General features: G+C 36.1%; 12 protein-coding genes across 30 annotated transcripts; 7 read left to right on the top strand and 5 right to left on the bottom strand.

The window, feature by feature from the left end:
• Window positions 1–28,382: 28,382 nt before the first annotated feature.
• On the bottom strand, window positions 28,383–35,480 carry LOC126712660 (chlorophyll a-b binding protein 7, chloroplastic). Of its 2 annotated transcripts, XM_050412082.1 has the most exons (6): window positions 35,153–35,446; window positions 34,888–35,054; window positions 32,428–32,574; window positions 31,526–31,658; window positions 29,820–29,912; window positions 28,383–28,815 (listed from the first exon to the last, which is right to left on the bottom strand). In XM_050412082.1, the coding sequence occupies exons 1-6, from the start codon at window positions 35,312–35,314 to the stop codon at window positions 28,513–28,515; spliced, it is 1,005 nt and encodes a 334-aa protein (XP_050268039.1). In that variant the 5' UTR covers window positions 35,315–35,446; the 3' UTR covers window positions 28,383–28,512. The 2 variants fall into 2 exon arrangements, with proteins under 2 accessions (XP_050268039.1, XP_050268040.1); XM_050412083.1 differs by lacking the exon at window positions 29,820–29,912 and having other exon boundaries at window positions 35,153–35,480.
• A 1,528-nt stretch (window positions 35,481–37,008) lies between these two features.
• Window positions 37,009–37,821, bottom strand: LOC126712659 (calvin cycle protein CP12-3, chloroplastic-like). Its single transcript, XM_050412081.1, has one exon. The coding sequence runs from the start codon at window positions 37,688–37,690 to the stop codon at window positions 37,262–37,264; it is 429 nt and encodes a 142-aa protein (XP_050268038.1). The 5' UTR covers window positions 37,691–37,821; the 3' UTR covers window positions 37,009–37,261.
• A 3,137-nt stretch (window positions 37,822–40,958) lies between these two features.
• Window positions 40,959–45,803, top strand: LOC126712658 (mitotic spindle checkpoint protein BUBR1). Its single transcript, XM_050412080.1, has 11 exons — window positions 40,959–41,255; window positions 41,349–41,408; window positions 42,058–42,202; window positions 42,321–42,478; window positions 43,290–43,371; window positions 43,462–43,528; window positions 43,617–43,671; window positions 44,570–44,729; window positions 44,834–44,913; window positions 45,301–45,378; window positions 45,486–45,803. The coding sequence occupies exons 1-11, from the start codon at window positions 41,053–41,055 to the stop codon at window positions 45,547–45,549; spliced, it is 1,152 nt and encodes a 383-aa protein (XP_050268037.1). The 5' UTR covers window positions 40,959–41,052; the 3' UTR covers window positions 45,550–45,803.
• Window positions 45,804–48,936: 3,133 nt separating this feature from the next.
• On the top strand, window positions 48,937–52,802 carry LOC126712656 (splicing factor U2af small subunit B-like). Of its 6 annotated transcripts, none has more exons than XM_050412076.1 (4): window positions 48,937–50,081; window positions 51,888–51,959; window positions 52,053–52,125; window positions 52,259–52,802. In XM_050412076.1, the coding sequence occupies exon 1, from the start codon at window positions 49,193–49,195 to the stop codon at window positions 50,042–50,044; it is 852 nt and encodes a 283-aa protein (XP_050268033.1). In that variant the 5' UTR covers window positions 48,937–49,192; the 3' UTR covers window positions 50,045–50,081; window positions 51,888–51,959; window positions 52,053–52,125; window positions 52,259–52,802. The 6 variants fall into 6 exon arrangements, with proteins under 6 accessions (XP_050268033.1, XP_050268032.1, XP_050268035.1 ...); XM_050412075.1 differs by having other exon boundaries at window positions 52,251–52,802; XM_050412078.1 differs by having other exon boundaries at window positions 51,888–51,972.
• Window positions 52,803–56,386: 3,584 nt separating this feature from the next.
• On the top strand, window positions 56,387–58,954 carry LOC126712655 (bZIP transcription factor 60). The gene is made up of 3 exons (XM_050412072.1): window positions 56,387–56,951; window positions 57,437–57,660; window positions 58,533–58,954. Exons 1-3 carry the CDS (start codon window positions 56,524–56,526, stop codon window positions 58,790–58,792), a joined length of 912 nt encoding a protein of 303 aa, XP_050268029.1. The 5' UTR covers window positions 56,387–56,523; the 3' UTR covers window positions 58,793–58,954.
• An 8,542-nt stretch (window positions 58,955–67,496) lies between these two features.
• LOC126712653 (pyrophosphate--fructose 6-phosphate 1-phosphotransferase subunit alpha) lies at window positions 67,497–74,340 on the top strand. Its single transcript, XM_050412070.1, has 19 exons — window positions 67,497–67,752; window positions 68,480–68,652; window positions 68,745–68,857; window positions 69,232–69,306; window positions 69,390–69,503; window positions 69,591–69,658; window positions 69,857–69,940; window positions 70,342–70,395; window positions 70,571–70,651; window positions 70,769–70,862; window positions 70,959–71,032; window positions 71,242–71,352; window positions 71,457–71,501; window positions 71,585–71,641; window positions 72,323–72,427; window positions 72,523–72,639; window positions 72,982–73,085; window positions 73,387–73,552; window positions 73,907–74,340. The coding sequence occupies exons 1-19, from the start codon at window positions 67,663–67,665 to the stop codon at window positions 74,027–74,029; spliced, it is 1,848 nt and encodes a 615-aa protein (XP_050268027.1). The 5' UTR covers window positions 67,497–67,662; the 3' UTR covers window positions 74,030–74,340.
• Window positions 74,341–75,039: 699 nt separating this feature from the next.
• Window positions 75,040–76,335, bottom strand: LOC126712654 (non-functional pseudokinase ZED1-like). The gene has a single exon (XM_050412071.1). It carries the CDS (start codon window positions 76,252–76,254, stop codon window positions 75,169–75,171), a length of 1,086 nt encoding a protein of 361 aa, XP_050268028.1. The 5' UTR covers window positions 76,255–76,335; the 3' UTR covers window positions 75,040–75,168.
• Window positions 76,336–77,515: 1,180 nt separating this feature from the next.
• On the top strand, window positions 77,516–82,390 carry LOC126712652 (UDP-glycosyltransferase 74E2-like). Its single transcript, XM_050412069.1, has 3 exons — window positions 77,516–77,819; window positions 79,342–80,009; window positions 81,551–82,390. Exons 2-3 carry the CDS (start codon window positions 79,365–79,367, stop codon window positions 82,271–82,273), a joined length of 1,368 nt encoding a protein of 455 aa, XP_050268026.1. The 5' UTR covers window positions 77,516–77,819; window positions 79,342–79,364; the 3' UTR covers window positions 82,274–82,390.
• A 2,594-nt stretch (window positions 82,391–84,984) lies between these two features.
• Window positions 84,985–90,234, top strand: LOC126712651 (protein FAR1-RELATED SEQUENCE 5-like). Its single transcript, XM_050412068.1, has 2 exons — window positions 84,985–87,514; window positions 89,749–90,234. The coding sequence occupies exons 1-2, from the start codon at window positions 85,379–85,381 to the stop codon at window positions 89,911–89,913; spliced, it is 2,301 nt and encodes a 766-aa protein (XP_050268025.1). The 5' UTR covers window positions 84,985–85,378; the 3' UTR covers window positions 89,914–90,234.
• Window positions 90,235–91,359: 1,125 nt separating this feature from the next.
• Window positions 91,360–93,440, top strand: LOC126712650 (cyclin-dependent kinase B2-2). Its single transcript, XM_050412067.1, has 8 exons — window positions 91,360–91,743; window positions 91,924–92,065; window positions 92,200–92,261; window positions 92,365–92,476; window positions 92,572–92,665; window positions 92,759–92,828; window positions 92,928–93,066; window positions 93,161–93,440. Exons 1-8 carry the CDS (start codon window positions 91,511–91,513, stop codon window positions 93,251–93,253), a joined length of 945 nt encoding a protein of 314 aa, XP_050268024.1. The 5' UTR covers window positions 91,360–91,510; the 3' UTR covers window positions 93,254–93,440.
• Window positions 93,441–93,864: 424 nt separating this feature from the next.
• LOC126712649 (protein PIN-LIKES 3-like) lies at window positions 93,865–100,197 on the bottom strand. Of its 4 annotated transcripts, none has more exons than XM_050412065.1 (12): window positions 100,022–100,197; window positions 99,872–99,942; window positions 99,145–99,319; window positions 98,803–98,882; window positions 98,552–98,676; window positions 97,497–97,618; window positions 96,851–97,102; window positions 96,046–96,138; window positions 95,302–95,402; window positions 94,857–94,909; window positions 94,567–94,752; window positions 93,865–94,366 (listed from the first exon to the last, which is right to left on the bottom strand). In XM_050412065.1, the coding sequence occupies exons 3-12, from the start codon at window positions 99,277–99,279 to the stop codon at window positions 94,242–94,244; spliced, it is 1,272 nt and encodes a 423-aa protein (XP_050268022.1). In that variant the 5' UTR covers window positions 99,280–99,319; window positions 99,872–99,942; window positions 100,022–100,197; the 3' UTR covers window positions 93,865–94,241. The 4 variants fall into 4 exon arrangements, with proteins under 4 accessions (XP_050268022.1, XP_050268023.1, XP_050268021.1 ...); XM_050412066.1 differs by having other exon boundaries at window positions 99,145–99,316; XM_050412064.1 differs by lacking the exon at window positions 99,872–99,942.
• A 6,898-nt stretch (window positions 100,198–107,095) lies between these two features.
• On the bottom strand, window positions 107,096–111,162 carry LOC126712646 (zinc finger BED domain-containing protein RICESLEEPER 2-like). 10 transcript variants are annotated; one of them, XM_050412056.1, is made up of 6 exons: window positions 110,534–111,161; window positions 110,159–110,404; window positions 110,010–110,066; window positions 107,944–109,802; window positions 107,767–107,855; window positions 107,096–107,619 (listed from the first exon to the last, which is right to left on the bottom strand). In XM_050412056.1, exons 4-5 carry the CDS (start codon window positions 109,793–109,795, stop codon window positions 107,767–107,769), a joined length of 1,941 nt encoding a protein of 646 aa, XP_050268013.1. In that variant the 5' UTR covers window positions 109,796–109,802; window positions 110,010–110,066; window positions 110,159–110,404; window positions 110,534–111,161; the 3' UTR covers window positions 107,096–107,619. The 10 variants fall into 10 exon arrangements, with proteins under 10 accessions (XP_050268013.1, XP_050268015.1, XP_050268011.1 ...); XM_050412058.1 differs by having other exon boundaries at window positions 110,010–110,084; window positions 110,159–110,238; XM_050412054.1 differs by having other exon boundaries at window positions 110,159–110,238.
• Between the last annotated feature and the right edge of the window lie 11,181 nt (window positions 111,163–122,343).

The raw sequence follows: 122,343 nt of genomic DNA, 5'->3' as shown, positions 1-122,343 counted from the left end.
CCCCAGATGAGCTGAAGGAAATCTTCGGTGTTCCCTCTCATGAGATGGTGAATCGCCATGTCCATAAGCTCGTCCAAGTAACTTTCCTTCTTTTGCCCTCCCATTTGTTCTTCTTTTTCATTTTAACACTAAGTATATCATTTGTTCATGATGCGACTTTGGATGCCAGGTGTTAGGGGAGGCGATGCACATCACTTCCCAGTACTTGGCGAATAAAGAGAAGGCCGTGATGGCCACTTCGAAGGTAGAGGCGTTGGAAGTTGAGGCCTCAGGTTTGAGAAAGGATTTGATTGTGGCGATGGACGACAACAATTCGTCCAAAGAAAAAATAAAAACTTTAATTGAGGAGTTGAATGCTGAGAAGCAGCTAGTGAAGCAAAGAGACGAGCAGTTGGCAGCGTCTAGTCAGAAAATGAAGAATGCCATGGCCAAGGCTGTCCATGCTTTTCAACTCACGGAGGAGTACAACACCATCTTGTTTGGCTGGTATTTTATGGGATTTGAGTTGCTGAGAAGATTCTTGATAAAGCATGGTCCAAAGACGGATTTGGAGGACCTAGATTTTGAGGCGGTTAACAAGGAGATCGAGATGGATGAGGCGGCGCAAGCTGCACAGGCTACTACATCTATTGGTGAAGATCCTCCGGTGCCTAAGAGGGGTGAAAATGATGCACTTGAAGCCTGATTTCCTAGTTCAAGTTGTCTGCTTCTCTTTCCTTTCATTATTACTATCTCTCTTTTTTCTTTTTCTTTTTCTTTTTTTGATGCCTTGCACGTTTTGGGGCTTTTGAATGATTAACCACTTAATGCCCTGCTTGTTTTGGGGCTTTTGAACAATCTACAGTTCTTACATATATATATATATATATATGCTTGTTTACCTCGTGTTTATATTGCTTGTGAGTATTTTCTATTTGTTTTTCGTCGTCCACTAGGGACTTAGAGAAATAATTGTGAAAAACAATTTTGCATTCACTAACCTTGCCAAGTTAACTCAATGGACGACCTTCCTTCGTCCTTGGGACTTAGAGATGTGCATTCACTAACCTTGCCAAGTTAACTCAATGGACAACCTTCCTTTGCGCTTGGGATCCACTCTCTTTAGTTTTTGGCAAGAAGACTTACGTTCCTTCTAAGGATCTTGTCCCTTGGGGACTTAGAGAAAATTTTGCCCAATTATGAATTTTGTTGTTTTCTCTTAGTGGATGACCTTCTTCCGTCTTTGGGATCTCCTTGCCTTAGTTTCTGGCAAGAAGACTGAAATTACGTCATCTTTTATCTGGGACGATTTACATCTATTTAAGGAATCTTATCGTCTTTTATTTGGACGATGTACATCCATTTAAGAAAGCTTATCATCTTTTATTTGGACGATGTACATCCATTTAAAGAATCTTGCCTTTTATCTAGACGATGTACATCCATTTAAGGAATCTTATCGTCTTTTCTCGTTAAAATTATTTAGATCCTTTGGAGGAATCTTATCATTTTAACTTGACTGGAGTTTTTGCATTCGGATGACGGTTTTAGTTTGAATGTGAAAAAGATAGTCAGAATACATCAATTGCTGAATAATACATTTATTTGATTTGCATTAAAAAGTATAAGGCAATGTTGACTGCTTACAATTGGACTACAGTTCCTATTTGTAATACCTCTTTAGGTGCTCAACATTCCAGGGACGAGGTAACCTGTTCTTGTCCAAATCTTCCAGGTGATAGCTTCCTTGCCGAGAATAGTGGACGACCTTGTAGGGTCCTTCCCATGTTGGCCCTAATTTGCTTTGTGCTGGATCCTTCGTTGCAGGTGTCACCTTTCGTAGGACAAGATCTCCAATGTGGAACCTTTTGAGCTTTATTCTCTGGTTGTAGTACTCTGCCATCTTTCGCTGATACTTGGCCATTCTTTGAGAAGCTTGATCTTTGACTTCGTCCAAGCAATTCAGGTTCAACTTTAATTGGTCGTCATTGCTATGTTCGTCAAAAAATTCTGTCCTCGGGCTAGGGAATCCTATTTTGATGGGGATGACTGCTTCTGTGCCATATGTTAGGTTGAAAGGTGTTTCTCCTGTAGGGGTTCTTGCTATAGTTTTGTAAGCCCATAAGACACTGGGTAACTCTTCAGTTTATGCTCCCTTTGCCCTCACTAATCGGGCCTTGATGATCTTTAGCAATGTTCGATTCGTTACTTCAGTTTGTCCGTTGGCTTAAGGATGCCCCAGGGATTAATATTTGTTCTTGATGCCGAGGCTTGAGCAAAACGATCTGAATCCTTGATTTTCGAATTGACGACCATTATCCGAGATGATCGTCTATGGGATCTCGAACCTGCACACAATATTTTTCATACAAAACTTTGTACCTTTGCTTTTGTGATTGTGTGGCTATTGCTTCTACCTCCACCCATTTTGTAAAGTAGTCAATAGCGACGAGTAAGAACTTTACCTACCTCTTCCCTTGTGGTAGAGGTCCCATAATGTCAATCCCCCATTGTGCAAATGGCTAGGGGGAAGTGATGGTCGTCATCTTCTCTCTTGGGACTCGTTAGACGTCCCCATACCTTTGACAACTGTCGCACTTCTTTACGAAATCTGTGACGTCTTGTTGCATTGGAGGCCAGAAATAGCCTGCCCTTATGATCTTTCTTGCGAGAGATTTTGCTTCCATGTGATCACCACAAATGCCCTCGTGAACCTCTTCCAGAACATACTTGGCTTTTTCTTTCTCAACACATCTCAAGCAAGGCTATAAGAAGCCTCTTTTGTAAAGTTCGTCATTTAGCACCGTGAACCAGGCAACTTGTTTCTTGATTTGTTTGGCTTCCACAGGATTCGGCGATAATCGTCCATCTTTAAGGTAGGATAGGATTGGGCTCGTCCATCATGATTAGGTGTGTACCAGAAAATTCTGAAATTCTTCAATCTTGGGGGAGTTATGTTCTTCCAATTTCCAATCAATCACCTTTGACTGATTATCTATTGACGCACTTCTAGCCACTTCGTCGGCTACTTCATTTTGATCTCTTGGGACTTGAGCAAACTCTACCTGATCAAACTTGCTTACCAATTGGTTCGTCAACTTGAGGTATCTTTGCATCCTTGTTTCCTTTGCTTTGAAGTCTCTCTTGACTTGTCCTATAACGAGCTGTGAATCACTTCTCAATAAGGCATTTCTAGCTCCAAGCGCTTGAGCTATCCTTAGCCCTGTCAATATAGCCTCGTATTTTGCTTTGTTATTGGTCACGGGAAATTTAAGTTGAACTTCATACTTCAAAATGTCCCCATTTGGGGATATGATAACAATGCCTGCTCCGTCTCTCTTCTACATGGACGACCCATCCGTATGTATCGTCCAAAGTTTTCCCTAAATATCTTTGTGTTCGGGGGAGGTGAATTTTGCTATGAAATCTACTAGTGCCTAGGCTTTTATGGCCGTCCAGAGTCGATATTCTATATCGAACTGACTGAGCTCAATGGCCCACTACTATACCATCCTTCTAGCAACCTCAGGTTTATTCATTGCTTTCTTAATGGGCTGGTTTGTCATTACTATAATCGGGTTAGCCTGAAAGTATGGACAAAACTTTTTGGACGCCACTATTAAGGCAAAGGTGATCTTTTCTATCCGTGGGTATAGGGTTTCAGCTTCTTGGAAGGCCTGGCTGATGTAATACACCGGGAGTTGTATCTTATTTTCGTCCCTAATCAAGGTTGTGCTAACTGCAGTTGTGGACACTGTTAAGTAGAGGAACAAGTCATCTCCCCCCTTAGACGGACTTGGGAGTGGGGGGTTGCTTAGGTAACGCTTTAGCTCTTGGAATGCTGCTTCGCACTCGTCCATCCAGACAAAAGCTTGTTTCAGGGTCTTGAAGAAAAGAAGACATTTATCTGTTGCTTTTAAGACGAACCTGTTGAGAACTGCCACCCTTCCCGTGAGAGATTGCACTTCTTTAATCGCCTTCGGGAAGGACATCTCAAGGATAGCTCTCACCTTTTCAGGATTTGCTTCTATTCCTCTTTGTGATATCATGAAGCCGAGGAATTTTCTAGAAGAGACCCCAAAGGCACATTTGGACGGGTTCAACTTTATGCTGTACTGTCTGAGTGTATTGAACGTCTCCTTAAGGTCGTCCAGATGGTTCTCTTCTTCTTTACTCTTGACGAGCATATCGTCCATATATACTTCCACATTCTTCTCAATCTGTTTGTTGAACATATGGTTTACCAATCTCTAGTATGCGGCCCCTGCATTCTTCAAACCGAAAGGCATGACCCTGTAGTAGTAGAGCCCTTAGCTAGTGATGAAGGCAGTCTTTTCTTGATCCTCTTCTGCCATTTGTATTTGGTTGTACCCAGGGAAGGTGTCCATAAAGGTAAGAAGCTTGTGCCTGACTGTCGAGTCCACAAGCTAGTCAATCAGGGGCAGAGGGAAGTTGTCTTTCGGGCAGACGTTATTCAGATCTGTGAAATCATCACACATTCTCCATTTTCTATTTGCCTTTTTGACCATGACGACGTTGGCCAACCATTCAGGATAGTAGACTTCCCTGAAGAAGTTAGCAGCGAGCAGTTTGTTCACCTCGTCCATGATTGTTTTGTTTCGTTCTGGAGAGAAAACTCTTCTTCTTCGTTGTTGGACAGGCTTCTTCTCAGGATCTACATTTAGGTGGTGTTGAATGATATTTACCGGTATGCCTAACATATCTTCGTGACTCCAGGCAAATACATCCAGGTAATCTTTCAGGAAGCTAATAATTTCTTTCTTTGTCTGGAGGTTTAAACTCGTCCCTACCTGAGTTGTCTTTGTAGGATCTCCTTCGACCAACCCTACTGTCTCCAGCTTCTCGGCAATTTTTGGTGTCTTTTCCTCAATCATTCATGTATGGTTTTCTTTTGACGCTAAGACTGTCTGGTAACATTCTCGTGCCAGCACCTGGTCTCCTCTTATTTCCTCAACTCCTTGTTCTATTGGGAACTTCACCTTCAGGTAGTATGTGGATGTGGCTGCTTTTTAACAATTGAGGGTAGGCCTTCCTATGATCACATTGTAGGACGAAGGTGTGTCTACTACTAAGAAGTTGTGTTTATTGGTTATCTGGAGTGGGTACGAGCCAGCCATGATCGTCAACGTTACTATTCCCCTAGGGTACACATTGTCTTCGTTGAAATTGATGAAGGGGGATTTGAATGGACGAAGACTTTTCGGGTCTACCTTTAACTGCTGGAAGGCAAAGAAATAAATGATATATGTCGAGCTCCTGTTGTCTATCAAAACCCTTTTGGTGTTGAATCCTTCAATCATGAGCATAATGACCAATGGGTCATCATGAAGTTGTTTCACCCCTCTTGCATCTTCTTCTAAGAATAGCATATCTTGGCCCGTCCACCTCTACTTCAGAGGTGGCATCCCATGAACACTGTTCACTTGCCTCTGGTATGATTTCCTAAGGGACTTGAATGACCCCCCTGTATACGGTTCTCCTGTGATTGTCTTTATCTCCCCTATGGCACTTTGTGGATGAAGGGGCATGCGATCTTCGTCCCTTTGAGGGACTTCGTGTTGACCTTTGTTATCATCCCTAGATCTACTAGGATCTCCCTTTTTCATGAATCTTTGCAGCTTTCCTTTTGGTATGAGCTCTTCTATTTGCTCCTTCAAGTCTCTACAGTCTTCTATGTAATGCCCATGATTTTTGTGGAAACGGCAGTATTTTCTCTTGTCATGCATGTTAGGAGACAAGTGCAATGGTCTAGGCCATTTGAGGTAATGTTCGTCCTTAATCTATGCCAAAATCTAGTCAACGGGCATAAATAAAGGAGTGAACTTTACTATACGATGGTTTTTATCATCTCTCCGTCTATTCCCTTCAACATTCTAGCGATCTGCCCGATCCCTTTTTCATCCTCTTCGGTCTTCTTCCTTTTCTTTCTTTTTCTCCTTGGGCTTCTCTACCCCTTCTATTGCTGCCAAGGCGTCCTCCGTATTCATATACTTCTGTGCATTCAAGAGCATTTCTGCCATCATCTTAAGGGGATTCTTCGTTAGGGAGACCACGAATTCTCTGGACTTTAATCCAGCTTTGAAGGTTGTTAGCTGTACTTTATCATCTACTTCGTCTACCTCCAAAGTTTCTCGAGTGAAACACGTTACATATGATCTTAAGGTTTCCTTCTCTCCTTGCCTGATGGTGAGTAAGTGGTCAGTTGGCCTTTTTGGTCGTTGCCCGCTGACGAAGTGACGAAGGAAGGAACTGCCTAACTGCTCAAAGTTATCAATGGACGATGTTTGTAGTTTAGTGAACCACTTTCTAGTTGTTCCTTTGAGGGTGGTGGGGAAAGAACGACATAGTATCTCGTCCAAGGGCTATTGGAGACCCAAAGTCGTCTTGAAAGTGTTAAGGTGATCCAAAGGATCCTTCAGTTCGTCAAATGGCTTGAGTTGTGGTAAACGAAACTTTAAGGGTACCGAGCATTCCAGGACTGCCACGGTGAAGGATGAATCTGTAACGACCCAAGGAAAAACACTAGCCACATCTGCGCTATACCTCAAAAGGACTAGTCACAATTAAAACTTCTTGTAGTTGTTAATAAAGCTCAGTTCAACCCAGTAAATACTCGATGTGGGACTCATCACACACCCACACACATCACACAATCAATCAAATTGGGGCATCACAATCTCCCCCACTTAAATCCCTAACGTCCTCGTTAGGGCCCACTTTGTGTGGTAGTGTCTCTGAGCCCACACGGATTACCGGGCCGGCTCTGATACCATACGTAACGACCCAAGGAAAAGCACTAGCCACATCTACGCTATACCTCAAAAGGACTAGTCACAATTGAGGCTCCTTGTAGTTGTTAATAAAGCCCAGTTCAACCCAGTAAATACCCGATGTGGGACCCATCACACACCCACACACATCACACAATCAATCAAATTGGGGCATCACAATCTCCCCCACTTAAATCCCTAACGTTCTCGTTAGGGCCCACTTTGTGGAGTAGTGTCTCCAAGCCCACATGGGGTTACCGGACCAGCTCTGATACCATATGTAACAACCCAAGGAAAAGCACTAGCCACATCTGCGCTATACCTCAAAAGGACTAGTCACAATTGAAGCTCCTTGTAGTTGTTAATAAAGCCCAGTTCAACCCAGTAAATACCCGATGTGGGACTCATCACACATCCACACACATCACACAATCAATCAAATTAGGGCATCACAGAATCTGTCCTCCTGACCATTCTGTCCAGGCTCCGATCTGCTTTCTCCTTGATCTCGTTCCTCAGCTTGTCCATCTCTTTTCTCATTTCTCTGAGAAGATCCAAATGTGCCCCTTCTGGAGTGCCTAGTTGTTTTCTCTGGCTGTCTCCGTCATCATCTGGGTTAGTCTTCAAGCGATTGTCTTCTTGTTGTAGTCGCTGCCTCATCTCTTGGTTCTGTCTGGTAAACTCCTCCATGGTGGCTGCAAGTGTTTGAATTTGCAGAGTTAATGCTACAAGATCTTGATTAACATTGGATTCCATCTGGACTTGTAAGTTGAATGGAACGATGTTTTCAAACCTAGGTGCGAAAAAGTCATTCCCATAAACGGCGCCAAATTGATGATGCTGAGATCGTCAGTCAAGATGATCGTCCAGCAGGATTGTTGACCAAGATCGTTTGGAAGCCCTGCAAGAACAAGTGGAAAGAGGGAACACCGGTGTGGTGCTTGTCATAGAGCCTCCGATGGTTAAGTCAGATAACTGAGAGAGGGAGGGGAGTTTCTATATCAAAATATCAGAGTTTTATGTCCTAGAATTGTGTACCTTTTTAGGTCTTGAGATTGTATATATACCTACTTCCTTTTCCTAGCCGTTGGGGTGCTCTTATTAAAGGTCTAAATATGGTATCTGTAATGCTTCCTTGAGGTGTTAATGAGAGGATCATCGTCTTCACAACGGTAAAGAAACTTATTGTGGCCCCGTAATGTATTGCTATCATTTATGAGTTGGTGGCCCTTCCTTCGTCCAATGGATTCAGGTAATGACGAAGTGGAACGATTCCTTCGTCTATTGGTTCCTCTTCTGGATGAGGAAGTTGCCTGAGGGATTTATGGTCGTCCATCAGCTCTTATCCTACTTTCCTTTGAAATTGAATGTTTGAGCTTCCCTGGTGGATAATGGAGCAATTGACTATGAGCTGGCACAACCTATCACTATCAAAGGAGCAAACTGGTTTCATCCTCCCTAAAGATCATAGGAAAGGGGAGTTTGTTATTGCTGCGAAATTATTCACTTCTCGCTTTCTTCAAATGGAGGTTGTGGCTTTCTTCACAACCTTAGCCTTCACTCAAAAGGATATGCATGTGCCAAACACTTCAAGTGATGCTCTACTAAGTGACTCAATGGCTGAGATCAGCGAGTAACCAACAAACATTAGGTCGTGGAAAAGAATCATGCGCCAAGTCAACCCGAGTGTGGCCATAAGCATTGTTGAATCAGGAAAAAAGAGGAAGCAGAGTACATGCATGGTATCTCTCCTAGACTTTCCATGTAAACGGGTGCAGGCGAAGGGTACTCAATACTCATCTAAGTTAATGGTGGAGGCTGCCGAGCAACCCCACTAGGAGTCATGATTCTCTTAGTATGGAACTGTCGCGGGCTTGGGAACCTAGTGACAGAAAAGGAGCTTGGTGATTTAATCCGAGCAAAAGATCCCTTCGTTGTGTTCATTGCCAAGACATGGACGGATGAAGCAAGGCTAAAAAAAAATGGAGGTCATAGTAGTCATTAAGGCTCTTAGATTTGCACTTGATCTTAGTATATCATCCATCGTGCTTGAAGGAGATTCCAAGATTACTATAGTTGCCTTGTTCAATGAGGACCCATCTTTGGCAGACTATGACCACTTGGTGGACGAGGCAAAGATGCTAGTTAAGGAGTTTTTGGAAATCGACTTCAGTCATGTAATGAGACAGAGTAATAGTGCAACTCACAACAATGCTAGACATACAAGACATGTTAGCGAGTTAACGGTGTGAGTGGAGGATGTTCCTCCACACCTTACAGTTGTAATTCAAGCCAATTCGGCTATCTCTTAAATAAAATTACAGTGTTCTTTCTTTTAAAAAAAAATAATAATTGTACTTTTGGCGACTATAGTTCCATACTCCATAGCATGCACTAAAAGGGCCATTAGTTTATCTTAAGTCAAATGTAGTAATTATGGTTGTTGCGTTGCGTGTAAATAATTACTACTACTACACTTATTAAGGTTTTGTGGGCATTACAATTTTCGGCGTTATTAGCTAAAGAAGCCTAAGATCGTAGGTGCATTTTGGTTAAGCTGATCTATTTAGTGCTCCTTAATTTATCTTCACCAAGTTAGTTTTTGAGTGTAAATAATTACTTGTTAAGGTTTTGTTAGCATTGCTTGTTAAGAAGCCTAAGATCGTAGGTGCATTTTGTCTAAGCTCTGCGTTGTTGAAAGAATCTGTTTACAAAAATAATAATTGTGTGCAATTCGAGCAATAATATTAATAATAATAATAATAACATAAACAACGTCATAGCACTGTCGAAAAGGACACAAACCGAAGAAATTGTAATTTAGCAATCAAAATTTTTTTTTGTTTTTTTTTGAGAAGGACAAAAATTTGTATCTTATTCACACTTCCCATTTGCTTTAAATGCTCATTTAAAAGTCTTCAAAAATTATTTGCAATTCGCATAACACAATCATAAAGTCACAATAGAAAGTGATCGTGTGTGGCGGCAAGAATGACGTTGGTGGCGGCAATTTATTTATTTATTTAAGAATATTAAGTATTTAACACATAAGGGAAGGTGAAAATTTTTTTAAAGAAATTAATAATGATGTATATTTAAAAGAACCTAACTTTTAGATACACAGAATTTAGCATTGGACAAAGTTTGACTATAATTTTAGTTGTAGCCTAAGATTATAACTTTACTCAATATCTTTTTATTTGATGAGAATTTTGACAAATCTACCATTAATTGGATTATATTTTATTCTTATATTCTTCATACTTACAAAAGTTTTAGAAAATTAAAAATCAATAGATATGTCATCAATTAATTGTTTAAATTGCAATTTTTTGTAATCTATAATTATATATAAAAAATAAGTTTATAGATCATATAGTAAATAATATCCAATTAGTACAAAATTTGACATGTGTGTTAAGAGTGTAAAGAACATATAATATAACAATTAAATTTTCAAAATATGTAATTGTGGGGCCCAACAATATGTGGGCTAGGCCCATTTGTTCATGGGAAGCTTTAAGGCCCAATCCGAAGAAGATGTTAGCCCAAGCTCATTAGTGTAAAGCACACATGGGCCCAAAGAGGCAGCCGAGGACGGTGCAGCCCTCGGTTTGGTCCAAAGCTCCATCAGGAAAAAGGGCAAAAGCGGCATAGGGGCAATCTTAAAAAGAAAATCTGAAATATCTAGGAAAGGCTGACCCTACTGTCCTTCCCAGACTGATCTTTGCACCTAACAAAGCCGTGTTCTTTGGCTTTATCAGCCACTCCCAACGACTTAGGTCTGGGACAGATGGGACAAGTATCAGTCTTGGAAAGGTCGACCCTACACGTGGACGAGGGAAATTGAACGCATGCTAGTATAAAAGGAAAAATATGTAACCTAAATAGGGGGGCCAGTCCCACAAGGAGAGGGAGGGGTTCCAAAGGTGAATACACCTGAACCATGTATGAACAGCTTAACAAAAACACTGCCGGGTGAACATGACTTAGCCTTTAGATCCCACTCTCTACAAATGATATTGTATGGGCCCATTCACGTCCTGACCCAACTACAATTTCGGTTAGTTCGGGACTATGACCCTACAATTGGCGCCGTCTGTGGGGAGGCTTGCGCGTTAGCTCGAGCGGTGGTGAAGTTGAGCTTCTGTCGAACAAGGGACTACGAGGGTGCCTTCATCACCGGCGACACATTGTTGCTATTCCAACATAAGCTCCCACTAGGGGCTACGTTCCACGGTGTCAATGACATGGGCACGTCTAGGGGCTTCAAACATCAGGCCAGCTTCCCCCACCCTATTCGAGGAGCTAAACCTTCGGAAGATGAGCAAATAAAAGGCAATACAAGTTTTGGACAGAACCAAGGCCTTGTATGGTCCTCGGACCCAAGCCTCTGGGGAAACCAACTACTTAAAAAGGCAATACAAGTTTTGGACAGAACCAAGGCCTTGTATGGTCCTCGGACCCAAGCCTCTGGGGAAACCAACTACTTGAAAAGGCAATACAAGTTTTGGACAGAACCAAGGCCTTGTATGGTCCTCGGACCCAAACCTCTGGGGAAACCAACTACTTGAAAAGGCAATACAAGTTTTGGACAGAATTAAGGCCTTGTATGGTCCTCGGACCCAAGCCTCTGGGGAAACCAACTACTTGAAAAGGCAATACAAGTTTTGGACAGAACCAAGGCCTTGTATGGTCCTCGGACCCAAGCCTCTGGGGAAACCAACTACTTAAAAAGGCAATACAAGTTTTGGACAGAACCAAGGCCTTGTATGGTCCTCGGACCCAAGCCTCTGGGGAAACCAACTACTTGAAAAGGCAATACAAGTTTTGGACAGAACCAAGGCCTTGTATGGTCCTCGGACCCAAACCTCTGGGGAAACCAACTACTTGAAAAGGCAATACAAGTTTTGGACAGAATTAAGGCCTTGTATGGTCCTCGGACCCAAGCCTCTGGGGAAACCAACTACTTGAAAAGGCAATACAAGTTTTGGACAGAACCAAGGCCTTGTATGGTCCTCGGACCCAAGCCTCTGGGGAAACCAACTACTTAAAAAGAAAAATACAAGTTTTGGACAGAACCAAGGCCTTGTATGGTCCTCGGACCCAAGCCTCTGGGGAAACCAACTACTTAAAAAGGCAATACAAGTTTTGGACAGAACCAAGGCCTTGTATGGTCCTCGGACCCAAGCCTCTGGGGAAACCAACTACTTAAAAAGGCAATACAAGTTTTGGACAGAACCAAGGCCTTGTATGGTCCTCGGACCCAAGCCTCTGGGGAAACCAACTACTTGAAAAGGCAATACAAGTTTTGGACAGAACCAAGGCCTTGTATGGTCCTCGGACCCAAGCCTCTGGGGAAACCAACTACTTAAAAAGGCAATACAAGTTTTGGACAGAACCAAGGCCTTGTATGGTCCTCGGACCCAAGCCTCTGGGGAAACCAACTACTTAAAAAGGCAATACAAGTTTTGGACAGAACCAAGGCCTTGTATGGTCCTCGGACCCAAGCCTCTGGGGAAACCAACTACTTGAAAAGGCAATACAAGTTTTGGACAGAACCAAGGCCTTGTATGGTCCTCGGACCCAAGCCTCTGGGGAAACCAACTACTTAAAAAGGCAATACAAGTTTTGGACAGAACCAAGGCCTTGTATGGTCCTCGGACCCAAGCCTCTGGGGAAACCAACTACTTGAAAAGGCAATACAAGTTTTGGACAGAACCAAGGCCTTGTATGGTCCTCGGACCCAAGCCTCTGGGGAAACCAACTACTTAAAAAGAAGACTACAAGTTTTGGACAGAACCAAGGCCTTGTATGGTCCTCGGACCCAAGCCTCTGGGGAAACCAACTACTTAAAAAGAAGAATACAAGTTTTGGACAGAACCAAGGCCTTGTATAGTCCTCGGACCCAAGCCTCTGGGGAAACCAACTACTTATAAGGAAAAACCATGTTACATGGATTTTCTAGTTTGTCCTCGGATCCTCAACGCTAAAGGGACCAGTATGGAATGGAGTAACGTGTTTCCAAAAGTATAACCGAAGTCATGCAATGCTCGGTCGTTCCCTTGGATGAATTATTTAAAGTTTGTCGTCTTCAGACAATACTCCCGCGCTTATTACAGAACGTTCAACCGTCATCTCGGTTAGTTTCCTAAGTTTAACTTACTATGAGTTAGTACTATGCCTGATAGTGTCGGTAGATTAGAATTAGTTGGGTTGTGTTTCAAAAGTTCTTGCTTTAAATACCTCCGAGGAGGAACACACACATAGAGCACACCCACTCACAAAGTAGTGTTATCAAAGGAACAGCATTCAAAACAAGTAAAGAAATCTCCATTTTTTACTAAAGCAAAGAAATAGTACAGCGTACAATGAAAAGCTAGAATCAGTTTGTGCCAAAGATCACTACATAACCAAAAAGAAAGGAAGATACAAGAGAATAAATTAAAGCCGAGGAAGTAGATCAGAGGAGAGGTTGGCTACAGCTCCAAGATTTTGTTCTTCCTCAATGCTTTCACTTGCCCACAACTCAAACAGCCAAAGAGATCCAACTTGAGCCTGACACCGCCGAAGGAAAGGTGCAGGGAGTTGGAAGTTGAGGGGCTTTCTCTAAATATTCGCCCGCCACAAGGCAGAGGCGATGATGGCGGAGAATCTTTCCTCTGACACACCAAAGTTCTGGTATGAACAGAATCTGCTTCGGATTTTGACTAAAAGAGGGAGAGACATCCTTTCCCCTCTATTGAAATGGAGTACTCTCTTGAACTTATGCTTCCTGTGCCCATACCTCACCATTTTTAGTCTCATAAGTGCACAGCACTGAGTATAGGAGCTGTGATTTGAGAGAAAACTAAAGAATTGGTGCGAGGATGAAGTAACTTTCTTTCCTGTTTATTTAAAGAGATAAAAAGGTGGCATTTAATTCACGCAGCGTCCCAAGGAACGCTACAGACAAGATGGCGTAGGCTCAATCTCCAACGCCACCTGTAACCAGGAAGTTAAAGAAGTCTCTGTAGGGTGCACCTCGAAGATTGGGACATCAAGAAGTACTACGTAACCAAAAACTACATAAATACCCTTTAAGTTGTGGGCCAAGTGAGTTCGTGGCCCAGGCCTGTTCTGTACGGGGGCCCAGGGGCAATGGCCCACACCTAGGAATAACTGTTGCCGAGGACAATTTCCTGCTCGGCACCTCGTGAAATACCCGGGGAAAGGGAGAAACTGAACCCAGAGGGTCTTGGACAGAACCTAGGCATTGTATGGTCCTCGGACCCAAGCCTATGGGGAAACCAAGTACTGAGAAAACCTAAGGTTTGCATGGTCCTCGGACTCAAGCCCATGGGGAAACCAAGTACTGGGAAAGTCTAAGTTTAAGACAGAACCCAGGTATTACGAAGTCCTCGGACCCAGGCCTTATGGGAAACCGATTATTTGAATGGGGAAGGTTCTCGGCTCAAATACTGTAAAAGGTTAGAGTCAGTGTGATTAAAAGATGGCGAAACGGCCCAACTTTCATTAACCTAAGGAAACTGTCCATTTGGCGAGTGAAATGTCCTCGGATAGTTATTTCCTACACTGTATCAAGCACTTAGTCTTCATCTTGGCAAATTTTAAGGTGCGCTTCGCCCCTCGCTGGTCGGCATTGCTATGTTAAATAATTTTATTAAAGTGATGATGACACCTTCTTTTTTTATTAGCAAACATTTTAGCCTTAGTTATTATTGATTCAAATACTATATTACGGTGCCGAGCAGCGTTGGGAAGCTTGTAAAAGCATAAAAACATAACATACGAAATAAATGAATATCAACTTTTATTAATATGAAAAATTATTACAACGTACAAGGAAGGGCTTAAACAAGCCTATACAAAAAATGAGCTGCTAAAGCAGTAATAACATCTGTAATACAGATAAGTAAACAGTCAGGTGTCTTCTGAAATCGCCTTCAAAGTCTCTCTGAAATCTCTGCCTCAGTACTGCTCATATCAGGATAAGAACCTTTTATAGAGAAGATGGAGAAGGAAGAAGAATTGGAACACATGGAAGCACTTCAGCAAACTCTTGTCGCTGAAGAAAGCAAGGGAAAAAGAAGATGGAGGACATGAGTAGGAAGGAGGAGAAGAAGAGGGAAGCAATGAAAAGAAAGTAAAAGGAGCAAAAGAGGGAAAAGGGGAGCCATATTAGGTATGCTCATGAAAGAGCGGATGGAGATGACAAGGGAGGTTTTCGACTCAGTCACACCGGAAGTGGGGTATGACGAGTCCCTGCTTCGGATTTTGGCTAAAAGAGGGGGGAGGCACATCTTGAGTCTCCGCCATCCTTGCCCCGACCGAGCCATCTCAAGTTTTGTTAGGGCATGGCGTTTCTGGAAAAGGAGGGATTCATTCATGGCCGACTACTATGGTGGATGTATTATTGGATAAGGAATAACCAGACGGAAGAAGTGAACTATGAGAAGGGCCTAAGGGATTCAGATATGAAAGAATCACCTCTGGTCTTCTCTCTTTATATAAGGGAGTAAGACAAGGGCACGTAACACGTTCTGATCCCCAAGGAAATCTGCGAATAAATGTGCATCCGTTTCGTTCCCCCACGCTATCAGTAACCGTTAGATTTGGGAGGTCTCGTAAAAGGAAGATATTAAAGGCGTGCTACGGATAACCAAACGGTATAAGCGCATCACGCGTAAACCGAGGGAAACATCTTGTAGACCGGCGCATTCCTCGGGGAGGTGAAGAGTCGCCAACGTTGATCAAGGGCCGAATTAAATGAGCAGTAATGAAGACTCGGAGTTACCAAAACCCCCCTTTCCAACTAAGAGGTCGGACAGCAGGGTTTTGAGGGGTTATTGTGGGGCCCAACAATATGTGGGCTAGGCCCATTTGTTCATGGGAAGCTTTAAGGCCCAATCCGAAGAAGATGTTAACTCAAGCTCATTAGTGTAAAGCACACATGGGCCCAAAGAGGCAGCCGAGGACGGTGCAGCCCTCGGTTTGGTCCAAAGCTCCATCAGGAAAAAGGGCAAAAGCGGCATAGGGGCAATCTTAAAAAGAAAATCTGAAATATCTAGGAAAGGCTGACCCTACTGTCCTTCCCAGACTGATCTTTGCACCTAACAAAGCCGTGTTCTTTGGCTTTATCAGCCACTCCCAACGACTTAGGTCTGGGACAGATGGGACAAGTATCAGTCTTGGAAAGGTCGACCCTACACGTGGACGAGGGAAATTGAACGCATGCTAGTATAAAAGGAAAAATATGTAACCTAAACAGGGGGGCCAGTCCCACAAGGAGAGGGAGGGGTTCCAAAGGTGAATACACCTGAACCATGTATGAATAGCTTAACAAAACCACTGCCGGGTGAACATGACTTAGCCTTTAGATCCCACTCTCTACAAATGATATTGTATGGGCCCATTCACGTCCTGACCCAACTACAATTTCGGTTAGTTCGGGACTATGACCCTACAGTAATAATACTAATTTTATTTAAAGGAACTTGTAGATTTAGGTTACAACTAAGTTTGTAGATAAATTTTATCATTTTACATTTCAATTGGTTGATATTTTTTGATGTTTCCAATTAAACTTTGTAATTTTTTTTTTCTCAAAAAAGAAGAAGAAGAAGGTAAACTTACAGGACCACAGAAATTCTAAGCTTCCCTAATTAGCTATGGAATTGTAAAAAAGCAATCCTAAGCTTGCCTCTTGACGTGGGCACATTGGTACTAGTAACCTATACTCAATTTTTAATTTTTTTAATTTTTTTTTTGTTGCAATTATAACATTTTATTTTGAACAAATTATACTTTAAACCTTATGTTTAAAGAGGGTGGCTTCAAATTAAATTCTACACATTTCAGATAATTCAAATCAATCCTTCCATTAATTTCCCCTATAATATCATCACCGATGAAAAACAATGTTTTAATTTGAAATTCCAATAAAACAGCTCATCAATAGCGGTAGGAGGAATAAATAAATTATTTCCTCCGTCCTAAATTTCCCCTGTATAGAAAAGTAGAGGATTAATTGAAAATTTTAGAAAACTAAATTATTAACTTCTTCTTCTTCTTCTTCTTCTTCTTTTTATTATTTTTTTTTATTGAAGGCACTAAATTATTAACGTGGAAATCGTTCAAATCACTATCTAAAAGTACATACGGTCAGTTTGATCAATCACTACGTACAAAAAAATTTATTTCGGTCTGAAGATAGAACTTTTTTCCGGTCAAAAATATGATTTATTGAAAATTTTATTTTTAACTTCATACTACAAAAAGACAGGTGCCTAAAATGGTTTTTTTTTGGCTGAATAGGTGCCTAAAATGGTTGGGACATATTATAGCAGAGAGGACATAAAAATATTAAAAAAGCATGTCTTATTCCCAGAACCTCAATAGGACGATTGAGACGCATAATAATTCCATAGAGACCACATGATGTTCAATCTGGGTCTACTTATCCTCTTCGATGTCGGTGTGCTGTGGGCACCCAGCGCTGTCGCTTTTTTTATTTGCAAAAATTATAGGACTATATAAAAAATCACAACTTTTATCACAATTGTTCACATGTTAGACTGTGAGTAATAAATAATAATAATAATAATGTGAAAGTCACAAATTACGGTTCAGAATTTGCTGTATAAGATAGCTTGTGTCAAAAGTTTTAAGGTTTTTATATGAAACTAGAATCACTCAGCTCCAACACTATACGTCATGCTTGACGTGTTATGTGAGAGTTGAGAGAGAGGTTTTTATTTTTTAAACACCATAACTCTGTGTGTTTTTTTTTTTTTTTTTTGTTGCTTACGACTATCTCTAGGCAATCAATATGAACTTAAATGAAACAATTTGATCCTCACCAAAGGACGAATTTTCAAATTGAAGTTAGTTTTTTAAAATTTTTTTTGGAAGTAGATTTAATTGCTAAGTATGTACATGTAACTATGTAAGTGAAAATTTTCCGTGAAGAAAAGATAAATAATTAGAAAATTTTATTTTCGTCCTAAATTGTTGATCCTGTTTAAAAAATCCAAATTATAAGAAAACAAATTTTTATTGTCTTGTTTTTTAATTAAAAAGATAAAACTTTTTAAATTTATCCTTAAACAAAGTTATCAAAAAAATTTAATAAAATTTTGGGACATCCTATGATATAATACAAGACCAATAATTTGATACAAAGAGAAACATAATTGTATTATTCTAAACATTGTTAGATGTTCATTTGTTAAATTCATGATTTAGGATTTTATCCTCTATTGGTAAGAGTCCCACGCTCTTATCTAATTCAAATTTATATAAAAGTTAATGTTATAAGTCTATTTCAGTGTTAAATCTTAAATCTTAGCCTTCCTGGTCAAGACACAGTGCATTGCATAAGGATAAGATTTAGATATCTGTCATCTCTTTAATCACTTTACAAATGAGAGAGAGAGAGAGAGAGAGAGAGAGTTCATAGTAGAAAGATAAATCGTAGAGTAAAAAAGCAGTAAGTGGTGTGGCAAATTAAGAGCCCATGAATCTTGAATCTTAGCACATTATTTTAGGAGGTTTTTCAATAGCAGGTCACTATAGAAGAATTTAAAGCAGCTACGCTAGACTTGTCCCATTATAAGAGAGAGATCCATGAATAGAGTAGAAGCAAATGCAACCAAGCACGCTTGTTCCCCACATGAAGCCACGTGAAAAATTTTAATCACCAGCTAGGCAAAACATTTTCTCATTCTCTCTACATCATGTGCAATAATAATTTTCACAAGTCAAATCTCGTTTTCAAAGGATAATGGTTACTCTTAAACTCGTCGTTTTCTTGTTCGCTAGTCATATTTTTTTTGTAATATTCTACCGATATTCCAATCCAGAGATGCTTCAAAGCCCCATCCAATAATCCCTTTTTTAAAGAATAATATACTATAGAAGGACATGATATCGCTAAATTATCTCGCCCCATTAGCAAACGTAAATACTTCATTGTTTTTAGTAGTGTCTTTGGCTCTTTCTCTTTGCTCTATTCAAATATATATATATATATATATATATATATAAGGGAGTGATGTCGAGCCTCTAGCAAAGACTATTTCACTCCTTACTCATGAGACACTCTGAAAATCTCATGGATTAATAATGTGGTGGATAGCAAATCATCACATTTCTAACTTAGCTATTTTCCCTCTTGTGGATGATTGCAGGCAGTTGGTCTCTCAGTTTCACTAGATTCGTATTTAAGATCTACTTCCACAAGACGAACAGATGTGTGAACAACCTTGTTAGATTAGGGCTTCATCAATCTCATACTTTATTTTATTTAACTGTTCTTCTGTGGACTTAGACAGTATTTTCAATTTAGATGGTAGTGGCTTGTACCTAACTAAACGTTGTCCTAAGACTTCAATTCATCCTTATTTTAATACATTATTCTTTTCTACCAAAAAAAAAAAAAAAAACTCGAGAGTTGAGACATCCGAATTTAAAAATTATTTTAGAGAATAAAACAATTTACAAATAAATTGTTCAGAATAATTTTGTTTGTCCTTTTTTTTTTTTTTTTTTTTTTAAAAAAAAAAAAATAGAATACAGTTTCAAGACACATCATTTTGATGTTTTCTAAAAATAAATGGAAGCGGATTAGCGGAAGAATTTGAGGAGAGGAGACCAACTAGTCTGCTACTATACTACAAGTCTACAATTGCGTCGCATAAAAGATAAAACAAGATGCTCAATTTTGTATTTCTGTTTGCATGGCGCTTTTGTAGCACACACATAAACACAAAAGGAAGCAAGATGGTTAAAAAAAACTAGTCCTACACTACACACACGTTGTCCCATGAGTAGACAGTTCATACATAATACACAAATAGTTAAACGGTTAATACATAATTTATTCATAATAAAATAAGTCTTCCAACTTTTTCCCTTTGTATGCATCTAAACACATAATTTCTTTATCAATCCTCCAAATTTATTATATAACGAGATTGAATTTAATCATTTAAAATTTACATGGGTTGTTAGTTTGATCCTAAAACTTTCAATTTAGTTATTTTGGTATGATCAATTCACTGTTTTTGTCAACATCCCTTACATTTTGCCATTAAATAAATAGAATGGTGCCCTTTTTTTTACTCTCTCCTTGACGGCCACTACTAGCCAAAACCCCCCAAAAAATCCCATTGGGGTTTCAAATTTTAAGACAAAATCAAATCATTTAAAGCTTTTGGCTGTACACAATAGAATTTGTCAACTTTCAAAGCCAAAACATGGGGCCGAAGTCATCTATAGGAATTTCCCTTCCCCTAGATATTCACTTTTTGAAGTAACCCAATGCTTATACAATTGATTTTAATTTGTTGACTATTCACTTGGGATTCCCTGCCTTTTCCACCTATGTTAGGTTTTGCTCTATTTTATTGACTAATAACACCTTGATTTGCTGTAGTTGATTAGATCGCAACATGGTTACCTGGGGCACAGGTCTCTCTTCATGAGAATTGATTTAAACAAGATCTTATTCGAGGGTTCCCCATTAATCAAAATAGAGTAGCTAACTGTCGATATACATTCCATAATTAACGCCACCCAAGAATCACAGAAACCCATCCTTTTCATCAATGCTTCTAAATAAGACCATTCTAACCGGTCGTAGGCTTTGCTCATATCCAATTTGAGCGCCATGAACCCGGATTTCCCAGTTTGGTGGTGTTTCATATAGTGCAAGGTCTCAAAAGTCATGAGGACATTATCAGTGATGGCTTTCCCTGCCTGGAGGCACTTTGATTTTCAGAAATGATAAATGGGAGGACAGATTTGAGCCTATTGGCTAGGACTTTTGAGACTAACTTATATATCACATTGCATAGGCTTATCGGCCTGAACTCAGTGATGCTTTCTGGAGACTTAACTTTCGGGATCAGGGTGATATTAGTGTGGTTTATTTCCATAGGAATCTTACAGTTATTTAGGCAATCCAAAACAGCATTATATACATCATCACCAAGTAAATACCAGAAAGAGTGATAGAAAATCAGAGGCATACCATCGGGGCCAGGAGCCTTAATGGGGTCCATCTCTTTAATTGCTGTATCCACTTCTTCTCTTGAGAACGGTTTGGAGAGTTGAAAATTCATGTCTGCTGAGATCGAGGGGCGGACTGCATCCAAAATTTCATTCATATCCGATGGGTTGGAAGAGGTGAAGAGGGAGTTATAGTATTCAACAGCTATCTCTTTGATCTGGCTCACCTCCGAGCACCACACATTGGCATTGTTCCTAAGGCCGGAAATCTGATTCCTTCGATATCTGTGGGAGGCTTTGCTGTGGAAGTAGCTGGTGTTTCTATCACTGCATTTCAAAAATAAAGCCCTGGCACGTTGCTCCCACATTTGACTCTCTTTGTCTAGTAAAGCATTCACCTCCAATTGCAGAGCCTTAACTACTTCATAGTCACCTCCCCCTCTAGCAGCTGCAAGTTCAGCTTTAGCAAGCATTTTACTTTTAGTATCAATCATTTTCTTAATACATCCAAAAGATTGTTTACTCCAAATGGAAAGTCTATCACAGCAAAGTTTGATTTTACCTGCAACCTGGGCCATGGTAGTATCCGGAGCAGAGTTGCCCCATGCCGAGATGACCGTGTCAGAGCATCCCCTGTCGCTCAGCCACATTTTCTCAAACTTGAAAGGTCTACATGGCTTGGGGAAGATTCCATCTGGCATCACTATGATTGGTCTATGATCCGAAGCATGAGATTGTAAGTGTTGTACCTGAGTTCTCGGGTTGGAAGCAAACCAAGTGTTATTCGCTACTGCCCGATCAAGCCGCTCCAAGACCATGCCCCCTGGGCGTTTTTCTTTCCATGTGTATTTCTCACCTCTAATGCCCAAATCCATTAGACCGCATTCATCCAGGACTTCCCTAAACTCCATCATCATGCAATCTTGTCTCGAAACCCTGCCCAATTTTTCGTGCACCCACATTATTTCGTTGAAATCTCCCGCACAGAGCCAGGGAAGGGAGATACGCCGGTGCAGCTGGCGCAGTAGAGACCAAGTTTCTTGCTTCCTTCTTGAATCCGCAAAACCATATATACCGGTAAAACGCCATCGATCCTCGCTGGACTTCCCAACGATCGTATCCAAAAGAGGCTGAGACACCCAGTACTGTTGATCCGAGGAACAATCCATGCCTGATCGAAGTTTAATTTATTACACAAATTGTGAAGTCTATCTTCATCTGCCCACGTCTCAGCCAAAAACAGGGCAACGAGATCTTGTGCTCGGACTAAAGCTTCGAGCTCACGAACGGTGCGCCGGTTCCCAAGCCCGCGCACGTTCCAGCATAGCCAACTCATGGCTGCCGGCGAGGCTGGGAGTCAGCTGTCGCCGATGGAAGACTGTTTTCATTGTAAAGGGGAGTTTCTATGGCTCTGCGTTTTGGGGATGAAGAGTAATCTGGAAAAGGAAGGGAGTTTCTTTTACCTATAATGAGGTTAGCTTCTTGTGGTTTTGAGATAATGGGGGGCCTTTGGATCTGGGTCCATTTCTTACCCGCTTGGGCCTGAGTGGAATAGGTATGAGGGTCTTGGTTTGTAATATCACTTAAGGGAGTGGGCTGGGTGGGCTGGGCTTGATTCCCGTTTGTGGTTGGGTTGGAGTGGACAGAGGGCCTAAAATCCACATCAGACATATGTTCTCGCCCGTTTATTTTTGAAAGCCCTTCTTGCACGTTCCCACACTCAAATAGATTGATATCTTTGTCAATCTCTCGGATTAAGTGCTCAAAGTCTTCTTGTAGAGTGGGTTTCCGAGAAACGTCAAGTTCTGTCAAGTCCGAGATGTCCGAGGCAGCATTTGTATCCCCGTGAATTGCGGGAGAGCCCAGGTTCGCACAGGGAACATTAACTGTCGTCGGGCAGTTGTCTGCTGGTTCAGCAGCCAACGAAAGGTTCTTTTCGTGTGGTTGTGATGTCGAAGTTGATGCATTTTGGACCGGATTTTCCATTTTCTTCTTGGCAAAAAAACTTGGGACAGCCACGATATTTTTACGAGCTGTTACAAACAGAGGGGCTCTCATCCATGCCCCAAACTGCTGGTCTTCTTGTTGGAGGGAGCCCTCGCTATCAATCCATTTCTCGCAGTCCTTATCGGAGTGTGTGAGCCGGCCACACCAGTAACAAAGGTTGGGGAGTCTTTCGTACTTAAAAGAAACCCAGTGTTCTCTGTCATCATCCAGGGTGATGAGTCGACCACGGCAAAGAGGTAGAGAAATGTCGATGGACACTCTGACTCTAATGAAGCTTCCGCCGTCGTAGTCAGAGGGATCCTTTGGGTGTTGTATGATCCCAATTGTTTCACAAATCTGTTCTGTAACTTCTTTGTTCCTGTAACATAATGGTATATCATAGACTTGAACCTAGAAGGAGACTTTGTTAAAATTACACACCTCTAGCGCTGACTCCTTATTGATTTTTGAAAAGGCCATTAGATATTTCTCAAAGCACCACGGTTCCAACGATAAAATTCTATCCACTTCTGCTTCATTATCAAATGAGAACAAGATGATATGATCTCCATTATTCTTGATGCTAAAACCCTTTTTTGATCTCCATAAGGGCGAAAAAGTTCTTGCTATGGCATCAATATTCAGAGCACGCTTAGTAAAGAACTTAGTTGCAATGGTGAAATCATCTGCCGCTTGTTCTTTTTTCAACCTAAGACCTGTACCCTCTCTATCTGAAAGGGAGAGAGAGCTCCAATGTTTTGTAAGGTCGTCCATTCCACTGTGAAATATGCATATAATTAAAGGTGTTTCCCAGACCCCTTGAAGGTATAATACCATTAGACAGGGCGACCCGTTGTCGCCATATTTATTTATTCTTTGCACGGAAGGCCTTCATGGCCTTCTAGCTAGTGCTACTGATGCTGGCCTTATTAGGGCTGTTTCCATATGTAAAAAAGGTCCTAGACTGACGCATCTTTTCTTTGCAGACAATAGCGTAGTCTTCTGTAGGGCTTCCTTAGCCGAATGTCATATGATTCAGAAATTGCTGACATGCTATGAAAGAGCTTCGGGGCAGATGTTAAATAGGTGCAAAACTGGCTTGTTCTTCAGTAAATCCACACCTACTGAGATCCAAATTCAAATAAAAGACTCCCTGGGGGTTCAGGACATCAAGCTATATGAAAAGTATCTCGGTCTCCCTGCTCTAGTCGGCAAGTCTAAGAGAGCCAGTCTGAATTTTATTAAGGAGCGAGTCTGGGCAAAGCTCCAAGGCTGGAAAGAGCAGCTCCTCTCTCAAGCGGGCCGGGAAATCCTTCTAAAAGCCGTTGTCCAAGCCATCTCGGCTTATGCCATGAGTTGCTTTAAGCTCCCCATCTCTCTGTGCAACGACATTGAAACTTTAATTAGAAAGTTCTGGTGGGGGCAGCGTGGTAATCAAAGGAAAATCCACTGGACAAGTTGGCATTCTCTGTGTAAATCCAAGTGTATGGGTGGATTGGGCTTCAAGGACCTCCAAAAATTTAATGACTCTATGTTGGCTAAGCAAGTTTGGCGTCTCTTGGGCAGCGAAGATTCTCTTTTCCATAGATTCTTCAAAGCTAAGTTCTTCCCGAATGGGAGTATTCTTGATGCAAAGGCTGGGACTGGTTCTTTTGCTTGGAAAAGCATTCTCAAAGGGCGAGAAGTGATCAACAAAGGGATGCGCTGGAGGGTGGGTAACAGCTCGGAGATAAGAATTTTCCAGGACAATTGGCTCCCAGACCCTTACCTTAATAGAGTTCTGTCTCCCCCTGATTTTCTTAGCATAGATGCTAGAGTGTCTGTGTTGATGGATGGTGTCAATAGAAGTTGGCTGCATGGGATAATAGATAACCTCTTCTTACCTCACGAAGCAAAAATGATCAAATCTATTCCTATCAGCCTAGTGGATTGTGAAGATAAAATTTTCTGGCCTTTGTCTCCTAATGGTGAATACTCGGTGAAGACTGGATATAGGCTACTTTCGAATTTGGGTGCTAGCGATAACCCAAGCTCTTCGGACATTTCCCAATCCAAGCAAATCTGGAAAGCAATCTGGAATTTGAATGTTTCAAACAGAGTTAAAATACTAATATGGAGGGCGGGACTGGATGCTCTGCCTTCTCGGGTGAATTTGGTTAAAAGAATGGTGCAATGTGATCCGGTCTGTCCCAGCTGTGGTCTTGAGCAAGAAACGACTCTTCATGCCCTCTGGTCTTGTCCGGCCTTAGATAAGGTTTGGTCCTTACGCTTTGCTTGGCTAATCAGGCAAACGAGGCTATGTTCCAATTTCCTGGATATTATTCAAGTCTGCTGCTCTAGGAGTGAGTCCTTTAAGTTGTTTGCAACCATATCCTCAATTATTTGGACCCGACAGAATAGATTGAGAGTTGGGGAAATTCCTATCCCGCTGCAGAAAATCAATTCCATGGCTCGTGACTCTCTTCAAGAATTCCAGGATGCAAATCTTCTCCCATGTGGCCCTTCCCCTTCCCCCATTCTTGTCAAATGGTCTCCGCCTCCTGTAAGTTGGGTGAAAGTTAACTTCGATGGGGCTTTATTCAAGGAGACCGATTCGGCTGGGTTGGGAGTGATTATAAGAAACGACCTTGGTCTAGTAATGGCTGTCTCGGCACAAGTCATTCCGCTGCCTACCTCGGTAGAGACGGTGGAAGTGCTGGCAGCTTGTAATGCCATCTGTCTTGCTCGAGAGCTTCAATTTAACAAGGTAATTATTGAAGGTGACTCGAAAGTGGTGATTAAGGCTCTTAACAGTTCAAACGCCTTCTCCACCAGCTTTGGGCATATAATCCGAGATATCAAGATTGCTTCTGCAGCATTCAGTGAGATCAGTTTTTGTCATACTCGCAGACAAGGCAACAAAGTAGCTCACTCGATTGCTAGGCGAGCTTGTAATTTTTCTCCTTTTATTGTCTGGATGGAGGATGTTCCTCCAAACATCCTCTCCCTGTACTCTTCTGAAATAGTTTAATGAAATTTTCCTCCCCCCTCATCTTCCTGGGCGCGAATTCTCAAAAAACAAAAAAAAAAAGATTTAAACAAGATCTAGATCCAGTCAATTTCATTTCGGGGATTGTAATAGACGTTTTTTTTTAGGTAAAAAGGTAGGAATGAGTGATCAGTCTACGAAAAACCTTACTTAGGCTTGACCATAGCTACGGCTACTGGCTGAGAAATCAATACTTGTGAGGCCTAGACAAGGGATAAGGGACTACAAACCCTCCCTCAGATGGTCTCAACCATAGTTTGATCCCAACCCCACCAAGATTCTAATAACATCAACAAGCGGACATCCTGAGAAACAACATTAGACCTCGAGAATTCGAATTCAATTGGGTTGTTTGGATATTGCTTATTGTTGAAAACTAAAAAATGAAAATACTGTAGTAATATAATTTTTAAATGTGTGAATAGTACCGTAAGACTCAATTTTAAAGAAAAATTTAATTTGCTAAAATCTGTACGCGTAGGTTTCGAAAACAGTGCACAGAATCCACACACAAAAAGCCAGCACATGCACAAACACTGACGTGTTTGCATCCAAACGCTGACGCATTTGTATCCACATGGTCACTTAGTGTGTGTTTGGTTCCAACGTCTGCTGCGTTGCGTTTCCGTTTCTGCGTTTTCTCTTTTTTTTTTTTTTTTTTTTCACGCGTTTTCCCCCTCACAAGCGGCTACTGTTCATGTACTGTACATGAACAGTAGCCGCAACATTTGACCAGTTTTTCGTGAACAGTGCATCTGTGCACTGTTCACGGACCCACAAATTTCATTTTTTATCAATTTTTTCATTAAAAATGGGTCTCACGGTACTATTTACACATTTAAAAATTATTTTGCTACAGTGTTTTCAATTTTCAATTTCAGCAAAATAAGTTCTATCCAAACATTCCCTTAATCTCAAATCCCAACCAAAACACATAAGAGCAAAGATGGAAACGCATTGAGAGGACAACCACCTCAAAAAGTGCTGCTCATTATGGCACGTGCTGTGCTTTGGGCCTTCAGCTTATTCAGTTGTCTGCTATTGCCAGTTTTTTTGGGACCAGAACATTATTGTCCTTTTGGGGGGGGGGGGGGGGGGGGGGGGGGAGGGAGTTGGGGGAGAGGGTGAGAGGACAAATGACCTTTTGGCTAAATATTCACACTCATTTATATCCATTAATTCACGCACATATCAACAATTGATGTAGAAATGTCTACATTTTAATACATAAAACATAAAAGTGAATGCGAAAAATGATATATGAAAGTGTGGATGTAAGAGAATCAAAGCCCCTATACTTTTTCAGGGTACTTTTTGGTTGCACCAAATTTATCATACCTCATCCATCCTTTTTGCTAAACTAGTAGGCAAACACCAGCAAAACAAACCCACAGAAAGACTAAAACAACACACACCTAACCAGAACAAACGAAAACCAGAGGAAAAGAAAGAAAACAAGAAACATAGAGAATGACCCAACAAACTTAAGAAACTATAATGTGAAGTCAGCTCTTAAGTTTTGAAGGCCTCAATTTAGCCAAGCAATCAGCAGCTTTTTATTTCTAAACCTTGGATACCAAGTGAAGCAGAACTTGACATCAAGTTTACTCTCGACTAACTCACAGACATCATCCACAGTCTGAACCACTTCCCAGATTAAAGACTTCTGAGAGACTTCAATACAATCAAGGATCCCCTTTGCATCACCTTCAACAAATAACTTGGAAAAACCTTCAGCAATTGCAAACTCTACTGCACTTTTCAAATCTGAAGCCACAGCTACCTCAGCAGAGCCGTAAAATTGTTTGACAGTGACACCCATGCTAGACCACACTCACCTTTATGATTAAGAACAACAACAGCCAAAACCCAGGCAGAATCAACATTTATTTTTAATCATTGGTGAGGAGTAGCAGCTCATCTGTCAAACAGCCCGCACTATCCCTCAACTCCATTCCTTGAGAATACATAGCAACAACTTGTTGAAATTCTGAGTGGAATAGCTTCTGATTTTACTTGACCTCTTTCAAACGCCACAACATTACTGGTTCTCCATAACTTCAATGGTCATTGCAAAAATCAATAAAAATTTCTATTGATATCATTACAACTCTAGTCATTGAGTTTTTTTTGTGTGACTGGCTGTATGGGTTTAATTTGATTTCATTCACTTTTTTGCAATCTATTTCAATTTGGTTCTTGGAAAACAAAGGAAAATTTATACCCTTTCTTTTTGGGATTAATTTATATTTGAGGGCATACTTGAATACCTACACTTGAATGTGGAGTGCGGATGGCTTTGTCTGATTTTCCAGTTGGCAATGTGTGGGAGAGTTCTCCACCTAAAAGGCTTGAATTGAGTGATGATTTGATCCCCAACCCAAGCTCGACTGACAAGTGATCACCCCTGGAACAACCTAGCCTTCGACTCCTTTGGCATAGTACTACTTTGTGTACCAGTGGATTATAGTCAAATGCCATTCCATCCTTGATGATAGTATGACTTATGAGATTGTGGGTTGATCTGTTTGAGTGTGTCACTAACATTGCATAAGCAAAAGAAATAGTACTACTTTGAATCCATCTAGATCAAATTGCAGGACTCGAATATAGTTTTGTGAACTGGGAAAAACTAACTGTTTAATATACATGACCTTGGAACTTGATGGAACAAAGCTTTTGGAGTTGTATGCATGTAGAATCAAAAGAATGTCTTTACATGGATTTGAGAATGGTAAGCAGGTTATTATGGACGGGATCTGAGACGTGCTCAAGAAGGTTCTGTACAGGACCCTTACCAGTCAAAGCTGCTTGTGTGTAAAAGCCTAACCAAGCAACCATAGCTAAGCGCCCATTTTTTATTTCTTTCACCTTCAGCTCCTCAAAAGCTACAGGATCACGTGATAGGTTCAAGGGATCAAAAAGTGCTCCTCCTGGATAATTGATATCACCTGGCAAGTAAATGCCAAGAGGCTCCAACGCCTCAATCCCACAAAATCTTGCATATTCTGGTCCAACCTATATATGAAAAATACCCAACAAAGAAATAGATACCCATCTTTAGAAACTATTATAGTGTCAATAAAGAACATTATTTGTTAAACTTTAATAATTCAGTTTGGAACAGACTTATTGGCTCTCCATCTCTTCAAGTACATTTTCAGTTTCTGCTTTAGTTACAATTTGCACAGAAATTAATGAAGAAAAAGGCTCGTGAACAAGCAGCCTGAGGCTTTGGAGGAAGCCCCATCTCAGACAATCCATCACGAACAACAATTTCACCTCTAAATTTGTTAATTGAACTCCTTACATTGGCACAAAGCCACAAAGTAGAATGCATGATTGTGGAAGGATATGATTGGTGATAGTCATATGAGATTACAGAAAGAAAAAGAATGCAAAATACAGTTATTGGCTCTCCATCTCTTCAAACCATCTACCTGGGAAAGTCCCAGGTACACTTTCAGTTTCTGCTTTAGTGACAATTCGCATGGAAAGAAATGAAGAATAAGGCTCATGAACAAGCAGCCTGAAGCTTTGGAAGAAGCCCCATCTCAGACAATCCATCACGAACAACAATTTCACCTCTAAATTTGTTAATTGAACTCCTTACATTGGCACAAAGCCACAAAGTAGAATGCATGATTGTGGAAGGATATGAATGGTGATAGTCATATGAGATTACAGAAAGAAAAAGAATGCAAAATACAGTTATTGGCTCTCCATCTCTTCAAACCATCTACCTGGGACTTTGTCCCAGGTACACTTTCAGTTTCTGCTTTAGTGACAATTCGCATGGAAAGAAATGAAGAATAAGGCTCATGAACAAGCAGCCTGAAGCTTTGGAAGAAGCCCCATCTCAGACAATCCATCATGAACTAAATTTCACCTCTAAAATTGATAATTGCACTCCTTACATGGGCACAAAGCCACGAAGTAGAATGTATGATTATGGGAGCATAAAATTGGTGATAGTCTTATGAGAATACAGAAAGAAAAAGAATGCAAAATACAGTTGTTACCATCAGGAGTGCTTGGCAAATAGCAATGACAATCACTCCTTGGCCTCCAGCTAAGTGGAGTCCTGGGATGCCGAGGTAGTCGAGAGTATCTCCCTGGTGAAATTGAAGAAGTGAAGAAAAAGAAATCATTAATGCCTCTCGTTATCATTGCTTATTAAGATTACATTCACAGAAGTGTAGAATCAACTTATGATTATAGTGAGGGTGAGCTCAAAAGGTCAATAACACAAATAGATGAGAAAAAATCCGAGTGAAGTCCAAAAGTTTGCTCAAGCAAGAAGGGCAGACCATGCTTAAGCAGTTGAATAGATCAACTACCATGTGGCTAGTTCTCAGAAAGAACTTTTTTTCCCGGCTGAATAGTTATTATGCTGCATTAAAAATATTGATAAGAAGAAGGATGGCAAATCAGTTTCAGTCAAATTTTTATTTTTAAAATCCAGACATTTTAGTAATCTTCAATTTTGCCTAATTTGGAGAAAGGATGATGTAGAAGTGTAATTTATTATTCATTTTAAAGTTAGAAGTGTAATTTAGTAAGAAGCATGATTTCAAAATATTTCTCAATTCTCACTCATCATGGAAATATATTAATGTGTTTCCAAATAATTCCACAAACAACATTTATGACCTTAGTTTCCATTGAAGAGATCCACACTATAAATTTGCAACTCATAAACAGAACTCTTAGATCACATAGAACATAGCAAGAGCCCAACAGCCCCATACTGCATCAGAGTTCAAATATTTGCTATTCTAGCTTCAATGCTATATTTCTTAAGGTTTAGTAGGACTGAGTAGTCCAAATCTGGAAGTAAAGCTTTAAAAACATGCCTTGCAGAAGAAATCTGTTTCCTTAATATGTTCATATCCAATTCTCTAATTCTTCATCTTTACGTCTTTTAATTCTCAAATTTTTGTTTGATGTCAACTTGGGTTAAAATTAGGAAAATTAAATAAGTTCTCGGTTTCCAAATTTAGTCCAAACTGTTTCTGTTAAATAATATTGTCCAAAATCTGGTCCCTAGTTAGACAATCATCTTTTATATCACCATCATGTTTACTGTACACCTAAATAGTACTCACATCAAGCTATACATAATATATAGGCCCTACCTAGATATTACCTTAGAGTCTCGGACAGTATGCAGACATGTTGATTGATCCTAGCAGTCCTATTCATTAATAAACTTTGAATTTTCCCTAAAAATTCTATACAAACAGCATTCACAAGTCATAAAACATTGTGTGAACTGTATCAGAGCACTAACTTGATTACCTATCTAGTTAAAAATAACAGAAACCAACAAGCTGATAACTTATATATTATTGTCCGAGCACTAATAACTAACTATATATCAGGAACCAGTAAAAATTACTTTCCAAAACAGTAAAACCACAACCCCTCCCCCTTCTAGAAATCGCCCCAACTGATCTTGTTATATGGCTGTAAAATATCCGTAATTTCAATCCAATGAGCAATCAGATCATCAGAGAGATGCTCATTAGCCATAGATTGAGATGTGAACCCATAAGACAAGCCGTGATCTCTTTAAGCAGATGAAAAGGCCATAGTCAAAGAGTATCTACTTCAAAGTTGAATGTGCAAACTAATGGACAATATAGCACATAAATTACTATGAAGAAAGTGAACAAATAGGAACATATCCCCGGATGATGATACATACACTCAGGCAGAAAATTACCTGAAGCTTTGAATAGCCAACTCGCCACCAGACAGGCTCAACAAAGTGAAAGGCTCCTAATATGTCTAATACTTCTGGAACCAGAACACCAAGTGATGCAAGCATAGCCCAACGTGCATGCAGTATCTCAAAGCTGTATACAGATTAAACTAATCATTTGGAAAATTAAACATAAGACTCAACAAACTTTGTTGACTATGCAACCCATAGTTGACATTCTTAACGCAATGGAAGCCATATTTGACTGACATTCATAGTAAGCAAAGTAAACCAAATTGGAATAAATAATCGTTGTATTTTCATAGAGTTGTCATGTAAAGTGCAAGAGTGTCGGGAAAACATTTACTCAGAGTCATAGCATAAATTTATGACGATAGTCAAATAGTTCGATAGCTAATGTTCACAACACAGCAGAGTCTTTGTCTGACTACACAACTCATCACCCCCTAATCTGAGTCCAAAGTTCAAAACTCTGTCATTTTGCACATGCCTGAGTAGTTGGATAGTTAATGACTACATTACAACTTTTTGAATTGGTCATTAGACACGCGCATAATAAGTCTTGAACCCATGACCTCACACCTTGCTCTATTGTGGCTAACCCTGACTTGTCTATTGAAGATCCATAGCCAACCCCACAAATGTTAGGACTAAGGCTTGGTTGTTATTGTTGTTGTTGTTGTTGTTATCTTATCCCAATGCACAAAACTTTGATATTTTGCATCCAAATTAATATAATAAGGGAACATCAAGAAAACTTTGACATTTTGAATCAAATACCAACACTTCAGAGGGAATTGTAGTGCTATATCAACTATGGAAATAACAATTCAAAGGATTAGGTTATTACTAAACAGGCATTATTGAGGCAGCAATGGTCAAAAGTGAAAATCATAACGTACTTAAAATATTTCTGGAAAGCCACAGGATCCTTGCCCAGACCTGCAACATCAAAGCCGTAATCCCCAGGTAGTTCACCAGTTAAATATTTAGGATAGTCATATGAAAGTGGACCGAGCCAGCGAGGGCGCTCTTCTCCATACCACATGCTATAACATCAGAGAAGAAAGTTAACATATAACTCATGATAAGTACAATCAACAGTAACTCTGACCATGTAGATACATATTTGAATATGTAATGTCTTCAGGTACTTGCATATCTGCCACCCTCTTATAACACTAATATGATCTATTCACAGATCATTTGCAGTATTGCATCATTGCATGTAGCAGATTAGTGTTAAGCACTTAAGCTATTAAACCGACAAAACTAATGGCAGAAATTTTTCACCACACCTACATTTTTTTTTTTTCAATAAAAATTTTCTACAGCCCTACTTGTTTTTGAATATGGTAGATAAAATTGTTCTATATCACTAAATTCATAAAAAAGAATCAGAATATCTGAACTGCATGACGTGAAAATCTTTCATTGGTAATTGTAGGTATACCAACCTAGTGCTTCTTGCTTATAGTACAGCGGGTATGGCTTTACTAATTTTCACAGAAAATAATTCAATTTTTCAAAGGAAAAAAGGTTGCCAGGCTACTAAGACAACATAAAGTGCTAGTTTATTTGCCTTATTTAAGAACATCAACCTGACCATGTCAATGAATGACACATTTAATGTATCAGTCCAATTGATTGTAAGTGGTAACCATAGAAAGTGCTAAAAAATCCCATAACTGGGCAAATGAAGTTGAAGAAAAACACATTAAACTTAATTCACTAATAAGAAAACAGGATGATACAAAAACATGAGTCTCTGAAACTCACCACAAAAATCTAATAAAAGCCGAAAGTCCAAAGCCTCACAGTCCAAAACTTTCAGGGGAAAAAAGAACAAGATTTAACAATGCTTTGAAGAGCATTCAGCCGTAATTTTACGATGACACAAACCAAATAACCAAATCATGGACTAAATTGAAAGGTTTCCTGGGGAACCAATGAAATTATAGAGCATTTAACAGAAATTTTACGATTGCATAAACTCTCGCTTCAACAAGTGTAAATGCAAAGATTGATAAAATAAATTAGGATGCATTCATAATAGAATGACTAGATTTCTTACTAGTTGGTTAGAACAAATTAGGATATTACTACAATATGTAGATCATGGTTTTGTAGAATAACATGTACTACTGTGGTTTTGTAATACCATGGGCTGCCATGGTATTAGGATTACCATACTAAATCTAATCTATGTCTACTGTGGTTTTCTCTCTCTCTCAACGTGGTATCAGAACCACAATCTTTGTTCCTCATCAACCTTCATTGTCACTTCTTCCGTTGCATAAGAGCCCACACCCAAGATATTATGGGGATCTCATCTATACCTAGACTCCTTATATTTGCATTCAGGTCCTCTCAAAATCATTGTTTCAGCATCACAGACACCCTTGCGCATCGTCTTAGTCCCAATCATGCACTTCCTACTCTAAACACACCTTCCACATCTCACATGTGCTTAGAACCCTCATGTGCTATTTTCTTCCTGCGAATGCTCCTAATCTAGTATCTGACTTCCATAGTCCTTGCTACACAATACAAATGTTGAAGATGCACACAGTTGTACTCTTGTGCCAGAGCTCTTCCCGGTTTTTCAAATCATGCACTTCACAGGCTTCTTCCTCTTCGATAGTGATAGCTTTCAAGGGTTTTTGGTGGGTCCTAAATCATTGGATACACACAGTTGTACTCTTGTGCCAGAGCTCTTCTAGGTTTTTCAAATCATGCACTTCATGGGCTTCTTCCTCCTCAATAATGATAGTTTTCAAGGGTTTTTGGTGGGTCCTAATTCATTGGATGGGCATTGAAGATTTTCCTTCCAAACTCATGTTTTCACTAGGCTTCCAACTTGAGATTTGAGGGGATGTTAGACTATTGTTTTGTAGCATACCATGGGTTACTGTGTGGCTGTGTAAGGTTACCATACTAAGCCTAATTTGTTCCTATAGATTCCTACATTGACTTCATTGTAAGTTGTAACAGTAACACACTTCAATATAGTAAAGATATCACCGCTAAGAGCTTTTCAATGTGAAGCGCAAGCCGTAAGGCCGAACCATGTTCCTTCTTCTCCTATTTCCTCTCTCTCTTTTAAGAAAGACTACAACTTTACTCATGCAGAATTAGTATATTTATAGCGTGGAGGTACCGTGGAAAACATGTTCTCTCACTCTAATTTGCATCAACAACCCCACAACTAGCTTTCTTTGAATTTCATGTTGTAAACAACTTTCAAAACCTTTTGGTTTTCTCTTTTCGTTTATTTTATTAAATTATCAATATATAACTAAACAGGAACCATTTTTGTCAACGAGTGCTTTTACAGTGTATAATCGCTTACCCGGAATTACCTCTCTTTTCTTGCTTTCTCAGACAAGGTCTTAAACTTGGAGGAATTTCGAACAGCAAACTTCTTCCTCTCCTCCATTCTTCTTTGAAGTGACTCTCCAAGTGGGCTATTAGCTATGGCTTTCACAGCAGTGAAAGGAATCGCCGAGAATATTAGAACTCCCGCAAGCTTCATCCAAATCACAAAAAGAAGAAACCCAAGTAAAATAGAAAGACAGAATAACATGAAAACCCTCCGAGAAAAAAAAAAGTACGGACGAGACGGACCTCTTGCCATGAAGCTGTGCAGAGTGAACGAGACTTGGGGTTGGGGATGAGATGGGTTTGATGTTTTGGGACGAAGAACTTCGAGCGGAGATTGGGATGAGAGCCTTGAAAGAAAGAGGAAGAAGAAGATGAAATTATTGAACAAGGTTGAAACAGAGCCATGGGGCTTGTCTGCGATTTGCGTGGACTGGAGGTGCTTCTTCATCCTTTTGGTTTTTTAGTCGTTGCAAATTTATTTTGCACTGTAAAAAAAAAAAAAAAAAAAAAAAAAAAAAAAAAAAGCACACAGAGACAACTTTTTTTCACTGGGCTTTCTTGATCTTTCGCATTCCCACCCACCAGTCTGTTTCAGATTAGAGGGAGTTTGGAAATCAATACAAAAAGACTTTTGGATTTTTATAATATAAAGTTTTTTAATTCTTTCTTTAACCTAATATTAAAGTTATTTTTATTAGGTTTAAGGACCCTTTGAAAAGCTCTTCAGCTAAATTGTCGTTTGACAAATTTTTGCTAAGAAATCTTTAAAGTTCTTAAAGCACTTTTTATAGTGCTAAAATACATCCATAATGTATACTTATTAATAAAACGCAAAATCGTCAATTAGATTCATCATTTAGGGTCATTAAAGACATAATGTGATTAATGTCTCTTCACTGACTTCTTAACATTTTTTTTTTTTTTTTTTTTTTTTTGTGGATAATTGTTTATTGCAGGGATAGAACCCCGTGCTAACGGTTACAAAAGGAACTAGGTATCACTAGGCTACAAGGCCCGATGGTCTCTTTGTTGGTTATTTAAGGGTTATTAATGCTCATTAATATTGTAATTATTCATCCATGATTAATGGAAGATGATTATTATTGTGCATATCACTTACCATTATAATTAAAGTAGTCTTCAACCCTTAGGAGGTATGTGGGTGATGGATTCATTGATCTAGGATATGATGAAAGACTTGGAGACATTACCTTCAATCTACTATATTATCAATTCATGAAATTTTCGAGATATCTTTGGAGAAACTATTTCATGAGACAATTTCATAAAACATCTTTCACTCACACACGCGTGGGTCTCACAAAGACAACTTCCATATGTAAAGTTAGGGTTAGGTCCAAAATTATCTCTTGATACTATTAAAACGACAAGATATTAACTAAATCATTGCAAAAAAGATATTAACTAAATGTTTTATAACTTACCTAATGCTTTTTAGTGTTAAGTGGTGTGGAAAAAGGGGAGCGATAGTTTTCACTCGTGAGGATAAGTATTGTGACATAAAAGAAACAAAATTTGGGGTGGGAATCTTGATAGCCCTCAATAATGGCTGTACTATACATAAATCATATGGTTGAATTGAGGAACCTCTTTATTTTTTATTGATAAGTTACACATTCAGGTGTTCCTGAATCATGTCCTTACTCCTGAGAGTGGTACGGGTACCAATTGGAAAAGCAGAGGACTCAATTGACAAATTGAATTGAAGAACCTTTAGTTAAGTTTAAGAAAACATACTCCCTCCGTCCCACTTTGTTTGTCCTGTTTGAAAAGTCAAACTTTTTAAGGGAACATCACTTATTTTCTTGTCTATCTTTTAAAAATGTACAAGTTTCCAAAACTACCCTTAAATAAATTTATCAAAAAATTGAATTAGTAAATTAATAGGGGTATAATAGGAACATTAGTAAATTAATGACTTTTATTTTTAGAAACAGGACAATATTTTGGGACATCTCAAAATAGAATAGAGGACAAACAAAGTGAGACGGAGGGAGTAATTAAATAAGGTTTTTTTTTTTTTGTAAATAAGTTCTTTTTAACATAAAATAATGCCACTTTTAACTAAAGATAGCAAATAGAGAGTACCAAGATTTTACATTAATTTTATCGAAACTTTGTGATTGATTTCAAAGGTTATCAAGGTCCACCATTCCCAAATATTATGCCGGGGCAGCAACCAAGCACAACATAGATAGATGCAACTATTCAGCACAAAAAAAAAAAAACACATAGATAGATGCAACTAAGCATATACACAAAAGCAAAGAAAAAAAAGGAAAAGGACTTAATAGGACAAAGACAACCCCCAAAATCATGGAAAAGTAGTGATCAGTCTTCGTAGAGTCTGCACTCATCAGTCTCAGGATTGTCCTGGCAAAAGAACTCGAGAGGATCTTGTTTCTCCAACCTGAGCCTCAGATCGGCTTTGGCTTGGCTAATCTCTTCCACTTCGTCCCACGCCACTTTGCACTCGTCCGATCTCCCGTCCTCGCCGCACACCTCCTTCGCTTCTATCACCTTCTTCTCTATCATCTCCGCCAGCTGCTGCTCTTTCCTCTGCGTCCCTATGAATTTCGGCGCCACCGCCATCGCCTTCACCGTCAAACCCTTTTTAGCCTCACCCATCCGTACCAGTACTGATACCTTCGAAAACGACAAAGCCTCCGATCTCGGCGACAACGACGAGCCTCCTCCTCCTCCTCGTACTGTGCGAGGACAACAACCTACGACCCCTGTCCCTGCCACTAAACACGCCATCTTGGTGGTCTTCGTTCGATCTCTACAATGGACGCGTGAACAATAGTTTTAACTTTTAAAAAAAAGTGTCTCTCTCTCTCCGTGATCTCTCTCTCGTTTTCTTCGTGCTTTTTCTATTTTATATTTGTTTGTTTGTTTTCTAGAATTTGTTGTGTTGTGAGTCTCTGATCTCTAACCAGGGTTACTGTTTTGTTTGGTGAGCTTAACCACCATGAGTTACTTTACCTTGTGTGTGGTGGTTTCTTGTCTGTTGACTTGTCTCCATCCATTGGTAATGGAATTACGTAAATACCCTCCCCCTCTAGTACTATGTGGTGATTTTTTTTATTGGAGAGGAGAAACTTCGTATCAATTGGGGTATTTGTGGAATATGGATTGGACCCTGGTCCACCACTATTTATGGTTCACTTTTTCAATAATTAAATTGCTTCCTGTACCTTCCACGATCCATAGTTTTTCTAGCGAACGGTGAGGATTTAAAATTTTTGTGGGCTCGATCTGGATGTGCGTAGTTAAACCCATCTTTCTAATTTGTGATGTATCTTTTCCAACATTATCCAGAATCCTCCTACTCAACATCTTCACACTGTTTGGATAATTAGGTCCATATTTTTAATTTTTTATCCACTTTTATATTCACACCTATTTTCAAAAAAATTGAAAATTATTGTTTATATATACATATCAAACGGGCTCTTACTATTTTGTACTTGTTTGTTTCCTTTTCTTTCTTATTAAAATTATTGTAATAAATAAATCCTAATTTAATTTTAGGAAGGTTCTATATTTTCATAAACTATAAATTGTGGTTCATCAAAAAAAAAAAAAAACTATAAATTGTAAATTAAATTTTGAATTTTTAAATTGTTTCAAATTAAATCCTCTCTTCTATCTTTCTGCCACTAAACCACAAAGCTTCTTGAGTTGAAACGAATTTAAAATTCAGTATTTAATTTGTTATGTATAAAATTATTAGGTTTAATTTGAAAAATATCCCAAAATTATAGTTATGGGGTTGGAAAGTAGCCATCCCGTGAACTTGGGCTGAAGAAGAAAGGCCAAAGAGACACCCTCAAAATGAGAACTCGGCCCAAATCCCACCATCGAGAAGCCCAAGCCTGAAAGGTGAAAACTAAACTAGAGCCCAAGCCTGAGAGGTGATAATCAAATTAGATCGATTGCTGAGATAATCCGAGAAAAACCTAACCAAAAGGATATCAATAGATTTATCGAGGATGCAACTTCAGTCCCCATTCCCAAGGAGAACGAAGAAGATTACGTAGAACCCAATGTAACAACCATCTCCGCATTAATTAAGTATTCCTACCTAATGTCAGCTTCATTAAATGATGAATGACTAGTCTGGACAGTAGAGATACCCCCCAAAAATCTCCCTTCATGATCAATAAAATGGTGGGAAGGATGTCTGATAGAACAAGTATCCTCTTTGATCAAGCTAAGAAATGCATAGCTGTAAAGGGGGCATGAGGAGAGGATAAAATGAGAAAATAGCCAACAAGAGAGGGGTTCATAAAATTATAAAAGAATAGTAAGAGAGAGAAGGAGAGGGAGCAAGAACTTGTATTTGTCTTTGATTCATACACCGTACCTCAAGAAATAGATTCTCTTAATCAAAGTGTTTATTTTCATCCATCTTTGTATTCAATCATCTGTCTAATCTTCCCACGGTAGAATTTTATCCAATTTATCTAAAAATTAGTTGTGTTGATCAAGATCTCAAGGACTGTTCTTCATAATTAGTTTTTTTTACCCCCATAATAGTATTTAATTTATAACTCAAACAAATTAATAGGTTTGATAAAATGTTAAAGATACTACTACTTTTATTAAATGTTAACAAATTGGTATAACAATAATTATGATTGATGTTATATCAACAACATAATTAAAACTCAGGTTTAGATTAGGATTGCTGGGGATTTGACTAAGTTCTTAGAAATATAGTGTTTGGATTGGCATTTTGGTTCTTTAGGGTCAAAGACAACCCATTTGGATGGTTAGTATGCTACATGTCATTCATTCAAATAGAAATGAGAGAGATTGAAAGGAGAGACAGACTCGTTGTTGTCCTATTTGAAGAAACAGAAATAGTTGAGGTCATTACACAAGGCATAATAAGATTAACTATTGAAAATCTTAAGGCTTTACTTGGGAGGAGAGAATGGAATGGAATGGAAAGGAATGAAAATAATCATTTTAGAATATTCTTCCCTTTCCTTGTTTTGGAGTTTTAATGGAGGGAATAGAAAGCTCATTCCCTTGTTTGAGAGTTTTAATGGAGGGAATGGAAAGCTTATTTTCTTGTTTGGGAGTTTAAGTAAGAGGGAATAGAATGGGTAGGAGGGAACACTTATTCTTTTTTATTCTCTTAAAATCTCAAATTTTCATTCCTCTCGAAATTGGGAGGAATTGGAGGGAATGAAATTAGATTTGATGATTTTTTTACTAAAACTCCCAAAATATCCTTGTATATTTAACTCTTTATTTTAAGATAGGGGTCTAATAATAATATTGTCATAAAATGATTCCGTTCCATTCCCTCCATGTTGCTCCCAAACAAGATTACTTACATTCCATTCATTTTCATTCATTTCCATTCATTTATTTTAAAACATCCAATCAAGGTTACTTAATTTCATTCCATTATTTTCTATTCATTTCCCTTACTTAAATACATTCCATTTATTTCTTTTCCATTCCCTTCCCTTAGACTTGAAGCGTGTCTTGAAGGAATGTCCATTATAGTCAATCATATGATTTATCCCGAACAAGCTTGGTGCCGCAATACATCAACTCGACAATTTATCTTATTTGTTGACCCACTTTAAGTATCAGTTTCTAAATTGCTTATTTTTTGTAATTTATTTGTACCATGTTTATTAAAAGATACTGTTTTCGGTAAATTTTAAATGAGTTACAGAAAGCTAAAAAAAAAAAAAAAAGATTATTTCAAGAAATCTAAAATCAAAATAGTAAATTTTCAATGGGCCAAAGCCCACGATATGGGTACAGTGGGTAAAGCCTGCAAGGGTACAAACTAACAAATTAGAATCTGGACCATAAGCTTCGACTGAATTTGTTTAGGCTCAAAGATCTTTTTTTCCTTCTTGGGCTGAATGGTTGAGTAAACTCGTAATGATTTGGGCCCAACGGCTAGTGCAGGTTCAAAGTTCAAATTTCATAGGAGGTAGGGCCAGCAGAGCGCACAAACTCCAATTTCTATAAAAACCCCTTTCTAACGGTTAGTTAGCAATAACCCAAAACCAATCTGTGTTTCAAAATTTGAATCTTCATCAAGAAGAAGAAGAAGAAGAAAGAGTAAGTAATAGTAGCAGGCAGCGATGGAGGAGGGTCAGATTCAGATAGAGAGGTTGGATCCAGAGACGGAGTTTCTTCTCTCAAAGAGACAGACTGGGAACGAGTGGGAACTTTTCAAAGAAAACGTGAGGCCCTTGAAGAGAGGCAGAAAGGTTCATCTCTTAAACGAAGCTCTCAAATCCCACAACGACAATCAACTCAAGAAATCTCTGCTTGAGAACCGAAGGTTTTATTTTCTTTCTTTCACTCTTTGGACCATTTTTCTTTGAAATATTCTTTGATCAATTTTTTTGATTGATTTCTTGATGTGGGGTTTTAGGAGGTTGATTGAGGCTATCGATGAGCATCAAGGAGATGATCCTCTACACCCATGGCTCGAGTGAGTACTCTCAACTCTTCCATTTTTCTTTCCCGATTTTCTTGCTTGATTTTATTTTTTCATTCGAAGAAATTTGTGTCACATCTGAAAAATCATAATCGAAAGAAGTATGATTTTTTTTTTTTTTGTTCCTCAATATTTCATCTTTGTTCTCTCACAAGCTTATTTAGTGCAAGGGTCTGTCACTAATTTTGTATTTTGTTACAATGAGATTGAGATTTCAGATTTGTGAAAAAATAGAATAAGGTTTTATGTAAGTTAGCTTTTTCTAACACGTTTTTTCCACATGGGCAAAACTTACCTACAATTTCTTAGGCGTTGTACCTTAGGTTTCTGATTAAATTCAATCATGGCATTAGCCAATGAGTCACATAGTTGAATCTAATGCCTTCATTGATAAACATGGTTAAATTTAATTGAGGAACTTAAGTTTTGCCCTTTTCATATTGATATTCCTGCATGATACTGGGTTCTTGTTTTCTGTACAAGTTATCCATGAATTTCTTCCTCCTGAACTTGTGGGTTTTTATTGCTAAAAATGCACCATATTCGCTACTTTTTTTGTAAAGAATTTATTCGAGTAACCAGCTTTTCAAATGTTGTCACACATGCCCAAACTGATTATTGGTATCTTTGCTTCTTTTGCAAGGTGTATTAAGTGGGTTCAAGAAGCATTTCCAATGGGAGGAGACTACTCTGGATTGGTTGTGATATATGAACAATGTGTGCGCACTTTTTGGCATTCAGACCGCTATAAGGATGATTTACGCTACCTGAAAGTGTGGTTGGAATATGTAGGTTTTTTTTTACTTTCTAAAATTTTGTTTTAATTGTTCTCTTTTAATATAGTGCATGTGTCATCGTGACTGTTGCCTATTTGGATTGATGTTTGAAAATGAAATGCTATTGCAGGCTGAAAATTGTAGTGATGCAGAAATCATATACAGTTTTCTAGAGGCAAATGAAATTGGGAAGACTCATGCTGTGTACTATATATCCTATGCTTCACACTTAGAATCCAAGAATAAGATGAAACTTGCCAACGAAATTTATAATCTTGGCATATCTAGGTAAGATTTGTTGTAATGTTTTATTATATATTCTGCTGTTTTTGTTGTATTTGATCAGTAAATGTAACTTGAAGATGGTATTCATATATGAAATGTAATTTATGTTTTTAATTGAAAAGAAGTATTCGAAGAACAAGAAAAACGTGGCTGTAACTGTAACCCGTAAGCTTTGGTTGATGAGAACTCTTTGATTTTGAAATGAATTAAAAGATTTTGCGCATTGAGATCTCTTAATGCGAGTTCTTTTCAGAGTTAGTTTTTAATGTTTGCACAGTTTGTAGTGTTGTTTCATTGGTATTTGAAATATTGTAGTGTAGTGTTAAGTTTCTAGTTGTTATTTGGTTAAGGCTTTATGGTTTAGTAAGGCCTTCATTAAGGGTCAAAACAATGTTTACAATTACATCATTGGGAGTGTGGTTTGTAATATTGCCTGCATCCTGCTACAAGATCTAATTTTGAGAAAAAATGTGCTCTTCCTCTCTTTCTCATGATTGTTATAGTACCTCATTTTTTTAGAGTTCGTGTTTTAAATGCATCACATTGGTAATGAGATTCTTGGAGATTGTTCTACACATATGTATTAACCTATAATACAAATGGAATCTGTAGTATGTGCATACTGAGTAGCCTTATTTGTCACTTATAAGTTATTTACATATGTTCTAACCATAATTTTATGCTGATTTTAATTTCTCAATTTCTTTCTTTGAGCCTTAGTTCAGTTTTTTATTCTCTCTCTCTCTCTCTCTCTCTCTCTTCTTTATTCGTGCATTGCAGAAATACATCTCTGATTAATTTTTTCATTAAATAGGAATGCTCAACCACTCGAAAAATTGAAGGATTCTTATAGGAAGTATTTTGCTCGCTCAATGAGAAGACCAAAACCAACAGATGTATGCTTGCAACTTTTCGTTAAGAACTTTAATCACTTTTTTTTTTTTTCTTAATAAACCATTTATTGTTCCATTTATCCCCATTTTTAGGAAGATACAGTGGAGAAGCGGTTACCAGGACGGAGTTTTGGAACTGTCCTCTCCAGAGGAGAAAATCGTAAGATCCATTGCTCTGATTTGCTTTCTTGAATTTCTGCATTCTACTATAAAAATATATGCTTTTTAAACTCTCTCTAATGTTTCAGGAATGCAGACCACTGAGAACTCTGATCTTGTCAAGAAAAATGTTAGGCCAGATAGGTGAGCAATATGGAGTTATTTATTTACTTAATTTTTCTAGACAGAAACCTCAAAGCTTTCTAAAAATTTAATGATGAAAGTTGCTATAGGCCTTTCATTCAAAGTTTGTCGTGATGTTATTACTTCTGGTAGTCAAAATTTCTTGTTTAGTCTGTTTAGAACCTTTTTTATTTGTTGATAAGTAATAGGGATGCAGCCGTACACGGGGAGTTTACAAAGGAAACCCCAAACAAAATAAGTGAAAAGGAAGAAAATAGAAGTACAAAAACAATTAACAACAGCTCGAAGTATCTGGGAATGCTAGAAAGTTCATAGTAGAAAAAATATGAGAAGTCGAAGTCCAATCATCTAGAATATTCAAAAAGAACTTCTACTCACCAAATTTTGCTCCTTCCCCTCAAAACTATGAGCTTTTCCTTTCTTTCCAAAGTAATAGTTTTCCATATCTCCCCATTGCTTCTCTTTCCAAAACGCCCCTTCCAACATGATTACATTTCCAAACTGGAGTAAAGCACAATTTTGTCTTAGTGTTTTGATTCTCATATTAATTGGTTGGCAGCTCACATGTTTTTAGTGAAACAAAATGCATTAAACTTACCCTTTACTTGGGTTGAAGCTCACCTTCCAGCTTTGAAAAGGGGAAGTTCCAATCAATGCAAGTTTCAGACATAAGTTCTTTAGGTATTCATTTTGTTTGTCTTTCTTCCATATGCAGAGTTATCATGAGCATGTTTGATGCCATCTATATAGACTAGTCCATTGATGTTTCTCTTCCTTAAAGTTGGATCGGATGATTTCATTCAATATGTCAATAAGACATTCTAGATATGATTGATGGTAGCAAGTGTAAACTATACATTTTCATTTTTCCATTCTAAATTTTTTGCTCTGGTTATAGGGCTCATGCAACTCCGCTCACTATTTTCAAAGATATAAGCAATGTGGATCGTCAGCCAGATACATCAAAGACAGACTTGAATTCTTGGCGCACTCTTGGAGCTCGTGCAGAGAGAAATAAAGAAAATAATGCAATCCCTACCAAGTGGACAACATACAAGGTTTACCATTCACCTTCTTCCCACTCTTCCCTTACAACCTTAGACTTTTTCTTCCTTGCATCATTCTTATAGCATCTAAGTAACTCTAATTCTGCTTCTTTTAGGTTCCTCAGAAACCTGGGTCTATAACAGGAGGAATAACTGCCAGTAGTATTGAGGTTTTTGTCGATGAAGAATGTGAAGAGTGAGTATCATTTTAAATTTTATTAAAAGCAACCATTATTAGATATATTAGCATTGTCTCCCAATTATATCCTGCATTGCACCCTACTGAATATGTTTATTACAATCTTAGTTGTTTTGGTTTGTCCAAAGAAGAAAAGATGTGAACACAGGATTTGAAGTCATATGATTTTGTACATCATTTGTAATAATATGCAGCTGTTATGCTGATGTGTGTTGAAATTTGAAATGTTTTTAAGGGACATTTTAATTTTCAAGTGGAGTATTACTGTATTAGTTAATGGTTCTTCATTTGACATGTAATCAAAGTGTCAATGCATTCTAGATCTCTTTCTCATTCTTCAAATTCTGTTCTGATAATGTGTTGTTCTTATTATTATTGTTTCAGAATTCATAAGAGGAATAATGAGGGGGGTGATAAGTCGATGTTGCAACTTAGGCATGAGGATGGCCGAGACCTTAAAAAGTAAGCAATCTACTTGAGAATATATGTTGTTGTCTATTTCAGTATACTGGCAATCTCTTAAGTGGTAGTGTGATACTTATCAGCCTTTTACTATTTTAATTGTGCAGGGAAACGGAGCTACTGAGGGAGAATCCATTACGTAATTTCCCTCCAAACAGCCTTCCGAGATGATTATCAATCATTTGTGGTTTTGCTTCTTGCAGTGTTGCATGATTTCATGTGTGGGGGGTCAGCTTTTATCTCTAAAGCCTGATCTATGCTTATCCATTTCTTTCATTCAATTTGAACCATTAAATTTGGATTGATTAGTTTTCTTTTTCTTTTTTTCCCCTCTTAAACACTGTTGCATTGTTGAGCAAGCACGCTGTTTTTGCTCAATTCACATTCTTTCTTGAATGATTCAATTTGAAATATAAATTTGGATTGCTCCTGCTGTCCTGCAACCTCTTCCTCTATTCATTCACAAGTTAGTTATACTGCCCCTATTTTTAGATTTTGACTTTGGTAGTTATTGGAAGTCTGGTCCAACATTTTTATAAGTCTTCCATTTGAACGCTGGGCACGAGAAAATAATGCATCTTTTGTGCTACTTCCAAATTTGTTTGAATGGGTAAATAAATTAGGCCATGCAACTGTCGAGCATGCTTGCTAGAAAAATTTAGGAGCACTACCACTAGGCCTTGTTAAGGATTAGCATATCATGTCCCTCAAACTCATCCCTTGTAATATCTAATCCCTCTTGAGTTCAATATATCTGAGTCCCTTGTAATATAGTCACAAGGCACATAGTCGTAATAGATATCTTTTCGTCCACCTCCTAAAATGGTTGAAAAAGCATATCTAGTATGAATTTCATGCTACAATTGAGTACATTTTTCAAAGAGCGTTCGTCTAACATCTTTGTAACGCTTTATATAGATGTAAGTCCAATTGCTATCAAAGTGCCTCTCTCGGGTCTTCTATAAGCTACATGACTTTGCTTGCTATCAAAGTGCCAAATGACATTTTTTAGATGGGCATGTTAACAATACTTCTTCACAAAGGAAGAAGGAACCCAAAAAGGTGATAATGTGTATGCTCTATATAAACGTTAATAATCTTGTCACAATAATTATCAAAACAACTATGAATCGGTGCTTATAACATTTGCGAATAATCAGGTTCCAATTGTACTATATGTCACATAATCCAGATGTTTAAGCAGTGCTTTAAGACCATTGTAACTATCAACGGATACGCACAAAATCAGCCATTTTGATTATGATTTCTTTTTTACTTTTTTTTATCAAGCTTATACTACAACATAAGTATTTCGTAAATCATTTTTCAATTAGCGCCAGCATGTGATTATGACAATGTATTTTTAAGACAAGTATGCAATAGGGTAGCTGTTACTCTCTACTCTCTAGGATATTGTTTACATTGTCACTCTAAATATAGGACTATAAACTCGTACAAAGTAAAGCAACTTCACTTCAATGAACCAAAAGAGACAATTTAGAGTTGTTGGCAGGAGTCTCGGATTGGCATTACGTGATGCTTGCAGGGGTATGTTGGCTCGAGTCATATGCTTCAACAAAAAAAGTTGTGCTGTCATGAATAGCCTTAACGTATCTAGCGGTGCCCCACACTATGTTAAATTCGGATTTAAGTGGGCATGGCTTGTGACCACATGCGTGAGACATTTTTTTATCATTTAAAAAAAGAAAAAAAGAAAAAAAAAAGACAATTTAGGCCTAAACAATCCGATCAAATTTTACAGATGCTCACAAAATGTTGAAAACCCAACCAAATAAGTTTAGCCTTGGGCTTATTCAGATCATCAAACGAACTAGGCTGAATTGACCCAAGCCCAAGTAGAGCTTGGGTAATAAAAAAAAGGGTTGTGTTACGGCAACTTTTTTTACTTTCTTTTTGCAGTTTTTTTTTTTTTTTTTTTTTAACAGTTTTATATCATTTCTTTCAGCTTTATAAACTATGGGCCAGCTTTATAGGGATTTTTTTAGAAAATAACTATAAAATCTAAACAATATCATTAGTTAGCAAACGTTTCAAACTATTTTGGTTTATAACAATTCGAGTTTGGTGGAGTCGATTTGTGGGTTGTAAAATCGAGTTTAGTATACTCGATTTTCCTTTTTTGCAGCAGATAAACGGCGCACAGAAATCGAGTTAAATAAACTCGATTTCTATGCATACAAACCGAGTCCAATACACTAGGTTTTTACACATAGAAATCGAGTCCGCTGGACTCGATTTCTGTGTATAAAAAACGAGTCTATTAGACTCGGTTTATATGTACAAAAACAGAGTCTAATAGACTCGGTTTTTCTACACAGAAATCAAGTCTGTTGGACTTGATTTCTATTTTCTTTTGCCACACGTAGAACTCAACAAAACTCTTAAAAAACTCTCATTCAAAACAGTCCTCTCAAAAAACTCAGTCCTCCCACACTAACACACTTACAGTCCTCTCAAAAAAAACTCTTTAGTTCAAAAAACTCTCTCATTCCCTCCCACACTCACAGTGCGTCCATTCCATCTCGGTCTCAGCTCCGCTCTCTGATCCGGCTCTGTCGTCGTTCCGTCGCACTCATTCCCTCTCTTCAGCTCCGTCCTTCTCCGTCGCCGTTCCGTCGCACTCATTCCCTCTCTTCAGCTCCGTCCTTCTCCGTCGCCGTCGGCCCTCCATCTCGCTCCATCTCAGTCTCAACTCCGGTCTCTCACTCTCCGTCGCCGTCATAGAAACCGGGTTAGGCTACTGCAGTACTGAACGTAGGCGAGTATATTTGATTTTTTCCCTGCACCTTCTGATTTCATTTTTTCTTCCCTGCACCTTCTGATTTCATTTTTTCTTGTTCTTGAGTCTTCTGATCAATTGCAATTCATTTTTTCTTGTTCTTATTGAGTGTTGGAACGACTGGTTTTGTCAATTTTTCCCTGCACCTTCTGATTCTTCAGTCAGGAATGAGTGGTTCTGCAGACAAAGAAACCGAGTTCAAAGGAGTCGGTTTCTAAGCCTGAAAAACAAGTTCATTGACTCGGTTTTCAAGCCTGGAAATCGAGTTCATTAAACTCGTTTTTCAGGCTTAGAAACCGACAGAGTTAAACTCGATTTCTGCCTACGTGCCCACTCCGCCAACCTTAGCTAAAAACCCAGAAATCGACCCTCCTTAACTCGAATTGCTAGAAACCAAAATAGTTTAAAACGTTTCCTAACTAATGATATTGTTTGGGTTTTGTTGTTATTTTCTAAAAAATCCCGCTTTATAGAGAAAAAAAAATATCAAAATAAACTGTAAAACTAATTTTATATCATTTTTTATTTATTTATTTAATTTTTTATCAAATAAGATTCACCTTAACAAGCCCGTACTTATTAACTTTCTCATTAAAAAAAATATAAAAAAACACACAAGATTGTCATTGTTCAAAGAACTCAGAAAAGTCAACGCAAACGCCCATGATGCTACCCACGCTTTTTACACCTTCTGATTCGTGATGTCATTTATAAATATACCCAATTATAAAGCGAGTGGTGAACAAAAAAGTTCCACCTTCGAGTCACTAATCCTAATCGATGGATAAATCAAAAACCAGCCATTGAAGTTCATTTTCTTACGTAGCCTTAAATATAAAGCCTAGAACCTTCCTCAAATCCAAAAACCCAAATTTATATATATTTTTTAAAAAAATTTCCTCACACCCCGGGTTCTCATTTTCATTTTCAATTTCCCCCCCTCTTCTAAATAAGGCTTTTATTCAATTTTTTTCCCCATTTCTCAAACCCTAAAATTAATCAAACGATTTTAACATGGCGGAGCACTTGGCTTCGATCTTCGGCACCGAGAAGGACCGCGTGAATTGCCCATTCTACTTCAAGATCGGCGCGTGTCGCCACGGCGATCGTTGCTCTCGCCTCCACAACCGACCGACGATCTCTCCGACCTTGCTTTTGTCGAACATGTACCAACGACCCGACATGATCACGCCGGGCGTGGACGCCCAGGGTCAAACCATCGACCCGCGCAAGATCCAAGAGCACTTCGAGGATTTCTACGAGGACATCTTCGAGGAACTCAGCAAGTTCGGCGAGATCGAGAGCCTTAACGTTTGCGACAACCTCGCCGACCACATGATCGGCAACGTGTACGTTCAGTTCAAGGAAGAAGACCAAGCCGCCTCGGCTTTACAGGCCTTACAGGGCCGGTTCTATTCGGGTCGACCCATTATCGCCGATTTCTCACCGGTGACCGATTTTCGCGAAGCCACATGTCGGCAATTCGAGGAGAATAACTGTAACCGAGGTGGGTACTGCAATTTCATGCACGTGAAGCTGATTGGGAGAGAATTGAGGAGGAAGCTGTTTGGGAGGTACCGTGGGTATAGGGTTAGCCGGAGCCGGAGCCGGAGTTCGAGCCCGCTGCGGCACCGGAGGGATCACGATAGGCGTGAGAGGGATTCTAGGGACCGTGATTATCGCGGAAATGGGCGATCCAGCAAGGACAGGTATGATAGGCATGATAGAGCTGATAGGCACGAAAGAGATGGGTCTAAGAGAAGATATGGGAGTCCTAAGCGGAGCAGGAGTCCTGTTAGGGACGGAAGCGAGGAGCGCCGAGCTAGAATTGAGCAGTGGAATCGAGAAAGGGAGGAGAGGGAGTGATATGATGTATAAATAGCTCACTTTGGCTTTGGCATTGGTAATTTACTTTTTAAATCTAGTTCGTTCTAGGTTGCTCTTAAGGTGTTTGTTTTAATGCTTACTTGAGACTTCCAAATTGGTGTTCTTTTTAAATTGAACCATTGGGCCATGATTGTAGTGTCAACTTAAGATAGTAGATTAAATGTTGTATGTTGAATTGTAGTTTTTTTTTTTTTTTTTTTTTTTTTTAATCTTTTAACTTTGCTGGTACTGGGTAATGTTGATCATCTTTGAAAATTTTATGCTTCTAAGTTTCCTTTATGTTGAAATTTCATTGTTCAAGTATGGGCTGTAATGGGGTTAGTGTTTAGTTCAAATTTCTGCATTAATTTAAGTGTATTGGCTTAAGTTTGAGTTGCCAATCCAGAATCTATGTTATTTGTGGTACGCATCTGGTCTGATTGTTGGAGTCTTAAGGTGCTGTTTAGCCATTTGCTTTCCAAATGCTAAACAGTTTTCAATAGGATGATCTATACTTTTTACATTAGAATTGGGCCTCTTTCTTATTATTTCTTCTTGATCTTATCAATGGCCTATTATCTGTTACCTGATAATTAGCCCAAGTGGATGATATTACCCATCGTCAGACTTCGTAATGTTGCTCAGTCGTTATGCATTTTTTGTGAAATGTTTGATCAGGTTGTTGGTATTCATTTAGTCTTCGCTTGATACTAGGATTGCAATGTAAATAATTTGGACCAATTTGGGAGTTGTCAATTGAGGCTTGCTTTCAAGTTGATAGTTAAAGCTTTCAGAGCTTGTGTTGAATTTGTATAGAATAAGCTCTTTTTAACTAGGTGTGAAATCTTGGGATCATAAGTGAGCATCAGTTTGTTTGAAGTAAATAGTAACCCCCCTAGGATGTGGTAGTTTCAATTTAATTCTGTTATTTAGAGAAAGTTGGAACTCCTCTGGAGTGTTTGGTGCTCAATTCATGATCTAAGATTTTAGAGCACTGTATTTGGAAGTTGGTGAGGTCTTTGTGGTTTGGTTGGCCTTTTGCAATTTTGAGTGTTATTTGAGGTTTGGCTATCAGTGCCAATTTAGTTAGTTTTCAGCTGCACTGATCTTATAGTAGGTTGTCAAGCAGCTACATAAATCAAATAGGAACACCCATTCTTAGAGTGGCAGGGTTTTTTGAAGAGCATCTGTAAATTTAAATGCATTTATGTAAATAATCCTAGTGCTTAAAATATAATTAGAGATAATATAAAAGACAGTCTTTTGTCATTTGAGGACAAAGGAGCTGTGAAATTGGCTTGCAGGTATCTGTCATTCATTTTTTCAGTCTCTCTCATTTGAGGTTTTACTTGTTCAATAAGTTGACCGTTCAATGGTTAGAGGCATAAGCCCCATGTTCCTTTGATAATCGAGCTTGACTTGATGAGTTGTAGATTTTGGAAAACTAAATAACAATGACAAGGTTAATATTTTAGGGTTTATTGACACTATCCTTTGTGTGAATTTCCAGGAAGATCTATAATATAATGTAGGCTTTGGTCAATATCAACTTACTGTAGGACCTCGGCACACTTGTTGTGTGGTGGGTTCTGCTAGTCTTGTATCAGAGTTTAATTTGGGCAGTGGTTATAAGTCCACATCTATTTTAGGTAACTGGTTGTGATTGTTTCTGTAATCCTAGATGTCACTGCAATTTGTAGGTACTTCCTGAGCGTCTGGAGGTCATTGATCAACAGATTTAGAGCATTTTCTTATATATCTGTTCCTGGTGTTATTTTGTAGTCAGAATCTTTTTTCTTTTTTCTCTCTCTCTTTCTCTAATGATTTTTATTTATGCTTTTAGGGCCAGGTCTGGTAGCCCTGAAAATTGGGCCTGCCGTACTCAAAGTGGGTCAGAAAATGGGCAAGTTGTCTGGTTAGTTTATGAAGTGTGTATCTAAGTTTTGTTTTCTTCTAATCAAAATAAACATGTTTATCAGGGAATAATATTCTGCTTTTCTGCCTCTAGGAAAGCAAAAACAGGTTATGTTTAACGCGGGAATATTGACAACACGAAGTCTGAGTTTAAATCTAGCTTTGAGGTAGTGCTTCTCTCAATGTTTTGTGGCTTTATAGGATACTAGGTTGACCCCCTGAGGAACAAAAACACTCTTTACCCGTCTACTATTGAGAGTCCTAAATTCACCTCTTTCACCCTTTGCCCTAGCACTGCAGATATAGGGTCTACCCATGTTTGATCTGGCGAAGACAACTTGTTTTGTTTTGAGGGTGACAATACACATTAATGTATGGGTTACAACTTAAAAGTGTTCATTTGTTGGAGGTGAAAAGAAGTCGAGGATTGAAGTATCATAACTTCAGCAACTCCAATATTGACATGTCTTCAAGTTTCATGGGGTTTGGCAGTGTGATCTGTAGTGACAGGTCCTTTGATGTTACAGGAAATGGTGAAGTTCCACTTATTCAGAATTACATAATGTGAGAAGGAAATTTGGAGCACCTTATACATATTCTATTTAAACATTTGAACTCTTCACCCCAGCTTTACCTATACAGAGCCTGATTATCTACTGTTACCTTACTACCAGTTTATTGAAGTTCTTAGCTGGAGTCATTCTATGACACTGATCTATCAGCACAAAATACAGGGTCATATGAGATGTGCAGGACTATGATGTCCTTGGAGTTTGGTGCTCAAAGCTTGTCATCTTCAATAAAATTTATTCTTTTATTCTTTTATGATAATCATGCTTGAATATGTGGTGTGCATTTGGCAATTGCTTATTTGCTTTTTGTTTCAACTTTTTTTGCAAACAATCTAACTATTTGCTTTTTGGTAATAAACTAGCTTTTAGCTACTGGAAATAAGCAAATCTCAAGCAGACCTTTAATTCAACATACTTTATAGGGCAATTTATGTAAAATGTGATACCTCTTTGTTCATTTCTTTAATAAGTGCATAGAATGGTGGGGTTTGATCCTAAACTAAAACCAGTTGGTATCTTGGCCTAATGATAAAAGGCAATCTTCATGGAGTGGATACCATAAATTCAAATCCTATCGTTTGTGAGTGTGTGTGTATTCTAAAGGTGTATTGGATGTTTGAAATCATGAAAAAATGATCAAAAAGTGAAATAATCATGTGCTTATTGCATAACAAGGAGTAAATCATGGTCATGTAGAAGTGTTCAGGTTCATAATGGTAGGATCCTCACAAGAGTGTATTGATTGGTCAAAAATTATGTCAAGCTCTCTTAAGACGGGGAAGAATTCCCTCCTTTACTGCGTCCTCCATGCAAGATGGACTCTTTATCTTTTTCAATTATCAAAAAGCTTGGTTCCTTTAAGGTGTTAGGTATCTGGGATGATTTTGCATTTCTGTTACGTGTTGTGTTCTCTGTTGCAACTGTGCTTGCTGTTTATTGTTTAGTTCTGGTTCCAACTTTACTCTGTAGCTATATGTCTGAGGTGTAGCGTAGGTTTGTTTATCTTTTGTTTCTTTTTTGGCTACATTGAGTAAAGTAACATGACCCCAGGAAATTGAACTGAGCCCTCTTGGCTCCTGTATGGAGAGGGCCAGATCAGATGTGTCAATGTGCTGTGAAGCTCTTGGCGATTGTTTTTTCCTTCCATGTCTGAATGGAAATTTTACTTCTTAATTTGAAAAACAATCAAAGGTCATGTGCAAGATATTTCTTGCTTTGTTTATCTAGTTATGGTTATTTTAGATGGTGTTGGCTTACACACAAACTGCAAACTCATCCGACGATGACCTTTTGCCGCATGTTTCTTGGTGGTTCAATTTCAGGGATTATACTGTTTTGTTTCCTCTGGAGTCTTTTTATTTGAGAAAATGTGAAGCTTGTCACGTGAGAGACACATGACCAAGGACATGTGATTTGTTTAGAGAATGCTGTAGTAATTTATGGTCCGTTTGGATTGACGGGAAGGAAGGGAGAGTAGAGTAGATTTAGCTTAAAATTAATCTATTTTCAGCTAACTCTAGTCTACCCTACTTTCCTTCACTCATCTTCAATCTAAACGGGCTCTTATTGTATGTAGCTGTTAAGGTTGGTTTTGTTGTTCAATAATTTGAATGGTTTTATTCATGAGAAATGATATAACCACAATATTTTCATAACATTTTTACAACAAATATTAAGTGATAAGTTGTTACTGATTGTTATTGTTGGAGTAAAGAAATAATCTTAATGTCAGATTCAAATTTGAATCAATAACAACTAATCACATATAATTTGTTGTGAAAATATTGTGGACGTAGTATTTCTCTTTATTTATAGATTCTATATAACTTAATAATTTTATTCATAATTTTGGACCAGTCATAGTGAAAAATGAAGAACACGTTCTTCATGTTCTTCCAAAAAAAAGGAAAAAAAAAATAATTTAACTAATTTCTTTTCTTTTTTAAAAAAATAATTAGGTTAGAAAATTTTATATTATTTTTATCTTATGTGGATTTTTTCAAAAATTAAATTGCTGATGTGGCATTTTTAAAAATGCAAATATTTTTTTAAATATTTGTTAATAGACACGTCAGCATTTACTGTTGAACCGTTTGCCATGTAGGATATTTCTGTTAAATGAGTAACGACAGGGACCAAGACGGGAAGCATTTTTTAGGATATGGACTAAAAGCGGTAAAAATAAAATATAAGGACTAAAATGAAAATCGCCTAAAAATGTAGGAACTAAAATGTGTTTTTCACATTTTTTTTCTTTTGAATAATAAACGATAGTTTTATTATAAAAAATCAACCAATACAAAAACACTAATTCAAGGAAGGGGCAACTAATCCAACTGAACATAAAACTGTAAAATATTTTTAATACAAGGTGGTGTTTCTTCAACCCATATAGCATTTTGTTTTCTTTGAAAAGCATGATTTGCAATTCAATTGTAGCTTTATTAATATCTTCTTCTTTTTTTTGTTTTTCTAATGACAACAACATTAATCTTATATTCTCTTCTCATGGAAGGCGATTAACTGTTCACTAAATAATCCTGAGTAGGCCACATTTACTGACCATCCTACAAAGCCTAGGTTTACTCAGCCTCCCCATCAATTGATCATTGATCTATTGATTTGGCTAGAACTCTATGGCTTATGGGTTAAGCTTTGATAAGTGTGGGAGAGTTGATGGTTTCGTTGAAAACCAAGGTTTTCAAATTTGGACCAAACTAGGAGGTTGAATCATGAAAAGCGGGAACCGGATTGAAATTCGGTTTTTTAAGCATAGAGAATGGGATATATGTGGCAATTCAGTGAACCCCTAAAACCGAGGTTGGACTGCACGAATTGGTGGCAAGAACCATGCAGTCCAACCCCTTATCATTTTTTTTTTAATTTTTTTTATAAAAACAACTTAACACAATTTTATTCTATTTAATTAAATAATCCATCTCTTACAAGGAATAAAAAAAATTATAATTAAAATCCTTCAAACATATTCAACTTTACTTCAAAAATTAATCATAAATTTTAATGTTTTCATGGTTATTATTTTATTTTATTAACTTTCTTATTTAATTATTAACTAAATGCTTGAAAATCATTAAATTTCTCTCACATATATAGATATATTAGTCAATTTTGCTAGTTTTATAAATTTAATATCTATATTTAGGCTTTAATTAATTATGACATCATTATGGTTCGACTTCGGTTCGATCTTGTTTTGACTTCAAAAATCTTGAATATCTCATTTTTACGGTTCAATGAATGGTCCGGATCTGAAAATCTTGTTGAAAACAATAACAAATATTAATCAATTAAGTTACAAGATTTTTTACATAAATAGATGAATTTGATATTGTATTCGTTGGTCTCGTGGCGGATTTACGTTTATTATTTATCTTAAGAATTACGGACTTGAAAATCTTTTTCTTTTCCAAATTTTTGTTTGGAATGCAATGAAACACCCTAAAAAAACAATCCCAAAAGAATATAAAAAGAAAAGAAAAAAAAAAAAAAAAAAGGCACACTATTTGCACGTGTTAACGCCAAAACTTTTCTCAGCGTCCACTAACTGCGATTCTATTGGCTGAGTGACGGGAACGCTCACACATTAATCCTCTGCTCCGAGGATCTCACTAGAATCTGCATAACAAAAACTCTATTCGTCCACGTCATCATACACAAACCCCCAATCTCCTCCAATAACACGTGGACCACTATGATTGGACCACCGTGCTGTTGCATAGAAACTAGTTTCCACTCTGTAGTCTTTCCCTTTTTTTTACTTTAATAAAATTTGACCTTTCCTTTTCTTACTCCCAAAGGAAACGGAAAATACGCGTTTGAAAATACAGCTATAAATCACAACTGCTCTTCTGATTAGACCCAACTAGAACACCACTTTCCTTTTAATTTTTAATTTTTTTTTTCGTTTTTATTGTAAAATTTCAGTTAGGGTTTTAAAATTTTTAATCTAGAAATCCCAATTAGCGGGTTATTATGGATGATGCTGATTTTTTAAACGATGAAATACTCGAAAAAATCGATTGGGATGGTTTCTTCGATGAATTACCAGAGGACGGAAATGCTTTTTCTCTCGAACCCATGGGTTTACCCGATTCGGTTTCACCGGAAATCGACGAGATCCAGACCTTTTTGATGAACGACGACGACGGCAACAACAATTCTGGCGAGGCGGAGCCGAGCAACGAGTTCTGTGACAGCTTTTTCGCCGATATACTCGCGAATTCCCCTGTAGAGGCTTCCGGTGAGGTCGTCGATGCGTCTTCTCCGATCGATAAGGACTCTTCCGGTGATTCCGATGACGGAAGCGGTAGTTCGGTGAAGGAGAAGGTCGATAACGATGATCAAACTCAAGATGATGATAATGATGGTGCTGATGATCCTACCTCCAAGAAACGAAGAAGGTATTGCTAATTTTTTATATTAGGGTTTGAATATCAATTTTGCGTTATGCTTATTGTTTAAATCTGAAAAAAAAAGGACTTTCTATTATAGGTATTGTGTAATTAGGGTTTGATTTTGTATAATAATCGTTTAAAGAACAAGTCTTTGTGTATTATATATTTAATTTAAATTTTTTATTTTAATTTTATATAGAACTGCTTAGTAAATACAAATTATGTTGGTGAATTTTGTTGTTCATTCGTGGTACTAAATTACTATTAGGAAATTATGTATGACAAAGAACAATTATGTTGGGAATTTTGTTGTCTGTGGTGCTTTATTACATTTTATCGATATGGGCAATAATTTTTTGGCAAAATAAGATGTTGTGGGGAATTTGTGACTTTCAATACAAAGGGAAGAGTATGAATGTTTGATACATTACTTTATCTGAATGGTAAAGAGTCTTCAAGAGTTGTATGTCATGATGGGTCTGATTTTTCAGGCAGCTGAGAAATAGGGATGCAGCGGTGAGATCAAGGGAGAGGAAAAAGATGTATGTGAGGGACCTTGAGTTAAAGAGTAGGTATCTGGAAGGGGAATGTAGGAGACTGGGGCATTTGCTTCAGTGCTGTTACGCCGAGAATCATGCCTTACGGCTTAGTTTGCATTCAGGCAGCGCATTTGGTGCTTCAGCGACCAAGCAGGAGTCTGCTGTGCTCTTTTTGGGTATGAATCATAACCATCTTGTTCTTGCTTTTTTTCTATTACCATTTTTTTTTTTTGCTTGGGGACTAAGTAGTTTAATAGCTAATTCTGAGAGAAATATAGAATTACCATTGGAAACCTGCCATGTATAACTGCCTAGTGAACTGAACTATTGTGTGGACCAGGTTGAGCTAGGTGTTGCTGTTTGAGCTCAGCTGGTTTGAACTTACAATTGGCTGAGTGTGGCATAAGATTTGACAAATTTAACTAGAAGATCTTTCACTTGGTCAGTCTAGGTCCGATTTTTTCCCCCTCTTTTGAGGGGAGAGTATTAAAGCACTTCTTTTTTATTGAGTCTGACTAAAGCTTAGATAAGATGATATTCAAATATATTCCAGAAAGTTGAATTTAAGTATCTCTTGATAGATATATAATTGAAGGTTTGCTTGTTCTGAACTAGCAACATTCTGCACAAAACTTCATCTTGACCAAATTACACTCACCCATGCTTTTTAAAAAAAAATTTGTAGCCTCGATGATCTTTTAGAAGTTTGGCCTTCACATGGGTGTGTAACTTATTTGGTTTTTCTTGTCCAGCTACATCGTGCAACTTGCATGTTTGTATTCAGTTGATTAATCAGCTCTATGTATTCCTTATACTACTAAATCTTATTTCTCATGACCTTACTTGTAAGAGGTTGTCGTGCCTGTGCTTGCAAAGTTTGGTTGGATTACCATTATGGTTTCAGTAAATCTTTAGTTTTAGCTTTTGCCTAGTTCATTTAAAGGTGGGAAAAGAAAGAGTATTGTTTTCATAATGCTTCTGCCCTATGTGATGGCTAATCTAATAATGTTTTTTGACTTGGATGATGTTGACCATGGTTACTTTGCAGAATCCCTGCTGTTGGGTTCCCTGCTTTGGTTCCTGGGCATCATGTGCCTATTCAATCTGCCAGCAATGCCCCAGTTAATCCTGGAAATGGTTCCACTCGTAAACGTGGGACAGAGAAACCCAGGAGTAGCTCTAAGAGGGGCAAGAAGTAAGATGTTTGGAGACTTGATGGTACAATCTTTTGTAAAGAGTAGGAGATGCAAAGCTTCGAGGACAAAAATGAAACCGAGTTACCTTGCTGTCACAAACCTTGTTCTCTGAGTCTTTGTGGGAGACTTCTTCTTCCTTTATATGCTCAGTTGTCTCTCTTTTGATGTCTAGGTGTTGAGAGTAGTTAGTTAAGTGATAATAAATGATACTAAGTTACTAACGGACATGCTGGTGGATTTTTAATGAGTAAATTAAGTTATGGTTCCCTGTTTATTCATTATAGCCGAATCGTTATTCTTTGCCTTTTTGCATGGTATATTATTTTGGGTTGAAAATATGTATTCTTGTTTCCATTATTGAGGCATGGTTCCTCCACCTTTCTCTGTTGGATCGTGACTATAATGAAGCAATTTTAAAAGTAAAAGGAGCTTTCCTCAACACAAATCATCTTTATCAAATCATATATCAGTTTTCATGCTGGTTATTTACAGTTTGAAGTTTCAAAATCATGAAAAAACTCTGGATGTATATTAGTATATTACCATGCTCATTGTAGCACAATGGTGACTGAGTTTTGTGCATGGAGTAGCCATATTCATCTTCCTTCAGGCAAGAGAAGGGATATCTGGCGAAGGTGATATATTCTCAATTAACAGATCCTCAGTTCCTCACCCCTAAGGTTGCATTTGGGATAAACTTATATTGGACTCCTTTTTTAACTATTTAGTTAATTTTTGTTATTATTTAGGGATAATTACACATAACCCACCTGTGGTTAGGGCGAAAATCACTTTGCCTACCCGTGGTTTGAAAAGTATCACTTAACCCATCTGTGGTATGTTTCCGTCAATCTCTGTAACCCACCTCAAGCCCAGCCGTTACAAAAACACCTCTTAACACCAAAACATAACATAACGCGAATCAAAACACCAAAAACTCAGAAACTTTTCAAGAGAGAGACTTGTGGTGAGATCAACGTGTTCTTCGTGGTTTTTATATCTCTTTTTCAGCATCACTCACCCGCAAATCCCTACTCTCTTTCAGTTTCATGGGGTTTTCTCGCAGACCCATTTCGCATTCCACCCGAATTCCCACAAACCAAGTTCAGATTAGTGGGTTTCGTGCTTGTTCTTCGTGCCACTCTTACTCTCACCCGTTGAGTTCTAGCCATTGAGCCGATTTTAAGAATTTGGGCCGTTTTGAAATGCGATTTGGGCAACTGGGTTTTGATCATTTTCTAGTTTCTACAGTTTCGAATGGTGGGTCGGGTGGCTATGGAGGTTCTGGTGGCTATGGGCAACTGGGTTTTTTTTTTTTTTTTTTAATAAATTCGAGGAGTTAGCCAAAGGGTTGAGGGAGGCAATGGGGAAAACTTCTATCTTTCTTTTCTCTCTATTGTGAACCCATAACCACTGGCCACCGTGATTTCTGCAAAAAAAAATAATAATAATAAAGCACACCCATGAATCTATAGTAAGGTTGATCTGGTGAACCTATACCAGTAACTTAATTCGATAGTAACCCATCAAAAGCAAAAATGATTTATAATGGAATAAACCAGCTGCCTAGATTGAAAAAAGAAAAAAAGAAAAGAAACTTGCAATAACATACAAAGAGATTCTCAATCAATACCTCATATATGAAATTGTAAAAAATCAATATATTCCCAATCAGATCTGCTAAAGAGAAAGGAGGTAAGATATAAAAAATAAAAAATAAAATAAAAATAAAAAAAAGAAGCAAAGCCCAAATTCAGGTGCCCAACTTTTAGTGATACACACATTTGAAAACCTTCCATATGATATTTATGCCAAATGAAAAGAAAGAAGAAACCATTTACAATCAATCAAAAAGATATGAACTTTCTTATGACATTTGCCAAAATGAAATTATAAAATATTAATACTTTGTCCTTCATCATTACAGGTGCCTAAAAGTTATAAAACATATAGCAGGAAAAAAGGCCAGATATGGTTTCATAAGTATAAAAAATAGAATCTATATTTTCCAAGATAACTGGTTTTTGTCAGAAGATAGTGGCAGACCATACCCATTAGGAATATCTCTATTTCCCATTAAGTTAGTATATGAAGGATCATCTATTTCTGGAATGTAGGGGGGTTTCTTTTCCACAAGAATATCTTTGTATCAAAAAAAAAAATAAAGCACACCCAAATGCAAAAACCAACAAAACCCACAAATGGTGACACAAAATCACCAAATGGAGAGCCACAACTCATTAATGGCGAGAAAATTTGTAACCACTTATGGAGAGCCAGAACCATCGTGATGAGATGAAACCACCGGGCCAGGACAGGCTGAAAAAGAGATATAAAAACCACGAAGAACACGTTGATCTCACCACAAGTCTCTCTCTTGAAAAGTTTCTGAGTTTTGGGTGTTTTGATTCGCGTTATGTTGTGTTTTGGTGTTAAGAGGTGTTTTTGTAACGGCTGGGCTTAAGGTGGGTTACGGAGATTGACGGAAACATACCACAGGTGGGTTAAGTGATACTTTTCAAACCACGGGTAGGTAAAGTGATTTTCGCCCTAACCACAGGTGAGTTATGTGTAATTATCCCTATTATTTATGGGTTTCATTTTATTTTTTGATATTTAGGGGTCTTACTATATTATTTCAACTAACTTTTAACTTTATCTATAGTACTTTCAACAAAAAGTTTTCAATTTCAGCAAAAAAATTTCAGTTTCAGTTAAATAAATTGTTTCTAATCGGACCTAAATCTTAGCATTATTACTCATCCTTATTATAATTGGGTCATGCTAACGAGTGTTTTTAGAGTAATAGTTAACAATTCATTTTAGGAAATGTTTGACCTTACTTTTATGGAAAAAAAAAGAAGCTATATTATTTATTTGTTTTTTTAATAATTTTTTTTAAATGGATTGTTAACCAATATTCTAAATTCATCTCTTAAAAATGAAGACAATATTCTTGAGCCTAAACCCAAAATAAATGGAGTGTGAGGTTTGCCAGAGAGACAGGCACAGAATATGCCAATATGGGACTGCTTTCTTTGTCTTTGGCGGGTGAGCTAAAAAGTTACCCGATATCTACCTATTTTCCTTTTCTGAATATTTGTCAAGAATTTGGAGCATAGTGGTACGATTTTTGAAGGGCTAAAGATTAGATCATCTCCAGTGGATTAGTCAATTTTTTGTACTGTTTGGATAATAAACAATAACATTCCAATAGATTCTCTATCATTTTTTCTATTTCATTTAAATATTATTTCTTCATTCATTTTTTATTCATTATTTATTCTTTTTTTAACAACTACACATCTTTCAATATTTTTTTATTCAATACCTGATTATTATAATAGAAATTTTTTTTTGAATAATGAATAGTAAAAGCTATAGTGTTCTTCTAATCAAGCTAATCTAAAAATGGAGATAGAGAATCTGTTGGAGTGTGAATGGAGTGTGAACAGTGATGTTTTTGCTCCAAAAATAGATATAGAGCACCTATTGGAGATGATCTTAACTAGCAGAAAACTTGAACGATTATTGCGAGCTCTACACATTGTAATTAGAAATTATTGCGATATTGTGAGATTTACACACTTTGAGAGATTACTGCATTATTGTGAGATTTACACATTTTGACTTTTGAGAGATGGTTGTTGGAGATCTCTGGCCACATGACCCATATGCTTTGGGTGTGATTTCATTTTCTTCTCCTCATTTGGAATGCGAATTTGCTTCTATCAGGTTAGGTGAACTTGACCTAACCTAGAGTTCTAACAGATCAACTATAAATAATCTGGGCCTTTGGGGCGAGAATTAATGATAATATCCGTATTAATTTTTTGTTTGATTGTTTGGCATTGGACTAAGTATATAACATTCTTTGAAAAGAATATGTTCTCATGTAGTGAATACAGGGATGGTAAAAATGTCTTGTTCAGTTGCTCTTTGGGTTCTCCCCCTCTTGAAGAGGGATGAGAGGAGGAATGGGTTTTGCTTGCCCTTTTTCTTTTTTTTTTTTTTTTTTTTTTTTTTTTTGAGAATCATTTGCTTGCCCTATTTTAAGTGTTGTGTGTATATATATAATTATTTATTTGTATGATTTAATCTTTATTAAATATATATCTTATTCATAATTTTTTTTATACATATTTGGTTACTATCAACATTAGCGATTCTTTTATTCTTTCGTATCTTTATCCCATAATTGTCAAAGCAACTTTCTAAAAAAAGAAAAATTAATGTCAAAGTCACCTCCTTTGTATGGTTAGTAAATTCTCGTTTTACATCTTAAAATCTTCAAATTTTATGATCTAATTCACTTCTTTAAGTAAAATTATAAATATGTAGGATCTTTGTGAGATCCTGATTTAAATCTTGACATCTTGTAATATCTCAATCTTTTTTTATATTTTTATTAATCTACAAAATTATTAGTTTCTTAATTATTTTTTCTATTTAGATTAACATGTATAAAGGATTTGAAGATGCAAAGCTACTCAAATCTTTTAAATTTATTAGAATCATAAAATAAGGACTGCAACCTTTTTAAGGAGTGTTTTATAGTAAAAGTTTAAAAATTTAAGGCATTTCAATTTTTTAATTTTTTTTTAGAAAGTAAGGTATTTCAATTTGCTACGTTTAATTATCCACAAAGAGAGTATTTAGTAAAAAACTTTTTTTTAAGAGATTAGTAAAAAACTTCGTAAAGCCCATTCAACTAATAATAACTTAAATTACCATGCTAAAAAACTTTGTTTGTGTTGTATGTATCTTACTAGTCAAAGGCTCGTGCGTTGCATGGTTTTATCATAAATTTATAGAATATACATTTTATTTTATAAATAATAATCTCTCAAATGATTATTATAATAACGAAAGGAAAAATTTGTTCTGGTATGATAATTATCAAATATAAAATGATAACACCTAATAAAAAATTATTATTTTGTAACCTACCAATTGTGCTCTAACGAGAATTTTGTATCTTTAGGAGATTGTTGAATACCTCTTTATACACTATATTTTTAGTGTATCCTTGTTCTTGTTTGTCATTGTTCTTTATTATAAAATTTTACGATTGATAAAAAATCATGTCAAACCATATTTAATGATTGATAAAAAAATAAAAATAAAAATAAAAACTAAATGGATAGATTGACTTCTTTTATAGATCAAAGTGTACAACTCTAATAGTTAGCCAAAGCTATTTCAATCAGGAAAAAAAAAAATCAAATTGTTATGAACAATTTATAATCTAATTTATATCAAGACATGCTTAATAGTAAGCTAAAAAGAATATTTTTTCTCTAAATCAAAATTGAGAGGATGAAAGCAACATATCATCCTTAGAACCCATGTCATAAAACAAAAAATAATTTAAAAAATCATGCCTAAGCATATTTAATGATTAATTATCAAACCATAATCATATAAATTGTATAAAACATTAACAAATTAGGTTAAACAAAAAACAAAAAGTACAAAAAACCTATTCAATTTATGAAAAAAAATTAGAGCAAACAAATACATACTTGAAAGGTTCTAGGTAGAAGAAGTAAAGAATAAAGAAAAAGAACCGTACGGTACATATTCATTATAAATTATTTAGTATATATACACTCCACATTGAAGAAGTTGATATGAACAAAAAGTCTAATGTTAGTCTAATTTGTGGAAGTGTAAAGCTGAAGTCTAAATCTTAAAAAAAGTGCAAGAGGAAATTCAAAGAATTTAGCATTTTATTTAAATAGTAAGAGTAGTTGCTGCTTTTTTTACATGTACTACATTGCTATTTTTTTTAAATGCAAAACGTTGCTTTTAAAAAAAAACGTGTAGAAATATAATTTAAATTAAAAAAATAAGGATTAGTTAAAGATTTTGGATGGTAATCAAATTGATATTATTTATTAACTTATAAATTATAATAAGAAAATGATTAGATGAAAAATTTGTATTGTACTTAAATTATCAACTTAGAAATTATAGGAGAAAAAGATAAGAACAAAAAAAATGTGTATTTTTTTTAAAAAAAATGTCTATTTGATTACCATCCAAAAAAAATCTAACAAATTTTTTGCAATTTGGTGGAGAGAGAGAGAATTAATTTTCAATTGTGAGCAAATTAGATTTATAATCATTCTAGGAATGATAAGAGAAGAAGAATTAACTTAGAATGTATGTTTAAAAAAAAAAAAAAAAACGTCATATAGATTGAATGAAAAAAAATTAGGAGTAATTATATAAATTATAGGAGAAAAAGATAAGAACAAAAAAAATTATATTTATTTTTTTAAAATCTAAAAAAATTTCTGCAATTTGGTATAGTCACTTGGTGCAACCACGGTTTCTAAACCAAACTTTTATTATATAGTATATGATATGATTTATTTCAAGATAAATCTAAACACATATTATAAAATGGTATGCATTAAAACATAGTATTAGCTTGAAGTATTTTTAGAATATCATATTTTCAAATTCAATATTAGTATTTCAAATTCACCATTTTAATTTCTATCTTAAAAACCCTTCATTGATCTACATAGAAATTTAATATAAACAATCTTGTTTATATTTAAGATGATAAAATGTTTACATCCTGCGCAGATTTATTCTGCTCTCCACACCTCATGTGAATGTGAGTTTTTTTGGGTCTTAAAAAGGGAACGGAGCATTCAAAATCCAACCATCTTGTCCCATTACCAACACCCTTCCCTATTCTAGAGCTCAAGAAAAAAAAGAAAAAGAAAAAGAAAATTGACCCTTGACCCTTGACCCTTCCTATTTCTAGAGTAGCTCAATGCCTTGACCTGATTAGAGATATGATGTTAGAGAAAAGTTCATGGTGGAGAGTTAGGTGAAGGATACATACAGCCAGTGTTTTTCAAGTTTAGTATCACATAAAACATTGGTTGGTAAGTCCGTGGGCCTCCATTAAGTTACAAAAATGTCCCTAACAGCATATTCCAACCGAATGTGCACAATGAAACACAAGCAAAGCAAGCACCTATCTTCCATCTTCATCTTCCATCTTCCGGTCAGCTTTGTTATAAGTGCGACCGGTGCTGTCTTTCTAGAATTTGCCCCTCAACTTTCTGTATTTCACATCTATGTTATAAAATTATCTCACTAAAAGCCACTTTTGTACAATGTTAAACAAAATTATCTTGATTCAACCAAATTAAACAAATCTGCGAACCAATTTTGCTCCCTAGCTAATGGGTTCTACTTCTATCTTAAAGTATTAGTATATTATTATTTTGTAGGCTACATCCTTAAACCCACGGCGGCCGAAACTGCTTAAGTAATATTATGGCTAGAATTCCCATTAAAAATAAGAATAAAGTTCGGTTACAAACTTTTTTTTAGAATAAAATTTTATTACAAACTTGATTATATATAATTAAATTTATAGTCAAATTTTGTCATAAAAAAAAATGTTAAAGAGAGAGCATTTTTTTAAAAGAAATAAATGATGAAAGCAAGTGAAAACGGTTAAAATAAAGAAAAAGACTGTTAAAGAGATGAACGAATTTTTTAAAGAGATAAATAATGAAGCAAGTGAAAATGAGAGAACTAATTAATTATAATAATAACATTGATGATGAGATCAACCATGCTTCGTAGCATTTGACCTCTGAACGTGATGTTTTATATTAAAAAATTATAAAAGCGTTTAAGAAAAATTAAAATGAATGAAATATTCAATAGAATACCTAATTTTTGGCACTAAAAAGGGACATGAAATGAAAATGAATACTTGGGAACTGTGAAAAAGGAACTGAGATGTTTTTGACTTTTGATATTCAGCATATACCAAAAGCTTGAAATTTTTTTCCTCTTAAATATATCTAACTTTTCATCTTTTTCTTTTTTGTTAGTTGAGAAAGTACGTAACTTTGTTTTGCCTAAAAACTGATTTATGTTTTAATCATTATTTTTATAATATTTTTCGCAACAAATTCTAAATGGTAAATTTTTACAACACTATATATGATTTGTTTTGAAAATATTGTGAATCGTAACATTTATCTTCTTAAATTATATTCATGTGAAGGACTAGAGATAGTGTATATATATCGTATATATCATAATTTATTGAAAAAGTCTAAAATCACAAAAAATTTCACAACTTCTCATCATAACAGTGACGTGACAAAGTGTGAATAATAAAGAAAAAGTTGTAAGTGACAAGAATCTAATTACAGTCTATCAATAGTTAAGATGATAATTGTGACTTTTTAACAACTCCGGTCTCTTTCAAACCACCAGCATGGCCCATTACGAGCTCATGACTTCATGCTAGAATCATGGATATACCATCCTGATCCAATAAAACTGACAAAAAAAAAAAAACTAAAGTATGTTTTTGTGCCTTAATGGTTGAGTTGCTTTTATTTTGATATTTCACGTTTCTAATTTTTTTATTTTGGTTTAAAAGTAATTCTAAATTTTTCGAAAAAATATTTGATAAAGAAAAAACAAAATAGAGTAAGAAAGAGCTAAATCAACGGTGGTAATCACGTTGATCTTGGTATAATATACCAACGATGACAAATTGAGAATTGACAACAGGGTCGGTGAAGTTCGGATGAGGATCTCAAGTCTGAACGAATAAAATTCAAGGATTCGAGAAGCGGAGGGCAAATCAGTCAACCAACAAAAAAAACCCATGGCATGTACGTAATAAAATGGAAAAAACAGAGGCGAATTAGAAAGAAGAGCAAGGACTGGACAACCAAACCTGTGTCCTCAACAAGGTTGGTTGTATCTATCGCCGAGTCACCACCTTTTCACCCTCCTATAAAAACGGTCTTTTTAAAGACCTTCCCACAGTGTACAACTACTACTGCTACTACTCTCAAACCCAAACCCCAACAAACACCAAAAACCTCAAAAACTAGGTAAAACAAATAAAACTAAAACCAAAAAAAAAAAAAAAACTCAAAGAGTCGCAGACAGAGTTAGCGAACACCAAGGAATTCTCTCATGGATTCAGATTACGGCATTCCCAGAGAACTCTCCGACCTTCAACAACTCCGATCTCTTTACCATCCTGAACTCCCTCCTTGTCTCCAGGTCCCGCCCTCTTTTACTATGAATTTCTTGTCGTGTTAAAAATCTGTTCTTTATTTTACACTCGTATTCGTTTTGTGTTTTTTTTTGGTTGATTTCCGATCGGGTTTTCTCTTATTATGGTGAATATATTTTAGTTTTTGTTTTTGTTTTGGTTTTTTTTTTTCATGCAGTGGCTTGCTCACTATGTGTTTGACAAAAAACCTGTGATCTGATTGTGTGTTAGATCTACTTACGTGCGAAAAGAGTTGGTGGGACTGGTTGATTAGATCTATTTTTGTTTACTGCCACTCTGTTTTGCTTTGTTTTGACACTGAGAATTGTGGATTGTAATATCTTCAAAACCCTGCAACATTCATTTGTTTCAACTTTTTTAGCTCAAGATTTATGCTTTTGAGTTTGACCATTGGTTTCTTGTTAGTTGGTATTACTGTTTTCAATCGTATTTGTTGTTCCATTGCATTGATGTTCAGAATTTTCCCATGTCAGTTGTGTTACTATGAAATATTTTCTTGTGTATTTCAGTTTTTAGTTTAGGGTTTTGATTTGATGGCGATAAATCATATACTCATGTATTGTAGTGTAGTTATTACTGTTTATTGATGATGAAAATTAACATAAATGAAATATCTATTAATCCGTGCCACGAAAGGGTGCTTTCTGGTTAATAATTTAATTTTTAACAGAGTTGGAATAATGACTGAGGTAATCCTACATTATCATCAAACAGGGAACCACTGTCAGGGTTGAATTTGGTGATGCAGCTGCAGCAGCAGACCCCGCTGATGCCCACTCTATAGCTCGTTACTTTCCAAACACTTATGGTCAGCCTTTGGCTCACTTTCTCAGGGCCACTGCAAAAGTCCCAGATGCTCAGATCATAACCGAGCATCCGGCTTTTAGGTGCACATCTGATTATAATTGCATAGTCCTCTCATGTGCATTTTTTATATTACACTTACATCTTATTTATCTAATGTAATATCTTTTAACAGGGTGGGAATAGTCTTTTGTGGGAGACAATCTCCTGGAGGACATAATGTTGTATGGGGTCTTTACAGTGCTCTTAAAATTCACAACCCCAAGAGTACTTTACTTGGATTTCTCGGTAAGCTGCATTTTCTATTTGAGTTTTTAGTATCTAGTTTTTTGTAATTTAAATTAGTATGCTTGTTTGTTGTGTCTTTGTATTTATTTTATTATATCCATATGTGTGTGTGTGTATAAATCTAGATATGTATAATCATTTTCAATTTTACTTTGTTTTTATTTATTTTCTATGATTTTTTCCTCACATCAACGCTTAAACTGGCTTGTTTGGTTGCTTTAAAACATTAGATCTCGTAAAGAATTATGCATGGGTTTCATTTCTAGATTATGTTTCATTTTTGCTTTCGTTGGGATATAAGTGAATGGTGTGTGCATTTTCTCTGTTGAAGCAAATATTATTACTTAAGCCAGTGCCTTTGTAACTGGTAACAGGTGGTTCAGAAGGTTTATTTGCAAAGAAAACTCTTGAGATTACAGATGACATTCTTTCAACCTACAAAAATCAAGGTAGGTATCCTGCAAGAAAATCACCACTTTGAGATAAATTATTTGAATTTTATGAACTGTATAAATTGGCTGTGCTTGGTCAGGTGGTTATGATTTGCTGGGACGGACAAAGGATCAAATTAGAACAACTGAGCAAGTTAATTCTGCCCTAAATGCTTGCAAAGAGTTGAAATTGGATGGCCTTGTCATTATTGGAGGTAAGGTGTAGAATATGTTTGCAGTTAGCACATATATATATTTTTAAATTTGAAGTTATTGAGTATAAATCTATGATATTTTTGTAGGAGTGACATCAAACACAGATGCTGCTCAGCTTGCTGAAACATTTGCTGTAGCAAAATGCCCAACGAAGGTACTTTGCATGTGATGTATTTATTATAAGTTTATGTATTACTTGATTCATATTTATAGGTATTGGTCTCCAGAATAAAGCAATTGAATTTTTAAATGCTTTTGTTGCAATTTTATTCCTTGCATCATTTGTTATTTTAATCTAGATATATTTTTATGATACCACAGTCTATTAATAGAACTTCTATTAATTTGACAGGTGATTGGTGTACCTGTTACACTGAATGGAGATCTGAAGAACCAGTTCGTGGAGACCAATGTTGGTTTTGATACAATATGTAAGGTATTAGTCAATTGATGTTGATCTTTTACTTGAAAGTGAAGTGTAGTAATAACCATCATGTTCTCAGAGGAAGTCACCTATAAAAAGGAACCAAAAAAAAAAAAAAAAAGGTTCCCGGAGGAAGCCCTTATCTCCCTAGTGCATAATTAGCCAAATGGTAATGACCTTTTACTTGGTAGGGAAATATATGCATGCAAATTTATTGATTAAGGAAGATGACAAACTTTTTCCCCCTTTATATTTTTTCTTTTAAACTACCCCCTTTTACCTTTATGTTCTGTTTCTTATTCCCTTGAGAGATTACATGCAAGTAGCAGCTGGGGCACGTTAACCTCTATTTGCAATTAGGTGTAATTAAAGAATCTTGAGGATGAGAAATCAATTTTCTTCTTTTCTTTCAGGTCAATTCCCAGCTCATTAGCAATGTCTGCACTGATGCACTCTCCGCAGAGAAGGTAAAGAGTGAACTGACGTTAGAATTTTTCTGTAGCCTTATTGATCTTGTTGCGCCATAAACCTCTTTTATGGTGAATCAAGAGCTCTTGTAATTGCTTTTAGTATGCTATCTGTTTTGTTCCTTTCTCTTCTATTCTCAATCTAAAAGTCTCCATAACTTCTTTTCTGTTCCAGTATTATTATTTTATCAGACTCATGGGCCGGAAGGCATCCCATGTTGCTTTGGAGTGCACCCTCCAATCCCATCCCAATATGGTTAGCTTTTCTTGTCTGGTGTTATGCAATTTGATTATGCCTTTGTGAAGTTATCAACACATTTTTTATATTTTTCTCAATCTCTTTTCTAAATATAACTTGATATGCTCTTTGCAGGTTATTCTTGGGGAGGAGGTGGCTGCCTCAAAGCTTACACTTTTTAATATTGCAGCACAAATTTGTGATGCAGTTCAAGCTAGGGCAGAGCAAGGTTCTAAATAATTCAAGCCTTTTCATGTTGTTGGTGATAATTTCAGTTTTTGTTATCTGACCTATCTCTTTTTCCCCCCTTCATTTTGGGGACCAGACAAGTATCATGGAGTCATCTTACTACCAGAAGGTCTTATTGAAAGCATCCCTGAAATATATGCCCTATTGAAGGTAACGGGCAGTTCAAACTAATAATTCCTGTCATAGCAACTCTCTCTCTCCCCACCCCCCTTTTAAGATGAATTATCTTGAACCATCATTTCATACCAGTGGCTTCTGTTTCCACGAAAAACTGATGTTGCAATTTTCTCTTCATAGTTTCATGTGAGACTAATGAGTTATATTATTTTATGCTCTAACATAAACATCTTGGACCTCAGGAAATTCATAGTTTGCTCAGGCAAGGAATTTCCACTGACAAGATATCTACTCAACTTTCACCTTGGGCATCTGCTTTGTTTGAGTTTTTGCCACCCTTTATTAAGAAACAGGTACCAATTTGCCACAAAAAAAAATCACTTTGAAAGACATTGTACTTAATCTTATTCAAATGAGTTATGGGGCTCATCTAAGATTGTGTCTTTGAATGTTACAGCTGCTCCTCTACCCTGAATCCGATGACTCTGCACAGTTGTCCCAGGTAATGGTCTTCAGAGAGTTGTGTTTTGAAAAGGAATCATCAAACTTCAAGATCTTTTATATCCTTTTTGCTTTATATTACAGATTGAGACAGAGAAACTTCTTGCACATCTTGTGGAGGCAGAAATGAACAAGCGTCTGGTATTATAGATTAATCTCCATTCAGTTTTTGTTTTCTTTTTTTCCCCCCCCTTATACTGTCAATACTGTATTTTTAATTTTCTCTTTTCCTGCTAATAATTTTCTGGTTGCAAATTATCCAATGATGTTCCCTCTCTGTTTCTCATACTTGAATCTCTACTCTATTTTTCTCCAAAAAAAAAAAAAAAAACCTCTACTCTATTAAAAAAGGAAATGTCAATAAATGATAGTAGAAGTGAAATGCTAATCACTTAAGAGGATGGGAAAATGAGTCCAATTGGCCTAACTACCCATAATCCATTGTGTCCATTTGTTCTTTGCTTGTCATTTTTATCTCTCTTCTTTTATGCTAGCATGGCATTTTGTTGTCATTCTTCAAAGCTTGTAGCCCTCGTTAAAGTTTTGATAATCTATGTGCCATATGATGATCTAGCTCTCCTTTTGCTTTATCATTAAACACCTCTAAGAAGGCATTCCTTAACCTCTTGTTTTACTTCTATCATGTACGTTTTTCTTTTTGATGCCTAAAATATTTGAACCATGATTCTAGGTGAGATAATAAGTGCTTCTTGAGATAAGAAAACCATAATTGGCTTAGAATTGGTTACAATTAACTGCTTATACTAAGTTATTTTTTGTAACAAATCACTTAGTTGCTGATGTGTTTGGTGTTTTGAGCAGAAAGAAGGCACATACAAAGGGAAGAAATTCAATGCTATCTGTCACTTCTTTGGTTATCAGGCTCGGGGATCATTACCATCGAAATTTGACTGTGACTATGCCTATGTATGGAAACACTTGGCATTGCTTTGGCTTGTCAGTCTTTTAGCTATAAATATTTTATCACCTGTCATGATCATAGTGATTTGATATCCTTGCAGGTTCTTGGACACATCTGCTATCATATGTTAGCAGCTGGTTTGAATGGTTACTTGGCAACTGTAACTAACTTGAAGAATCCTGTGAATAAATGGCGTTGTGCTGCTGCTCCAATGACAGTAGGGTTTTCTCTCTTTTTATACTTATATATAGCCTTTCTCCTCCATAAACCCCAAGGTGCGGACCTACGATCTTAAAAATTAGTAGTAAAATTATATTTACTAGGTGTAATCACTGGTTCAACTCTTCCCTCCCCTTGGGCCACTAACTTATCAGGAAAAAAATAAAAGAGGAAAAAAAGGCATTTCTCATCTATTGCAACTCACAAATATGGATTTTGTAGTTTTCCTTAAATGTATTTTATTTCAAGTCAAGTGAAAGTCCAGCATTTTTTGTTCTTTGGTAATGCTTGCATTTGTCAAGAATGTTAAACTCCATTGACCGTATCTGTTGGACATTAGGCAATGATGACTGTGAAGCGTTGGTCTCAAAATCCGGGGGCTTTGTCAATAGGAAAACCTGCTATTCATCCAGCAACTGTGGACTTGAGAGGCAAAGCATATGAGTAAGTCTCCTCATCATTGCACGCAAGAATCAAGCTGCTTGATTGATATAGAGTTGGGATTTAGGATAAAGGAAGAAGGGAAGAAAAGAATAAAAATTTCTAACTGATTATATGACTCGTTTGATCATTTTATTTTATTTTTAAATGGCATTATTTTTGTTATAGAATCTGTGTGTGTGTGTGGGCCAGTGGCCACAGCTTTGCTTGATGTTCATATAAATCAAATGAAACATTGGTCTTTCTGCTTCACGAGATTCCATTATCACTTTGGTTGTCAACTGATTCATGACCTTGTTTGCAGTCTGTTGAGGAAAAATGCAGCAAAATTTCTGATGGATGATATCTACAGAAATCCAGGACCCCTTCAGTTCGATGGTCCTGGTGCTGATGCTAAGGTTGTAACTCTATGTGTTGAAGATCAGGATTACATGGGCCGTATCAAGAAACTGCAGGAATATCTTGACAAGGTGCTTACTATTCTTTGATCTCTCTCTCAGGTCTTCTTTGTACATGCTATGAACTTTACAATGAAAAGGGAAAAAACAAGGACAATTATTTAGACTGCAAGATCTTTTAATCTGTCACTTTCTGTTGATGTTTCTGATAATTGGGATGTTCAAGCATGACTTTAATAATTTTTTGTATGTTCACATGTGACATGACAACCTAATTTAGGGATCAAAGCCACAAATTCTATTTCTTCTCAAATTTGCACTTGTGCAAAATTGTTTTCTAGTCATGATGTGAATATCAACATTTGACATGTATTCTCCATTATTGTCATCTATTTTTCTGAAAATTACCTTTTCTCTTTTCTCCAGGTGCGAACCATCGTAAAGCCAGGGTGTTCACAGGAGGTTCTGAAAGCAGCTTTGAGCGTCATGGCGTCTGTGACAGACGTTCTTACTGCATTGGCATCACCTTCAACTACCACATCCCCTTAAACACAGTTGTTACCTTTCTGGTTGTGATGGCCGTGGTACTTGTCTTCCAAAATACTTGTTATCTTCACTTCTCTTTGCTTCTTTTTCTTTTTCCCCCAAATTTTATGTCCTTATATTGTAGGCAGATCTGACAGATGAGGTTATTAAACTGAGCTTTTCTTTGTTATTTAACATTTTTCTTTTGGTACAAAATAATTATGAGTGGATTGTATTCAAGTTTTGGAAGAGAAATTTTTTTGTTTACCTTATGATAGGAAGGTTGATTATGCTCTCTGTTTTGAAGCTTCTATAAGATCAATGGCTTCATGGAATTTGACGACGTGGTCTGATACAATTTCGTGTGGCATTATTTGATAGATTATTGTGTGCCTGCTCAAGGAAACAGCCTCTTTTTTAACTATTCTTCATCATTTTGTATTTTTGTTTTTAAATCTCAATCAGAGCCCTAAGGAAGTTTGTCTGTTAGATATTGTGGATTAGAATCAATTTGCCTCCTTTGGTTAGGCTTTTAAAGTGGAGAGGTATTGGGATGACATTTTTGTGATTGATAATTCCGGTTTCTGATTTGAATTGCAAGCCAGGTGTGCGGCTTCAGTTTTTGTTTGATTATATATTGTGCTTATATTTTACATAACGTTTGCTTCACAATTTAGAATGGAAAATTAACTGAAGAAAAAAAAAAAACTGAAAATTATATTATTCTCAATCTGCAGGTTTTAAAAAGAAAGTAAAGAGAGGAAAATCTATCTTCGTTATCTTTTATTTCTTTTTCCTTTCCCTTTGACAAACCACACATCAGAAAAGAAGCGAGTTAAATTATTTTCTGTGAATGAAATGCATGAGTACTTTCGTTGCCGGGCAATGTTACTTCTAGGCAGTATACAATCCATATTGTCCTGCTTGCCACCCATTGAAGAATGATTTATAAATGTTCTTATATATGATAGAGAAGCTCTTTGAAGGGGCTTACCGAAGGAATGAACTGGAAAAGGTACAAATCCCCAGCAAAAGAAAAAAGAAAAAAATCCTTCGCAAATTAAACAGATCCACATGTTACATTTGGTGCAAATATAACTATTCAAAGCAGAGAGTCATGGATATTATCCTTACAACTAGATTATATTAAATGATGATATTTATTAATGAGACAGGAGCCTTTTGATCTCTCTAAGAGATTGTGTAACTTCCTTCATGGTAGGCCTCTCATCAGAATTCATTTTGAGACATCTTTGTGCAAGCTCTGCACATTCAATTTGTTGCTTCCTGTTTCCTCCATCCAACAGATTAGCCTTAAAGTAGGATTTAATATTGCTTTCAATCTCATCCCAACTGCAACTCTGGACCCCTACAATTGAACTTTCTCCTCTGCAATTTTCTTCAGGAACTTCAAACTCATTATGCAATATGTTCCATGCTCTCTTTCCTGTTAAAACCTCAAACAAGACAGCTCCAAAGCTATAAACATCACTCTTCTCTGTATATCGGCCAGTATAGTGTGATTCTGGAGAAATGAACCCAACAGCGCCCACAACTTCGGCATCTACATATTTTTTGTCCAAGGGAATTGGCAATGAGAAACCAAACTCAGAAATTTTGGCAACATAGTTATGATCCAAGAAAATATTTCTTGATTCTATATCCCGATGGACAATAGTCTTGGGTCTTCCCATGTGAACATATGCAACTGCATGTGCCACTTCGGTCACTATTCTAAGCCTGCTCTCCCATGATAGCAATCGATGATCATCAAAGATATGATCAGAGAGATTTCTATTTTCTGCAAATTCATACACCAATGTTGGGATTTCAGTCTCTAAGCAGCAACCAAAGAACTTAACAACGTTGTTGTGGTTGTTCATCTGGGACACAACTGCTACCTCATTTATGCACCATGTTTTGTACGTCTGAAACGAGCTTGACATAAACTTCTTGACAGATATTTCACGACCATCATGGGTTCCTCTGTATACTATATAGTGGAAACTCTTATATAGTATTCCATCCACATGGTAGTCATTTGTTGCCTTTTCGAGCTCTTGTTTGGAAAATATCCGAAAGGAATTGTATTTGCCATCAAAATAAGTGATAAGCTGCTCCAACATCAGCCCCCCGTTTTCCAAGTAGAAACTCTCCTCTGTTTGGGCTATGGTTTTTTTCCGTTCCCTGAAACATTGTAGCATATTTGACCTCAAAGTATTCATTAGAATTCTCTTTAGAGAAGACATGACTTGAGAGCTTCTGGGGAGGAGAGATTGGTCTCTCTAGAGAAGACTTGACTTGAGAGAGTCTGGGGAGGAGAAAGATGTGTGGGGTAAAAATCCTTTTTCCAAAAGCAAGCGTGTGACCGTGTACTTATATTTTAGTTTCATTTTGTTTGATTTGACTTTTTTTCATATGTTTATTTGTTCTTAAAAAATTAAAGTAATCAATATATCAAGGATTTTGCTCAATAATTAACTATTTTTGGAAAAAAATTTCTTGAAAATTGAAAAAGTATTGACAGTTTTTTCAATTTTCAAGAAAATGTTTTCAAAAATAAATAGCGCACACATTAACCGGACCCATATATCAAAACATTATAAATGTATATGATTAAAATATATTATTTTTATCATTTAATTTATATAAAAAATAATATAACATGTATTTGGTTGTAGTTATTAGATTATTTTTTTATATATATTGAAATTTGAATGATTGTTTATCTTTTATTTAGCAATCTTTAAATTATAAGTATTTTTTTTCTTCAAATTTCAGTCATTATATTTAATGGGTGATAATTTAATTTGAAAAATCTAGGTTTATGGACAAATTTAGGAGATGGTAATTTAGAAATAATACACTTTTAGGTTCTGATTATTAAATTGTATGTATATTACTATTAGTATGGATATAATTAATATATACACAAAGAAAAATTAATTGTCTAATTTTATGTTTGACCCCTTAAATATAAATTTCTGGTCCCACTACTAGAAAAAAAAATAAGTAAAGGAAAGGAGATGAGAGAGGAAAAAAGAAAATAATTCTCTCACGTATGGTTGAATAAGGAGGGAAAGAGGAAAGAAAAGAGAACTCTAGAGAAAGGAAACCAGAAGAAAAATATATGTAATTTTACTTTTATGCCCATACGAATGTAAAAGATGAACGAGAGTTATGGCCAAAAATGTAAAATTGGTTCATAAAAATTTAAAAATGTGGGGTATTTTTATTCCTTTGTTTCTCTCCAAATCCGCCCAAATTTTTTCTGTCTCTCATATCAATTTTACAAGTACGTCTTAGCTAAATCATGTAGTTCAATGGCAGAGACAAAGACTATGAGACACAAGTGATTTGGACTCCCCTGGACGAGTCCAATGAAACTTTAATTGCAGTACAAGCAAGGTTTATTTCAAGCAATGTGATCAGCTAAAAACTTTGGATTGAAGCATTATAAACAACAGTGAAAACGCTCATTTTTAAGTGTCCCATTTTTAACAACCGAGCCAAAATATTCATGGTTGTAGATTGAAAGTTTGAAACCTAATAAATGCATGCACTGATTCACGTGGGTTCTGACCACACACTCAGCTGAATCCACTCCATACTCTTTCAAGAGAGCCACGTGTTGTCAGGGCATTGGTTCAAAGAAACAGCAGCAGGTGATAGTAAAGCACCTTTGACCGTTGTGACTAAAGTATTAAACTGGGACCTGCCGTCTTTCTTTCTTCCTTCATTGGTTTGGTTTGGTTGGGGGTTGGTGGAGAATTAGAGAGCTCTGATTCAAAAGGGTTTTTGCTTTGACAGTTTGGTAAGCTCTGTCTCTCTCTCTCTTTTCCGGACAACTATTTTCATTGGTTTAGAATTGGTCACTTTTGCTCTTTTTTAATCAGAGTGCTTTTTCTTTTTAATCTTTAGATTTATAGATCGTATTATTATTTTGTCATTGGTTTTTGATTGTTTACAATATGGCTAGGCTTTGACCTGTGCTTTAGGGCCTCCTTTGTCCTTTCTGTTGACACTTTCATTCTATTCTCTTAACCATATATGATAATGATACTGTTTTGAGACTCTTTTTTTGGTTACTTGTACTACAGTATGAGATGGCGTTTAGTGAGTTCATTGCCATTAAATTAACGCCAAATTAATTGTTTGAGATGATAGTTTATGATTGTTATTTGCTACTTACCAACTTAAGAAACAGAGTGAACATAAGAAGGGTAGAAATTTAGTGGCTTTTAAATTTTGGTATACCAAGTTTAGGTACTAGGGTTTTTTTATTTTTTATTTTTTTATAAATAAATAGCCGGAGTTGGAATTTAGATCTAAATTATTCTTCGAGAAGAAACTTTACCAAGTTTAGCTACTAATTTTTATTTTTTATTTTTGATAGATAGGCAGGATTAAAATTTTTGATTTTTTTATTTTGACAAGAAACCTTACCAAGTTTAGCTTTAATAAAAATGTTGTATCTATCTTCACAGTCAAAAAAAAAAAAATGTTGTAGCATTTTTTGCACCAACAAAAAACTAATCTACCAGCATGTTGTTCGCACAGAACTAGTTAATGCTTTGTCAAAGATGAGTTGCACATAAGGCTGGTTATCTACCTTCCTTTCACATCATACAGATTTTGATGCATATTAGTGGCACGGCATTGTTTGTAGCACCATGACAACAATGATGACATCTTCATCGAACATCATTTGTAGCTCCCTTTTGTAAATTGTACTTTCCATTTGACAAGTGGAACTAGACATAGTTTAGTTATTGAAAATTTGGAGGTGTATATGGAAATATGAGGGATTAGAGTATTGCACCGGGTGCAAATTCACCTCATTTGTCTCACAAATTTTTTTTTTTTACTTTTTACTTTTTCAACTTTTACTTTTTACTTCTCATAAAGTTTTTCTTAACATTTTTTAATTAATGGTTGAGATTGAAAGTTGTTTTTTACCACTATCAATCTCAGCCATTAAAAGCAATTAAATCAAGTGCAATACCTTAAGTATTTCATACTCTAGGTATTGCATCTAATCTCAATCCAAAATATGAGATACCCTTTCCGTGAAGTGAGCTTTAGAGGCTCAGAGTTGTTTTACTTTTACATATGTTCTTTCACAATGCCGCCTTTTGCCGAGTTGAACCCTCATGAGGTACACGGGAGAGACATGCATTACTTCTACTCGTGCACTTCATGGTGCATTCCTTGCTTGGATCTACTTGGCCAGTTATATGGTCATTTGCTTAGAAATCAATCTTATAAAATTTGCATCTTTGTCTATATGACCTCTATACAAAGCCAACATTATATCAGCTCAGGAAATAATGCAGGTAAAAAAAAAATCTAAAGAGAAATGGAGGAAGAGAGAGCTTGCAGTGCTCATGTTGTGGTTCTTCCCTTCCATGGACAAGGCCATATAAATCCAATGCTCCAATTTTCTAAACGTTTGGCCTCGAAAGGGCTCAAAATCACAATAGCAGCCTTACTTTCTGTCAGTAAGTCCATGCAAACTGGAGCTGGATCAGTTACAATTGAGCCAATATATGATGACTGCATTGAAGGTGGGATTGGAGGACCAGGTGGATTTAAGGGCTTCCTTGAGAGGTTTGAAGCTAGTGGCAAACGGGGCTTAGTTGACCTCATCAAGAAACTAGAGAACTCCAAGTACCCTGTGAAGTGCCTAGTGTATGATGCTAATTTACCATGGGCTCTGAATATAGCCAAGCAACTAGGTGTTGCTGGTGCTGCATTCTTCACTCAACCATGTGCTGCCATTGCCAGCTACTATCCAATGCATGTGGAGCTATCTGGCGAGCAACTAACCATGCCTGCATTTTCAATGCCTGGAATGCCAAAGCCTGGATTTCCAAACTTGGCATCTCTTGGTTCAGATACAGGACCCTACCCCCCTGTAGTCAGGCTCATATTGAACCAATTCAGCAACATTGAGCAAGCGGATTGGGTCCTTTTTAACTCCTTTGATAAGTTGGAAGAAGAGGTGAGTTTGGTACTATATTTTCTGACTCTTTTTCAGTGCATTGAAATATTAGTGAGACAGTTAATATATTCTTAAATTTTATTTATCCACTACTTTCTTTGAAGTTCCAATCCTTAAGATTATATCTGTGGACGTTAGTTGATTGGCACAACTATCAATATGTGATTTTGACAGTGTTCTTAATCTACAAGTCCAATAAAGATGAACACCCTGTTAGATCCATTTACAAGAGGTTCATACATAGAATTTACTTCAATTCATTCAAAACTATCTAAGTCTGACCAGGGCCGACCCAAGCCTTTCGGAGGCCCTAAGGCGAAATCTTCAAATGGGACTTTTATGTTATCACTTAAATAATATTTAACTAGCATTTTATAAAATAACTTTTTTAAAATCCATTCTTTTTAATTTTTAATATGATTTTTTTTTTTGAGAAAATGCTAAAGTTATAACAAATTTTACTACAAACTGGTGTTGTAATGAATGTGATCAGTGACATGAGACTTACAAAAATACTAGAAATATTATAAAATTTACAACATGAGAATTACAAAGATATATCACCAATCACAAATATTCATTTAAAAATGCATTCAATAGTTTGTTGAAATCTACCTATCATATTCATTGTCACATCAAATTATAAAAGTTATGAAGACCACCACGCACCTTTGGTGCAGTGATCACTCCACAAGTATAAGTTCTTGTTGAGTGTGGAGGGCAATGACTGAGATTTAAGTTTCTAGAAGATAGTTTCACACACATATACACTTAGATTAGGCTAGAGTATAATTTTTATCATGTGTAAAAATAATTAAATAAATAAAAATTATGTAGTAAAATTTATTGTATTTTTAACATTTTCCTATTTGAATTACTTTTTTTTAGAAGAAAAAAAAAAAAAACAATTTCATTGGCGGGACTTGAATATTATTTGAATTACTTGTGATTAGTAACACGTTTATTTGTAAGACCTATTTATTTAAGTTTTTCTTATCTCTATCTCCAGCATTACTTAATTCTTTGAGCTTTCTTAATAGTGAAATTAAAATGTAAATTAAAATGTTTTAATGTCCCAAAAATATTTATATATACAAAAAAAAAAAAAATTTGCCCCCAAATCTGGGCCTTCTCTAGTAAGGGGGCCCTAGGCAATGGCCTAATTGGCCTAAGCCTAGGGCCGGCCCTGAGTCTGACACACATGCATGTGAGTACTTGTCATAGGATTACATATGCAGTTATATCAATGGATGCATTATCCAGATTCATACGGACATATTTACATCTTATTTGTAAATTGATAATCTACTTATTCCATTTGGTTATGATAAATTATTTCATAATCTAATAGGTTTCATCAAATCTGATAGAAATGTAATTTGAATGGAAATTTTGATACATGTTGTGTAAGCTTGGATATAGATGAACCATGATCTGCCAAAACCAAATCTGTATGCAGACCTAAATTATATAATTTAAATTCATTATCAACACAATTTTGTCATATCAACTTTTGACAAAGTAAATTTGGGAAGGTGTAGGTTGTAAAATGGATGGCCAATCTCTGGCCTGTTAGGACTATTGGACCAACCGTGCCATCTTTTTATCTGGACAAGAGGGTGGAAGACGACACAGATTATGGTTTCAATCTCTATAAGCCAAAAACTGAGTCATGCGTGAGTTGGCTTAACACAAAGGAACCTGGTTCAGTGGTGTATGTTTCATTTGGCAGTGTTGCAAGTTTGAATGCTGAACAGATGACTGAAATGGCATGGGCCCTAAGGCAAACTAGCTACAACTTCTTATGGGTGGTGAAGATAACCGAAGATAGCAATCTCCCTAATAACTTTATGGAGGAGACAGCAGGAAAAGGATTGGTGGTGACATGGTGCCCACAGTTGGAGGTGTTGGCCCATCATGCTCTGGGATGCTTTATAACACATTGCGGATGGAACTCCACTGTTGAGGCAATAAGCTTTGGAGTGCCAATGGTGGGAGTGCCACAGTTTTTAGATCAAATGACTAATGCATATTTTGTCGAGAAAGTTTGGGCAGTGGGTGTTCAACCAAAGGTAAATGGGAATAATCTTGCTACTAGGGAAGAAATTGACAGATGCATCAGTGAAGTCATGCATGGGGAGAGAGCAGAGGAGATTAAGAAGAATGCTAAGCAGTGGAAAGAGTTTGCCGAGGAAGCAGTGGATGAGGGTGGAAGTTCAGATAAGTATATAAATGAAATTATTGCTCGATTAACAGGTGCCTAACATTGTTTTCTTCAACTTATTAGAGTCTGCACCTATTTCAATTAAACATGTACTATCCAACTGTACTGCTGATTTTTGTTTTTAGTTCCTTTATGAAGCCTCAAAACGGGTTATTGACGTGCTTCTGTTCTGTTTGATTATATCCAGTTTGCAATAATGTTATATTCTTTACAGTATAATAATTGTTCTAGAATAATTGCTAGATGTGAATTTGAACTGTTGTTGCTTATGTTGTTGAAATCATCAGTCTTGGAAAATACTTAGGAGTTCGATGGCAGGGTGACTCGATCTTGCAAATTCGGTAATGACAACTATTCCCACACACTTAATGCAATCTGGCCAACTACCAAGTAGAGTATGCAAGTTAATGGAAAAGCATAATAGAGGTTTCCTTTAGGACGATAGCAAGGAAAACAAAAGGTAAAACATTGTCAATTGGGACACTGTTACTAGACCTAAAAGCAAGGGGTATTAGAATTAGGAAAAGCATTATGGAACCTAGCTCTTCATCAAAGAGCAATTAGGCACTACGAATTGGATCGGAGGATAAGTGGGTGATTACTCTCAAACGCAAATACCAAAATAAGGAGAACATCCATTGTTTGGACTAGTTTGTGCAATACTAATGCTATATGTGATAAAGTGGCTGGCTGAATCATGAAAAATCCATTAACTTCTGGTTTAATAATTGGATAGTTCTCCACCCATTCCAAAGTGTAATCAAGGGGCTCTAACTATGGAAGAAGAAAAATTTAAACTATTCAATACTTGGGACCCTAGAGAAACTGGTGTCTAGGGAAATTGTCCTTTGTCCTTCCCCCAAGTTGGTAGAGACTATTAAACTGGTACAAAAGGATTATTTTGAGTGGATGTTATGTTTATAGCGACTACATATTGGTACCTTGTCATATAACTCTTGTTAATTGGTAATGCCTTCTTGTTAATTGTCATTACCAAGTATAATTTTTAATGGATAATAGTAATACCCTTGTTAATTGTCATTACCAGGTATAATTTTTAATGGATGTTAGTGGTGTCAAAGAATTTCCAATAGGCTCTCTAAAGTCATGCTTGGAGAGCAAACCCACAAAAATTAGCTCCAACAACCTCTCCAAAATTGTAAAAAATAGAATAGATTAGCTACTGTACTCCCCACACATAGAGAGTTACCGTTGCTCTCCAAATGAATTTTTATGATTATAATATTCAGTCCCCTCTCTCCACTAATTAAAATATTTAACCACTCTCTTTTTTGTGCACATTATGAATAAAGAATAAAGAAAGATTAAAGAATAATGAAAAAGTAATATTTAAATGTGATAGATAATGAATATAGAGTTAGTTAAAAAATGTATTTGAAAAAGTAGGAAAGTAAAACTATTTGCTCTCTAAATAGTGTGAAAATTTGACTAAATTGTTGGAGATGCTCTTATAATCGACTGCGTCCATCTCTTTATTTTTAGTTATGAGGTTGAATCCTCTTATTTATGCTTAAACCCAATATATATATATATATATATATCAGTTTTAATAACATCAATATCATTTTCTAAAACTTAAATAGTTTTAAAATCCATAACTTTGTACTTTAGTTAAGACTTTTCTATTGCTTATGTAAGTTTTTGAGATTTACACAATGGCAAATAAATAAAAATATTTTATCCATTTTTACTAAAGTTTTGTAGCTAAACTTGCATCTCTTTGTATTTTCAAGGAAGATGTTAAGGTTAAAATTCAAATACTTAATAAAAATAAAGTTTACTCACTTGCATATATATTATTCTATTTGCATTAATATATCCATATTGTGTTCCAAATGTTAGATTAGCTGAAAATAGCCTACTCAAAGTGGCTATAAGTCTTATTCCGTGTAATTCTTCCCCTGTTCTCCATGCAAAACATAGAAATTACCCTAATCAATTTCACCAACCTCTCAAAAGTAAAACAAATCTCACTATTGCACTAATGATCCCACACGAATCATGAGAAGAATTTAAGTAAGTTGGAAGCAATGAGTCAATGACTACATCAAGTAGTCCTTTTTTCTTTTCTTTTTTATAATTAAAAAAATATATATGAGAGAGAGTCGGCAGCTTAAGAAAAAATATTTTGTATTAAATAAAATCACGTCATTTGTATCAAAACTCAATAAATAAGAGACATGCTAAAATGACACTCATTAACAATCTATTTTAGGAAAGTTTTGACATCATTTTTATGGGAAATGAAAAAAACTGTTAAAATATTAATTGTTTTTTTTTCTTTTATCATAAAAACTTTCTTTAACTGGATTCTAAATTCGTTAACATTTTCCTAAAAGTAACTACCTATTCTTTCCTCTGTTTTTTTTTTTTTTTTTTTTGACGTTATTCTTTCCTCTGTTAGTAAGGTATTGAATTTTGATACGCATTTAATTCTAATTATTTCTCACGGTAGTGTAATCTTGAAGGATTAAGATCTGATACAATAGTGTAGATCTGATGCAATAGTATTGAAGGATGGAGAAGTAACTTTCAATCTCATCTCTTAAATATTCAGCAAAAAAAAAAAATCTCACCTCTTAAATAAGAAAATATTAAAAAAATATAAAAAGTTAAAGTTAAAAGTTAAAAATGTAAAAAAAAAAAAAAAAAAAAAATTAATTGAAGGAAATGGTGTAATTGCATGGTTTTAGCAATTGCAACCTGATCTTAATCCAGACTTGAGGACTGTAGTGTACTAGTGTCAGTGTGTGTAACAAAAAAGAAAGCTGTGTCGTGTGGCAGGAGATCAGTACTAGTCCTATGGAACAACAAAGTTTGATATCTTTCTCTCACACCCAAAACTTTTTCCCCAAACTGAAAACCCTCAACACCCCAATTTCCCTCCTCAACTGAACAAACCAGAGCTCTCTCTCTCACAAAAAACCCATTTTGTACAATCAATCTCTCTCTTCCTGGTATTGATAATCTGCAACTTTGGGCTCTCTATTCACTCCTGATCTCCCGGTCAGTTACTCTCTCTCTCTCTCTCTCTCTCTCTCTCTTACTTTCCAGCACCCACACTGTTTATTGCTATAAAAAGGTGATAATTTAATGGAAAAGTTAGAAACTTGTTAACCCAGTTATGGATTTTGAACCACTGAACATTGAAAATGAGGTTATGGAATTTGACGCTAGTGGTTCTATGGAAGATGACACTGCCACACTAGACTTAGAAAACCATGATGATGAGTATGAAAGAGATTACAATGGTGAGTCATTTGAGGGTTCTAATCCTAGTACGTCTAATGTGTTCTTGACCCACAATGGGGAAGAACCCAATCTTGAACCTTATGAGGGTATGGAATTTGATTCCGAACAGGCTGCACGCATTTTCTATAACTCGTATGCCCGACGTATTGGTTTTAGTACCCGGGTCAGTGTGTACCAGCGTTCACGCCGTGATGGCTCCATCATATGCCGTCAAATTGTGTGTTCCCGTGAAGGGTTTCGTCGTGAGGGAGGTGAAAATAGGTCTAAGAGACAGCGGACGGTTACTAGAGTTGGGTGTAAAGCGCAGATGACGGTGAAGAAGCAGAGTTCTGGGAAATGGGCTGTGTCAAAACTCGTGAAGGATCATAATCACGAGCTTGTGCCCCCCGATAAGGTGCATTGCCTCCGGTCACATAGGCATGTATCAGGCCCTGCTCGAAGCTTGATTGATACCCTTCAAGCAGCTGGGATGGGCCCTAGTGGGGTGATGTCTGTGTTGATCAAAGAATCTGGTGGAATTAACAATGTTGGTTTTACTAAAGTCGATTGCCAGAATTATATGAGTAGTAGCAGGCAAAGGAGTCTAGGGAGTGGGGGTCAGATTGTTTTTGACTATTTGAAGCAGATGCAGGCTGAGGATCCTGATTTCTTTTGTGCAGTCCAGGGTGATTTTGAAAATTTAACAGGAAACATTTTCTGGGCTGATCCAAATTCAAGAATGAATTATAATTACTTTGGAGACACTGTTACATTTGATACAACATATAGAACTAATCGTTACCGAGTTCCTTTTGCTCCATTTACAGGGTGGAACCATCATGGACAGCCTGTATTGTTTGGGTGTGCATTACTCCTTAATGAGTCAGAGTCCTCATTTGTTTGGCTATTCCAAACTTGGCTAGCTGCAATGTCTGGTCGCTTTCCCATCTCAATCACAACAGACCAAGACCGGATCATACGGGCAGCAGTTGTGCAAGTGTTTCCCGAAACCCGTCACCGATTTTGTAAATGGAATGTGTTAAGGGAAGCTCAAGAGAAATTGTCTGATGTGTATCACGCACGTCCTAATTTTGAAGTGGAATTCCAGAAGTGCATCAATTTGACAGAGACAAACAATGAGTTCGAGTCATGTTGGGAGTCCCTTCTTCAAAGATATGATCTTGGGGATAATGAATGGCTTCAGTCAATGTATAATGCTCGCCACCAATGGGTCCCAGTATATCTACGGGATACATTCTTTGGGGAGATGTCAATTAATCAAGGAAGTGATAACATAAACTCATACTTTGATGGCTATATAAATGCATCAACTAATGTTCAGGTGCTGATTAAGCAGTATGAAAAGGCAATTGCCAGTCGGTATGAAAAAGAAGTAAAGGCAGATTATGATACAATTAATACTTTACCAGTTCTAAAAACACCATCTCCCATGGAAAAACAAGCAGCAAATCTTTACACAAGGAAAATATTTATGATATTCCAAGAAGAATTGGTTGAAACTCTTGCTTATCCTGCAACTATAATTGATGATACAGGATCAGAAACTATGTACCGGGTGGCAAAATTTGGGGAAGACCACAAAACGCACTTTGTTAGGTTCAACATTTTTGAAAAGAAAGCCAGTTGTAGCTGTCAAATGTTTGAATTTGCAGGTATTATATGTAGGCATATATTAGCAGTATTTAGAGTAACCAATGTTTTGACACTTCCATCTCATTATATCTTGAAACGGTGGACAAGAAATGCAAAAAGTGGGGTTTTGTTGGATCAGTGCACTCTTGGATTGCCTAGTGATTCTCAAGAGTCATCTGCTGCTCGTTATGACAATCTACGACAAGAAGCTATCAAATATGTAGAAGAAGGGGCTGAATCTGTGCCTATTTATAATGTGGCGATGGCCGCTCTTCAAGAGGCTGCAAAGAAGGTTGCTGCTGCCAAGAAGCATGGTTCTGGGGTTCATCAGAGTGCGCTGGATAATGGGAGTCCACAGCTTCAGTCTTACTCCTTGGTATGTTATTTTCTCATAAAAGATATCCTCCCTTCATGGCCTCTGCATCATATCATCTTCTGATTTCCCCCCCTAGTAAACATGCTCTACTTAATTCACTGAGTCTTTTCTTCAGTAATCTTCCTCTTCCACAGGAATAAGAGCTTATTGATTGCTAGATAAAAATGCTGCTTTATTAGCATGAACCTTGGATATGTCCTAATACTGAACTGTATTATTATTTGTAAGGGGAGTTTATTCTCCACTTATGTTTCAAGAACTTCAGCGTTTGTGTCTATTGTTTATTCAAGGTCTGTAGACTGATGAAACCAGAACAGCTACAAACAAACATAAAAGTGCGGGTCCATTGCATGGATCTTGAGGGTTTAAAGATGAGACAAACTTTTTTTTTTATAGGTTTAAAGGTGAAACAAACTAAAACTAAGTTATAAAAAAAATCCCCCACCCGGGGTGCCTCAGCAGTAAGGGAGAGTGCCTGGACTAACTGTAAACCTAGAAATCTCTGGTTCAACTCCTAACTGAGATATTTTGCAATTTACCCGATGCCTGCTTAGTGGCGGTGTGTAGACATTCGGGGTTTGCCCCTCAGGGGTGGTCTCACTGCCCCATACCTTGAGGGGGTTCCTTGTCATAAAAATAATAATAAGGAAAAAAAAAAAAGAAAAAAAAAAGGAAAAGGTTATAGAGAGCAGTATTCTAAGTTGTCACATGTTCTACTGAATATCTGAATGTTATCTCCTGACTAAAAGTTAGATTTGAGGTTAGAAAGTCCTAATACTGAACCGTATTATTATTTGTTAGGGTACTTTGTTCTCTACTTATCTTTCAAGAACTTCATCATTTGTATTTGTTGTCTATTGAAGGTCTGTAGATGTCTTTATGTGGGTTGATGAAACCAGAATGGCTACAAACAAACATAAAAGTGAGGACAAACTAAAACTAAAGTTATAGGGAGCAATATTCTAAGCTGTCGCATATTCTACTGAATATGCGAATGTAATCTCTTGACTAAAAGTTAGACTTAGATTATGAGATTAGAAAAAAACTGCATCAAGAAAATCGGCTATTTCTATTATAGGATCAGCAGCAGGCAATCAAGAAGTTTTGTATTCTTTGAACTCTAGGTATATCTTACTCTATGTATCTGTTTGAGTTTTCTTTTGAAGCTTTGCTTCTGCCTATTATTAGCATAACAGCAGATAAGCAACCCCAGCATAGGAAAAACCTTTTCTTTCTTCTTGACATTGTTGCTTAACAATGCTAGAAGATGTGCCGTTCATGGATAATGCATTCCCTCTGGTATTATCTTTTTACTCTTTACATGTAACACTTGATTCATATGAAGGAAGGAATCCTTGGCTGTATGTTATGCTACAACAATTTACTCTTAGGGGAAAATTTATTTGCTGAAAGGTTTTCTTCTCCAGGTGGGTCTGATTTGGACCTGACTTTACTTTATCCTTCACACTTCAAAGACACTGCTCACCAAAACTTGGGGCATTATTGAATAGGTTCTTGTGAGATATATGCTGTCAATCATTATAAAGTATCTATGTTTTAAATAACCTATGAGAGAGAAATTAAAAAGATTACTTGATATACACTATGGTATTGAACATGTTCCTGTCAATGAGGAGTGGATTAGGTCATTTTGGAGTTGGAAGTGTGGTTTGAGTACTTGGATGGGTTTCGGGGAGAAGTGGGGGAGATGGATGACCTAATCCACTCCAAAATGACCAGAGTTGGTCTTTTCTGTTCTCTTGACTGTTGCTATTCATTTATATCTCTGTTGAAAAGACCAACTCTGGTATAAAATCTCTTGTTATTTGTATAATAAATGTGCTTATCATGAGGATTTGACTTCATTGGTATGAGACTTGTAGAACTGATCGAGTTCATTTGACTGTCAAATAAGATGCTCAAACCTCAATTTTCAAACTCAAATGAACTTTTCAATATTAAACAAAAAATGTGAACCAGAAAAAAGGCATAGTCTGTTGGCCAAGTCTCAGCTAACGAACAGGAGTCTAGAAGATTGTCCAATAAACATACACACTGAATCTTCAAAAATCAACTCGTATTATACCTCTTCAATAATTTGTATTTTGGAGCTGTTTGTGTGCAAAAAGTGGCTTTCTTCATTCTGGTTCTTTTATGCATTTAATTTGTTTCTTATATGTGCACCTGTGTCTCAATTTAAATTAATTTATAGTCTTTTTGTTTCCCTTATGTAGGATCAGGACAAGGAAATTCAGGCATTGACTGCTGAGTTGGAGAATGCAAGTCAGCAATGTGAAGCATATCGAGCAAAACTGTCAGCTGTTTTGAAAAACTTGGAAGAACAGAAGTTAAAGATATCAGTTAAGGTTCAGAATGTGAGGCTCAATCTAAGAAGTTAACTTTTCCGGTTGGTGATGGGCTGGTGGCGCCATTTCCATCATCTTTCATGTAAAATACATGTAGCAACTGAAAAGCTGTCGTAGAAGACTGTAAAATACATCTAGGAAGGGTGCACGCACTTAGTGCTCATTGTTAACATATTTGTTTAGTAACTAAAAAGAGGATATAAAATTTTTCCCCCTAGTTTAGGATGGTCATAAACTATGTGGACTTATATTTGGACGTGACCATAGAATAGTTTCTGTAGTGGGTGGTGGTGAAAGTCGAATAAACTTTGATGCGCTTTTATAATTTAGTGATCAGTTCCTTTGTTCTTGTAATTTTGGTGATGCTCTAACAAATGGGGAATTTCAGGTGGAGTTCATTAACTTAGAGGTAGAATACCAAACAATTTTTCGATCTCTGGAATAGGTATTGGCGTTATTGCTGCTTGTTATGTTTCAATGTGTGCACTTACAGCCAAGCTTTCGGGTATAAAAAATTTCAAGTCCGATTGTATAATGGCGCATTTCAATGGAGAGATAGGGACAAAAGGAGAGAAAAAAGTGAGAGTAGCCATAAAGTAGTAAAAATAGTGTACTAGGGCACCTTCCCTCTCTTCCATTCTTTCCCTATTTTGACCTTAAGGTGAGAGTCTAGTGGTTAAACACTTCGTATGCCTTACCTTAGTATTTGGGTTTAATACTGAATTAGCAAAGGCCATTCTAGCACGGAGGTTTAAATTGTCAAGGTGGAAAGTGACTTACTTTTAGGATTATAGATTTGGGTTTATTTTCCTATGATTTAAATGAGGGAAAGATAAGAGGAAAAGAGAATAAAAAATGACTAAAAATAGAATGTATTAATTTTGGTATATTTGTTACGAGCAAGATTTAGGTACAATACTTAGGTACTGTTCCTTAAATTCTTCTTTTAAGATTCTACCATGTGACTTTTCTCTCATGAATAGAAGTGTATTTTTTAAATTAAGTAGCCATATAGTAGAATTTTAAGAAGAGAACTTAAAGAACAACATATAAGATACTATACATAAGTTTTGTCCATTTATTACCATGTATTCACACCTTTGAAATGATAGAACTCCTTAAAAATCATTTTTCACAAAAATTCATTTTTATTTTGCTTCAAATATTGTAGTGAATTTTTTTTTTTTATATAATTAATAAATAAGGTAGTTTTTTTTTCATGGGCTTGAAAATACTCCATTTGTGATTTATTTTCAGTATTAATAATGATGGGCCGTTCCCATAAAAAAAAATGATGGGCCGTCCGTCCAGTTGTACCCAACCAATTAAAAAAGGAGCACAAGCCCATAAAAGCTTAATATATTATATTGTAGAAAATACGAGTAGTGAATAGTGATCTGATCTGGACAAATTTTCATTTTGAAATTCAAAAAAAAAGTATCCGTTGAGCAACGATCAGAACTCCCACTCCATTCTCCACGCCCCTACACCCAACCCTACCTTTTTCCCCCAAACCGTTATAAATATCGAAATCCCTCACTTTAAGCCCCCTGTACGAACATTTTACATTTTGAAAAAAACAAAGAGAGAGAGAGCGTTAGAGAGAGAAAGAAAACAAGAGAAAGGAAAAATGGAGAAAGCTGGTGTGACTCGTGCGGTGTCGGCAATGGAGGCGTTCGAGAAGCTAGAGAAAGTAGGAGAAGGGACGTACGGGAAGGTGTACAGAGCGAGAGAGAGAGCCACTGGCAGAATCGTAGCCCTCAAGAAAACTCGCCTCCACGAAGACGAAGAAGGCGTCCCTCCCACCACTCTTCGCGAGGTCTCCATTCTCCGCATGCTCTCTCGCGATCCCCATGTCGTCAGGTTCCAATTTTCAAATTCTAGGGTTTTTTTTTTTGTTTGGATTCTTGGTTTCTTGAATTTCTTTTCTTTCTTGTCAGATTTCTAGGATTTTATTTTTTTTTTAGATTTTTAGATCCTTCAATTTTATTAAAGATTGAAAAAGATTGTGTTTTAAAATTTTTAATTTTGGTGATGAAAAAGGTTGATGGATGTGAAACAAGGTCAGAATAAAGAAGGAAAGACAGTACTGTACTTGGTGTTTGAGTATATGGACACTGATCTCAAGAAATTCATTCGGAGTTTCCGTCAATCTGGAGAGGACATTCCTGCTAATACTGTTAAGGTTAATTATTGTTAATTTTACATTTGAAGACTCTTTTGTGATTTTTCATAGTTGTTTTTCTATCGAAGTCTGTGTTCTTAATTATTCTATTTACAAAAATGAAAATGTTTGGGGATTTTGTTTTTTCAATGCAGTGTTTAATGTTCCAACTCTGCAAGGGTGTTGCCTTTTGCCACGGTCATGGAATCTTACACAGGTAATTATTTTCCTTCAATTTCATCTGAAACAATTCAATCTCAAATGGGGTTTATTTTGTTTGGGTAATTAATTAGAATCAACTGTGTTTTTGTGATGATCAGGGATCTGAAACCCCACAATCTGTTGATGGACCGAAAGACGATGATGCTTAAGATTGCAGATCTTGGACTAGCTCGAGCATTTACTGTGCCAATTAAGAAGTATACCCATGAGGTAAAAAAATTGTGACAATCATGCTTATTTATGTTTGTTCTTTATGCTTGATTAACAAGTAATTAAGCAAACTTTTGTGTCATGGCTGTTCTTAGATATTGACTCTGTGGTATAGAGCTCCTGAGGTCCTTCTGGGTTCGACCCATTACTCTACTGCTGTAGATATGTGGTCTGTTGCTTGTATATTTGGTACACATCCCTACTCCATGAATTTGTTGATTACCAAATTATATCACATTTGCTTAATGTGTGATTAATTAATCTTTTTTGTCTGAATTGTAGCTGAACTTGTCACAAAGCAAGCACTCTTCCCAGGAGATTCTGAACTGCAACAGCTCCTTCATATATTCAGGTTCAGTAAAGACAACAACAATTCATTTCTAATGGCCTCCCTGGTTTCTATATAATGATGTGTCCTCACAATTTTTCTTTTTTCTGGTTTCTAATGCAGGTTACTAGGTACTCCAAATGAAGAAGTGTGGCCTGGGGTCAGCAAACTAATGAATTGGCATGAGTACCCTCAATGGAGCCCTCAAAATCTGTCAACATCTGTGCCTAACTTGGATAAGGATGGACTCGATCTGCTAGCAGTAAGTTGGTTGCTCATAATTTGGCGTTGGCTTAAATTTAAAATGTTTATTTTTATATGATGATTGACACTCGCTTGACACTTGTGTTTTGCAGCAAATGTTGCAGTATGAGCCCTCAAAGCGGATCTCAGCAAAGAAAGCTATGGAACATCCTTACTTTGATGATCTGAACAAGGACTCTCTCTGAACAGAGCTATGTGGATGAGAAATCTTATTTTGGCTTGTAACAGAAGTTCTGTAGCAAATTGTATCTGCTTCCCTCAAGCATACTTCAAGTCATGTTAATTGTGTTTGTAGCACAAAGAATCTGTTCTAGACAATTGCTCAACCTTGCTTATGCAATTCTAATGACAATATGGTCTGCTTATATATTAGTCCTTCAAATTACAGTTATTTACTGTTCAGATTACAGTTATAATCCACACTATGCGCGAGTACGTCAATTGACGTTTGTTGAGGATCCATAATCGATCCTAAAATTTTTGGGATTAAGGCTTGGTTGAGGTGTTGTGAATTTTGATGGTAAAGCAAGTTTTAGTTAATTATTTTAGTGCATGTTGTATTCATATTGACAGTTACAAAAACAAAATTGGCATTTTTGAAAGACAAAAAAAACTTTGTGCAAACTAATAATGGCTTTTATTTTATCTAAGTGGAAGGAAGACAATTTGTTAACTAAATTTTGTACAGCTAAAAGCTATTGATAAATGTAGATTCAATATTATCTTGTGTGGGGTGGGGGGGGGTAAGAAATTAGTTGCGTAATTTTAATCCAGAAAACTGACAATACACAAAATGTGACTAAAAGATTAAAAATATTAAGTTGAAATCACCTACTGAGCAGATATTAAATCACCTAAATCACACAGTGGTACACAAGTTTGCTTTTCTTTTTTAATGCTAATAACTGTTAACTTTCTTAAGCATGAAACCATTAAGGAAACAGCGGGCTATACTTAACTTTCTCTTGACTTTTTTTTCTTCTATACTCAAAATACATTAATTGAATGTGAATATCAAATACTGTATGAGACAATACTTTCAAAATTTTGTGGAACTACAAGGGGTGTCAATCAAATCTGCTTTGAACACGCAGCTGTCTCTCTGAATTAAAAATCTGCTGCAAATCTGCAATTCCTGGATGTGGAAGTCATTTTAATGAAAGCTGTGAGACTTCAAGACACAAGCCACATGAAGAAGGTTGACCAAACAGTAAGTGACACTGAAGCCAAGGAATAAGTCCACAGCAGGATTACAGAACATTCACTCTCTCCGGTTCCAAACAATTGAGTGATAACTCCTGCCATTCAAGGATGTCAAAAATCAAATATGGGAACAAAGCAGCCAGTCAACTAAGTAATTTTAGAAAATTCCATTTCCAACTAAGCTTTTAACAGATTGTGCCATTTTTAATATGTAATGGTGGATTCTCTACTTTTAAGTCCCAAAAAAACTGTAAAATTGTTGGGAAGCTCTATCTGAATATGGAGATATTGGTACCTATGTTCATAGCAGGAGGGACTGCATATTGGAGCAGAAGAATAAACTGATACAATGGATCAGAATGCACCAAACCAATTCGATGTGCACCTCTAATGATGAGAATCCCTGTCAGAGGCAGAGCTATATAACGAACAACTACAATGCCAAAGATGAGGGATTTACTAATTCCTGACCCATGCAAACCTGAAGAAAAAATAAACCAATATCAATTACAACTTTACTATTGCCAATGAGAACGAAGTTCCGATGAAAGTTACACTAATCTTCATATCAGTTATTAGTATTACCTCTGAGAAGATTTCCACCTACTATTAGAGTGAGAGCTGGGATGGCTCCATCACTGCAGTTATAGATTAATTCAGAAGCTTAGCAAAAGGGAGAAGTAATATCAAAAAATTTCTCATTACAGAAAGTAACTATGTAAATACAACGAGCCAATTAATTGCAGAGAAAATCCAAGTTAATGTGTGATATGATGCAAATAGTTTGTGTAGGCCATAGAGTTAGCAACTTAGTGTAGCAAGAACTTTCAAAATGACATATAAAACCATTATATTTGAGGATTGAGATTTGAGAGTGCACATTATATAAATGATATGTGCTAAGTTCTACAAACAGATGAAGACCATTCAATCTACCGACACTAGTGGTTATCTATTATCCTGCATCCCGAAACAAAATCATGACCAATTTATTTAGAGTTTAATAGATTTTTTTTCTTAAGTCTTACACCTCAACAAGGAAGCAGAGTCTTGGATCACACGAAGAGGGGCAACTTCACCAATGAATAACTTTCGGATCTCAGGGATGAGTCCAATTGTGAACCCAACAATCTACACAAGAAAAGTGCATGAGGTTAGTCAACATATCAATAAATTATCAAAAGCAAATATTCAGAAGCCACCATAGCAAGAAAACCAATCAACACTAGCCAAATCATAAAGAAGTCATGGCCAGGGTGGACAGGCTTGGGCACTTAAGAATGGAGTCCTGTTTTCTTGTTCAATTTGGGGGGAAAGTGGCTTCAGACATGATCCTGGTTCTAATTCCAAACTCAAATACATTCAGTTTGAACTAGGATGTTGCACATGGCTTGTTTCTCTAAAAAATTGAAATTTTATTCTATAAAAAGCAAGAACCATAATAGATCTCCTTCACCAAGTTGTACAACTCATTCTTGTGTAAAAATGCAAGGGGCATCCTCCAAGGAGGATAAAGTTAGATTTGATCGTGACAGGCTCATTTAGGACTGGACCTACCCTAATGAAATGGTGCTAAAAGTACATCAAGAGGAATGAAATGACGTTGATAAGTTGAGATCATACCACTCCTGTGGTTGAAGGGGAAAATATTGTCTTCATATAAAATTTAGTCAATATCATGACAGGTTCATTAGGACTATACCTACCTAATCAAAGAGTGCTAAAACGTACATCAAAAGGGATGAGATGACAACAATAAGCTAAAAGATCATACCGCTCCAGTTGTTGAAGGTGCAAATATTGCCTTCAGATTAATCTTTTTAAACAGCTTTGTTAACTTTTGCTTTATTTTATCTGCAATTGCAACCTGCAATGGAATAAATATTGAGATTTCAGAATGCTGCTTTCACTGAAGAGGAACAAATATGATAGCATAGTTTTATCAAATCACAGGCAGTGTGAAGTATTTACTAGATCTAGCACAACGAATCAAATAAAAAAAATCATATAGACAACTTTATACGTCAACTACTTGGGGATAAAGTTATAAAAGAAAATCATTGTTATGATGAAACTTTTCTTAGAAAAAAATCGATCTCATCATAGGCTGCCAACATGGCTTCCTGACTGAGTCAGGTGATCTAATTATACAATTGACACTGTCAATACCAGAAAATACTTACCAAAAGAAAAAAGAAATAGACATGTTTCCACATTATATAACTAAATAGAAGTAAAGCTCTCTAGTCATTAAAAAAAAAATAGAAAAAGAAATCCACCTGTAAATAGTCATTACCAGGTAAATCTTTATTTAGAATTATTTCAGTGAGATTAAAAAAATCCAAATCAAAATTAGGTTCTGAAACTGTAGTAGTGAAGGGATATACACTCTCATGCCTCTCTCACAGTTTTGCACAAGAATTCCTTAAATTAGGTTCTGAAACAGTTTTGGCGAGCTTTGCAGTGAAAATGAAATAATGGTAAAGAAAAGTCATATATAACACCCCACTAGAAGATAATATAAGAAGTATTTCACAGAGAAAGCATAGAATTCATCATAAATATGATGCTGGAGCAACCTCAGATTTCGTTACAGTTCTAGCGCAGGGCAGTGAATGTTGCTCTTCATGGTCCTCAGTTATCGAGTACTCCTTGGGGACCTCACATATCGAGTATTCCTTGGTGGAAGAAAGTAGTGGCTCCGTGCAACTCCCCAGGTCTGAGGTGGAGGATTCTCTAGAGATGTCCTTTCCTCTGGATTCTATGGTGATTCTCCTTGAAGATAGCCGAACAATGTTATACACGTAAGACCACAAATAAATGGCTCCTATCTGAAATATCACAACAAACAATTCCAATATATAAAATATGTGGAAATTAGTCTATCATAGTCAAACAGGGCAAGATGTACTGGAACAAAGTCACAAATTACACATACATTAGGACAAGCAAATTTGAAGCAAAGGAGAAATTGTACATAATAAATATGATTATTCACAACCAGATTTAAATATTGTTTCCTCAGGAGATACCAACCACAACCCATCCAAGAGCTGGCCTATGTGTACTGAATTAAAGGTGGTTATTATATAGTAAAAGTGCTTATAAACACCTTGTAATTTCAAGAAGCAAGAATAGCTAAAATCCTTCTCCCTCGAATTCCATGAAGATTAAAAAGAACCTTCAGTCCAAAATGATATATGAAGCAAATGAAAAGATACATACTGCCATTGAAAGTGAAACATAAGCCATTCCATACGTATGACAGACATCAGGAGCTCCAAATGGCCCTCCTTTTTCTTTGCAAATAGCTGGGATCATAATGAGAAGAATGTTCCCCAAATTTCCTGTTTTTATAAGGAAAAAAAATGTTTGTCAATGATTTACAAAGTGGTATATATTTAGTCAGACAAACATTGGAGCATTTTTTGAAGATTTTATACAGTGTTTTCTTGAAGCAGCTAATGCAGCTGTGTTTCATACCAAAGAAAAGAATTTGGGAAACAATTTATGCAAATAGGAATATATCTTGTTTATTGCTTGTTTTCAAGGTAAGCAGCTGTTACAATCCCAATATCCATGGTCAAACTAACCCATCATTTCTGCAATGAGCCAATGGTAAGTAAAGTTCATAAGCCTTCACAAGCTATTGTAGTGATCCAGTTTTTGACAGTCAGCACCAATGCCCCTCTCCAATACGCAATTGGCCAACTAGAGTTATAATAGAAAAAATTATTAAAGCAGCTTGAAAAGCAGTAGCAAGACATCTAACTTTTGTTAGGACAAAGAGCTTCCTGAAGTCCCTTCCCTTTAATAAGAAAGTCCTTGTACACAAGTGACAGAACGACATCCTTAATAATTACATTTTGTCACCATCAGCAATTGCCAATATATTTTTCCTTCACTCTAGCTTATTGCGTGAAAAATATTGTTTCACTTCTACAGCAAAAATGAGGCTGATAGATTAAGTTTTTGCTATGGTGAAAACATTAACTCTCAATTCTGGTGAAACAAACAGTTAGTGGTCTTAGTCTTCTCCTTGGTATCTTTCAGCACATAGGCGACATTCAGAAGGGGAAACAACAAACTTGTAAGAAATTATCCATGGCAGAAGTAATAATCAATTTGATGATGGGATGGACAATGCTACTTTATTTTCTTTCTATTTGAGCCCACGTAACCGTTTAAGCTATACTTTCTAAACTATATTTAGTTGCATTTAACATAGAAGTTGAAGCAATCTTTTCGAATACAAGTTAGGATCTTTTATATATGTTTACCTGCAGCACAACAACCCACTACAAGACCTCTCAGGTGTGGAGGGGTTCTTGTAATTATGACAAGAATCCATCCAAGAACTGAGCCAATAATAAATGTGATGAGGATATTGATTGGCATGAACCACCTACACATTCAATCAAATTTACTTCAAAATACTATAATTCTGATACTAAAAGGGAGTCGAATATTTCCCAGGGAAAGCTTTGGTATTGATTAAATGAATTGATGCAGTGATTAGAGTGTAACTCACAACTTAAGCATGCTCTCGCTTGTTATTGTTTTAGCAAGGTTGGTGGACACAAGGGCTGGATTGAATACATAAAATACTACCTGTTAAACAAACAAAAAAAAAAACAAAAAACCTACTAAGGAACTGAGCAGTGCATTGGATAATCAGAATGTATGTCTCACCATTTCTACAGCTTGATTTGATAATGCTTAAAAAATGACATAAAACATAAATAAGTACCTTTCCTTTTTGTTATCCCAAAACAAAATCAAAATTAAATGTTCAGATGTATAATTTTTCAATAACATTTCTTACATATGTTACAAGCACAACTAACATGAACTGAATAAATCAACAACTCACAGTATTTAAATGCTTCCTAGCATCTTCCCCCAAGATATCAACGCTTTCTAGGGCAAGATAAGACCCTAGTGCGGTTAACAACAGCGTTTTCAACACCGGAATTGATGCAGTGATGAAGAGCTCCAAAAGGCCCATGTTGAGATCTCTTCACAACTCTGAAAATGACCTTCACCTGCTATATATATATATATATATATATATAAAGTCAACATTATGAAAAATGCCTTGGTAGTTTAAATTATATCTGAAATATGCTGTCAGAAACTGAATAATGGGGCATAACACAACGTTGGCATTGTTAATCTTAAACAGAACAGCCATAAAAAACAAAACAAAATGCCATTCCTACAAATTAAACGCTACAAGCAGATGCCATAAAAAACAGAACAGATTAATGAGTGAATCACTTGATTCACATGGCACTCTTTCCACTATTTCAAAATTTTCTATACAAAAGAATTCTCTTAAGATTTTCTTGCCACGCTTTTATGAAACAGAACTGTATATTTGCACCAAATATATCACAAGAAGTCAAGAACATGTATGAATTATGATTTATGTTTGACAGCCGTGAAACATTCATTAAACTATTGTTAAAGATTAAACAACTCCCACCCAAGACATGTGTAAAGGTTAAAAAAAAGAAAATGATTACTGACATTGAAAAAGTTAAATGTTATACATTCATTTAACCTGAACCCATATATGTTCAGCTTCAGGAGCTTACATAAAAGAATGGTTGAACAAAGCTAATAAGAGCTGGCACCAAAAGTCGTTCTGAATCAAAAAACTTTTTTTCTGAATTTCCAAACAAGAAAGATTCAGAAAAGTTTGCTGTCATATGACACAGAAACTGTAAACCATGAACAGAACACACCTTCAAAATGTCAAGAGACCCTCCTCTTCCTCCGTGTCAATCGACCCTATTTTTCTCCCATGCAATGAACCCCCACGTGTGTGAAGAACTCAATGAAGCCAATTCCTACGCCTTATTAACTTTACTTTTCATGAATGTATTTAAGAAAAAAAAGGTAGACATGACACATTGACACATAAGACGAGGGAGCCTAGCTGTATTTAAATGTCTATCTGATTCACAATTTTAAATAATGAAAAAAAATATTGATTAAAATTGTAATATTAATTTGGATATGACGGCTGTCCTTAAAACAATTATTAATAAATTATTTTAAGAAAGTCTTTATATCACTTTTATAAGAAGTGGAAAAAGCTATCAAAATATATATATATATATATATATATTCTTTCCTATAAAAGCTTTCTTAAAATATTTCACTAATAAATACCTCTAGAATATTCGTTAAGGTTCCCAATTTTTGAACCATAAAAAATATAGAATGAATACGTGTTGACACATAAACAAAAACAAAGACTTATCTCTCTCACCCAATAACTCGTAGGAAGTAGTAGCAAAGTCCAAGACCAAAATGAACTCCGAAAAGCAAGTGGTAGATGAATGATCTCATATGTGTGTATGTGTTGTCTAGTTTATAAATGGCAAACAATGTCACGAATGACAACAAATAAGAGACGCGTAAAAAGTTTGTAACATGATGGGCATCTGTTTTTTATGTTTTCAGCGGAGCAAATTAATTAGAGAGAAGCCGCCTACTTTCTAGTTGCCATTTGCGACCGCTGACTCACACCATGCTCTCTATTCTTTTTCACATACAAGGAGATATTTTTAAAAACATTTTATTGGGAGAATAATAAAATAGTAAATGTTGTTGACAGATTTTTATATTTCTCATAAAAGTCGTGTCAAAACTTTCTTATTATAATTCATTAACAATTGTCCTAAGAGCATCTGTTAACATGACCATTCATTATAATGGGGGTATGCTAGACCCTTCAAAAACTTTAATGCACATCTTTAAAAGATTATGGGCCTTACGGCTTGTGATTGATATCATGCCCCCAAATTTATTAGACTCAAAAATAATTGAGAAGGCCAAAAGCCTTTATCTAGGGATGATAATTTTGCTCTGTTTGAATCCAACCTATCCTGGTCTTTTTCTCTACCTCGTAGAGGTGATGGGTGGGGATGGGTTGAGATTTTTGCCCCACATTCTAGGACGGGGCAAAGACTAACTTGCCTTGGCTCACATATATATACAAAAATGCTCGTGTTATTAATTTTCACAATATTTCCTTAGATTTATTGTATTATCAAGTACTGTTTTTATTGTTATATTATCTTGTTAAATACTTTGTATTATTTTTATTATTGAGTCCTTAGTAAAAATTAGTTTGATTTGATGTAATCAATTTAATTGCAATTTCAAGTATGATTTATATTATTGCACGTAACAGGTTTTATTAAAAGAAATATTGTAATGGTATGGGGATAGGCAAATTAAAATGGGGTGAGGTTTTGCAAGGTGGTGGGGCAGGGACGGGGCAAGGTAGTTTGCCTCAACATGCGAAGCAAAACGGGACAGGTAACTACCTTGTAGGGCAGGTACGAGGCACCCATGATCTAGCCTAATCTACCCCAATGCCATCCTTAATTGTAGCTTCTTCTTTCTTTGTTTTTTGAGAAGGTCCTTATTTGTAGCTTGTTGGCACTATTCAATGTTTCTAAGGCTGACATCCATGGTGCAAATCTTCCGCTCTTAACTATTGAATTTATTTATTTATTTTTAAAAAAGGTAAGAAATATATAGGACAAAACTTATATACTTACCTTTTTTTATCTTTAATTAAATTCAGTTAGATTGAGTGTAAAAAACGTTATTTTCTTAAAAATAATTAAATTTAATCATGTGATTTATTAATCAATACAAAGAATATAATTGAGGAATCTAAAATATAACACCAAAAGAACTATGCTTAAATTTTGCTTAAGTTTTGTCTAGGTAAATAATGTTTCGATGTAAACCATCAAACTTTTCCATAACCATTCGATTTCAATTTTTATCACTTTATTGTGGAGTGTATTAACAAAGACTTCAACGTCTTCTGCTTGATTCCAAAAAAAAAACACACTATGCTTTTACAAAAAAAACTACTTAAAAATAGAAATTCTACAAAATAGAAATTCTACTCTAGCATAATCTAAGTGTATATGTGTGTGAAGCTCCCCTTTGGAGACTTGAACTCCAACCCTTGCCCCCCACATACCACAAGCACTTGTGAAGTGACCACCGCACTAAAAGTATATCTATAACTCTTATAAGTAGAGGAATTTTACACTGAAGTTATCGCTTTAATTATAGAACAGTGATGAAAATTAAAGAAACCATCATTTACTAAAAGATATAACAAGTGCATCAATGATGAAATTACGTAACTTTTATTTTTAGTTGCAATCTTAAAAATAAAAATTACTAAAACACTTCCATTACAATAAAAAAGACATATCAGTGTGCTTAAATTCAAGTTCAAATACTATATTATGAAGTGAGAAAGTGTTAACTTAGATACCACCCCACTTGATCCTAAAGTTGGTTTCTTAGCAACTAATAATAGCCAATAAATATTTACCAAATAACGTTGCATCATATTACGGCAAAAGTTTTGCACTTTCATCTTTAATTCAACAAGAAAATGACAAGGAAACCATCCACATTTTACACCAAAAATAAAAAAGAGATGTTATAAACTAATGTTTTTTATGCAATTTCTCTAAATACCTCCTGATCAGTTTATCAAATATGAAAACTAATTTGATTAGTAAACCAGTTCATTAGATAATTTAGATTGAAAGCATACTGTTAAGCTAACTGTGATGGCCTTCATTATTAATATTGGATCATTAATCGTAACTATTAATATTGGATCATTAATCGTAACGTTGCTTAATTATAAGTCGAGCAACATATACAAAAAAATTTGACAAATTGTTGACATTGCTAATATGACAAGTTTGTACTGATTTTTCTCTTTAAATATTTGTGTGTTTATAAACTCTCTTACGTGTTATCTATGATCCAACCAAATACCCATCACTGTCTGGCGTATTGCAGATGCAACCCCCCAGCCAAAAGATTGATAAAGATAAAGACAAACATAAATGAAAAGCCAGAAGGAGAGGAAAAAAAGAACACAAATTGCAATTGGCAAAAGAGACGTACCCCATTAGAACTTCTTCTTCTTTCTTCTTCTTCTTCTTTTTCTTTTTAAGAATCATACCCAAATTTGAACTTTTGTAGGAGGAAACAGAAAATGAGTGACCAAACAAGAAAGATTAAATTGGATACTAGGATGAACTCTCAGGTATCGTATTGAGAGCCCATTATCCAATGCAAAAGACGAAATTAAAGTTGAATTCATGGAACTTATTAGAAGTATCCCTTCGAATTGGATTCAATTTGATAAAGTAGACGGAATTGGATTTGAAAAACCCCATGTCCACAAAAATTTCAAATTTTTATATGGAAATGCACCCATAATAGATTACCAACACGTTCCTTTATTGCTCACCACCAACATAGTATTGGCCCTAAGTGTCTTCAATGTTTAAATCTTGAAAGTACTTTACATGTCATTCAAGATTGCCCTTGGGCAAAGGAATTCTGAATTGCTCTTCCTGGACAACAAGAAATATCTTTTTTCCATAAATCACTAGTAGAATGGTTACACGAAAATTTGACTAATATATCTCCCAGCTATTTTCAAATGATGCCATGGAATATTTTATTTGCTTATGGAATTTGTCAACTTTGGCTTTCTAGAAATAATAGGATGTTCAATCCTCCTTCTGAAACACTTAACTAGCTTATGCACAAAACTTTACATTTAGCTGCAGAATTTTATCATCTTGCATATCATAGAAAAACAAAAGGTACAAAAGTCACTAAAATAATATATTGGCATCCTCCACCCCCCTTTTGTTACTTTAAATACGTATGGTAATTCTAAATATAATCCTGGTAAAACAAGAGGTGGCATTGTATTAAGAGATAGTAAGGGAATATGGATGAAAGGTTTCTCAATTCACGTTGGCGTTGCCTCAAATAATATTGCAGAAATATGGGCTGTTAGATATGGTTTAAAAATGGCCAGAGAATTAGGGTATAAACATATAAATCTAGAAATTGATTCTCAAATTCTCCTCAATTGGCTAACAACATATGGTATTCTAGCATCGGAACTTTCTGTTTTGATTTTGGATTGCAAGATGCTGCTTGGTCAAGAATGGACTGCCCTTCCATGTCATGTCTTTCGTGAAGCAAATGGTGTGGCAAATGAACTAGCAAAGAGGGGACGGGAGCACCAATGCAGTTTTAGAGAATATAATGAATGTCCAAATTTTGTTTATGTAAAATATATGTGTGTGATATTTTGCAACTAGGCACTCCTCACGAGTGCCCAATGGACAATACTTATAACAGTGCTCCTTAGTTAATAAATAAATCTTTTGTTTTATCAAAAAAAAAAAAAAAAATTTGTCCAAATTAACATGAGAGATTTTTTTAAATAAAAATTATACAACACCTTTTTTTATATTTATTTAAACTAATCGCAGACCCACGCGATACGTGGGAATAGATAATTATTTTATAATTGTGGTATAATTTTTTTTTTCTAAATTTTGTTGAAGATAATTTTGTTCTCCCAAAAAATTAAACAATTTCAAAAATTATTTTATCTTTCTAACTCTACCAATATATCATTCTATTATTTTGGGTTGTGTTTGATTGATATTATTCTTTTATGAGGTGGTCCATATTATTCGAAATTATGTTATAGTGCACTATGTTTTTCTATTTTTTTCTTGTGCAATTAAACTTTTTAAGTTTTGAATAAATCATTCAAATTCCTCATTCTCTTAAAGAAGATTATTATGATAATAAAAAATCATAACAAAATTGCACTTAATGTTACTTAAATAATTGATAGACACATTCAAATGCATAGCCAAGAATTTTTATTTATTTTTATATAAACTCAAATTCTCATTTACAAAATAACTAAGTGTTGAGGTCTAAAAAAAGATCAAGTGCCCAAGCCCAAAGAAATAAGCCAAACCCAAAGAAATAAGTGCAAAGGGGCCACAAAAGAGAAGAAATGGCAGGCCCAAGAGGCTTGAAACATAAAGAAGAAAAAAAGGGAGGCCCAGAAGCTTATGAGAAAAGGAAAAGAAGCCCATGTCAGGGGATTGAAGAAGAAAGCTGAGCCGGGATCCTCAGCGACCACCAAAAGGCTTGGATCCTCCTAGGCGTATAAATACAATCAAAGAAAGATTGAGACAGTTTGAAAGAAAAGGACAAAAAAGAAACACGAGAAACAGAGGAGAAGCCACAAGCGCCAAACGACCCAGCAAGAAAAGAAGAAAGAATTAGCGACCTCTCATGGCACAAGTGGGAAGTGCCTTGGGGAACCAGAATGGAGAAGTATGAAAAAGGGAATGGCAACGGACGACTTTCAAACCGGCAGAATGGGATTCCGTCTGGCTGGGAAAAAAGGCAAAAAGAAAGAACTGCCAAACGGTAGGATCGAGAAAGGCGTGACCTCAGCATATCCCGAAATAGGTAACCAGCCATGGACTTTCAAAAAAATTGAAGCTAAAAGGAAGGAAAGGATGAAAAACAGGGAATAGAACCTGCTGAGTGATGGGCACGGTACATGCCCTGTTAACCAGAGGACAAAACGGGGGAACCAATGGTTCCCCTAAGACTCCAGAATATCACTATAAAAGGGAGGGAAAGGTTGCGAAGAAGGCAGAGATTTGAGGAGTGAAAGAACTATTGATAAAATTCTGTAAAGAAGAGAAAACTCAGGGAAAGTTAGTAACATTACTTCCCGGTATCCTATAAAAGCCATTATTGCACATACTCGGATTCAAAAAGAATCAAATTTTGCAAGTCTTGAAGGTCAGAACAGCCATTCAAGACTGTAATTTTTGACCTTGCTTGAACCTTGTATCACGTCTTAGTGAGTGTACTTTAACCATAACAAAGAAAATTTCAATGAAATACTTTTCACTGATTTAAGGATCCTTATAACGTTATTTAGTGCTTTTGTTATTCTATTCTCTGCATTAATCTTGTTGTTTTTTATTTGTCTTTCAATGCAAATATCCTTGCTTGTCAGTTTACATGTATTGTAGGAAGCATGCCCTGTGCACTACTTGATTCTTAAACAGCCTGTTAGCTGCGGTTAGGGGTGGCAAATGGGCGGGTTGGGTCATAAATGGGTTGGGTGTGTAATTATCCATTTATCCATTTATGACCCATTTATATATAAATTAATTATCCATTACCCGCCCAACCCATTTAATTAGTAACCCGCCCATTTAACCCAATATAACCCAAATACCTCCAAAACTAGTTGAATACCCTATTAACTTCCAAAATTACCAAAATACCCTTAAATACCTAAAATGACCCAAATACCCCTACACTTTCAAAATTACCAATATACCCTTGGACATCCAAAATTACCAAAATACCCCTAGAATGATAAATATACAAGTTTTCTCATTTGTCAAATTAGTTAGCCAAAAAACAAAGCATGATGTTGTGAATTTTTGAGTGCTAGCCGGTTCTTTTGGGTGCTCCGTGGTCTATAGCTTGATTGGTGTATCTTCTCGTTGTTTTGGTGCAATAAAGTAAAATGTCATTAGGTATAAAAAAGGATACACCCCAAAATTAACTTGATAAATATGAAAAGGAGTGAATGTAAATACATTTCACAAGACCGGTTAGTCTCCAAATGTCATCCAGTGAGCACAAGATATTGATGCCTGTCCTGTGAGAAAATTGGATGTATATTTTACCTGAAACGGTCCCAGAATTTAATTTGCATTAGGGAAAAGTATTTTTTTCCCAAATTGGACCCATATAAAGGGAATTATTTCAATAAAGTAATTTCTATATTTGCACATAAAACTAAAAGCACGAAGACAAGAAATGGATAAATTTTAAGCAAGCAAAATATGCTACTACAAATAAATTGAACCAATTCTATTTACTTCAGCAGCACATTGGCCTTAACTTCAGTTATTGATCAATAGATTAATAGGTAGCTTACACAATGCCCAGAAAAAGAAAAAAGAATTGCGTATAGATGCTGACAGTCTATGGCTTTAACAAATAAATCATCGTAGAAAAAAGGAAATAAAAATTAATAATTTAAACATAACTTACTGCTACAAATGAATCTTTATCAGAGTACTCTGACATCCACAATGAAAGCCACTTAAAATTTGAAGCCAAAGAATTATGAAAAGTATTCTCCTACCAAAACAGAATCTGAAAGTCCAAAGTATTAAAAATTTAAAACCCATGTCTTACATCTAAAGCTCATTTAAATAAGAATCCTAGCAGGAAACCAGAGAAAGTTATCAGCAAATGAGTTACATAAATAGGTTTGGCCTTGATGCCTTATATGTGGTCTTGAGCTTCCTTGAGGGTGGTCGAATTTTCTTGTAAACCAGAAGTAACTTGATTTTGGAATTGTGGAACTGCTTAGAGCTCTCCCTCTTGCAAAGTTTAGTGGGTATAGTGGCTGTTTTGATGATTTGAATGCATGGGAACCAAAAATGCAACATATCATCAAGCATTTAATTAGAAATATATTAAAAACAACAAATAGTCCAGAAAAAAATACTTGGCATTTAATTAGAACTAATTGAGCTGGAATTATTAAAATTACCTAAACCTCATCATTATATGTAACTTGTCCAGAAATGCATAAGTGTTCAAAATCCTCCACAAGGTGCTCGTCATCATGATCAGGTATAACTAACAAAGTAAAAAACTAGTAAGTAAATAACAAAAGGGAGAATGCATAATTTAATAAAAATTACAAGTATATGAAAAAGATAATTACCCTGCCCAGTAAACAACCAGCTACAGGAACATAACAAAGCCTCTGCATTTTGTGGCAATAGACAACTGCGGTACTTATCAAGAATTCGACCACCAATGCTAAACGCAGACTCTGAGGCAACAGTAGTGATAGGAATACTCATAATGTCACGAGCCATTAGTGAAAGTTCTGGAAAGCTACCACAATGTGATTCCCAATATTCAAGAATATCCAAGTCCATATGAGTGTTATGGTCAAACCGGGCCTCTTCCAAATACACATCTAATTGTGACTTACTATTGATTGAAGCAACAATTTCACTCTCAAATGTATCAAAACCAGCAATATCAACATCTCTTACCTGCTCATTAGCACCACTACTAGATGCATTTTCAACCATATTGTGTGCTTCATAATTAGGGGCGCGCAAATATCCTTCGAAAAGGGAATATAACTTGTCACGAAGATCCATCACCATTATTGTCCCATTAGTGCCATAAAGTCGCCTATAACTGAACTCCACAAACTGCAACTTATACCGAGGATCTAAAATTACAGCAAATGATAGCACAATGCTGTAACAATCCCAGTATTTATCAAATTTTTCTTTCATGCTTTTTGCCATGTTACTAATTACTACATCTTCATCTTCCATCTCTTCTAAAATACGCAAATGAATTTTCCATACACCATGAAAGTATAAGTTGGCAGTAGGGTATTGAGTGCCCGAAAAGAGAGTGGTGATGTCATAAAATGGTTTCAAAAATTTTGCTATCTTCTCAGCCTTATCCCATTCATCATCTGAGGGACAAGTGCGAAAGCTTCCATCAACAATACTCAAATTGTGAAATGCTTCCCGAAATGTAAGAGCTGTCTCAATCATTAAATATGTCGAGTTCCATCTTGTTGGCACATCTTGTCGCACTTTCTTACTAGTTAAATTAGGGAGTTCTTGAAGACATTCGGCAAATCTTAACTTCCTCATATCATTGCCTCTCACATATTTAACACTTTCACGTATGTTGTGCAAAGCATGCTCTATAATTTTCAAACCTTCTTGTACAATAAGGTTTAAAATATGAGCACCACAACGAACACAAAAGAACTCACCACTACAAGGCAAAGATGATCTAAAAGAAGGGTTTTTCTTCAAACTATTCACCAAGGTATCATTGTAAGAAGCATTGTCTAAAGTGATTGTAAATACTTTTTTCTCAATGCCCCATTCTTTTAGAATGTTAAACAATCTCTCTCCCAAAATCTTACCACTACGAGGAGGTGGCGTATGAGAAAAACATAAAACCCTCATTTGCAACTCCCAATTTGCATCAATGTAGTGTGCAGTGAGAACCATGTACTCATCCGTTGTGGAAGATTTCCACAAATCTGATGTTAAGCAAATCTTGCCTGGGACTAACTCTAAAGCACGTTTGAGATTTTCTCTTTCTCTCTTATAGATTTTCAAAACATCTGACTTTGCTGTATTCCTACATATTGGCTTAACATCGGGATTTAGAAAGATATGAAGCTCTCTATTAACCTCATGCTCTGCAAATGAAAATGAGTAATTATGCCTAATAATTGCCATTGCAATCTTTTCACGATACATATCTTGATCAAGGGGAGGACGGCAAGGCACACTATCATTTTCTTGATGACATTTCTTAGCATGACGACGTAAATTACTAGTCCCATTCTCCTTATCTGCCGTTAAAATATTAGTACATTTTCTGCACTTGACTTTTCGATGGCCATCTTCATATAAAGGTAATATTTCGAAATCATTCCACACTTCAGAAGTCCTACTCCTACTTCTTTTGCTACCACTTGAAACTGTTTGTTCAAATTCATCCATCCCCTCAGTTACAGACATGGTTCACCTTAAAAGATAAGACAATCAAAATGAAAATTTCTACAAATATATATTTCAAATCAACCAAAATCACAAAAGGCAGAAACATAGGTGACAATTTGAACAGAACCCAAAAGGTAAAAGTGGATAGATGCAAATCATTAAACACCCAGAAAAGAAAAAAGACATTAACTTAGAACTCAAAACCCAATTGAGAGAGGGATCTTAATCTTACCTTGAAAATCTTAACGAGTCCAAAGCCACCTTCACCGAGCTTGTGAGTTTGTCTACACTAACAGAACAAAGTAAACTATTACTAGTGGTTTTTTTTTTTCCAATCATTATACAAACAATCAGTTTAGAATGCTAGAGTAAAAGTACTACCTGCACAACTAGTTGCTGGCTTATAACCCAAATCCCATTTCTCCATTTCAGTTCGACACAAACAAAGAGAGCATTATCTTCTGCCAAGCATTTCATCAAACACGTAATTTACATTTCAAACCCACAAACAAAAACAGAAAATAAAGACAAACCCACAAACAAACAAAAAAATCAAATGAAGAAGAAGAAGAGTTGAGAGCCCATTTCTCCATTTCAGTTCGACACAAACAAAGAGAGCATTATCTTCTGCCAAGCATTTCATCAAACACGTAATTTACATTTCAAACCCACAAACAAAAACAGAAAATAAAGACAAACCCACAAACAAACAAAAAAATCAAATGAAGAAGAAGAAGAGTTGAGAGAGAGACAAACCTGAACGGTCAATAAGGTCAGTTACCGATGAATGATTCAACGGCCACCGCAGTATTGTGTTCCGATTGCGAATCGGAGATCAGGGATTGAATCGGGAAGCTTCAACGGCCACTGAGCACAGCAAATGCCAAAATCCACTCAATAAGGTCAGTTACCGATGAATGATTCAACGGCCATCGCAGTATTGTGTTCCGATTGCAAATCGGAGATCAGGGATTGAATCGGGAAGCTTCAGACAGAGAAACAGCTGTACACGCAACGCAACGCAAGAGAGAGAGAGAGAAAGAGAGAGAGAGAGAGAGAGATAAGGAATATGATTTTTTTTTTTTTTGTAATTACTTTTGTTTGGTTACTGAGAAAATTTGAGGGAAAGTGTTTAGGAGAGTGAGAGTGAGAGGGCTGAATGTTTTGGCTTTGAAAATCTCAGGGAAAGGGAATGTGTTTAACGTTATATTGTTTAGTGGGTAATATGTGGGTTTATTTAATTTTAAAATTTAAATGGGTTTAGTGGGTATAGTAGATTTATCCACTTAGACCCATTTAATTAAATAACCAATTGGGCCCTTATCCATTTAACCCAAATATTTAAATGGGTTGGGTTCAGACTCATCCAAATAGGGTGGGTAATGGACGGGTTCATGGATATGGATAATTTTTGCCACCCCTAGCTGCGGTGAATCAAAGCCCGGTCCATCAAACCACAAACTATTCGGCCTGGGATCCTTGGGCCTGAGTGTCACAAAAAAGGCACTCTCACACTAAGTAACTCAAACAAAAATTAAACCAAAACTGTTAGGTTCTAAATGTTTAGAACAATTGGCAAATCGTGAACATAAACTTGTCTAGATATAAATCTTAGAGTCTATAGGTTTTATTAGATAATGCTCAATGTGATTCAAGTCAAGATTCAAGAACATACAAGCTGTAGAAGAAGATTTCATAATCTGTCTGGCTCGACCGATCGAAAGTCGTATCTGCAGAATTTTAATTAAGCCCAAACAGCAGTCCAAGCCCATTTAGGATTAGGGTTTCTAATCTACTTCTCCCAGTATATAAAGGAAACCCTAAGCACGTTTTTGTGTGGCTTTTCAGAGAGAAAAAAGTGTGCCTCTTTTGTATTTAGGGTTTTGTTCCTAAAAAGCTCTCTTATGTTTTCTACCGGTGCTATTCCTTGAAGAATCTCAAGATCCGGTATTGTAGAAGTTGCTACCTTCTCTTGTCATCAAAGGTGTTGATAATCTAAACCTTCAAGGGTGGTCTTGGAGTCACAAACAGGAGTGTTTGTGTTGCTAAACCTTTGAGTGGGATCTCAAAGTCACAAACGGGGGTGTTTGTGTTTTGCAAAGGCCAAAGAAAGAAGGAGTCCGTGAATTCGGAGCTTGCACGTGGTCGTGTCAGTAAGTTCTACTGGTTGGTAGCATTAGGAAGTCAAGTGGGGGTGCTTGTAAGTCCTTTTGTATGAACTTCGATTCTTTCTAGTGGATTTGTTTTTTTACCTTGAGGATAGTTAGGTTAAATCCTCCCCAGGTTTTTTACCGGTTTGGTTTTCCTAGGTGATCATATCATTGTCTTATTTATTTTCCGCTGCTATGCATGATATGATTGTTTGATTGTGATAACCTAGACTTGTTTAATTGGACTAAGTAACAACTTGGCTAATTACCTAGGTTTAATCAATTGTTTAAGGGGTCTAAAAAACTGACAAGTGGTATCAGAGCGGGTTGCTCTTTTATTTTAGATCTTTTGATCTAAGAGCTGATCCTTGACCCCTGTTGTCATGGATAATTTGAAGTGTCTTTCTGATCATGTTTCTGCTCATGCTTCTGTTGATTTTATTGATGCCTGTGAAACTCTTCGTAAGGAATTATTGAAATCTATGAAAATTGCTAAGAAATTCAAGGAAGAGTTAAAATTGGCTAATCTTGAAAAAGAAGAATTGATTGTTAGATTAGATGAATCTAATAAAAAGAATGAATTTTTAAGAAATCAAATTTCCTCTCAAGATGAGAAGATGAAAAGCTTAGAACAAGAGTTAGTTGAATCTAAAGCTAAAATTGAAAATTTGACTAGTACCAAGCCTGCTGTTGATAACAGAAGTGTTTTTGTTTCTCTTAAGCCTAAAACTGAGAAAGTTTATATCCCTCATTTTAAGAGGAATAATAAAGAAAAGGCTTATTTTGCTAGGTTAGATAAAGGTAAAAGTTCTGATGTCAATGCTAAAATTTCTAAACCTATGTCTAAATCTACTGTTAGAGAGCATAATAAATCTGTTTTTGTGCCTACTTGTCACCTTTGTGGTGTTGTTGGTCATATTAGACCAAATTGTTCTTTGATGAGGCAAAAACCAAAATCTGAGACTAGATTTGTTGTTAGGAATACTGATGTTCCTAAATTTGTTCCTGTTTGTCACTTTTGTGGTGTCCATGGTCACATTCGTCCTACTTGTCATAAACTGAAATTTAAGCATTCTGTGTTTCAGTCTAAGATTTGTGATGATATTTCTCCTGCCATAAGTCCATATAAATTGTTTCATATTCTTTTGAAAAATTTGAGCTTGTTGGCTTGTGAAAGGAATTTGCAGGATTTCAGTCTCTCTCAGAAGATTGGTGTAATTCCTCAAATACACTCTGCTTCTCATGGATTTTCACCTACAAAGCCGAAGACTCGTGCTATATGGGTGAGAAAAGATTCTCCAAGGTGAGTGTTGCTAACTTGTCCTTGATTTAATTCTTTCAATTAATTGTGGACATGTTTTGTTTCTGTTTTTGGTCGTGTTTTTTTTAGGTTGTTTTTTTTTTATTTAAAAAAAAAATCCAAAAACATTGAAAAATTTTCAAAAAGAAAAAAATATTTTATTTTGTGTCTAGTTTTGTTTTTTTTTAGAATTACATGAATTATGATATCTCTCTCTTGATTTAGAACATGCTTGACATTGTGGAGAAACTTGAATAGTATGTGTTAAATAAGAGCTAAGCTATTTTCGATTTTATGTGAGTATGTACTAGTTTGTACATGTACTCAAGGGTTAATTAAGAAATTGATATTTCTTGTTTGTGTACCCTCTATAGCTTAGTTAAACATTGTCATGCATTGCATTTACATTGTTCACTTAGCATAATGTGTGCTTTTTGTTTTTGGTCATAAATTTTTTTAAACCAAAAAGATTTTTGTGTTTTGTATTTCACATCTTGGATTTATAATCAAGGATTGGCCATATTATCTTTACATAACAAGCTTATGTACCTTGTTTAGCTTTGATGAGCTTATTTATTGCACTTTACTAGTTGAAACTTTGTAGTGCATGTTGTGTGGGAAAGATGTTTATGGTGTTTATCACTTTGTCTTAATCTTGAAGTCACATGTTATTTGACTGTCGGACTTGATCCTTTTGAGAAAGGCATAAATAACCATCTCACCACTGTTCACTAGTCAATCATGAACACCTTAGTGCATATCATAAGATTTTATGCTCGAGAAAGTGTAGCACATGCACAAAAAGAATATAAGGTGAAACCTCGATTTTAATTGCTTAATACTTAAAATTGGTGTGTACTATCAGGCTTGATGCCAAAATCACTTGACTTAAAATTGGTGTGTATATTATGAGGCATAAAATCAAGAAACTTACATGATTGCAAGCTTATGATCTAGGAGATGTGGGAATTATATGATGTAACTCTTTAGGTGATAGTCTCTTTTAAATTCTATGTGATGAATTTTGTAGACTTTGTGATTGATTGCTATTCACATATCACCTCACATGTATCTCAAGCTTTTGCTAGTTGCACACACTACACAAGTTACTCTTTGTTAAACTTGGTACATTATATTGTGTGTGATTTTGTTGTGGCCATTCAAGATTAAAAGTTCCTTGATTTTAATGCAAAATGTGTTTAATGTTTGCGCTTTGAGGACAAATTGATTGAAAATCTTGATTTTGGAAGATCTGGTTTGAATTCAAGTGTTTTTGAAAAACTTTTCGTCTCATACTCATGCATTTCATTCATGAAATATTGTGCTTTGAGGAGTTTCTGCATTAAATTGCTCTGTTTTTTTTCAAAAATTTGATTTTTTCATGCATCATTTATGTTTAGGATTCACATGCATTGCCTTGTTTTCTGTATCCATCTTGCAGTTTTGCAGTCATATCTCTCATTGTTTTCACACATAACATGCATACACTTTGCTAAATTGGGTACTCAACTTGATCAAAAATTGATTGATTAATTTTTGAGTTATGTACTTTCTAGTATATGCCTTTTTTACGTGTGAACTGTAGAAAATATTTTTCTTAAGAGATATGATGGATAATAATGTGCAAATATTTTCTCTACTCATGCAACTATTTATGGGTCACATAGTGTTATGTTTGCATTTTATTGAAAGAGAGAATATTTTTTCTTCATGTGTATCCTCAACTTAGTTTTTTTTAAAACTTGGTTTGTGTCGTTTTATTTATCCCCAACCCCTTTATTTTTCCCCAAAACTGTTTTTCCCAAAACTTGTTTTGTTTTTCCTATTTTTATAGGGGGAGAAATTTTGTTTAACCTTTGTGGTTCTTAGGGGGAGTTGTTGCTCTTCATAGGGGGAGTTGTCTCTATTTTGTCTTAATCTGTTGCGTATATTTTCTATCTATCTTCTGATTAGGTAGTCTTTGTCAATACGGGACAAAAAGGGGGAGACATAGATGACCTGTTTGTTTTGTTTAGGGGGAGAATATAAAAACTTTTTGATGTATCTAACTTAGGGGGAGAGTTAGAATTTACTGTTGTTTTTTATATTCTGTTTCATATTATTGTTTATATGTCTTTCTTTCCACACATGCGGTGATGTGTTTGTTGAGTGTTTCAGGAAAAACAGGTGCATTCTGATCAAGACCTTCTATCTCTTCTTGCAACTTCTAGGTTAGGAGTCTTAGATTGGGATTTGTGATGTAATTGGCATTTTATTGTATTGGGTTGTTCTTGTATTTGAGCATTTCATTTTGTATGAAAGTTCTGTCACGAATTGCCAAAGGGGGAGTTTGTTAGGTTCTAAATGTTTAGAACAATTGACAAATCGTGAACACAAACTTGTCTAGATATAGATCTTAGAGTCTATAGGTTTTATTAGACAATGCTCAATGTGATTCAAGTCAAGATTCAAGAACATACAAGCTGCAGAAGAAGATTTCATAATCTGTCTGGCTCGACCGATCAAAAGACAGGCTCGACCGATCGAAAGTCGTATCTGCAGAATTTTAATTAAGCCCAAACAGCAGTCCAAGCCCATTTAGGATTAAGGTTTCTAATCTACTTCTCCCAGTATATAAAGGAAACCCTAAGCACGTTTTTGTGTGTCTTTTAGAAAGAAAAGAGTGTGCCTCTTTTGTATTTAGGGTTTTGTTCCTAAAAAGCTCTCTTATGTTTTCTACCGGTGCTATTCCTTGAAGAATTTCAAGATCCGGTATTGTAGAAGTTGCTACCTTCTCTTGTCATCAAAGGTGTTGATGATCTAAACCTTCAAGGGTGGTCTTGGATTCACAAACAGGAGTGTTTGTGTTGCTAAACCTTTGAGTGGGATCTCAAAGTCACAAACGGGGGTGTTTGTGTTTTGCAAAGGCCAAAGAAAGAAGGAGTCCGTGGATTCAGAGCTTGCACGTGGTCGTGTCAGTAAGTTCTACTGGTTGGTAGCATTAGGAAGTCAAGCGGGGGTGCTTGTAAGTCCTTTTGTATGAACTTCGATTCTTTCTTGTGGATTTGTTTTTTTACCTTGAGGATAGTTAGGTTAAATCCTCCCCAGGTTTTTTACCGGTTTGGTTTTCCTGGGTGATCATATCATTGTCTTATTTATTTTCCGTTGCTATGCATGATATGATTGTTTGATTGTGATAACCTAGACTTGTTTAATTGGACTAAGTAACAACTTGGCTAATTACTTAGGTTTAATCAATTGTTTAAGGGGTCTAAAAAACTGACAAAAACTATAAGAGGGAGAGATTAATTATGATGGAAAACTCAAAAATATAACACTAAAATGTATTAACCAAAAAATAAAGTTATAAAAAATACAATGATTCCTCAACCTAAAGTAAAGTTGCAAGAAGGAATAAAAAATCGAGAGAGTGAGAGAGAAACAAATTTATAAAAAATAAGATAAGAACAAAAAGAGTAAAAATATAAAATATAGTAATAAACATCAAATTATTCAAGTCATGCTATATAATATAATAATGATATATTTTTATATACTATCTATATATTGTAATAAGATGACATCTATTAAATCAAAGAAAAAAAAATCCATCATAAAAATACAAAATTAAATCACATCAATCTAAAGTAAAGTTCTAAAAAACATAAAAATTCATCAACTTAAAGTAAGCTTTGAAAACAGCTTATGCTGATAATATTAGACTGAAATAATTCAATAACCTACAACAAGACGTTAATTATTCAATAACTGAAAATATACTTGCACTTTTTTATAGAGTAATATGAGGCTAGCCATACCACATCAACCACATTATAGGATGTAAAAAATTAAAAATATATATAAAAAAGAAGGAAAATAATTATGAAAAATTCCAATTCACAATTATCAATAATACTTTGGAAAGGAACTCATAATCTCAACCAAAGAAAAAAAAAATGAAAACTTAGAAATTCATATGGTCTAGGCATATTTGATAACTCAAAAGGAAATGCATCTCAAAATTTGGCACGGTTAATCGGTCATGTTCGATTTAGGCCAACTATATAGGTTCATTACTTCAGTTCAACACATAACAATGATAACATAAACAACAATTGTAATTGACAATTAACAGTGGTATACTTAGGCTTCCCAAGCATTAGTGGTATACTTATTCTTTACTCCCATATCTATATCAGATTGGCTGAAATCACAAACATGAATTCTATGATGTGGCTTGATGCAAATGAGCTACAAACAAATATTAATGATAAATACGAAGAAAAAAAAACTCCTGATACACTGAATTATGATCACAAAGGATTGGGAGTGGACAATTATTTCTCTTGCACAACAAATCCATAGGAGTCACATAATATGAAATCAAGACCACCAAAAAATGAAAAAAAAAATTTATATATATATATATATATATATATTGAGAGAAAGAGAGAGATGCCCCAAATGTGAGAGAGGATTGGAAATTTATAATAAGAAGATGAGAATAAGAAGAGCCAAAAATAAAGGAAGATAAAGGGATAGAAGAAGAGAGATATTAAGGTAGTTAGTAGTCAAAAGATGAAAGGGTAAAAGGGAGGGGAAAAGATTTGAGAGTATGTAACAATAAGCTAAGAAAATTAATAAAAAGAAAATGAGTTAAAAGAAAGAGAGGGACTTGAGAGAGAGAGAGAGAGTTGGGAGTAAGTGGATAATGTGGCTGCTGATGTGTTTCAATAAAAGCGTAGCAACAATAAATGCTACGCTTCAGCTTTTAGATATATATATATATATATATATATATAGATATAGATTATTGATGATGACAATATTTAAACGCAATTTCAAAATAAATTAAATAAAATCTTAAGGGATAATTATATATTATTCAATTTGTGCTTTTAAAAATTATCACTTTGCTTTATTAACAGTCATAACCAGGAGAAACAAGCAATGTGTTGGCACATGTCCCTCAAATTATAACAGAAGAGATGAATCTATCTCTTACTCGTGACTTCATGGAGATTGAAGTTTCAGAAGCCTTGCAATAGATGGCTCTGCTTAAAGCTCCGGGGCCTGATGGGATGCCACCATTATTTTATCAACATTTTTGGAGTGTTGTTGATAAGGATGTCACTTCTTCAATTCTATCTTGGCTAAACTCAGGTACTTTACCCCATCCTATAAATCACACCTTCATTACACTCATACCCAAGACTGATAATCCTGAATATGTTCACCAGTTTCGCCCTATTAGTCTTTGTAATGTGCTGTATAAAATATTCTCAAAGGTGCTAGCTAATCGGTTGAAAAAAGTCTTGGCACATATCATTACTGAGCATCAATCTGCTTTTACTAAAGATAGGTTGATTTCTGATAATATCTTAGTTGCATTTGAAACACTTCATTGTATGCAAAGATATAATTCAGGTACCTCCGGATTTATGGCACTCAAATTGGATATTAGTAAGGCTTATGACCGAGTTGAGTGGTGTTTTCTTGAAGAGCTGATGAGGAAAATGGGTTTTCACGAGAGGTGGATTAATTTAACTATGGTTTGTGTGAAGACAGTAACGTATTCCATTTTAGTGAACGGTGAGCCAAGGGGTCTTATCCACCCATCCAGAGGCATTAAACAAAGTGACCCTCTTTCACCCTTTCTTTTTCTGCTGTGTATTGAAGGTTTGAATGGGTTGATTAAACAAGCAGAGGTGAATGTGGATATTTGTGGTTTCTCTTTTTGTAGGAAGGGGCCAAAACTAACACATCTGTTATTCGCAGATGATAGTCTCCTCTTTTGCAGGGCAACAATGGAGGAGTGTAGCCATGTGTTGGATATTCTGAAAAATTATGAGGAAGCTTCTGGTCAAAAGGTGAATAGGGACAAAACATCTCTCTTCTTCAGCAAATCAATCCCTTTTGAAACCAAGTCAAGTATTAAACAAGCCCTTGGAGTGCAGGAGATTATGCAATATGAGAAGTACTTGGGCCTCCCTTCACTAGTGGGAAAGGGAAAGAAGGCAAGCTTCAATTACATCAAAGAGAGGGTATGGAAAAAACTCCAAGGTTGGGAAGGAAAGCTACTTTCACAAGTAGGAAGGGAAGTCTTGATCAAGGCAGCAATCCAGGCTATACCAACATACACTATGGGGTGTTTTAAAATTCCTTTTGGGTTGTGCCATGACATTGAGGCACTAATAAAGAAATTTTTTTGGGGACAAAGAGGTGACCAAAGGAAAATTCATTGGGTGAGGTGGGGTGAGTTGACAAAATCAAAAATGGTTGGTGGGATGGGATTCAAAGATTTAACTCTTCACAATGATGCACTTTTGGCCAAGCAAGCTTGGCGCCTCTTACACAATAAGACCTCTCTTTTCTATAAGGTGTTTAAGGCACGCTTCTTTCCTAACTGCTTTATCATGGAAGCCACAGATTCAAGATCCGGATCATATGCTTGGAGAAGCCTACTCATAGGCAGAGACGTCCTACAAAGGGGAGCTAGGTGGCGGGTTGGGAATGGTAAGACAATTAAAATTTGGCAACATGGCTGGATTCCAAGGAAAAACTCTCCTTTTGTGGCTTCCTACCAAATTGAGTCTATGGGAGAGGCCACGGTTTCAAGCTTGATTGAGGAAAGTTCAAGGCAGTGGAATGAGGAGCTAATAGATGGTATCTTTTCTCATGAGGAGGCAGCTTTAATAAAAAAAATACCATTGAGTCGAATGGATGCAGAGGATGTTTTAATATGGCCCCACTCACAGGATGGACAATATTCATGCAAGTCAGGTTATCGGTTTCTTAAGGATGAAGAAGCATTGAAGATTGCCCAAGACGATGTCAGAACAGACTCGAAGCTATGGAAGGGAATTTGGACTCTTCCTAACAAAGTCAAGAATCTGTTGTGGCGTGCATGCCATAACGCGTTACCAACAAAAGCGAGCCTTGTTCGCCGTACAATCATCAATGACCCATTATGTGACCGCTGCCATGAAGCACATGAGACACCAATACATGCTCTGTGGGATTGCAAGGAATTAGACACGGTCTGGGCAGGTTTGGAGCTCTCTTAGTTGCGCTGGGATGCAAATTTTCTGGACTTCAAGGAGCTATTATCTTGGCTGCTTCAACAACATGATAAGGTGGAGGTCTTTGCGATGACAACTTGGTTGATTTGGACTCAACGCAATTAGGTACGACTTCATCTTGCAGCAGCTTCTCTCCACCAGATCCCTCAGTTAGCTAATGACAGGTTTGCTGAATTTTTGGCTTGTCAACCAACCACAACCGATAGACATGTTATACTCAGAACTAGATGGCAACCTCCTCCATCAAATTTTATGAAAATAAACTTCGATGGAGCTGTTTTTTCTAGTGAGAACAGGTCGGGTACTGGTGTGGTAATAAGAAACAGTGCGGGTTTGGTCATGGCTTCATGTTCCCAATGCTTATCACAAGCATATAGCAACGACGAGGTTGAGGCATTTGCAGCTGCTAAGGCTCTGTCATTTGCAACAGAGATAGGTATTTCTAAGGCTGTGTTGGAAGGTGATTCGCTAACCATAATAAAGGCGCTGTCAACTGACCAACGATCCTTATCTTCTTTTGGTCCATTGATAGATGATGCTAAGTTTAGTTCAGTCAAGAGAGAATGTAATTTTGCGGCCCATAGTCTAGCTAAGTTTGCTAGCAATATTTCGGATTTTTAAGTGTGGATGGAGGATGTTCCACCACAGCTTTCTTATGTAATTCAGGTTGATTTGGCCGGATTTAGTTAATGAAATTTGAAAGTTTTCCCCCTCAAAAAAAAAAAAAAAAAAAAAAAAAAAAAAAAAAAAAAAAAAACCAGGAGAAATTATTACTTGGAAACAAAACAAATCTAAGAAAATGATACATTGAAGAGTGAAACGAGTCTTTAACATATAACCCTGATCAGTCATGGTTAGTTGCAATTGTGATGTTTGGATTCCAACAATCACTTCAATCATAATTTACTGCCAGTTATACTCACTACTCATCCAAGGGAAAAGAAGGAAACAAGCTCAGCATAAGATTGTTCAAAAGGCTCCTTCAATGGTGCGGGAAGGAAGAGAGAAGAAAACTGAGCTAGTAAAATAAAAATTTGGGTTTCAAAAAATTAGGTGAGAAGCGGCTAACATAATTGGGGTTAGAAGTTTAAATCCAAGTGATTCTAGGTTATATCTGGTTGGTTTTGTGACTCAATAGATTGAGTCAAATAATTGTGTCTCTATTTTGATTTTAACCACATTTAAATTAATATGTAAGTGGTGAGAGAGAGCTGAGTCATAATTTTAAAATAGGTGACATTTTTCTATTGGGTGGGAAGGAGCTAGGAGGACCACAGTGGTCCTAGAGGTTCTAATAATTTCTCCGTAACTAGCCTCAGCATTTTCAAGGTTAAAGGCAATGGTACAAACCTCTTTTACTTCTTATTTTTCCCTTTTCTTTCTCCTTTCTATGGGTTGATTGGTGGTGGATAGGGCCATTCAAGCATTTTCAGTGGTCCGCTAAGCAAATATTGCAATGAGTGAGGAAGATTTGACCATGTTAGAGATATCAAGTTTTTTTGAGGATCAGATATCAAGTTCAATGGTTAAGGCTCAAGCCTGAATTCACCCAATAAGTTGTAGTTTAAGATGTCCATCTCTCCTTCGGGTTTTTTATTTTTATTTTTATTTTTAATTCTTTATATATATTTTTTGTTTTATTACTAATTTCATCCTCAACCTTTGTCCCATGATTAAAAATAATTCCTAACTTTTGAAATGTGTCATCTCAGTTATTGATGTAAAGTAGTGAATGAAAAAAACTGACGAGACAAACAATAAGATAAAAATAATATATTTGTGCTAGTGGATGCTACGTGGCCTTTTTATTACGCTTTTGAGTTTGTTTATTTTATAGAAAATATTCACTCACATTACTTTACATCCATTATTTCATAGACATGTAGGGGCGGAGCCAAAGGGTCGAGGGGGGCACTTCCCCCCGACCTGCCAAAAAAATTTAGGTACTTAAGAGATATCCTAACTTTGTCTTGTAATGGTTTCATTTTCTTGTTTTCTTCTCAATCCTAAACGTATAGAATACATGAAGAGAATTTGATCTAAACTCTAGGAATG

Source organism: Quercus robur, chromosome 2 (assembly GCF_932294415.1).
Source record: "Quercus robur chromosome 2, dhQueRobu3.1, whole genome shotgun sequence".
In the NCBI taxonomy this organism is placed as follows: Eukaryota; Viridiplantae; Streptophyta; class Magnoliopsida; order Fagales; family Fagaceae; genus Quercus; species Quercus robur.
This window is presented reverse-complemented; position numbering and strand designations above follow the sequence as displayed.

Bases quoted from the DNA above. Each gene is read 5' to 3' on its own strand.
- LOC126712650 (XM_050412067.1), top strand. From the start codon at position 91,511: ATGGAGAAAGCTGGTGTGACTCGTGCGGTGTCGGCAATGGAGGCGTTC. The intron at 91,744-91,923 runs GTTCCAATTTTC...GTGATGAAAAAG, and splicing joins CGCGATCCCCATGTCGTCAG to GTTGATGGATGTGAAACAAG. The intron at 92,829-92,927 runs GTTCAGTAAAGA...TTTCTAATGCAG, and splicing joins CAGCTCCTTCATATATTCAG to GTTACTAGGTACTCCAAATG.
- LOC126712656 (XM_050412076.1), top strand. From the start codon at position 49,193: ATGGCGGAGCACTTGGCTTCGATCTTCGGCACCGAGAAGGACCGCGTG.
- LOC126712649 (XM_050412065.1), bottom strand. From the start codon at position 99,279: ATGGGCCTTTTGGAGCTCTTCATCACTGCATCAATTCCGGTGTTGAAA. The intron at 97,619-98,551 runs GTAAACATATAT...TTATAAAAACAG, and splicing joins AGTGGGTTGTTGTGCTGCAG to GAAATTTGGGGAACATTCTT. The intron at 94,367-94,566 runs GTACCAATATCT...CTTGAATGGCAG, and splicing joins CCCTCCTGCTATGAACATAG to GAGTTATCACTCAATTGTTT.
- LOC126712659 (XM_050412081.1), bottom strand. From the start codon at position 37,690: ATGGCGTGTTTAGTGGCAGGGACAGGGGTCGTAGGTTGTTGTCCTCGC.
- LOC126712651 (XM_050412068.1), top strand. From the start codon at position 85,379: ATGGATTTTGAACCACTGAACATTGAAAATGAGGTTATGGAATTTGAC. The intron at 87,515-89,748 runs GTATGTTATTTT...TCCCTTATGTAG, and splicing joins AGCTTCAGTCTTACTCCTTG to GATCAGGACAAGGAAATTCA.
- LOC126712655 (XM_050412072.1), top strand. From the start codon at position 56,524: ATGGATGATGCTGATTTTTTAAACGATGAAATACTCGAAAAAATCGAT. The intron at 56,952-57,436 runs GTATTGCTAATT...CTGATTTTTCAG, and splicing joins ACCTCCAAGAAACGAAGAAG to GCAGCTGAGAAATAGGGATG. The intron at 57,661-58,532 runs GTATGAATCATA...GTTACTTTGCAG, and splicing joins GTCTGCTGTGCTCTTTTTGG to AATCCCTGCTGTTGGGTTCC.
- LOC126712646 (XM_050412060.1), bottom strand. From the start codon at position 109,795: ATGTCTGTAACTGAGGGGATGGATGAATTTGAACAAACAGTTTCAAGT. The intron at 107,856-107,943 runs GTAATTATCTTT...TTACTTTGTTAG, and splicing joins CTGGTTGTTTACTGGGCAGG to TTATACCTGATCATGATGAC.
- LOC126712653 (XM_050412070.1), top strand. From the start codon at position 67,663: ATGGATTCAGATTACGGCATTCCCAGAGAACTCTCCGACCTTCAACAA. The intron at 67,753-68,479 runs GTCCCGCCCTCT...ATCATCAAACAG, and splicing joins AACTCCCTCCTTGTCTCCAG to GGAACCACTGTCAGGGTTGA. The intron at 68,858-69,231 runs GTAAGCTGCATT...AACTGGTAACAG, and splicing joins TACTTTACTTGGATTTCTCG to GTGGTTCAGAAGGTTTATTT.
- LOC126712658 (XM_050412080.1), top strand. From the start codon at position 41,053: ATGGAGGAGGGTCAGATTCAGATAGAGAGGTTGGATCCAGAGACGGAG. The intron at 41,256-41,348 runs GTTTTATTTTCT...GTGGGGTTTTAG, and splicing joins TCTCTGCTTGAGAACCGAAG to GAGGTTGATTGAGGCTATCG. The intron at 44,730-44,833 runs GTTTACCATTCA...TGCTTCTTTTAG, and splicing joins CCAAGTGGACAACATACAAG to GTTCCTCAGAAACCTGGGTC.
- LOC126712652 (XM_050412069.1), top strand. From the start codon at position 79,365: ATGGAGGAAGAGAGAGCTTGCAGTGCTCATGTTGTGGTTCTTCCCTTC. The intron at 80,010-81,550 runs GTGAGTTTGGTA...GGGAAGGTGTAG, and splicing joins TTGATAAGTTGGAAGAAGAG to GTTGTAAAATGGATGGCCAA.
- LOC126712660 (XM_050412082.1), bottom strand. From the start codon at position 35,314: ATGGCTCTGTTTCAACCTTGTTCAATAATTTCATCTTCTTCTTCCTCT. The intron at 32,575-34,887 runs GTAATTCCGGGT...CTGATGTTATAG, and splicing joins GAGAAAGCAAGAAAAGAGAG to CATGTGGTATGGAGAAGAGC. The intron at 31,659-32,427 runs GTACGTTATGAT...ATCTGTATACAG, and splicing joins GCTTTCCAGAAATATTTTAA to CTTTGAGATACTGCATGCAC.
- LOC126712654 (XM_050412071.1), bottom strand. From the start codon at position 76,254: ATGTCTTCTCTAAAGAGAATTCTAATGAATACTTTGAGGTCAAATATG.